The sequence below is a fragment of the Schistocerca gregaria genome, chromosome 4, assembly GCF_023897955.1.
Source record: "Schistocerca gregaria isolate iqSchGreg1 chromosome 4, iqSchGreg1.2, whole genome shotgun sequence".
NCBI lineage: Eukaryota > Metazoa > Arthropoda > Insecta > Orthoptera > Acrididae > Schistocerca > Schistocerca gregaria.
The window spans coordinates 425147343-425291521 of record NC_064923.1 but is presented as its reverse complement, the minus strand read 5'-3'; positions in this window follow the sequence as shown (position 1 = coordinate 425291521).

Sequence of the window (144179 nt, the reverse complement as noted above, 5' to 3'; positions counted from 1 at the left end):
CGGGACCTTTGCCTTCCGCGGGCAAGTGCTCTACCAACTGAGCTGTGAGGACGGGGCGTGAGTCGTACTTGGGTAGCTCAGTTGGTAGAGCACTTGCCCGCAAAAGGCAAAGGTCCCGAGTCCGAGTCTCGGTCCGTCACACAGTTTTAATCTGCCAGGAAGTTTCATATCAGCGCACACTCCGCTGCAGAGTGAAAATCTCATTCTGGATTACCGTAACTGACAAAACAGTTTGGTCCATAGTGTTGGCTATAAGTTGGAGTACAGCTACAGTTGTGAACCTGCCTATGTCGACAGTCCAAAGGCGTCTACTGAAGGCTGGACTGGTATTAGGTATGCTACTGCGTCTGCTTCCACTGAGCAGAAATCGTACGCCCCGAACTGCAGTGAGGAAGTGACCGTTGTTAGGGGCCTGGTGAGCGGCAAGCTCCAGTGTTTCCGAACGAGTACACTTTCAGCTTACCCTTCAGTCATGGCCTCTTACATGTTAGATCCTAACATGGAGAACGCAATTTCATAAACTGTTCTTCTGAGTCGCGTGACAGAAGAACGTAAAATGTAATGGTATGAGGAGTCAACAGCTACAAAATCCGATCTCGCCACCTATTTGTTGAAGGAAATCTGTACAGCAACTGCTACATCATGGAGGTTTCAAGGCCCAAGGTATCACCACTCCAGTCTCCGCCTCCCGCAGGCAGCTACACAGGTCATGGGGGTATTTCAGTAGGACAATGCCTTGCGACATGAGGCGAGTAATGTTCAAGCCATCTTCGAAGAGTGAGGATACCACTGCTTCCGTGGCCCGGACGTCCACTTGGCATGTCACCCGTTGGCTGGCTGCTTATTAGTTCTGGTCCTCTAGTAACCACTGTCGATGCTATATGGACGCGCTTGCAAATCGGGTGGTAATGTTTCCCCCAGGAACTAACGGTACAGCTATCAAGACTACTCCTTTTCGCCCAGGACCTCTTTGATTCCACGCCACGGCATGTAGAGGTTCTGACTGCAGCAGGCGCCGGCTTCACACCGTGCTGAAATCTCATGGTAAAAGTGCCTGCATAACTCGTTAACTCTAATCACGTGTGTACTTTCATTTACCTAATCTGTGAAATATTCTTTTTGTCAATCACAAGTCGTCTTTTTAGTTTGGCAGTCTTTCGTTTGATGCGGGCAGATTTGATGCATCGAACTGAGGATAGGGTCGTTACAGACAGTTACAGTAATTCTTCACACAAGGGTCATTTTATAAGTAATTCTCAACCTATCTTAAAAATTAATGGAAATACCATGTAGCTAGGGCCCCTCGTCGCGTAGACCGTTCGCCTGGTACAAATCTTTCGAGTTGACGCCACTTCGGCATCTTGCGTGTCGATGGGGATGAAATGATGATCATAAGGGCAACACAACACCCAGTCCCGAAGCGGAGTAAATGTCCGACCCAACCGTGAATCGAACCCTGGCCGTTAGGTATGACATTCTGTCGTGCTGCCCTATAGGGGCGGAAATATATCTTATATATCTACGTAATTATTTATTATACGCTTTCTCTTTACATGCGGCTTCCCAGTAACAGAAATCAGTGCCGTGTAGTTTTGTTGTTTTATCTGAGCCAGTTTTAATCCATTTTTTCATTCAGATTCTCGCAGGTTTATTACAATGTGAATAGTCCGCAGTTTCCACCATTTTTTGTAATGTTTGGTAAGTAATATTGCATATGAAATAGAAATAAAAGCAGTTCCTCTAATAATTAATAAATAGCAGGGGATTCTTCAGTTTCATTTATATAATCGGTTTTATAGACTAGCGGTACAGCAATCAATATTACTGCTGATCTGAACAGCTTTCCTAACCCCACTGCCGTAATTTGCTGCCCACGATAACTAACGCCAGTTAGAATACTAAAACTAGAAGGCTAGTCAGTTTGTAATTATAGTCATCCATGCTTAAAGGTTTGCTTGACCGTCCATATTTTAGCGTTGTACCTGCTTTCATTACGTGGAGAAGCCAAGTTAGAACGACGCACGTCATATATACAAAATGCTTTGCAATCTGTAAAATTACGAATAGTGTGTCCTAAACTTGTATACTGATTAGTGTCGTCCTCTGTTTAACAAAGATACGCTAAATATCTGTTATTTTGTATTCCGAAGCCAAAATACTAACCTATTTGTTGTGCTCGCGTGCCGTATCGAACAGTTTCACCTGTTACTACCAACTTTTTAGCATTTCAGTGTCGATATGTGTATTAAATATACCTTAGGTAAGCAGGACATAAATGAATTGCTAAATTACAAACGCTCACGATGATGGGTCGAAATTTTATACACTAAATGGAAAACGTTTTTCGCAGCCATATAACAATAACAGAAAAAATACACTGAGGTGACAAAATCCATGGGATACCTCCTAATGTCGGATCTCCTATTGACCGGCTTAGTGAAGCAACCCGACACTGAATGAAATAAACAAATCTTTGGAAGTTCCCTGCAGAAATATTGAGCCACGCTGCCTCTATAATCGTCCATAATTTAGAAAATGTTGCCAGTGCAGTATTTTCTACCCGAACTGATCTCTCGATTGTGCCCCATAAATTTTCGACGGAATCTATGTCGAGCGATCCTGGTAGCCAATTCATTCACTTGAACTGTTCAGAATGTACTTCATACCAATCGCAAACTTTTGTGGTCGGATCACATGGCGCATTGTCATCCATAAACACTGCATCACTGTATGCTGCGTATGGTCTCCAGGTAGCCGAACACAGCCATTTCCAGTCAGTGTTGGGTTCAGTCGATTCCACAGCTCACTCCATTTTCGAGCCACCACCAGCTTGCCCATTAATTGTTGACAACTTGGGTCCACGGCTTTCTGGGGTCCGTACCACACTCGAAACCTACTATTAGCTCCGACCAACTGAAATCGAGACTCATCTGACCAGACCACGGTTCTATAGTAATCTAGGTTCCAACCGATATGGCACAAGCCCAGGAAGGCGTTGTATGCGATGTCGTGCTTGTTAGCAAAGGCACTCGTGTCAGTCTTCTGCTGCGATAGTCCGTAAACGTCAAATATTGCTGCACTGTCCTAACGTAAGTAGTCGAACAAAGTATGGTTTGGTGCACTTAGTCAGTGCGATTTGCATACATCAGGAGCAGATATGCACTCAGGGGCAAGCTTGTTGTTCTGCTAAGTGCTTTTTCATGTCAACCTATTGTTCTCTTAAGTGCTTTTCCATGCCAACCTATTGTTCTCCAGTCAGTCAAAAGAGAACAATAGGTTGAGATGGAAAAGCCCTTAACAGAACAATAGGATGACATGGAAAAGCATTTAACACAACGATATGTTTGCCCCTGAGTGAATACCTACCCCTGATGTAGGCAACCCGCACTAGCAAAATGCCCCACATTATACTTTCTTCTACTACTAACAGATATGTTTGTCGAACATCCCGCATTGATTTCTGCTGTTGTTTCACATAGTGTTGCTTGTCTATTAGGACTGACAACTCTACACAGACGCCTCTGCTATGTGTTGTTTAATGAAGGACACTGGCCAACACGTTTTTCGCCCTGAAAGGTAATGCCTGAAATTATCATTCTTGGCACACTCTTGAGTTTGTGGATCTTGCAAAATTGAGATCCCTAACTATTTCCCAAATGGAATGTCCATGCATCTAGCTCCATAGCTTCAAGTACTGTTCAAAGTCTGTTAATTATTGTCGTGCGCCACAATCAAGTCGGACACCTCGTCACTTAAATCACCTGAGAACAAATGACAACCCTGCCCATGCAGTGGTCTTTTATACCTCGTGTACGCGATACTATCACGCCTTCTCTGTGTGCATGTTGCTATCCAGTGACTCCGACCCCGTCAGTGTAATGTTTAGAAGAATATATTGTCCTCACTGTTAATAGCGTTTAAGAAAGTTCTGTTTACTATTGAGTTATCTCTTTGCTGGCTTCTTTGTATGTATCTACTTAAAATGCACATGGAAATTAGTTTTTAATGACCACCACGTGGATTAATTCATTCGTAGAAAAAAGAAGTATCCAGTCTACAACAGCTAATTTGGCGATTAGGTTTTGTTAAGGCGTGTGACACCAGCTATGCTCAAAACTTTCATGCAGGTGTATATGTACATCTTTACACACGCCTTAAGGTGGACTGGTGTGTAAAGATGCAGGTCTAGATCTGCATGAAAGTTTTGAGCAATAGCTGTGTCCCACGCCTTAACAAAACCTAGGTTGCCAACTTAGCTGTTGTAGACACCAGGTGCCAGAGGATACTTGTAGTACTATTACGACATCTTCCACCCCCTCCCCCCACACCAACCCACTTCTATCCCGAATGAAGCGTAGAAAGCCTTATTATTAATGTGTTGCTCGACTCATCCTAGCATGTACGCGCCCGAATTTCAACAGTAAACTTCTTCGTGGTACAAAACGCCTATCTTGCAGCGTGTGCCACTGGAGTTTGCTGAGCACCTCCGTCCCTCTCTGGCGCTGAATAAACTACCCCCTGTGGAACATTCCGCTCTTTGTTAGATCTCGTTTATATCTTCCGTCAATCTTACGTGGTACGGGATTGATGAGCAGTTGTCTAGTAACGATAGAACGAGTGTTTCACAAACCACTTCTTTCATGTGTGGATCGCATTTCCTTAAGGTTCTCCCAACGAATCTGCCTAGCATCAATTTTTTCTAGTATTAGTTTCAAATGCTCTTTCCGCGGGGTTAGGTCACCCTGAATGATTACTGCTAGGCGTTCTACGGTAGTTACTGTTCTAACGGTTCTCCTAAGACGACCCTCAGTACACAATTTTAATTCGCGTAAAAATAGTTAATATAGGAGAATGTAGGCCTACTGAACGATATTGCGGACCGATCTAATTGTAATTATCGGATTTATTCAGTGCTAGTTCTAGAAAAAGTAACGGAGATATGCAGCATACAGAAGCGCTGAAGGAGATAAAGGGTTCTTGGCCTGTACTGCATGCATAGCCACAGCTGAGCGAAAACCCTCCGGCCACCGTGGAGAGTCGGGTCACCGATGCTGCTGCGCTTCACTGTGCGAAATTAAACTGTGTGCCACCAGTCTTACGTTCATATTCTTAATCTACTGACGTGAATCATTTATACTGTGCCTCGCCGAGACGCTTACTTTAATTAACACTGGATTTAATTTAGAAAGAAGCTTTCAATATAGATAGGGAGAAAATGTGTGCAATGTTTCCTGGAAGAATACAGGCAAATTACATTACAACGCTTATACGATTCATAAGTCGTAGTTTGATCTTAGTTATGTAATAGTAAGGTACTATGCTGATTGGTTGCAGAATATGTTATGGTGCAACATCTTTATTCGTTATGGAAAAATAACTGCGAACAGGAAGAAAATAATTACTGCTGGGAAACAATATCATTTAGAGAAGTGGAGCTTCACTTTTGCCATGCAGGGATGATCTGTAACTACAGCACAGTTACATATTTAGGGCCGTCAACCTAATAAACAACTGAGTGTGACTTTGGGGATGTAATATTAGGCCACTATTGCTGCCGAGCTCACCTTGACTGGAATTTGATATTCTTTGAGCGCCTAGAGTCGGGGGTGTGAATGCAAATGAACAGTCTTAAAGCACATTACAATCTCCTCACATTACGTAAAACGTCGCATTAGTAATTTCGTAAGGATAAGGTGCTAAACTGTCACCTTGTGATTTGTAGCCAGCAGAGTTACCGAACAGTAGTATTTATTCGCTTGTTCATGAACAATACCGCCATATTTACTGAAGTTCTGGGCCCAATGTCAGTCGTTGCACCAGCTGTCTGTCCTCTTCGGGTTTTGCTACTGCCCTCTGATGGTGCAAACTCCCTATAGACGAGGGGTTCCCAAACTTTTCCTCCAACAGAACACTTTGAGAATCTTGGTACTTTGATCGAACACCTTGTTCAGTTCGAAGGTCAATAAAATTTCAAGAAAACGGGTAAACTTGTTTAATACTGTGATTTCTTCAATATTAAATCACAACTAGTAGTGGTAGTAGTAGTAGCTTTATTCATCCGTAGATCTCTTTTTACAAGGACGTAGAACATGTCAAAGTATTTACAATAAGCTAATTTGTCTATACATACATTTAAAGACTTCTAGTTAGGGACAATCGTTAGATTTGCCCCTGGTATACAATACTTCTTTTTCTAATAACTTATTAAATAAATGTAATGCCACTCTGGTCACTCATATCTCACTATTAGTTGCTGGACACACGCTATACACACATTACGTCATAACACTTCTCTCACTACACACACACACTGGTGATCTCTGGGCAATTTTCTGTATCGTAACTTCCGATTTGCTATCCTGCCGAGTCAGTATCCCTTTATAATGAGTGAGTGTTGAGCTCAGAAAGACGAAGAAGTGTTAGTATTCTGCTCTGCATAGCTTGGGGGTAAGTTTTTCTACAGAAGGAAAAAAAGAAGGAAATAAACATAGTGTGTAGGTGTTACGTGGAATGTTGGATGTTTTATAAACATTATTAATAGTTATTTGTATAACATTTTTTTTTACCAAACCCCTACTCCCTTTTATCTAACTAATCCTTCAATGTATAAAATGTATTGCATAACAGGTACTTTTTAGCTGCCTTTTTAAAATAAAATTATTTTTGCAATTTCTTCAATCTGTTTTGGTAATTAATTGTAAAGTTTTTTTTCCTTGGTAGAAAATGCTGTTTTGAGTCTTATGTTTATATTTTCTTGGTAACTAATAACACAGAAATTATAACATAATTTAAGAAGTAATTCATATTGTCAAAAGGTCCACAAAACCTTCCGTAATATTATTATGTTTTCACAGAGCACTTACTAACTAACTGCCGAACACCAGTGTTCTGTACAACATACTAAGGGAAACGCTGTTCTGGATACAACACTCAACCACACAGGAGCGAGAGGCAATGGTACAGGGAGGAAGGAAGAAAGGAAGCAAGGAAGGAAGGAAGGAAGGAAGGAAGGAAAATTAGAGTTCAGTTTTCCGTAGACGTCGAAGTCGTTAGAGACAGAAAACAAACACGGAATGTTATTATGGATGGGGAAGGAAATCGGCCATGACCTTTCAAAGGATGCATCATGTAATTTGCCTGGAGTGATTTGTGGAAATCTGGATGACCAGACACGGGACTGGACCATAGTCTCTGAAATGTGAGTCCAGTGTGCTAACCACGGCGCCACCTTTCTCGGTATGGTAGAGAAAAAAAAGTAGAGGAGATATCTAATTTACTTGCACATGCAGACAGTACTATTGCTGCACCAATTATATTCAGTAAGCCTTCTGTGGCTTCTGAATAATATTACGGGAACTGTCAGTCGTCGAATTGAGCTGCCTTGTTGTAGGAATATGATATAGCTGCTACAATTAGTTTCATTGACATAATCAATGAATTCGCTTTGCTCGAGGCAAGAAAACACGAAGTAAAATTATATTAAAAACTCTTAGTTAAAACACTTTTTCTTTTATTTCTAATTAATCAATTTTTTCACGCTGAATAATTTATGAGGAGTTGAACAGTACCTGTTCTTTATTATACACCCTGCTGAAACACGTGTACGGTAATTAGACGCTTGAAAAAAAGATTATTTATGTTTAACTTCTGGTTTTTGAAATATAGAAGGCTTTTGACTGCGCAATTCTTTATTATGCTACGCACATCAAAATCACCGAGCGCAGATACTGGCATTTGTTCAAATATTCTGAATCATGTTTTTACGATACCGGTTTGACACTGGTTCTCTTCGCATAGACAACGGCACTGTCAAATATGAGTATATCAGATAAGATCTGTGTTATATTCAGTCTATGTGCTTACTTTCGTGAGCTTTTGCTAAAGCATATCATTTAAATCTTAAGTTTGATGATGAAATTTTGAAACGCGTAACGCTTAATAAAGAATCGCGCGATCAACATCGTTCTATATTTCAAAATCGTACCAGATCTGAATCGTCGCCTGCCTCGACCATGGATGTATTTCTCCATCAAGTAAGGAACTTCAGTTTTTTGGAAGTTAATGCAATTTGTTATTTAATTACTACAGTGATACATTTAATTTGATGAGACCTATGATTTTAATTAATTTACATAGTTTATTCAAATAAAATTTTTGAATAATACTTTATTTTCACTAAAACTACTTGCGAAATTATAAAATTTTCTAAATTCGCATTGCAGAAACGTTATTTTAGGTGGGGTGTGGAGGGGGGGGGGGGAGGGAGGAGCAGTTACGCCAGGGTAGGGAGGATGCTGTCTTGGCGACTCATCTGCAATACAGGACTTATTGAAAATCATGATGCGGCCATCAGATATAATGCTGTCGCCACTGTAAAATTATATCTGTAATCATTTTTATCGAGGAAAAAGTAAGCGTTTCACTGTAATTTATTTACATAAAATTCTTTCAGCCCACAATTTTGTCAACGATCGCTTCTATGTTAAAATTGCGAAGTAGACAGTAGCTCTACAGAAATTAAGTGAGATTCAGAGTATGTGAGTACTGAAACCAGAGTTTGTTTCTAAAGTGTAACACTTTCCCCATTCGGAAGCACACTTTCCACAGTACTTTACATTTTAGTAACTATCGCGTTTTAAAGCACTTCTGTAATAGTGCAGCGTGGTACGTTCACACAGTTCACACAAGGCAAATTCTACGGCCACAGCTATCTTCATGCTATGAGGATTGAGGTATTATGCGCAAGTGTGGTGAGGTTCATTAGAACTTAAAACTCCCGTCGAAGTTAATGCGATTAGTAAGGAAACAACAGTTTGGTTTGTTAAAGGAATCATCCAGCCAGTCAGCTAAAGCGTTGTAGTGAAATCATGGGAACTTCTATAACGATGCCAGGACGTGGATAGCACTACAGCTGCTTAACCACTGCTACACATCTTGTAGTGTAGTGTGTATGTAGATATCCACCTGCATCAACTGGCTGTAGCCAATGAACGAGGCAGTGTGTTCTTCCCCCGAGTGACTTTTCCCGAGCACGTACTGACTATCTGAGTGAAGTTTATTTTCCTCCAGGTTAATAAGTAGTAATGCTGCATGATCCAGCAGCAAAAGGACATTGCTACTAATTCGTTGCTACTAATTCTTCCTCCTCTTTTGTTTGCTGTTGGCACATGTCAGAATTGGGGCTCCCATTGTGAAACAGATTTTTAATTATGTAAAGACAGCTGCCTTTTTCAGTTTTCCGCCGTTGACGCGACGCATTTTTCGAAGTATAATAAGGTTGATATGTTCGTCATAAGCAAAGCCTGTTACCTACATCGAATGCAAGACCCAATTCTGAAGCGCTACGACTTTGCGAACTATGTGCGCGGTTTCACGTTACTGTTTTTAATATAGGTGGGTGTCGAAATAAAAGGCGCCGAGCGGAGATCCAGTGATGTTTTGAAATATTCTGGAGCTTATTTATGAAACTAGGTTAACAGATTAATATTAATGACTCGATTCGATTACGCTCTCCAACCGCCAAACCGCTTTAAAAAGGAGAGTGACTACGAGACAGCGGGAGGATAGAAGATAAAATGAACTTTCTTCCTGCGTTAGTGTTCATCCTTATTTTGAAATTCTTGGTAATGGTGTGAGTTCTCTTGTGACTTTGAAAGCCCGTAACAAGTAATATGTCTTCAGGCATTTAGTGGCTTAGGGGAATGTTACTAAGATGTTTTTGTTGTACTATTGGGCAAGGATTACCTGCTTAACGCATTGGTAACTAGACTGCTGTGAAAAACTTAAGGACCAAAGTAGCTTTCACATGAGTTGTCATTGCCAAGTAACACAGCTCAGTGAAGCTTGGACGAGACATAAAAATAATTACCACAGTGCAGCACAGAAGGTAAGTGAATGAAATACGCCAAGTGACTTACAGAAAAGACACTTTTATTCAAAGACAATAATTACACTTAAGCCACCGTGATCCAGGATGTTTATTAGCAGGTTGTGTACCATGGACGGAAATGCATGCTCTGCAACGTACTCTCATGCTGAGCGCAAGGATGGTAAGAAATTCTTCTGATAGGACGTCCCATCCCTGGAACAGAGCAATGGACAACTCCTGGATGGACGTTAGTGCTCGAAGGGATTTAAGTCGGGATATTCCCTCATATGGCGAGAGGTGGGGACACGTAACGCACCCCGAAACAATGTGGAACTTGATTGTTATGATAGTCCAGGTGTTATGCTGTGGGTGGCATAAAGTGTGATGGATGTACCGAACACGAAACTTTTGAATACTGTACACTCGCTAGTCAAACTGGTTGTGACACTGTACTCCCTCCCCAAGTGCGTCTCTTGAGAGGGGGCATTTGGCCCTAACTGCATTTTTATAGATGTCAGTGCGCGAACATTTCGAATATTCCAAGTGGAGGAGCTCTCCGAAGAAGAGGGTGTTCAGAAAATGGACTGGCCTGACCGCCCCTCGCCTTAAATCCCATCGAGCACGTGTGGCATACGTTGGAGAGACGTATGGCGGCATTTCCATATGCGCCAATGACCATCCAGCAACTATCAATGGCGCTTGTGAAGGAATGGAATGCCCTGCCACAAGAACTCCTTCCAAGCGTAGGTCCTGCATGGGATCACATTGCAGAGTTTGACCTGCCGTTCATGGCGCTCACACAGCCTATTAAGCACATGTCGCGCCATTTGTAATGTCCAGTGGACCATCATACTAGCTATAATGAGAGTGACTTTTGTTATCAACCAAGGATTTTACGTTTTTTATAACGATACTATAGGCCCCTTCAAAGTAGTTCCTTTCGGCAGCCACACACTGGCGGAGTCATTGTTCGCAGTCTTGGTAGCAGCGCTGAAAAGCTCCTACTGGTAGGGCCTTTAACTTGTCGATCGTATTCTTTTGAATGTTTTTCAGAATCCCAAAATGATCGTATTGAATTCGAAGAGACATGTATTACCACAAGGACTAACAGTTTTTGGAATAGGATAATAAAAGAAGCGATCGAAATACAAATTTGAGACAACACGCTCAATAAAGACGGCCGCCTGCAGCTAAGCACAGCGTGGGATCCGGCCATCGGAAGAATGAAGAGGGCGCTGCGGCCGCACAACGCAAACATTACCATACTTGGTGCCGGAGCGGGAACCAGTGACTTCACGGAAGGCAACGGGGCTATATAACGACGGCAGCGCCAACCAGAAGATCATACTCCACCGCATTTCCCAGCCTCTGGCAGCAGCCTGGACGATCCATCCCGAACAGTTTGGGTTTATTTCACATCTATCCGCTGAACTGCGAGTCCTTCGGATCACGGAGCACATCAGCAAGGGTTTTAACTCCAGCATGCCGACGCCAGCGTTCTTCTTGAACGTGCAGAATACTTATGGTAAGATTTGGCAGGACAACCTGGTGTATAAGATACTGACGCAAACGACCATCCTTGACATATACGTTAAGAGTGTGGATGATTTCCTCCACCAGAGGACCTTTCAAGTTGCTCAGCGGCATAAGCGCTCAAGTAACCGCTCCATGTCGGTGGCTACCCCATAGGGCTCTGTGCTGTCCCCTCTTCTTTTTAATGTCTATGTCAATGACTTTCCCTTCAACCGATACTTCCATTTAGCGCAATACGACGATGACACAGAACTTTATACGACCGGCCGCATTCGTGATCAACTCATTGCTCGCCTTCAGACGCAGGTGGAAGCAACGGTCGCCTCGTGTCGTTCCAATAAGAGTGCCCTCATTGATGCCCAAACTATGGCAGTGTATTTCACTAAACGGCGCCCTATCCTCCACCACAACATCTCAGTCGGGAGCGTCCGGGTCCCGTGGGCCCAAAATACCAAGTATCTCGGGGTCTGGTTGGATAAGAAATTTTTCTTCCACCGCCATGCAGAATACATCACCCATAACGGGTTAAAGTTGACAAAGGCATTGTATCCGCTCTTCTCCTGCAGAGAGCTGAATTTAGATACCAAGTTTCGGCTACATCATTCCGCTGTACTACCTTCACTAACATATGGTTCCTCTGCGTGGGCGACGACTAGTAAGTCCCGGATGCCGACGCTCCAGCACCTACAGAATAAAGTTCTCAGGTGAAGACTTCACGCCCCTCCGCTGACTAGGATTGCTTGAGGGGACAAATACGGCCCTTCTCAAGACGACCATTCGCCGTAAGGCTCGACAACTATACAGTTAAGTGGAAACCGTCCGTTAGACGGTGGCTGGACTACAAACCACCGGCACCACAGTTCCACGGCGTTGGCACCGACATCCCGTTCCCCTCACCATCTTGGAGGAGGCGGATTCAGACTATGACTGACGATAGGCCCGATACGACCACGTTTTTATGCCCGTTTTTTACAATCACTAGCAGTGGCCTGTTCTCGTCCAGCGTAGGGTTGGCGCATTACTGCACCCCTCCTCTGTGCGTCCACCGTCGGAGGGTGGCAGGGACCTTAAAGTTCCAACGCCACACCTGCAAAGTCCTATTTTCGGCTGTTGTTCAGCCGTTGCTTTGACTCACCTCTCACTTGTCCACCTAGATAGTTGGCCACAAAAATAAATAAATAAATAAATAAAAGAAACCAAAAGAGAGTCACCACTTTAGAATGTCGAAGAGTACTCGGCCGAAAGCTCGTTGATTTTAAACCACTTGACTCGGATGGAAGCTCGAGAAACCTTTATTAGCACTGTGATATTTTTCAACAAAACAATCGTCGTCCGCATGTCACACGTATCTGTATAAACCGTCTCCTTGCTGTTGAGGTGCTCCGGCGGTCAGCAAGATACCCAAATATGTCCCCGATACAACATGGGTCGGGTCAGTTTAACGTCACCTTCGCCCCAGTGCCAGTATTTAGTATGTCAATTACCAGTTACAGTAGTTGTGGGCCAGATGGACTGGTGGTCGACACAACGGTTTTATGACATCCTTCTCAACCGAATCAGTGCATGCCCTCAGGCGCACTGCGTCATAGTAATATGTGGGCGGATACTGCCAAGTTCTTCGTACATTTGAATCGATTTTGCTGTTTGTGAAATACCTTCACGCACCCTCTTAATCTGTGAAGTTTCATTTAGTTTCTTCCATGCCATCACTATGCTTCACTCTTATTGCTCGCCTTCTGAGTGAAGGTGGTGTTTTCTTATAACCGTTTTTCACAGTAGTATCCATTCCCATCAATGGAACTTACAAGTCTTATGCTAGTGTGTGATATCACCGTTATAGCTCTCAGTCGTAATTCCCGGAAGGTTTTTAAATGGTAACAGATGTGTACTGCGGCTAACGAATACCACATCGAAGACAAATGGAAGTTGTTTTGTGTCTATAATCTTTTGTTTGTGTGGCAATTCAAGTCACCGAACGTCTTAGTCACATGGAATATGCCACATGTGGTCATCTTCACGAGGTTCCGAAATTTACCGATTACTCCTCGTTGGTACGAAAAGGATAATATATCCACGCTCATTTTAGAGAATTTGTAAAGGAAGATTCCCTCAGTGAGGCAGTTCAGATTCATTCTCGTATCTAAAACCATGTCTCAATATATTCAAGCATCAGTAACTTTAATGAAGAAAGAAGGAAAAGCAGGGTGAAGATCCGACAACACTTTATTCCCTGAGTGATTGTAGCTACTGTTATATGTTCAAACGATAATTCGAGTCACACGAAGAACACTGCTGCAGATGAATCACAGTATACTTTCTTTTCTCAGAATTTTTTTTTCCTTAGGGGAGCGCCCAAAACTGTTTACGGAATTCCCCTCTCCGTGTATGTTTCCGAGCTGGTAGCCCGTCGTCACACATTCAAAAATATTAGAACACTGTAAGAACGTATACATGCTGGTGAGAGGTTTCTGAAATACACTTCTACATTGGGTTTAGGTTTGAAAATCAGTAAGACACATTCATAGCTGATAGTATCCAATTTGTGAATAATAACATGACAAGTATCAGAATTTATTAGATAAAGTGGACGACATATGGCTAACGTCAACTATTTAATGATATTATACTGAGTACTAGAGGGGCCACGGCAATAAAAAGGACAGGATGCGGATACAGCAAATGTCGTGACAATTATGGTTTGTGGAACATACATGTTTCTCAAGATACAAAGACCGAATACTTCCAAAACCAGATGCCTCATTTTTTAGTACCGTACGCTGCCATATATATTGTATATATGAGTAGCAGTATGTCTTCCCAATTAACCCTCCACGTGCTCGAAGGGATGTAGGTCGGGACTTAACCTCACACGGCGAGGTTCGGGAACCGTATCGCACCCAGAAACATTGTAGAGTGAGATCATTGTGGAGGACCAGGCGCTATTGTGTGGGTGGCATAAAGTTGTACTGGTGTAGTGCCCCAAAATATTTGAACGTGTTCACTTTCTAGTCAAAGTTATTGTGACACTGTACTACATTACCATGTGTGTTTCTCCAGATGGACACTCTACCCTAACTGCACTTTTGTGGGTGGCAAAGGGCGAAAGCATCGAATACTAAAGGTGGAGGAGCGTTTGCAACGATAGGATATTCGGCGGATTGAATGACCTGCCCATTACCTAAAATTATTTGGGGATACGTTTTGCAGCACATGCAAAGGCACCAACGATCCTCCAGTACCTGTCAACCGCGCTGGTGCAGTAATGGAAAGCCCTGCCACAAGAACTCTTTACCAACGTTGCAGCGAGCATGGATGCAGGTTGCATGGATGCACTGCCGTCCTTAGTGATCACAAGCCCTATTAGGGACCATGACGTGCCTTTCGTAATGTCGAGAGGCCATCATACTCGCTTTGTCTACAGTCTAATTATTGTCTGTGAATGAAAGTCCCATTGCTGTTAGTCTCATTGCATATTCCTTTCACTTACCTCGCGTACTCTACTGTAGCAATTCGTCTATGTACGGTCCACGTTTAAACTTTAAGATTTTTTCACCGCATAGGTAACTGAAGGCATTTGTATCATGAAGTTCAATGTAATGATTATCTTATTGTGGTACTTCCACTTCGGATATTCTGCCCTTATCTGACTGCGTAGGACAAACGTTGGAAATTTAAACTGACAGCCGTTCATAAAGTGCGAGCCGTCACGGATTTTAAGCATCTGGGACGAAAATAATAAGCTGAAGTGGTAACTGTGTTAGGATCGTTTCTGTTCCGCGTAGCAAAATAATGTTTGTGTAGGACATTGAATAAGAAGAACGATCCCGTAAAATTTTTTATGGAAACGCAAAAGAAACGACGATTAGCGTGTAACGTATCATCGACGACATCAATTTCCAGTTTGAGAATTGTGACGATGGAATTGATCGCGTCTTTTTAAAACGAATTATCCCACAATTTATTTTAAGTTATTTACGAAAACCACAGGAGACGTTAACTTGGAATCAAGGATGTAAATTTGATCTTCTGTTCCCCCGAATACGGTTTCGATACCTAACCACCCCAATGTCGTGCTAGGAGTGCGAATCGCATTTTCTTAGACTTATCGGCAAGTGAGACCGTTAATGACGACCTTATTCTAACCCATCTACGGTAGTAAGGTAGTACTCAATTACAGATATGTCGGGTTGTGAAAGATGTGTACCCCGTTCATGTTGAGAAGCAGCTATGTGTTGTGTGCTTGCAGTTTACTCGATGAAGACCTTGGGAAGGTAACACCCTTATATAAAGGAGATGACGCTTTACAGGAGCAACAAAGTCAGGACTGCCAATATGGATTCACGCAAATAGTCTACGGCGACAGTCTCTCATTAACTCAGAAGATGAGTGTTAGATATACAGTTGAAATATTGGAATAATATGGGCATAATGCTTTCCACATTTCTCTTTGTTTAATTCGATGAGTTACTCTCTTTTGACTGACTTTTGCTTCAACCTTTTCTAGTTTAGGTATCTTTGTGCTTCCGATAAGCTGTGTCGGAGGCATCTGCAGCTTTCAACAACCGTAATCTGACTGATTGTACCTTAATGGCTCAAGGTGTGTCCTACTGCCTACTCCCTCCTAAGAGCTACGTTGTTCCATAACACTCCTTACTCCCCGGTTCAATTCATTACTTCTTCACTAAATATTTTCAGCATTCTTCTCGAGCAGTTCGTTTATACTTTTTGTCTGCACTGCTCATCGTAAACTTTCACTTCCGTGCAAGGCTGCATTGCAGAGAAATACTTCCATAAAACATTTTGTGGCACTTAATTTCATATTATAATAATATTTCTGTTTTTTTTCAGAAAATTTCCTCTTGATGTTACTGCTGCACATCCTATATCCTGTCATCATCGTCTGTTATCTTGCTGCCTATATATTTCTGTTTTTTTTTTCAGAAAATTTCCTCTTGATGTTACTGCTGCACATCCTATATCCTGTCATCATCGTCTGTTATGTTGCTGCCCATATGGCAAAACACATCTACATCTTTCATTGTTTCATTTCCTAATATAATTCCCTCATGTACGGCTGATTTAACTATCCTACACACTGTTACTATTGTTTTATTTTTGTCGATATACACTACATAAGAAAAATAGTGAAGCACTCATAAGAAATAGTCTATTGTCAATCTAACTTCACACACGTACACACTATCAGTGGGTGTGGTGTTACCGCCAGACACCACACTTGCTAGGTGGTAGCTTTTAAATCGGCCACGGTCCGGTAGTATACGTCGGACCCGCGTGTCGCCACTGTCAGTGATTGCAGACCGAGCGCCGCCACACGGCAGGTCTAGAGAGACTTCCTAGCACTTGCCCCAGTTATACAGCCGACTTTGCTAGCGATGGTTCACTGCATACTTACGTTCTCATTTGCCGAGAAGATAGTTTAGCATAGCCTTCAGCTACGTCATTTGCTACGACCTAGCAAGGCGCCATTATCAGTTACTATTGATATTGTGAAATATGTACCGTCAATAGCGACGTTCATCCTTAATGGATTAAAGTTAAGTATTCCACCATCTACGTCCGTTGTTTCTAAATTCTAATTTCCTTGTCCTGTTCCAGACCTCACGCCAGCCTGCGTGAGCTAATCGCGTGCCTTTCGGCCTCCTCTAGTAACACGGTGTTGGCTCTCCTGCCAACCACAACAGTGGGTATGACAAATGATAAGATTTGTAATGACCACCTGTGTGCATTAGCGTTGTTGGTGTATGGCTTGATAGCATATATAAGGGAGGTGAAAACATCAGATGTGAGGAACACGGAGATGCCATCTGCGTGTGTGAGTCAGCGTTATAAATACCTGACAGAGTTTGAAAGGAGGGCCTTCCTTTCGCCACCTGGTCGAAAGGAGCGATCTCCAGATTTATCGAACTTTCAAATGTGACAATGGACAGATGTTGGACTGCGTGGAAACGTGAGGGCAGGCATATTCGTCGGCAAGGTTGCAGTGGATCACTTCTGAGCACCAGAAGCGAGGATCGCCATACTGTGCACCAAGAACGTATGCGGCTTCCATCAAAAAACAAGTAATGGAATTCCTGCAACATTCTTCGTCATCTCACACAACTGATCGCAAACTAGACTGAGAAATTACCGTACCATGCGTGGGGTGACGTTAACGCCATAGCACAAACGGTTGTATTTGCGGTGACCACAAAGCATGGGCTGGTGATGAAATTACAGAATCCGATACGTTATTCTCGACGGCGAGTGCTCAGAAGAGGAAAGAGTATCGTCGTTATCCTCTCAGGGAAATGTAAGAGGACCGCTGTTGTTTTCTACACATGACTGATGTGGTAGATACGGTAAAAAGCTGTTTGCTGATGATGCAGTGATGTATGGGTAGGTGTCGTTGTTGAGTGAGTGGCTGTAGGACGATACAAGTTGACAAACAAAACTTTTAGTCGGTGTGGTGAATGGTAGCTAGCTCTAAATGTAGAAAAATGCAAGTTAATAAAGGTGGGCAGAGGAAACAAATGGTAATGTTCGAGTACAGCACTCGTAGTATGCTGCTTCACACAGACAAGTCGATTAAACATCCAGGCGCAATACTGCAAACCAGTATGAAATGAAAAGAGCATGTGACGGTTGTACTAGGGAAGGCGTATGGTCGACTTCGATTGACTGGCAGAATTTTAGGAAACTATGATTGCTCTGTAAAGGAAACCGCACATAGGGCTGTAATGCCACTCATTGTTAAGTAATGTTCCAGTGTTTGGAATCCGCATTAGCTCGAAACAAAGGTGGGCTGCTATATTTGTTACCGCTATGTAAACTCGGGGAAGATCAGTTTGGATTTCGCAGAAATGTTGAAATACGTCAGGCAATACTGACCTTAAGACTTATCTTAGAAGAAAGATTAAGGAAAGGCAAATCTACATTTCTAGCATTTGCAGACTTAGAGTAAGCTTTTGACAATGTTGACTGGAATACTCTCTTTCACATTCTAAAGGTGGCAGGAGTAAAACACAGGGAGCGAAAGGCTATTTAAAATTTGTACAGAAACCAGATGGCAGTTATAAAAGTCGAGGGACATGAAAGGGAAGCAGTGGTTGGGAAGGGAGTGATACAGATGTTATTCAATCTGTATATTGAGCAAGCAGTGAAGGAAACAAAAGAAAAATTCGGAGTAGGTATTAAAATCCATGGAGAAGAAATAAAAACTTTAATGTTCGCCGATGACTTTGTAATTCTGTCAGGGACAGCAAAGGATTTGGAAGAGCAGTAGAATGGCATGGAGTGTCTTGAAAGGAGGACATAAGATGAACATAAACAAAATCAAAACGAGGATAATGGAATGTTGTCGAATTAAGTCGGGTGATGCTGCGGGAATTAGATTAGGAAATGAAACACTTAAAGCAGCAAAGGAGTTTTGCTATTTGGGGAGCAAAATAACTGATGATGGTCGAAGTAGAGAGGATATAAAATGTAGACTGGCAATGGCAAGGAAAGCGTTTCTGAACAAGAGAAATTTGTTAACATCGAGTATAGATTTAAGTGTCAGCAAGTCATTTCTGAAAGTATTTGTATGGAATGTAGCCATGTATGGAAGTGAAACATTGACGATAAATAATTTGGACAAGAAGTGAATTGAAGCTTTCAAAATGTGGTGCTACAGAAGAATGCTGAAGATTAGATGGGTAGATCACATAACTAATGAGGAAGTATTGAATCGGATTGGGGAGAAGAGAAGTTTGTGGCACAACTTGACTAGAAGAAGGTATCGGTTGGTAGGACATGTCCTGAGGCATCAAGGGATCACAAATTTAACATTGGAGGCAGCGTGGAGGGTAAAAATAGCAGAGGGAGATCAAGAGGTGAATACATTAAGCAGATTCAGGAGGATGTAGGTTACAGTAGGTACTGGGAGATGAAGGAGCTTGCACAGGATAGGTTAGCATGGAGAGCTGCATCAAACCAGTCTCAGGACTGAAGACCACAACAACAACAATGTGCAACCATTACGGAGATGCTTCGGGAACTCAAATGGAAATGTTGTTTCCGAGGAGCTTTATTGAGAAAATTTAGAGAACTGGGATTTGAGGCTGCCTGTAGAACGATTCTACTGACGCAAACGTAAATTTCGTTTAAGTACCACGAAGTTAAGAGCAGAAAAATTACTGCACGTATGGAGGCATATATATAGTCGTATCGCCCTCGCTACATTTGCGAGTGAACAGGAAATGAATTGACTAATAGTGGTAGAGAGTCCCTGCACCATGCACCACACGGTGCTCGCGGAGGGTGTGCATAATTGTAGATGAAATGACGCCACATTGTGTTGATTAATCGTTCATGAGTTTCACTACCAGAATCATGGAACATATTTTGTGTTCAGAGATAATGACCTTTCTAGACTTTGAGGAGTTCATCTGCAGAAACCAGTACGGTTTTAGGAGACTGCGGTCATGCGAGACACAGCTGGCCCTGTTTGTGCATGTATACAACAGGCTCTAGATACCGGCTCCTAGTTTGATGCCATTTTCTCTACTTTCGAAAGGCGTTCGACTCGGTTCCGCACTGTAGCTTGCTCCAAAAAGTGCGCGCATACGGTCTATTCGATGGCATATGTGGTTGGATAGATAGTTTTCTAACAGACAGGGAGCAGTAACTCGTCCTGAACGGGGTGACTTCAACAGAAACAAGCGTAGCTTCAGGTGGGCCTCAGGGCAGCGTAATAGGTCCGCTGCTTTTTACAATTCACGTAAATGACCTGGTTGATGGTACTGACAGCGGCATTGGACTGTTTGCCGATGATGCTGTAGTCTGCAGGAAAGTAGTATCTCACGAAAGTTGTGAACAAATCAATGAGGATTTGCAGAATATAGATGCATGGTTTAATGACTGGCAGTTATCTCTCAATGTTACTAAGTGTAACCTACTGCATGTAACAAGGCTAAACGAGTACAAAATAAATGCCCAGTCTTTGGAAGCGGTAACATCCGTCAAGTATCTGGGTGTGACTATTGGAAATGATCTCAAATGGAGTGTTGAGATTACACAAGTAACGGGCAAGTCGAACTATAGACAGCAGTTTATTGGTAGAATCCTGAAGCGATGCAGTCCTTCGACAAAGGAAATAGCTTACAATACGTTAGTTTGTACAGTCTTAGAGTATTGTTCGTCTGTATGGGACCATTACCAGATGGTTCTGATTCAAGAGATTGAGAAGGCCCAAAGAAAAGCGGCAAGATTTGTGACTGATACATTTAGCCATCGCGAGAGCGTTCTCATAGAAAGTTTGAAGTGGGGCACACTTGCAATAGACGGCGCGCTAAACAGAAGGGGCTGCTCGCTAAATTCCAAAATTCGATCTTCGCCGAGGATGCAGAGCATATATTATTGCCACCAACTTTCAAATCGCCCAATGATCACCATTCAACGGTAAGGGAAATAAGAACTCGTACTGAGGCGTTCAGACAGTCGTTTTTCCCTTTCGAGATACGCGAGTGAAACAGAGAGGCGGAGGGGAGAATTGTGACTTTTGGGGCGAATTTTGCCCTCCGCCACACACCGTTTGGTGGCTAGCGAAGTACATATGTAGATGTAGAATGATCATCATAAGCGAGTATGTCAGGAACCTGGAGAGAGCTGCCATTCGTCCGATGTTTCGGAGAGGCACTGAGGTGTTACACGTCTTTTTATGGTGTGGCGAGCCATTTGGTGTGACTTCAGGTCAAAGTTGGTAATGATGGCAGAACTCTAACAACGCGTTTGTTTGGCACGGACTTGCTGAATCCTCAGGTGTTACCTCTCATGCGCAATCATGACTGTGCCATTTTTCAGCAGGGCAATCGTCGTCCGCACTGGTCATGTATGTCTGGGAACTATCAGCGTGACGTAGAGGTATTCCCGTGGCCAGAAAGATCTGTCTCCGATATAAAATGTGTGGGACCACTTCGACGTCAGCACCGTTCCAGTGGCAGTATCCAGGATATCAGGTACCAGTTACAGTACTTGTTGGGCAGCTTGTCTCGGGAGAGGACAGAACTATTTTATGAAGACCTTCCCAACCGAATCAGTGCATGCCTATAGGCCAGACGTGGTGAACTCTCATACTGATAAGTGGGTGAATACTACCAAGTCCTACGTAAATTTGACTCTATTTTATAGTCAGTCTAATTAGATCACATATCCTCTTAAATCGTGAAGTTGCATTTGGTTTTCCCCTCCCCATCTGATTGCTTAATTTTTGTCGCTCCCTTCTCGATGCTTCACTTTTATTGTCATACGATGTACACTTTATAACCCTTTCCACGGTGCTACGCAGTCTTATCAATAGCTCTAAAGTCCTTTGAGACTGTGCAATATCGGTGCTTCGATGGATTCCAAACAAATTTTCAGTGGTAGTTGCCTGAAGCTTTTTAACAGTTAACAGCAGAATATTGTGACCAGTGAATATTACATCGCAGGTAAATAAAGAATATTTTGTTTCTGTAGTTGTTTGTTTGCTGATTCAGTTCACGGAACGTCTGAAGAACTTGAGCTATGGCAGCTGTGGTCATCTTCACGAGTGTCCGAAATTTACTGATTGTTCCTCGTCGATACGAAATCGGTAATATATCCACGCTTATTTTAAAGACCTCTTAAAGGAATATTGCCTCATGGAGGCAGATCAGATTCGTTATCGTGCCTAAAACTATGTCTGAATATAGACAATAATCAATAACTTTACCGAGCGAGGTGTCGCAGTGGTTAGACACTGGACTCGCATTCGGGAGGACGACGGTTCAATTCCGCGTCCGGCCATCCTGATTTAGGTTTTCCGTGACTTCCCTAAATCGCTCGAGGCAAATGCCGGGATGGTTCCTTTCAAAAGGCACGGCCGACGTCCTTCCCCGTCCTTCCATAACCCGATGAGACCGATGACCTAGCTGTCTGGTTTCCTTCCCCAAACAACCAACCAATCAGTAACTTTAAGGAAGACTGAAGGAAGGGCAGACGGGAGAGCCGACAGCATTTTGTCCATTGAGTGACAGTAGCTACTGTTTTATGTCAAAACGACTATTCGTGTCACGCGAAGAAAACTACCGCAGATAAAACACTGCATATTTTCCTTTCTTCGATTTCTTTTTCCTGATAAGAGCGCAGTAAGCTTTTCATGGCTTTCCCTTCGTTGCGCATGTCTCCGAAGGGGGAGCTCGTCGTCACATATTCAGAAATATATGTACGCTGCAAGAACGTATACACGCAGTTGAAATGTCCCTGAAATACGGTTCTGCTTCTTGTTTAGGTACCAGAATCAGTATGCCGTATTTATCAAAGACAGTACCCAATTTATGAACAGGCAGTGACGTGTAAGAAAGCTAAGTAGATGAAATAAGACGACGTATGGCTAAAGTTAACTGTTTAATGACACAGTACTGGCTGCTAGACGGGACACAGAAATAAAAAGGACAGAATACACATAATACAAATGCTGTCACACTTATAGATTGACGAACAGACAAGTTTGCCGAAATACAAAGACCGAATACTTCCGAAAACAGGTATTTTGTCATGTTCCTGTAACATGTTTCTCATTTATGAGCCATTACATGCCTTACATTATTGTATAATTACTTACGCGAGTCAAAATTATTCGCGACTGTACGAAAAGCACTTTCTTTATCTTTGTGCGCAATATACCTTCTACGTGGGTACCCATCAAGCAAAAATATTTTACGAATCTGCACGTTTTATACACCTCAGTTAATTAATCTAGCTGTACGTGTCTCATGGAGCATACAACGAATATAATCTCCAAAGCTCCATGCGAACGACAGCTGCACAGTTGTATGTGTCCCGTGATTCAGTTAATCCATGCAGATATTGAAATTGCCGATGTGTTGGGAATTCGCTACGGATTAATCTGCCAAATGAGCTGTAATTTTAGCCGACTCACTACAACACAGGGGACGTTGTATATGAAACACTTCATTATTATTATGTCATTAGAAAATCGAGTTTTCCTCTATTAGATGCACTTATTATTCCTTTGATTATTATTTCCTTATAAAATAGCTTGGGCTTTCAGAGCACTTATAACCTCGGGTAATTCCTTTCCTGTAACACTTTGTAATTTATTATAAGAATTATCTTAACTCTGAGGATATTTCTGAGGCTTTCAAATCTGCAGTCAGCAAGGATTTGTGTGAGATTTGCAGAAACGTGAAGTGAGGAAACTTGCGTGATTAATTGTGACAGGAATGCCATATGGGACGTGCACACAAACGACACTAATTTTCAAGGAATGACATTATTTGTCTAGCTTAATATTTAAATGCTATCGCCAAAACTTCTTTTATGTTTGTCTATGTGAAGTCACACAATTGGGCTAGTTGTAATGAAGTTATTGTCCACGTAAAGAAAACCGTTGCTGCGCTAGCTGACAGAACATTCTCTGAATACCGTGCACGAATTAATGAAATGATATATTTAAAGGCATAACACAAGAACTGGCGACGAAAAGAGGTGCAGGCAAGAAGACACAAAGGCAAGAACTATGTGACTACGCATCCGGTGGTTCATCAGTAGACGAAATCCATCTTACATCCAGTCCTTCTGAATCAACTGGACTTAGTGCAACCACGGGTGTTCTTGCAAACATTTACATGGATGCCACATCGTTGATTCTCTTTTCCGTTCTGGGGCAAAGAGCAGAACGCACATCATATTCTCTGTGGGTATCCCGGAAGACGTGATTTTACCGTGATGCTCGCACACGACGAATAAAGGACTTGATATACAGTGACATTGACGCACAAACTAACAAAAAAAGTTACAAAAAATTTAAAGAAATAAGTCCACTATCAAGCGCATAAAGTAACAAATATGCTTAAAACATATTTAAACACCTCACACCCAAGGGAGACAAATACCAGAAATAAGGCACAAATCTGCTCAAATACCAAAGCATCAATGTGGTTATGTGGAAATGACAAGCAAGAACTTTAACCTAAGATATAAAGAACGTATCCAAACTTGGGCACATGACATGGGTCAGTAGACATTTGCACAAAATTTAAAATAATATAATCATAACTAACAAACATAGCGCAAAGCATTAAACCGAAATAATAACAAAGCTCAGGAAGCAGCCCAATGCAAGAAAACTATCACATTCAGAAAGCCACAGCAGAGAGAAAAAAAGTCTCTGCATACTGTTAAATAAACTGACGGAAGAAATCGCAACACCAAAGAACTGTTCACCATAAACGAAAGTTAGGTACATGTGTTTCCATGTTTGAAAGATGGCGTCTGTTCACATTTCGTACTAATAGCATAAGAATGGCGCTAGTTAAGCCACTATGAGGATGCAAATAAGGTTTGCTTTAAATGTACTATGTATCAGTCGTGAGTGCTATTTACCTTTTAGATTTACGTGGTGAGTTGATGGATGTTAGTCAAGAATCCCTTTAAGGGGAAAAAGACGTCATCATCAACACCACACTGAGTTTGAACAAGGTCGTGCAATAGACCTACGAGAAGCTGGAAGCTCCTTCTGCGACATAGGAGAAAGACCTGGCAGGGATGTGGCCACTGTGCATGACTGCTGGCAGCGGAGGTCACGAAAATGTACGGTCGCAAGAAGATCGGATCCACACGACCATGTGGCACTACTTTGAGTTCTGAGCGTGACTCTGGCGCATCGTATTAAATCTGCAGCAGCAGTTTCGGAAGCAGTTGGCACCATAGCGAAGCAACGAACTGTTGCAAATCTGTTACTTCAAGCACAGTTCCGAGCCAGACGCTCTATAACGTGCATTCCATTGAACACGAACCACCGCCGTTTGCGAACTTAGTCGTGTCAACTGAGAACTAACTGGAGGGCAGGGTGGAGATCTGTTGTGTTTTCTGACGCAGGCTGGCCTTGCCTCTGTGCTACTGAAGGCGGCCGCTGTGGCCGAGTGGTTCTAGGCGCTTCAGTCCAGAACCACGCGACTGATACGGTCGAAGGTTCGAATCCTGCCTCAGGCAAGGATATGTGTGATGTCCTTAGGTTAGTTAGGCTTAAGTAGTTCTAAGTTCTAGGGGACTGATGACCTCAGATGTTAAGTCCCACAGCACTCAGAGCCATTTGAATCTTTTTTTCGTGCCACTGATTGCTGTGTGCTGGTCAGAGAGTGGGCTGTTGAGGGCCGGTAAGCAACCTGTCGGAGTGCCAGACACACTCCACCTACACCAAGAGTTATGGTTTGGGGTGCGATTTTCTATGACAACATGAGCTCTCTCAAGTTTATCCCAAGCACCCTGAATGCGTATTTATACACCAATGTGGCGATACCACGTGTTGCGCTGCCATTCACAAACAACATTTCAGGGAGTGTTTTCCAAATGGGTAACAGTCTCCTACATACAACTGTTGTAACCCAACACGTTTTACAGAGAGTCGGCATGTTGCCTTGGCGTACTGTCACCGTATCTGACTCCACTCGAGCACATATAGGGACATCGTCGGACGAAAACTCCAGGTTCATCCACAAACAGCCTGAACCTTCCCTGTACTAACCGACCAAGTGCAACTGTCATGAAACTCCATCCTACAAACTGACAGCATCATCTGTACAACAGAACGCAAGCACGTTTGCATACTTGTATTCAACGTTCTTGCGGTTACAACGGTTAATAATGTACCAGCATTATCATTTGTATTGGCTTATCTCGCGCTTACATGAAGCTGTGATCTTGCAACGCTAATCATTTAAATAATTAACCTAGACAAATTTGTTCCAGATATTTATTTACTCTACATTAATTGTTTTTTCGTGTTGCGAGTTTTTTTCCCTCAGTGTAAGTTAGCACGGTGGACGAGAATGCGTGCAATTTATCTCCTGTGTTGAAAATTGCCTTTAGTCGTAGAACCAGAGTAACAGCTTCACCAAAAAGTAGTATACCAAGAGTCGCGTGAGCAATATCAATATACTCTGCAGGAAATAATAGATATAAAACTTTCTGGGAAATTAGGAACTGTGTGCTGAACTGGGAGTCGGACATTTTACCTTTGCCTGTCATGGTCATGTGCATTACTATGGTACTGGTGGAAGTATAGCTGTGAGGTAAGGTTGCGAGTCGCTCTTATTGGCTCAGTCGGTAGAGCACTTCCCTGCGAAAGGAAAACTAGCAGCTTCGATACCAGGTCCGGCACACAGCTTTAATCTCCCAGAAAGTTTCAGATCAACACAAATCCGGCTGCGGAATGAGTATTCGTTTTGGAATAACGCGTATGTATTGAACAAATGATGTCTAGGTCAGAACGGTTTGTGACTTGTATGTAGAATATGAGAATATCTAAGCTGAAAGTGCTGCATACAAAAGAGAATAGTGTTTTGTCGAAGCGAACGACGACGTCTTGATAAAACGAGGCGATACGCAGCTGGCAAGTTATGCATCATCGTTATTAAGTTGCGTATAGACGGTTCAAACCTAGTCATAAATATTACATTACGAAATTCGGTCATTAGTTGCCATCTTGAGTGGCGTCTCTGTCAGCAGCACAGGATCATGGCACTCGCAACGGGCTCTTGATATGTACTGTCGCTATAGATGATGATGATGATGATGATGATGAGTCCCATACTCCGTTTACCGAGCGTAGGGGAGCGACGCGGGAGACCCGCGCCGCCATACTAGGCAAGGTCCTAGTGGAGGTGGTTTGCCATTGCCTTCCTCCGACCGTAATGGGGATGATTGATGATGATGATGAAGACGACACAAACACCCAGTCATCACGAGGCAGGTGAAAAATCCCTGACCCCGCCGGGAATCGAACCCGGGACCCCGTGCTCGGGAAGCGAGAACGCTACCGCGAGACCACGAGCTGATGATATTCATGTCTAATACCAACACAATACAGTTCATGTATGTAAAAATTATATCGCAACACAATTGTCTGTTACAAGTTAATTAAATTTGTGGGTTATTTGCACGAATAAGCTCTTCGTAACGTAATTTAAGTTCCAGTTAATAAATCGATATAAAATTAAGTATTAACAGACAATGGAAATATCAATAAATGATATTTACATTGCACACGCGCATATACAGTAAAATTAATTTCATCTTCGTAGAATATGACCACTATATTGTTTTAAATGTATGAAAATGTAGCCTGAATCTGCTTAATAATCTGCTTGCCGTTTCCATTTCCTTTCTTAATTAATTTTTTCGCTGCGATTATCGAACCGAAAGAAAAAGGCAACGTACATGTGACCGGTATCTGTTACTTATTTTCCTCCAGTCACTTCCATAGTAGTATCTAAATTTTTACATGTTGCCCATAAGTACCAATGATAGGCGAGTGCAGATTCTGCTCTCCTTACAGTTTCGCCTATGGTAGTTTGCCTGAGCCAAAAGCAGAGCAGGAATCAGTGGTTTAGGTACAGGCAACATATAGGATAAATTTGGGAAATCCTAAACCATTGGATTGCAACATGTTCTTAAACACAACTTCTAGATATTTTACTTACCGTTCTATGAAAATAAACTTGATTTTACTCTTCTGACAACACCGCCCATCGACGTTGTTCTCGGTATTCTGGCACTGTGGACAGCCAGTGAATGGGTTCCGTTTCTCGTGGAACAGCCGGGTATCGAAAGTGAACACAACAGAGAAACTTTGTGTGCAAAAACCTTATCCTTTACATCTGCATTAAAGCGGTTACTTCGTAAGTCACTTTCATCTTCCATGCATGGACGTCCGCCGAAATTTTCCCAAGAGAGGACTAAATTCAAAACTTCCCAGTTGCGATATACCTGATTCTGTGAGTTTAAAGAAGCAACGTGTTTTAAGAACTAAATTTGCCAGTAGCACACAGAACTTATTGTATCTCAAAAGATTGGTAATTATCGACTTAGCCATATCCAAACAATAAACATGCATCAATAGTGTAGTACGCAAAGTTGACCTTTCATGTTACTGATCTAAATACGAATGCTACGTTTAAGGTTTAAGAATCTGAACTTACATCTTCTAGTGATGGAAATGGAAATGCCACGTAGCTAGAGCCTCCCGCCTGGTGCAATTATTTCGATTGACCCCACTGCGGGGACTTGGGTGTCGATGGGGATGAAATGATGATTACAAGGACAACACAACACGCAGACTATGAGAGGAGAAAATCTTCGACCCAGCCGGGAATCGAACCCGGGCCGTTAGGTATGACATTTCGTTTCGCTGACCACTTTTTTTTGTCTCTTGTTTTAAAGCTTCTTACGAAAATGGAACTAAAAAAAGAAACTAAGTGCCACCGCCACTTCTCATCCAATAACAAAAAAAAATCTGGTCCACTTCAGGCGTTGGCTCCTGACTAAACCTACCCCAGGCAGCTGCCTATATACCAGGGTAAATATGGGAATTCAAGGTCAGGGCTATCCTTACCAAAAAACAAAATCTTCCTTTTTCTGGATTTTATTTTTATTTGTATTTTTTTTGTTTATTTTTTTTGTGTAATTGATCAGAGGCCTTCTGCGCCTTTCTGGTAATATGTTGAGTCACGTCTTCTCGAAACTGATGTCTTCCGTTCAATTGTTCAGAAATGTTCATTGGTTCAAACAGGAAACCATCTTCTCTCTTGGCTTAACACATTCCAGCTGCGAGGCGGGTCGTGGAAAGCACTCCCAAGGAAGTTCGAGAAAAATTGTCTGTATGTTGGGTGACGGACAACGACATAATGACAGTCATTGAGGTATGTCCAAAAATCGAGTACAGAGTCTACAGTTCGTCCAAATAGGTAGTGAATGACATGTCCGCAAATGCAATTCACAGCATCGGTATTTGTCCAAGGAAAATAGTCACGTTCCGGAAATAATAATGAAAGGGGAGTAATCCGATCCGGATTGTCCCGCGTTAGAAAAGCCACAAGACGACGAATCAATTGCCAAACCTCCACCGCTGGTCCACAAACAAACCGATGATCGTCATTGTCCGGCACACAACACATGGAACATAGAGGTGATTGGGCAAGGTGGATACGATGAAGGCGAGATTGGTTGATTTGCTTGCCATTCACAGTTAGGTACCAGACAGATTTTACATTCGTGTCAAGGTAACAGGCGAACACCGCGTGCCATACATAACGCCAGTCAACCTGGGGGAACTTTTGTTCGGTCGGGTTAGGTGGACGTCCTAATTGGAGGACGTTGTATACTGCCTTTGTCTTGAGTAAAAGCTGTCTTGGTAAGGTGAGGCGTAGATAACTGAGTTCAAGAAAGAAGTATCTTATATAATGGAACTGGTCCGGAACATCCGAGATCATCACTGGGGCTGACAGTGAGACCGGCGTATATGCCGACAGGAGGAGGGCAGCTGACAAATAGGGCGCGAGCTCTATCCGGCACGTGAAACAGACCTATCCCACCTCATTCACGGGGAAGAGTAAGGGTTGCATAGTTAACTTTGAACAACAGCCCAGAGCTGACGAAATATGACATCGCTGCCAACATGCGACGTGCTACAGTAAGCGGGAAAGGTAGAACTTGTGCTACATGGGGAACTCAGGATGCGATATATATATATATATATTGGAATATCGGGCTCGTTGGACAACATCTAGGGACTGAAGGCGATGGTCCGTAAGACCTGCTCTGATCATTAAAAGGAGGCGTCGGCAGTTGATGATGGCTGAACGCCGGAGATCAGATGAAAAATCTATTCCCAAATAGCGAATGGTATCAACGGTGGTGAGAGGTGTAACGCACTCCACGGGAAGTCCCGTCAGCATAGGCCGTGCAACAGAATCGGTAGCGACCTATGGACAACCCTACCCAACGTTGTCTTACTCATATAGCAAGGATTCCAAGGAAAAGGCGTACAAAATCGCTGATAGAGGGCAACCACTCAGCTACCAGGGGAGGACATCCTCTAGTGATTAAATGCAGGGTGTCTAATTAATCATAAAATAAAGCTAAAAACGTTCAGAAAAACAATTTTATCATAGTCCCATAGTGTTGAACTAAAAATGAAAATTGAAAATATGAAATAGGAGAATAAGACCACAATGAGTGTAAACCCAAGTGGATATCGACAACACCCCACATCAATGGACTCTCGAAGTGGAGAAATAGGCAATAAACTTGAAAAAGGCCTCTTCAACTATAATTCAATCTCTTAACACTTTGTGTTCTTATGAAACTTCACAGTTGTTCACGTTAATGGTGTTATTGCGTTACTTTGATCATTTAATTTTTTTAATGTCAACTAGTATAACTGAAATTTAACAAAATGTAGTTTGGAAGCTACATTTTTTCAGGCTGGTTGGGTAAAGTGTGGCCTACGGCCAATACAGGATTAGACGAACGTGAGAAATCTCCCAAAATCGCCCTCAGATTGACCGGTTGAATTAACTTTCAAAAGCCTAGGACTAATTAAACCCATCTCTCCAATTTGTCACATCCTGTGCTACATGCTAACTGGAATGCAGAATTCGCACCATTGGTAGTAAAGAACTGTCGAGATTCCGTTGTGCATCAGGAGAAGTGGGAGTCGGCGATGGACCACTGGCACGTATACTGCTGTCATGCTTATGTATAGGAAATCCTTGAGCCTGGGTGTCAGACCAGTACCTTTCTGCAGCTCGATGAGAGATGAAACGAGAAACCGACAGAAAATGTCTGTAGACGTTATTTCAGTACCTTTCTCTACAGGTTCATATCCATCTTGACTACAAATAAAAGCCGAAACCGCACCCACATCAAGGGATAAGCGTAAACAGAGTGACAACTAAAGAAACGTAAGATACATAGTGGATGCCAGAACTACTCATCGTCCGTCGTCAGCAATGTTAAATTTGCAGTTTAGTGGCATCGCAAACAGTATTACCAGAAACTATAGGTCTTTGAAAATGTAAAATCCACTGTCCCGATACCAGGAAAGGGCAACTGTCCCTCCAACCTGCCCCTGCCCCCTCCCCCCGCCCCCCTCTTAACCTAACCCATTGAGTACGCCTTTTCATCCGTAGGCAAGTGGGAGAACCTATAATTGTTCGCAATAACGTTCAACTACTCGTTTTACATTCATACATAAATATGGCTCTGCGATTTTTTATTTTTTATTTTTCGAGTTTGAGAGTTAGTAACTTCAATGCTTTTCTTACATAGAAATTCTACTATAGAACAGAACGATTTGTCAACGAGAAACTTTCACAGTTTATGTTCAAAATTACCTTTACTGTACTTCAGAAATTTTACATCATTCGCTAAGGCATCAGAACATTTTGATGGCAGAATTGCATATCCATTTTTCTGCTGAAGTAAACATTTATGAGAAAGTAATACACACATAAAAAAAAGTTTTGCATCACCTCGGTTCCGAGAGTTCCGGAACCTATACAGAAAATTGGAATAGAGATCAACATAAACATCTTTTCCGCCCTTTTTATTGCTCATGAAAACCACATATTCCCTGTTGTATCACCACACAGCGAGACTTTCAAAGGTGGTGGTCCAGACTGTTGTACACACCGGTACCTCTAACATCCAGTAGGGCGTCCTCTTGCACTGACGCAAGCATGTATTACTCGTGGCATACTATCCACAAGTTCATCAAGGCACTGTTAGACCTCTTTGTCCCACTCCTCAATTGCGATTCGGCGTAGATCCCTCAGAGTGGTTGGTGGTTCATGTCGTCCACGAACAGCACATTTCAATCTATCACAGGCATGTTCGATAGAGCTCATGTCTGGAGAACGTGCTGGTCACTCTAGTCGAGCGACGTCGTTATCCTGAAGAAAGTCATTCACAAGATGTGCACGATGGGGGCGCGAATTGTCGTCCACGAAGACAAATACCTCGCCAATATGGTTGCACTATCGGTCGGAGGATGGCATTCACGTATTGTACAGCCGTAACGGCGCCTTTCATGACCACCAGCGGCGTACGTCGGCCCCACGTAATGCCACCCGAAGACAGCAGGGAACCTCAGCCTTGCTGCACTCGCTGGACCGTGTGTCTAAGGCGTTCAGCCTGACCGGGTTGCCTCTAAACACGTATTCAACGACTGTCTGGTTACAGACACATGCGACATTGGTGAGGAGAACGTGACGCCAATCCTGCACTGTCCTCTCGGTATGTGGTTGGGCCCATATGTACCGCGCTGCATTGTGTCGTGGTTGCAAAGATGGTCCTCGCCATGGACGCCTGGAGTGAATGGTCCTATGGCTGCACGAAAAGCAATATTCAACATGGTGGCGTTACTCTCAAGGTTCCTCCGAGACTAAGAGGATAAATAAGCGATAACGAAATGAAACTCTTGCTTCAATGTCGACAATGGTGTCTATGAATTTTAAGATACGTATATCGTCTTATGTAACACCAACTGCCTTGAAGAATTTCTAATCTGCGATGGCAGTCGCGTCCCTGAGGAAATTGCGGCTTACTCCATCACCTGCGTGCGCGTTGTCCTATCCTCGTACTCAGTGACACATATGGTCTTATGGGATCCTCGGCCCTACACATTCTGCGTCACATACGGAAACAAAAATTTGTATAATTATTTTAGATTCAAACATCTAGCAGCTGGTAAGAAAAACCGATACGTAACATTTGATTTTACTTAGTTAACAATCCGACTGCGTGCTAGGTTCGTATCTCCGTCACAGAATTTCACATCATGCGCTTCATCTTTATATATATATATTAAATGAATGAACACTTTGTTCCTTCTGATGGGGGTATATCACACATCTTTCGTGGTTAGTTAACAGGGACGAAAGGGTCTTTAAAGGAGTCCCGGTTTATTACAAAAACTGTCGTCATTTTTTTTAAAGTTTAGATTTGGTTACTGATGTTGGCGAAAATTTCTATAATTCCTGCCTCTTCATGACTAGTCAGCAATTTGATATCATTAGATTACATTACATTAATACTTGTTCCACAGATCATGAATACGACATTTCGTAATGATGTAGAACGTGTAATTTTAATGAAAGATTTCATTACAACAATTTTTACTCTCTCTCTCTCTCTCTCTCTCTCTCTCTCTCTCTCTCTCTCTCACTCTCTCGTTCTTTTTTATTTTTATCTCTCCCCCTCATACTCTCTCTCTTCTCTCTCTCTCTCACTCTCTCTCTCTCTCTCTCTCACACACACACACACACACAGCCTTTTTTATTTTTATTTGTTTCTTGTGCTCGACTATCGGCGAGGCACGAAAACGTTCGTCAATGATTTTCTTAGTTTTGAGTACACTTACGAAAGTTATATGAAAACAACTATGAGAGTTACTGATTTTGAAGCTTAGTTTGCATTCAGTTCAGAGTATTATTAGTAGCTACGCTCCAGTCCCTAAACCCAGTTACAGACACGTGAATCAGACGGATTACGTATTAAAGCCGTAGCGGCCGCGTCTTCGAGAAGCCATCTATGGTCATTTCCCAGCCCGCTGTAGGATCACATCGGTTCCTCTTCTTCCTGCTGGTGGTGTAACTGAGATTTGGCCACAAGGCAAAGTATATTTGGCAACTCTGTGATCGACGAGTTACTTCCTGATGTGCAAGGAGTTAAGCCTCAAAATTCACTTGATTTTTCCTGTCATTTCTATTGAATAATCTGAGTTATTATTAACGCTTGAGCTGTAACAAAAGATTGTGAATTTACGGTTTTCAGCCCAGGAAAGTCGTTGCACGTGAAAATCGCATCTAATCTCGTCATTTAAATAGTGGTTTACGAGTTGTAGCCACGACTAGTCTCGTAAGAGACCTTGACGCATGCCTCTTCCCTAGATCTGTGGAAACGTGCTAACCTAAAAGCGTCTGTTATGGTTTGCGGTTCCAATCTTGCTGACTGTAACGTTTTATCCCTTCTGTGAAAGAGCTACAAGCAGTCACATCACACATCGATAAGGAAATTGCAAGAAAATAGTTTCGGCTCATAGTGCAATGGTGAAAAACTTACAATGCTGCACAACAGGTAACGCCTCTTTCCGCTGCTGACAAACAAATTTTGGGTTTCTAGGAATACATAACTTTATTTATGAAATGCCACATTTGCATACCACTTGAGTATGACACAACATACCAATCAAACACAGACCCAATCGAAATCTAAGTGATTAGTATTTTACTAATCCGTGCCGATAGAGGCAAGCTTGTGTACAGATACTCAGTTTTATTGAAACAGACTTTCGTCGTAAGGTTATCGTGGGTAGTTTTATTTCATTCCTTATTATACAGTTTCTTTTAGTGTTGTTAAAACATTAGTTAACGTGAGAGAGAAATTAATCATCAACGATATGTGCGAATTCTCTGATGTTGTCTACAACAGTGTAACAATGGACATGCAGTTTATTGATTACGTGCATGTAGAAAACTTGTTCTGAGTTAAAGCTGGCAAACAAGGTTTTATGAAGAATAAAATGCCACTGCCACACTACAGCTAATGTAGAAAATACATTTCTGACGTATTTTGGCAGGATGCGCTCTGCCCATACATAATAAAAAATTTCGAGATGCATCTGCAGCCTGGCCGTCTATTAAACCTGAAAAGAACAAAATGTCGCAGAAGTTAGCCCTTTTTCCACATGTGACTACTTTGGGTTGAGAAGTAGAGGGAATTATGTTCAAAGTTCCATTAGAACGATAACTTCAGCAGACAGCAGTATGGCGTTTAAAAAAATGTAGCAGTGAATGTACCCAAACTCTCGACGTCTTAGCAACAGTGCCCGACGCTTACCGTTACGCTACTATCTGACACATAGCTACAACACTTCCAGAACGCAACAACAATTCCTCCAGATCTTGCGTATTGCACAGTGCTGTAAGATAATGCATATGGCCGGATCTAGACTTCAGAGAGACAGACAGTTACAGCTTTGCACTCCACGACGTTTATAACAAACAGCGCAAGAGAGTAGCTCAAGTCGAAAGGAACACTTCATGTTTAAATTTCTGCATCCTACACTGTAGGTGTGAGTTACGTGATTTTATTTCGATGATTACAAAATAGAGTCGAATGTATGCACTGGGTAGCCGAGGCAGCTAGTTCACAGTGATTCGGTCAACCAAGTAAATGAGTGTACTGAACATGCTGCAAACCACTACATGGAGTCTGTGTGTCAGAATTCTCATCCAGTGTGGCGCAACATTGTTGTGATAGAACAATGAGTGATAGAGCACAGAATTTGGTGGTCTCTTGGATTGATGCTAGGTTTCTATACTTATGGTCTGGGTACGATTCCGACTTATGCTGATTATTTTTAAAAGGAGAGACAGATTCTGTTCTTTTCTGGCTCTGCCAAGTGAAGAAGGTATAATGGCATTGTGGTCTGAAATTCACTTCTCTACCAAGTAGTCGTTAGGTTGAACCACAATCAAGTCAGGAGTCGCGTCACATAGAAACTCTATCATCAGTAACCTTTCTTATACTAGTTATTTATTTCTAGTGACGAAACAAACGCAATGTAGGGTCAGACGACACTTATTCCATCTTTTATTTGAGCTTCTGTAAGCGAAAAAAATTGTTCTGATCTGGGAATGCACCTCAGACCGCCCTTAACGTGGAATTTGATCCCTTCGTGACATTACAGCTCGACTGCAATTTGTTGTTTGTTCAAAACTGCAGATTACACAACATCGCCACATATTGCGCGTGAAAGGGTTTGAATCCTGTCCCGGCACTAAAGCTTTCATTCTGTATTATCAAGCTCTAGCATGAGAACACCTATCTGCTGGTGGGTGATAATTTTTATTTTTAATGTATTTTCATTCGTTCTCAACACTAACGGTATCTGACGTTTTTGATTGCCAGTGAGACACAGAAGTGTTTGCGGAATCATTGTAAATTCAAGGATGTTATTCGGAGTTGCTGGTGGAGAAAAATTCGGTAGCTGACGTCTCTTTGTGTGCAGTCAACAATGATATGTGTGGGGATCGATTCCCAGTCAGCACTGAACTCTTCGTCATATTATTTCTAGTTCAAACATGCGCACATGTCGCTGCTGGTGTAACAAACCCATTTTTAACGTTCGTTTTCTCTAGAATATAAGAGCGACAGGTGCCAGGTTGGAGTCCTGGGAAAGAAAAAATAATGTTTCGTCTCGTCATTTCAGTTAAAACATCTAGCTACTGCCGAGAAAATCCGATATGTCACAGTTTATTGTGCTTCGATGACAATCCAATTAGGTTCTGGGTTTGAATCCCTGTCCAACACAAAGCTTTACCTCACAGCATTTCAAGTAAGTTACTTGTGAAGAAGCGATATTTAACATCTCTCGCAGTTCGTTAGGAAGGACAATAGATGCTGGGTAGGAATTCAAGTCCGTTAACAATGTTTACGTTATGTAATTTAAAATTACTACTTGCTAACTGATATTGTCTAAAATCGAGGTATATCACTCTCTGTATGCCTAGTCAGGAGTGACTGTTAGTTTTCGCCAGTCACAAAGTCTTTGCTTAGTGAGCATGACCTGGGTTTGAATTCATATGCTGAACGAGACGATTCGTCGTGTCATTTGAAGTTCATACATATTCTCAACTAGCTGCTCGCGAATAATTTAAATTTTTATTGTCATTTTGTGTTAAATAATAAGTACGGTATGTTATTCTGAAGAGGAAATCATGAATACGACGAACTTACTACGTGAATTACCGATCTGACGTAATAATGAGAGTGGTAACATTTCGTGTATGTCTTTTATTGTAATAAATGTGAACTTACAAGCCTGAATAACCGTCTTATCTGTGATAAGATGTTTCCCTGATATTTGTAGTACCTTGGTAGTACTTAACATCTTGAGTTATTGCGATACAGAGTAGTGTTTTCTAGTGGTGACTTGTTGGAACCATTTTCAATAGTCAAACGACTGTACAGATGGGCGATTAGAGGACCAACTAGACAACTACGCTATGTGGGTTGCATTGGAATCAGGAGAAATGCAATTCAGGTCGTTAGGATACTATTGAGCACGACTGTACGTATCTTCCAGCAATAAATGTAATCCCGTAATAACTTGCGATCTCACAGGTTCTGGAGCAAAGTCGATGTTCTCCCATTTCATCTCAAAGGTGGTCCATTGGGTATGTCGGTACTCCCGACAGTCTCACTCATTCCACGAATGGTATTGGCCGTAAACGATTGCATCAAAGATGCTGCTGTATTACGTGTCCATTGACATACTGCTACAACAATGGTTGTCTTCCAGCTCTTCCTCTACTGTGAACCTAATACCGTAAGCCGTGTTTACGTATTTCCGTGTTAGTGTTTTATTAAGCGTAGTAAGGGGATGACACCGCAACGGCGAAAAACACCACCAAACTACAAGAACACTTCCTCCTTACTTCACTGTTGGCACTGCACATGTTGGCAAGTAATATTCTCCACGAGTTCGCCTAACCTAAACTGTCCATCGCTGTTCCATAGGTTACGGCATGATTCATCGCTCCAAATCGCTCGTTACTCGTTTCCAGTCAGCTCATGCCCAATGGCGTCGCTCTGTTCATCACCTCAGGCGTCGCGTAGCATCGACTGCAGAAATGTGTCACTTACCATTAGTCGCTCCAACGTTGTATCCAATCCTTTTTAGCTACCTGCACAGAGTCATTGTGTTAGCTAGATTTTTTGGTAGGACTTAAGAACTCATAAGTGATTCCTTCCGCTTACTGTCTTCGATTTTTTACAAACACCCTCCGAAAAGCCGGACACTCCCGTGTCCGTCAGTTACATGAGGTCTGCTAAGCCTTGCCTTTCTACTACAAAGTTTCACTATCAACACTCGAACTGGGCAGCTTTAGAAAGATTCAGATATCTCCAATGGATTTGTTGCACAGTCGATTTGCAATCGAAGTCACTGAACTCTCCGGACAAACCTGTTCTATTGTTACTGCCTCTCCACTGTCAACAGAGTACACTCGGGCTTACTTTATACTGGCGGGACTCCCTCTCGTGTTATATACCGGGCAGTTTTGCACTACACAGAAGTGTCCGCATACTCCTGATCAGATAATGCAGGTAAATAGAATGAATATTGTATGTACCTCCTAGAGTAGGAGCAGCGAGGATGACAGATAACATGGACACTGTGTGGCACGCAAGCAAACCTACTGCAGCAGTAAACAAGCCGTCACAGAGGCTGCGGGGGTCGAACACGGAGCGGCAGATTGATTACACACATATGTCTGCGCCGGGGCGACGCAGTGCAGCCATACGCTCTGCTATCGCGCACAGATACAACTGTAATAGCCACACTCTGACCGCAGTGCGCCCATTCAACAGCAATGTGGTCAGTCTCCCTTCACACTGCACTCGACAGACACTGAAGCGCCAAAAACTGGTATAGGCATGCGTATTCAAATGCAGAGCTATGTAAACAGGCAGAATACGGCGCTGCTGTCGGCAAAGCCAATATAAGACAACAAGTGTCTGGCGCAGTTGTTAGATCTGTTAGTGCTGCTTCAATGGCAGGTTACCAAGATTTAAGTGACTTTGAACGTGGTGTTACAGTCGGAGCACGAGTGTTAGGACACAGTATCTCCGAGATAGCAGTAACGTGGTGATTTTCCCGTACGATCATTTCAAGAGTTTACAGTGAATATCAGGTATCCGGTAAGACATAAAACATCAAATCTCCGACATCGCTGCTGCCGGATAAAGATAATGCAAGAACGCGACCAACGACAGCTGAAGAGAACCGCTCGAACGTGACAGAAATGCAACTCTTCGCAAATTGATGCAGGTTTCAATGCTGGGCCATAATAAGTGTCAGCGTGCGAACAGTTTAACAAAACATCATCGACATGGACTTTGGGGAGCCGAAAGCAGACTTGTGTACCCTTGATGACAGCACGCCATAAAGTTTTACGCTTTGCCTGGGCCCGTCAACACCGACAGTGGTGTGTTGATGACTGAAAACATACTACCTGGTCGGAAGAGTTTCGTTTCGAATTGAATTGAACAGATGGACGTATAAAGATATGAAGACAAGCTCATAAATCCATGGACCGTGCATGCCAGCAGCGGAATGTTCATGCTGGCGGAGGCACTGTAATAGAGTAGTGCGTGTACAGATGGAGTGATATGGGACCCATGGTACTTCTAGATACGACTCTGACAGGTGACACGTACGTATGCACTCTGTCTGATCACCTGCATCAATTCATGACCATTGTGCATTCCGACGGACTTGAGCAATTCCAGCCGGACCATGTGACACCACACATGTCCATAATTACTACAGTGTGGCTCCAGGTACACTCTTCTGAGTTTAAAAACTTTCGCTGACCACCAAACTTTCTAGACATGAACATTACTGAGCATATCTGTGATGCCTTGCAACGTGTTGTTCAGAGAAGATCTCCAACTCCTCGTACACTTACGGATTTATGGACAGCCCTGCAGGATTCAAAATCCCTCCGGAATTACTTCAGAAGTTAGTCGAGATGTTCTGCGTGCTTCGGGGCCCTACACGATATTGTTGTTGTTGTTGTTGTGGTCTTCAGTCCTGAGACTGGTTTGATGCAGCTCTCCATGCTACTCTATATAATTCAAGCTTCTTCATCTCCCAGTACTTACTGCAACCTACATCCTTCTGAATCTGCTTAGTGTAGTCATCTCTCGGTCTCCCTCTACGATTTTTACCCTCCATGCTGCCCTCCAATACTAAATTGGTGATCCCTTGATGCCTCAAAACATGTCCTACCAACCGGTCCCTTCTTCTGGTCAAGTTGTACCACGAACTTCTCTTCTCCCCAATCCTATTCAATACTTCCTCATTAGTTATGTGACCTACCCATCAAATCACCAGCATTCTTCTGTAGCACCACATTTCGAAAGCTTCTATTCTCTTCTTGTCCAAACTATTTATCGTCCATGTTTCACTTCCATACATGGCTACACTCCATACAAATACTTTCAGAAATGACTTCCTGACACTTAAATCTTTACTCGATGTTAACAAATTTCCTTGCCATTGACAGTCTACGTTTTATATCCTCTCTACTTCGACCATCATCAGTTATTTTGCTCCCCAAATAGCAAAACTCCTTTACTACTTTAAGTGTCTCATTTCCTATTCTAACTCCCTAAGCATCATCCGACTTAATTCGACTACATTCCATTATCTTCGTTTTGCTTTTGTTGATGTTCATCTTATACCCTCCTTTCAAGACACTATCCATTCCGTTCAACTGCTCTTCCAAGTCCTTTGCTGTCTCTGACAGAATTACAATGTCATCGGCAAACCTCAACATTTTTATTTCTTCTCCATGGATTTTAATACCTACTCCGAATTTTTCTTTTGTTTCCTTCACTGCTTCCTCAATACACAGATTGAATATCGGGGAGAGACTACAACCCTGTCTAACTCCATTCCCAACCACTGCTTCCCTTCCACGTCCCTCGACTCTTATAACTGCCATCTGGTTTCTGTACAAATTGTAAATAGCCTTTCGCTCCCTGTATTTTACCCCTGCCACCTTCAGAATTTGAAAGAGAGTATTCCGGTCTACATTGACAAAAGCTTTCTCTAAGTCTACAAATGCTAGAAACGTAGGTTTGACCTTCCTTAATCTAGCTTCTAAGGTAAGTCGTAGGGTCAGTATTGCCACACGTGTTCCAACATTTCTACGGAATCCAAACTGGTCTTCCCCGAGGTCGGCTTCTACTAGTTTCTCCATTCGTCTGTAAAGAATTCGCGTTATTATTTTGCAGCTGTGACTTATTAAACTGATAGTTCGGTAATTTTCACATTTGTCAACACCTGCTTTCTTTGGGATTCGAATTATTATATTCTTCTTGAAGTCTGAGGGTATTTCGCCTGTCTCATACATCTTGTTCACCAGATGGTAGAGTTTTGTCAAGACTGGCTCTCCCAAGGCCGTCAGTAGTTCCAATGGAATGCTGTCTACTCCGGGGGCCTTGTTTCGACTCAGGTCTGTCAGTGCTCCGTCAAACTCTTCACGCAGTATCGTATATCCCATTTCTTCTTCATCTACATCCTCTTCCATTTCCATAATATTGTCCTCAAGTACATCGCCCTTGTATAGACCCTCTATATACTCCTTCCACCTTTCTGCTTTCCGTTCTTTGCTTAGAACTGGGTTTCCATCTGAGCTCTTGATGTTCATACAAGTGGTTCTCTTATCTCCAAAGGTCTCTTTAATTTTCCTGTACGCAGTATCTACCCTACCCTTAGTGAGATAAGCCTCTACATCTTTACATTTGTCATCTAACCACCCCTGCTTAGCCATTTTGCACTTCCTGTCGGTCTCATTTTTGAGGCGCCTGTATTCCTTTTTGCTTGCTTCATTTACCGCATTTTTATATTTTCTCTTTTCATCAATTAAATTCAATATTTCTTCTATTACTCAAGGATTTCTACTAACCCTCGTCTTTTTACCTACTTGATCATCTGCTGCCTTCACTACTTCATCCCTCAAAGCTACCCATTCTTCTTCCACCATATTTCTTTCCCCCATTCCTGTCAATTGCTCCCTTATGCTCTCCCTGAAACTCTGTACAACCTCTGGTTCTTTTAGTTTATCCATGTCCCATCTCCTTAAATTCCCACCTTTTTGCAGTTTCTTTAGTTTTAATCTACAGGTCATAACCAATAGATTGTGGTCAGAGTCCAGATCTGCCACTGGAAATGTCTTACAATTTAAAACCTGGTTACTAATCTCTGTCATACCATTATATAATCTATCTGAAACCTGTCAGTATCTCCAGGTTTCTTCCATGTATACAGCCTTCTTTTATGATTCTTGAACCAAGTGTTACCTATGATTAAGTTGTGCTCTGTGCAAAATTCTACCAAACAGCTTCCTCTTTCATTTCTTTGCCCCAGTCCATATTCACCTACTTCGTTTCCTTCTCTCCCTTTTTCTACTACCGAATTCCAGTCACCCATGACTATTAAATTTTCGTCACCCTTCACTACCTGAATAGTTTCTTTTATTTGATCATATATTTCTTCAATTTCTTCGTCATCTGCAGAGCTAGTTAGCATGTAAACTTGTAATACTGTAGTAGGTGTGGGCTTCGTATCTATCTTGGCCACAATAATGCGTTCACTATTCTGTTTGTAGTAGCTTACCCGCATTCCTATTTTCCTATTCATTATTAAACCTACTGCTGCATTACCCCTATTTGATTTTGTGCTTATAATTCCCACTATATCTAACTTTAACCTATCCATTTCCCTTTTTAATTTTTCTAACCTACCTGCCCGATTAAGGGATCTGAGATTCCACTCTCCGATTCGTAGAACGCCAGTTTTCTTTCTCCTGATAACGACATCCTATTGAGTAGTCCCCGCCCGGAGGTCCGAATGGGGGACTATTTTACCTCTGGAATATTTTACCCAAGAGGACGCCATCATCATTTAATCATACAGTAAAGCTGCATGCCCTCGGGAAAAATTACGGCCGTAGTTTCCCCTTGCTTTCAGCCGATCGCAGTACCAGAACAGCAAGACCGTTTTGGTTATTGTTACAAGGCCAGATCAGTCAATCATCCAGACTGTTGCCCTGCAACTACTGAAAAGGCTGCTGCCCCTCTTCAGGAACCACACGTTTGTCTGGCCTCTCAACAGATACCCCTCCGTTGTGGTTGCACCTACGGTACGGCTATCTGTATCGCTGAGGCACCGGGCTAATGTGAGTAATGCCATCCCGCCCGATGCAGCAAATGAAGAGTTAAGTATAGCACCGGCGCTTGTAATTTGATTTGAAGCAGTGTCATTGTCCCTAGAATGGGCACGAGGCAGTCGGCATATGTCGGAACCCGCTTAAGCACATAGATAGTGCCGCATCATATAATCGAGGCCTGATCAACGAAGACTAAGACTGATTTTTTTCACAGATGTTTCTCGGTGTTTACATGATCGTCTTCAAAGTATTCCCTTGATACTTTGATGCCTTTTTATAGCTTCTGCCAGTGCTCGAAGACTTTTTGCAGGTCATTCTTCGTCAGTTCCTTGAGAATCGATTCACGGTTCTTGAGAACTGTTTCATAATTTTCAAATCGATTTTCCCGAGCCTTTGCCGTTAGTGATGGGAGTGAAAGATGTCTCAGCGTGCAACATCGCGGCTACAAGGCGGACGAGGTACACAGGTAATACTGCATTAATCCAGAAACCTTATGACTCGATTTGCGACGTTAGGAAGCCCGTTGTCATGGCGAAGTCACCACCCGCTCCGCTAAAGTTCTGTTCGTTTCCTTGCAACGTGTTTCCTCAGTCTAGTGAATGGTGACGTATAGCATGCTCTCTTAACAGTAGTGTGACGGGAAACTCCATGCTGGTAAATCATTCCATGACACTAGAAATGTGATGACCATCACTTTCCGTGCAGGGAGATCAACTTTCGCCTTTTTTGGTGTTGGAGAACCTGGCGATTTCCACACTGTTGCACGAGGTCGTGGATCTTCACAGTACGCTTTCAGCAGCTTTGCGCAGGTTTCAGTGGCTGTAAGGTTTAAACAATCACTGAATTTCAGTATGCCTTACTGCTTCCCCCTTGTGGTTTTGAGTGCGAAATACAAAGAGCATCTATAAAATAGAGCATTACTAACAACTTACCGATACGAGAGTGCTGCAACCTATGAATATTATACGTAAAATCCCTTTATTTTCGAATAGTCATGGTACAGACAGGAAACTGTCACGGAAGCTATAAGAAAATACCGGTCTCAGTCTCTGTTGATCAGCGCTCGAATAATATTTCTCAAGTCAACATCCGTTTTTCTCAACATATACTAATAACACACTATCCTTAGAAAGGAGTTTTAACCGGCTTCTGACATTCCTTACAAACTTGGAAAGTTTTAACGTAAGTGAGAATTCTATTTACTATAGGCAAATGGGCAAATGGATCCTCGGCTTCAAACTTATCTTTTATGAAGCTAATTTACTAATCGGGAATAAGAGACCCCCTTTTCGTATTACCTTATTACAAGTACTACTTTATTTGTTTTAAAGTACTTGTTAACTCTATAATTCGTTCACAGCATTGTCATAGATAATAACCGTAATCACTGCGTTAGTCCATTATGTCTGCCCGCCATAGGAGTTGACTTTTCTCAATGAATATGCTTTCCTCTCCCAAACGGAAACATATTTGTCATTTTTGCCTTGAATTCAGTTCTAGGTGTTTCTACTATGCCCCAATGTGCTTACATGAAGTACGAAGTGTTGTCAAAATATCAAAATGCAGTTAAAGGTTATTGTGACCTTAGAGATATACCAGGTAAGAAGCAAACATTTCGTTTTAACCTATACGTTTCGCATTCATTTACTTCTCTGTATTTTATATTAGTATTTCCCATTAGACTTCTCTTCAACAATAGATGGATGTAAATATTACGCTCTAAGTTGGAAGTTACAAACACTTAATGAAGCAAATAATGCCATAAGCAGTGAATTACATTAATTTATTCCTTTTATTTTGCGTTTGTATTTGTTCATTATTAACATTTGCCAACAACACAGCGGAGTAAATACACTGACAGAAAGAAACCTCAGCACCAAAAAATAGGCAGGTGACAGATCTGGTGATCGGGCAAGCGAAGATACCATATCGGCTCTCTGTACAATGAAGTTGAGTTACAACAGCAATATAAGATCGAGCGTTATCCTGTTGGATACTACCGCTTGGAATGTTGTTCTTGAATGTCAGTTCACCAGGTCTAATCACCAAACTGACATACAAATTCGTAGTTTGGGTGCTTGGAATAGCTACGAGAGTGCTCCTGCTGTCATATGAAATCGCAAGCGAGACTGTAGATCCAGGTGGAAGTTCGATGCGTTTATCACACACACAGGTGGTTGCAGGCCCTCAACCGGCCTTCTAATCAACACACGACCATCATAGGCACCGAGGCAGAACCTGCTTTCGTCAGAAAACGCAACAGACCTCTATCCAGCGCTTGATAGCAATGACGTCTTGGCAAACAGCGGCGGTTTGGTGTCAGTGGAATGGACGCTAGAGAGCTTCTAGCGCGAAGCTGTCCTTGAAGTAACCGATTTGTGACAGTACTTTGTGTTACTGTGGTGCCAATTGCTGTTCAAGTTGCTGCTGCAGATTCAGTATGGTTTTAGTAAGACAAAGTACCCCAGATCGTTACGAATTAGCAAAATATTATGCGCATTTGGCCGCGAAATTCTACAAGAGTTTCATATCGACATCCACAGGGCGCCGATACAAAATAAAAGTAGCAATAAAACGTATTGGGGGGGGGGCGAGAATTTCTTACAATTCCTTTACTGATAGTCTATATGCCTCCATCGAGATTAGAACCGAAAACAAACCAGACCTCCTTTGCAGTAGCAACCACCTTTCCTACGCTAACAGACAACCCGGGCAAACAGCCCTCTATTATTACCCCAGGCGTGAATAAGGCGAAACTTTCGCAATGAAAATGGCAAAATAATCTGCAGTTTCTATTGCATAGAGCTTTCTGGACTCAAAAACATGAATTGTCTATCTTTATGTCAACGCGTATGTGACAATCGTTCGGGATGTTTATCGAAATAACAAAAAACTGTTGCTAGCGAGTAAATTTAGTACGATAATTCTGCACCACCCCAGGAAATAAACGGCGACGTAGCTCCCAAACGTATTCTACAATGTTTCGAATTCTCCACTAGACGTGCCACAGCCAGAAAACGTTCATTAGCCGATGTATTCCTTAAGGTAGCTGGCAATGGGAATGATCGCACATCTAAAACGCGGTGGCATTAATACTGGAATCTGAGTTACCACGTGTATAGGCAAATGTATTTTATATGCATTCCTGTAAACGTGATTTGTATCGAAAGCGTAGCTACGATTAATATGCTGATGCATTGACTGCATCTGGAACATTTCGAATAAAAAGTGGGGGAAATTATTATGCGGCCCTCATCTTCAGTAACTGTGGTAGCTATTTTACTTGTCAGGATTTCGTCACGTAAATCTGTAAAAATGTAACCCTACTAGTCACACTTTCTTGACTGTCTCTCTGTCTACCAAACCCTTAAAACCCCTTTTCCTCGAGTACGGGTGGACATAATAAGACGAAATGTATCGCACTTCCTGCGGTATACGGTCCCTTGGTGGTGTAAAAAAGTGAGCTATGTCAACGCGATCTAAGGATACGGCCGTTTATGTAAAGAAAATTTACACGAAAGGTCAAAAAATGGCTCTAAGAACTATGCCACCAAAATGCTTAAGTCATCAGTCCCCTAGATCTAGAACTACTTAAACCTGCCTACCGTAACACACATCCATGCCCGGGGAAGGATTCGAGCTGACGGCGCAAGGAGCCGCGCGGTCCCCGATATGATGCCGTTGAGCGCAAGGATAAACCGCACCCCATCAAGCTGTTAACATCATATGGTGTTACTAAAAAGTTATTAACTTCTGGTGAATGATTTTCTGCGCAGTTCATTAAGTAAGGATAACTAAAATATATTTGATGTTACGGAAGAGGAATGACGCTTAATTCATTTCCCCTTGTCTTCGTTCATGATGTTAGATTCGCAATCTGAGCTTCCGTACTATCTATAACCAGACTTTAGATCCAAGCCATAGTCACAGATATGCGAATACAACACATTGGTTTATACTTGAGGTATTTCGTTTCCCACGAAGTGGTGGCAGACGATGCTGTGGCGTTTTCGAAGTGCGAGTTTCGCCAGTGCTCGCTATCTCAGCACATCACCTGAGCGAACTTGCATACTATGTTGGTAGCATGTCGTCGCCTTGCCTGTTATGCTGTGTAGCAGACTTTAAAGCTGTGAGGATCGGAATAACGAACAGGCGAGGGGTCTCTCTCGTTCTGTCCATGACTGTACATGCGAACCACAAAAAGTCTTCATTAACAGGCTGAACTGAACTGATCTTTTTGTTCCTGCGTATAATTGTGTTTATCGACATTACTACACCAGTATGTAGAAACTCTAGTGCTTCAGAATTATCTCTGGTGATGATTAACAGTTGTCAGATTTTTTTACTGGAGGATTTTCATAATAGATGCGACTGTATTTACGAGTTTGCTGTACGTTATTTCGAAATCGCTTCACTGCCTACGTACTTAACACTGTCAGGTATAGGGACTGCACGGAAAAAATAAGGCGAACTATGCATGCTTGAATATAAACGCAGATGCTAGCCAAGCCTGCCGGTTTCTCTGTTGTATTTGACCATGAATGGAACCTGAGTAATGTCCTCAGTGCGTTGCGAGTGTCAGCCGTAGTCAGAACAGTGTTCTGTGCATGTGAGTGCATTATGTCAGAACTAAGTGAATTCGAACGTGGGCAAATTGTTGGTGCTCGTATGGTGATTGCTATAGAAAGCAGGAGAGACGAAACATTTGCTGTTTCACTAGGCACCACATCAAAGATTTATGAGGTATGAAACGAAGCGGAAAACATTATCCGCTAAGTCACAGCTTCGGTGAATGTGTGTGTTGGGCGTTTGTGACACACGGTTATTGAAGAGGACTGTGACGAAAACTAAAAGGGCGAAAGCTGAAAAAGTCACTGCAGAACGAAATGTCGCACTCACGAACACTGTCAGCACCAAACCAACGCGATAGTCTCTCCATAGGTAGAAAATTGCAGGAAGAGCTGGAATTACAAAACCACTGTTCAGTAATGCAAATGCCCGTAACAGTAAAACACGACGCCGAAGCCATAAAATATGGACTATGGAGCGATGGAAGAATGTCATTTGGGCGGATGAGTTTTGTTTCACACAGTTTACAACTTCTGTCCGAGTTTAAGCCCCATGAGTGAAATACGGCGTGGTCGGCCTGTGTGGCCGAGGTGTTCTAGGCGCTTCAGTCTGGAACCGCACGACCGCTACGGTCGCAGGTTCGAATCCTGCCTTTGGCATGGATGTGTGTGCTGTCCTTAGGTTAGTTAGGGTTAAGTAGTTCTAAGTTCTAGGGGACTGATGACCTCAGATGTTAAGTCCCATAGTGCTCAGAGCCATTTGAACCATTTTTTGAAACGTGGCGGGTGTTATATGATAATTTGTACAGTCACATCGTGGAACTGCGAGGGTCCCATTGTACTCCCAATGTCGCATCACTGCCAATGATCATGAGACCATTTTAGCTGATCAGATCCTTCCAATAGTAAAATGTTTCTATTCGAATGGTGACGCTGTGTTCCAAGACGCCAGGGCACCTGTTCTCAAACCTCAAATCGGCCAGGACTGAACTGTTTGTTTTTTTCATCACGATCACCCAACTATCGTATCTCCCTAGGCCATCACAGTCACGTGTTCATTTAACTGTGAATATCAAGCAGGATTTCTAAATAATTTCGCTGACTGCCAGTTCATTCACATTAGCAGCATTAGATATAAACCTACTATCTTATGGTGACCTCTGAAAATGTTCAACGGACGGGGATTCAAATCTGGAGCGTGCACGGATGGCCGAAGTCGTTAACGCGACCTCCCTCAATAAGAGGAAATCTTTGTTCGAGTCTCGGTCCGGCACAAATTTTCGTATTTGACTACTGGGTAGTAGAGCTATACCTAATAATCACGATGTCAATGAATTCCCAATCAGCAAATTACTCGGACGGAAAAAAATATCGCAATAGTAAAAACTTATTAATGCCAGTAATGAAATTTCGGGAATACATTTATCTAGACAACATACTTAACTGCGTACTAGTGCAAGTTCATATGTTAGTATAAGCGTGAGATAAGCCATTGCAAATGTTAAACGCTAGTACATTAATAACCGGTGTAACTGACAGAGTGTTAAAGGCAAGCATGCAAACGTGCATGTCTTGTGTTGTGCATGTGCCGGATGTCAGTTTGTGAGATGGAATTCCATGCCTGTTGCACTTGGTTGGTCTGACAGGGACGGTTGATGCTGTTTGTGGATAACACTGGAGTTTTCCTCAGAGAGATGTTCCATATGTGCTCGATTGGAGACAGATCTGGTGATCGGCAGGTCGCGGAAACATGTCGACACTCTGCAGAGTATGTTGGGTTAAAGAGTGGTATTTGGGTGAGCATTATCCTGTTGGCAAACACTCTCTGGTATGCTGTTCATGAATAACAGAATAGCATTTCAAATTACCAGAATAACGTACAAATTTGCAGTCACGGCGTGTGGGATAACCATAACAGTGCTCCTGCTTTCATACGAAACCGCACGCAAGACCACATATCATGGTGTAGGACAAGTGTGTCCAGGACGCAGAATGATTGATTGCTGGTCCTGAACTGGCCTCCTATTAACAAGCATAATGACGTCAGTGGCATCGAGGTAGAACCAACTTTCATCAAAAAACGCAATACATCTTTACTCTGCCCTCCAGTGTGCTCTTCCATGACACCCCTGAAGCCGCAAATGGCGGTGTTTTGGGGTCAGTGGAATGCACGCTGTTTTCGTACCAGATCATGCCCAAGACCATAAATCCAGGTGTAGGTCCTGTGTGTCTATCACACAGACAGTTTGGTTAAAGGCCCTCAACTCGTCTGCTCCTAACCAACACACAACCATCACTAACACTGACGCAGAACCAACGTTCATCAGAACACATAACTGACCTCCACCACGCCCTCCACTGACCTCTCGATTGACACCACTAGAGTCGCAAATAGCAGTGGTTTGGAGTCAAGGAAATGCACGTCACAGACTGTACAGATCGGAGCTGTCCTTGAAGTAGCCGACTGTTACAGTTAGTTGTGATACTGTGGTGCCAACTGACGCAGAGATTGCCGCTGAACGTGCAGTGCGATACCGGTGAGCCATACTCCGAAAAAGATGATCTCCTCTCTCAGTAATGCCACGCTGCTGCTCGGAACTCGGTCTTGTTGCTGCCGTACATCCTCGTGACCACCGTAGCCAGTAATCATGTACAGACGCTACATTCTTGAAAGTCCTTCTGCACTGTCGTTGACGGAACATCCAACTTCTCGTAGGTCTATTATACAACGTCGTTCAAATTGAGTGAGGTGTTGATAATGGCGTCTTTGTCTCCTGAAATGCACTCTTGACTAACAACGACTCGCCACGTCCAGTTTCAAATGTAACTAACGCTTACAACCGTTACAGCCTGTATTTGAAGCAAACCTCGTTTGCATCCTGATACCGGCCCTACTAACGTCACTCTTACTCGCCTGGTGCGAAATTTGAACAGAGATCATCACAACTACCAACTTCCGTTTATGTCGCACAACTCCATCTTGGTGTTGCGAACGTTTTTCGGGCAGGTTACTTCCGAAGTATTTTGTACAGCTGTGAATCTTCAACAATTTATTTTCTTCCAGGCATGCATGTACGAAGTAATATGTTTATTTCAACATACTTGCCAACCTTTTGTTTAAAATCTTCGCGAGGAATAAACTGAGGACAAGATCGTCTTCAAAGATGACCTACTGTCCTGGTGTGACGAACACTCAAGCACACAAAATCGTCCGATATCAATCCCATTGAAATTTTCTGGGACTACTTTTAACAGCAGTTAAAAACGCAGCAGTCAGTATTCACGCAATTTGGTAGCTCTTCGAGGTCTAACCATCAACGATTGCCTTCAACTTGATATGGCATATCTGAAGAAAATTATTAGTTTCTTTCTGGACGAACTGAGGCAACTATTAAGGGCTGTGACGATGTTACACAGAATCAGCGTAATAATTAATTTGTCGCTCTATGCATTTATGACCTCTATGCCAATTTTTACATGTCTGTGGAATCTTGAATAACATCGACATGCTTTCATAAATTAAGTTTATTTTTCCTAGAGGTATGTAAATAGTACATAACCTGTAAAAAACATTACAGACAGAGCTTAAATATTACTCATGACAAATGTCTGTTGTTTGTTTAAATCGTGACGTACGGTTTTGAAACCAGTGAAACACAATGTAGCTGCATATTCTTTGTAATTAACATGATACAAGTATATAGTATAATATTTTTAGGTTAATGTGTGTAACGCATCATCATACGTTTTAAAGTTCGAATACGCCACAGACCAAACGTATAATTTAATTCTGCTCTGCTATGCACTGTCTCGTTTGTTCAGTGATGCTATAACGTATTACTCATCTCCTGTACCGCAAAGTGTGTGTATGGTGACAGGACTACTTCGTTGCCCCCCTTGGTATCAATGCTGACATACATAAGATTTATTGCACAGTGAAGAACGCAGGCCATTTGAAAACGAACTAATTTATATGAAACCGGACTTGTTGTGAATCAATATTGGTTTAAATAGCTGAATACTCTACTCTTCTTATTCATTTCCCAGTATCAAGAATTTTATGAAAAAAATAGAATTATTTTACATATTCCAATTGCAGTTTATACTAACATCTGTATTCTAATGTCTATATTTACTCTTTTACAAAGTCATATTTAACACGTCTCTCATAATGTGGTCACCATTAATGAATATCAAACGGTTGTTGATAGGGGCTCAAAATTTTCTGCTATTCATGCCATACGAAGGGACGAGTATTCCGCTGGATTATTAATGTTAACTACATTTTAGTTACAAGTACTTTTCAGGAGCTGCAGCCTGAAGAAGTTCGTGAACCATTTCCCTTTGCTTGTACAATTTTCTTGATAGCGGAAGGTGTTGCACGGAGTGGAGGGGGGCTCTTCCACTCAGCACAGATAGACACACTCTGATGCAGAAAGAGGAATGTGTAGGGGAACAACTTCCACCTATCACAAGCAGTCCGACTTGCACCGATTTAGAATTACGTAGCCCAGATATGGCTACATGATGGCCATTAACAGGGTTTTTTAATTTTTTCCTTTAAAAATATCGCTACTCAGGAATTTCAGTACGCTATAGAAGGAGTTGTTGAGGAGAAACATCATTAATCTACATTTGAAATAACTTCTGCTATCTGTCAGACATTTTATTTCCATGTGTAAATTGCGACAGTGTTTTACACATGGATATTTCACCACTTTCTGCGCCAAAATTAAAGGCTAATGCCCATCATTTCCTCTTCTAGTATTGTACTTGGCAATATCTCTGTTAGTGTCACACTTAAATGGTTGGTTCACAATAAATGTTATGAGTGAACAGATGCGTTGCGAGCAGGTGATCAATATATATAGCTGCTTAAAACGATACCTACAAGACGTACGTGCATGAACTTCACACGCAATTCTAATTATTTTCTTTGTGCAATCCATATTTTTTGGCTAAGCGAGGTGTTATCCCAAAAGACATCAATGTCTTACCTGTAAGACACCAAATAATGAAAGTACGCGAACTATTTTAACTTAACTGACTTCTGTACCGCGAAGTTGGCGGTTATTCGAATGGTAAAAGCAGTGAAACCTTAACGTTTTAGCAGGTCTCTTATGGTATTTCTCGTTCAAGTTTTCATCAGTGTTCAAATGGTTCAAATGGCTCTGAGCACTATGGGACTTAATTTCTGCCGTCATCAGTCCACTAGAACTTAGAACTACTTAAACCTAACTAACCTAAGGACATCACACACATCCATGCCTGAGGCAGGATTCGAACCTGAGACCGTAGCGGTCGCGCGGTTCGAGACTGAACCGCCTAGAACTGCTCGGCCACTCCGCCCGACCTTCATCAGTGTGGACAGCTTACAAGTTCCTATCCTTTTTATTATTTCTTGTTGTTCTACTAGGATAATAGGAGATGGGATATTTTCGACAGTACAAAACTACGTGACCTGCGTTTTTCAAAATTCTTAGCTAGCTGATTTGTGCAAAACCATTCAGCAGCTTCCACAAAGACATTATTTACTACCTTCTGTTGCCATTTCTTTTCACCGTTGCACAACAATGCTTTTATCATCTGCAAACAAGACTAATTCTGCTTCTCGGTTCAAATAAAATGGCAGATCGTTGACACAAATGAAGAACTGTGCTGGTCCAATAATCGAATCCTGTGGGACTCCCAGCGTAATTTCTTTCCTTGCGGATGATGTGGCGACCTCATTTGTACGTATTACTGGAATGGTCTAGTGTAACTTTTTGCATTCTGTTTATTAATAGATGACCTAAACCAGGGATTTGATGCACTATGTATTCGATAAATATTTAACTTCTCTAATAAAATATTATGATTTTCCCAGTCAGATGGCTTCGATAAGTCAAACAAAATCCCAATTGTTGATATTTTATCGGTTAAAGATTTTATTATATTCTCAGTAAATGTATAAATAGCTGAATCATTAGAATGTCCCCTTTGAAATCTAAACCGAGATGACTAAGTATCACGTTATCACACAGCTAGGTGACGACTCTGGAGTACATTACATTTTAAACATTTTAGAAAGTGGTATAAGGAGTGATACTGGTCAGTAATTGTTGACATCAGTTGAATCACTCGTTCTTAGATACATCTAATAATGGCATATTTCAGTCTTTCTCGGAAAACATCCTCCTAAGTTAATGATGTGTTACGTAAGTGTCTAAGAACAGTACTCGTTATACGGTCACGACTTTTTTGTGTCTTATGGGAGATATACAAACCATAAGAACTTTTACTTCTTAGAGTCATGATGTTCCCCCCTATTTCACAAGTGTATGTGCGATTAGCGTTTGTTTCACTAAATCTCCTCTGCACCGTTTCTTCACTGTAATATTTTGCTTTCTCTTCTACACTATTTTAATCAATTTCATCGCCTTTTTAAAAAAGTAATTACTAAAAACATCTGCTCATAATAACTCCTATTCTTTTTAACAGAAATACTCAACTTCAGTTGCTTCTTTTTCCCTGTTTCTCATTTAATAATATTTCATTTTTACTTTATTGTAGTATTTAATATGTTAATTTTGGACAGGATGTGCATGCTCCTGGATTTTTTCAACTTTTCTTTGTGTTACAGTACTGCTTACAATAAGAGTTTATTTCTGGGCCATTACTTTTCTGGCTTTTTTGTACATGGCTTGTTTTGATTGCAGAAAGACTTTGGTACAAGGTTTCCTTAACCACTTGTCATTATTACACTTAATTATTTTTCTAGGAAAACTATTTTCAGTAATCGGTAGAAACTCATTAAGAAAGATGTTGAATTTAGTAAGCGTTAGAACCATTGTAAACTTCACCCAGGCCAAAAATTTGTAAGGTTTGTGTAAGATCTTTAGAATTTTTTTCATTAATCAGCCTCACGGTTTCTTAAGATGCTTCCGAACTGTACATGTAGCTAAGACGCATAATGTGCTGTGACAACCAATTTGACACCTGACAGGCATGAGCCCTTTTAACTTCCACTTATTGAATGACTTTATCATCTGTAAAGGTACCACAGTGATGAAGGGAAGACCATCAAGTGCTATATCTACTGGATAGTACATCCCTGCAAGCTTTTCCCGTTCCAAATCACAATTTTGTACACTGTGTGCTAATGTCTACTCTACAGGTCATTGACTTCAGTGCGAAAGTCTTGATATTATAACCCAATTCGAGAATAATTTTAGAAACGTTAGACTCAGTTTTACATTATATCAATAATAAGAAAATTATTATCTAGTAAACAACTAGATATGTTACAGGGTACTATCGTATCAAGTAATGTTTATTTAGCAGATCACAAAAATAATTTTTCCTCAGTTAATCCATTAAACTCCATCGACTTTTTTGTAGCTGTAATGCGAAACTCACTTTTCCCTCACTTTCACTCACATTTTAAGAACTTTTCACTATGAAAGTATCTCAGTTTTATTTTGAGCTCCATTTTGCTCTCCACAGACTGCAAGAAACATTAACTGTAGTTGTCTTCCGTTTGGCAGCTCTGTTTGACTAGTTTTGTTGTGAAAATGTCTGGGTGCCTGTAGATGAACAAATATGGACTGGGTGTACATTTCCCCTGTCTTGTCATGCAATGGCTTTTGAAAACTGTCCCCCCTGGCTTATCTCCAGACTTCAGGTAGCAAAAGCCCTCCCTCTTCCCCCAACGGCCCCAAATTTTGGCTCAGTTATTCTTAGTGATTAACAGGTAATTAGATGATAAGCATTTCTTAAAACATTGTTGGAGAAAATCAACGATCACAATGAAATATTTTAAATGAATGATAAAGTGGTCTAGATCGCAAGACACGTTAATTAAAAGGTTACCTGTTTTGGTCATCACATGATTATCTTCAGATTTTAAACCATACTGATGGAACAACGACTGTATAGTTCCTTTTTTTTGTCAGGAAGAATATTTAAAAAAATTGCAACACCATTTTCTGCACTGTAATTTTCTCTCTCAATAAAATGGTGAGTTCTTAATATAAACAGCAATAACTGCAGACGGAGCAGTTAACTATCGTTATTCAACGGTGCCTGCTCCATGTACCGCCATTGTCCATCAATATGAATGAAGGTCTGAAGGTGTTCATGTCATGATCGAGACAGGTCGACTTTTAATGAGCGAACCTTGCAATATAGACTGTTTTGTAATTAATTTCCAGATGATAGTTTCTGTTATGGGTATTAGTATTTGTAGATAAATAGCGATAAAATTGATTAGACTAATGGTGTAATCTGTAGCTGAGAGTAGGTACTTGTTGTTATACATTCGCCTTCCCAATTAGCGACTGTAAACTTTCCATTTAGTTTTGTGTGCATTACAGATTTCATTATGTTAGTTTTGGGGTAGGATACTACTTCGCTGTTTGATTTTCTTGTGTGATGGGGACGGGGCAGTTTCGAATTTAGGAGGACACTGTCTGACAAAACAAAAGGAAAAGAAATTAAGCACCCAGGTGTGATGTAATTGCAGTGATTACAAAATCGAGTCAAATTTAAATGAACTGGCAAATACAAGCCCACTTATCTGTATGACAGTGCACCCCCTGTGGTCTTGATGCATGTGCTGACTAGGCTAAGAAGGATATCATATAACCAGTATCCTCTTCCGAGCCAAAGTGGCCTACAGCAATTGTAACTGGCCCTTGACATCCTGGCTACTGGCAGTGGGACAGAGTTGACGTCCAACCTGATTCCACACGTTTTGTACATCAACATAACGCAGGTAGTTAATATAGACAACATTGGATGTATTGATGAACGTGGTCCTGTTGAAAAATGGACCAAGATACTGTCGAATGAGACACAACACATGGAGACACAGGTAGTTGTAGTAGTTTTATTCATCTGCAGATCTCTTTTTACAAGGATATAGGTCATGTCAAAGTATTTACAAGCTTAGATCAATTTAAAATAAGCTAATTCGTATACACATATTTTTACAGATTTCTAGTTAGAGACAATCAATAGATTTACTCCTGGTACACAATACGTTTTTTGCAAATAACTTATTAAATAATGTAATGCGACACTGTTCATTCATATTTCACTGTCCGTTACTATACACACAGTGTTTCGTAACTCTTCACTCACTGCACACACACACACACACACACACACACACACACACACACACTCTGGTGACCTTTCGGCCATTTTCTGTATCGCAACTTCCCATTTGCTATCCTGAAAAACTGAGTGAGCATCCCTCCATAATGAGTGAGATGTTGAGCTCAGAAAGAGGAAGAGGTGTAATTATTGTGCTATGCATAGTTTGGGGGTAACTATTTCTAGAGAGGAAAAAAGAAAGAAAATAAATCATAAAGTGAAGGTGTTACATGGAATGTTGGATGTTTTATAATCATTATTATTATTATATATTAGTGTCATTTTTTTATCAAACCCCTACCACGTTTTATCTAAGTAATCCTTCAATGTATAAAATCTATTGCATAAAAGGTAGTTTTTAGCTGCCTTTTTAAATAAGTGTTTTTTTGCAATTTCCTTAATACGTTTAGGTAATTTGTTGTATAGTTTTATTCTTTGGTAGAAAATTCTGGTTTGAGTTTTAGGTTTATTTTTTCTTGGTAAATGCAAGTTGTGTCTATCTCTTGTTGCATGGTCACGGAGAGAACTGTTTGAGCAGCAATGACCTATGGTATTTCTGATGTGTACAACTGACCTGTAAATGTATTCACGTGGAGCAGTTAAAAGTCATTGATGTACAGCAGGAATAGTATTAGTCCTAATACGGTACCTAATGTATTTTGCTTCTGCTAAGTGTTTTACTAAATGTTTAGATCAATTTGAAATATGTGTTATCTCTACTCTTCGTACTCTGTCTGTTAGGTATGATCAAAACCAGTCACTAGCTACCCCTCTTATTCCTAAGGCTTCTAATTTATTTAATAGAATCTTGTGGTCGACTGTATCAAACGCCTTAGAAAGATCCAAAAATATGCCTGTGACACACTCATCTTTATCAAGAGCATCAAGTCTAACTTCTGTGAATTCAACAGTGGCGGTCTCCATATTTTTACACTTCGGAAACCAAACTGTGATTCGATTAAAAGATTATATTTATTCAGATAATTCATTAACCTGTCTTTCATAATTGCTTCTATTATTTTCGAGAATGCTGACAGAAGGGAATTGGGCCAGTAATTTCCTATGTCTTCTGCATTACCTTTCTTAAGCAAAGGTACAGCTCTTGCCTGTTTTAACTGCTCTGTAAATGTCCCTGATGTGAAGGATTCATTTTGTATATTTGTTAAGGGGCCTTGTACAATCCCTATCCATTGTTTCAGTACACTTATTGATACTTCATCTAAGCCTACTGATGTACTGATAAAGCACTGTGCAGTGAAATTTCCCTCATTTATTACCAGCCATGACTTGAAGTCGTACCCGCTGGCTCACAGCTCCGTGATGACAAGAACAACACCCCTGTGCCTCTCCAAAATATTGTAAGGCTGGGACCTCTCCACAGGCCGCCGTCATACTCGTCGACACTGCTAATTCGGCGTAACGGAGAACCGCGATTCAGCGCTGAACACAGTGCGGCATCATTCACCATCAAACCATGTTCTCTGGTCACGACACCATTCCAAACGCACCCGTTTGTGTTGTGGAGCCTACTCAAGGATGGTATTTCCCTACTCTAGCTGCTGCCAATCTCCTGCCAGTGGTGCAGGATGATCCACAATGTCGCAGGGAGTCCATTACTTGTTATCGGATGGTAGGTGCACATGTGGAGTGGGCAAAGAACACGTTGATCCTTCTTGGTGGTGATCAGACTTAGTCGACTGGAACCTTTCCAAAGCTACCCCTAATTACGTCTGTATGTGTGATGAGTTCCCAACGGTGTGGATCCGCCTAAAAAGTGAATTATAGTAGCGCTGCCATGGCAACCAGCACCCCAGAATAACTTGTGGATTCATTTCACAAGTTATGACAAAACTACTCTCTAACTTAATCAGGATCGGTACCTGAAGTCTAAACTTATGAAAAGTAGAAAAACTGTTTACTGCTAAAATTTTTGTTATGAAAGTAACTATCAAACATAAATATGCAAATTGGACAGGTATAGACATAGAACGTTAACTCCTATTCATTAATCTAAATTTGAGATTGGCAAAACATCTACGGCTTCACTCAAAGTCGCACTTCCGTTTATATGACTGAAACACTAAGTGGTTGATACTGATTAGCACTGAATTTAACAAAGCCTCCACCCTGACTGGCACTGACAGTAAAGAGCTCTGCAATCAAACAAATGGAATTTAACACATTTAAGGTTCCCTATCTGCCGACATGTGGTGTGCGTATTGCTGACTACAGTGGTGGGAAGAGCAGTTGCGCAGCGCCGATGTGCTTGCTGCTGCTTCCTCACTTGCAGATCAAGTGTGCTGTATAACTAAAAATTATGACTACTCCCATGGTCAAAACTACTTCTGTACAACGTTGGACACGAATCAAAATTTCTACTTCCTCTTTAAGCTAGGAGCAAAGACGTGCTCAAGTGTGAGCTCTTAAAGAAGTACTTCGTAATGCCTCACTCTCGACAAAGAAGCTCAGGTTCGTTTCTCTACTCACAGAGAAACGAATGTCGTCCCTAGTGGCGAAGTCTAATGGTGAACTGTTCAGTGACATCTTATTAGCAATGTCTCAAAACGCTGTGCAGCGTATTGTGACGTGTCAACACCCACCAGAGAGTAATCCCGCCGCGAAGAGCCCAGTTTAGTGCGAACCTGTAATTGTTAGCGTGAACTCTCCTTGTGGCCAATCACTGCAGCCGTTACAAACGGAATTCCTCCCACTCTACGCGTAATGAAACTAACAGCCAACTGCCTCCAGTTCATATTCACTTCATTAGAAACTTCCATAACAAATTGTGACCCTTCCCCCATCTACAAGTCACCCAAGAAAACGCATTTCTGTGTCTTTCGGTGGGAATACATCTTGGCGTCTTATGTGAGAACGTCTGCGACCGCTAGCTTGCATCTGCAGCAACTATTCCTCGTTCACTTCTCCATGCAAAAAAAGGCTTGTGGCGGCGCTTATAAGATGCTATATCTAGATATTATCCTTCCAGGATCGTGCCGCCCCAGTTCCTTAGCAACATCAGGAACTCAGCGAGAAGCCCCCTTTCCACCTGCTTCTCGACGGGTGATGGAGCAACAGTAGTAAATGCCCAGTGTCCTCTTTTCAGAGCCATGACTTTCACCGCCTGCAGCCCTTGTTCCCTCTCATTTTCGGAGGCTGCGACGGCCGACGTTCACCTTCCTGTCAGAGCCAGCGCGAAATTACTTTCGAAGCATGCAGCTCTGTAGAAAAGTTAGTGTGAAACTACCGAGCATCAAGCAAACTGTCAGAGAACAGCAAATGACTTGGAGGAGCAGTTGAATGGAATGGACAGTATCTTGAAAGGAAGATATAAGATGAACATCAACAAAATCAAAACGAGGATAATGCAATGTAACCGAAATAAACCAGGTGATGTTGAGGGAATTAGATTAGGAAATAAGACACTTAAAATAGTAGATAAGTTTTACTATTTGAGAAACAAAATAACTGATGATGGTCGAAGTATGGACGATATAAAATGTAGACTGGCAATGCAAGAAGAGTGTTCCTGAAGAAGAGAAAGTTGTTAACATCGAGTATAGAAATAAGTGTCAGGAAGTCCCCACTGAAATTGTTTTTATGGAGTGTATCCATGTAGGAACACGAAACATGGACGATAACTAGTTTAGACAAGAAGAATATAGAAGCTTTTGAGCTGTGATGCTACAGAAGAATGCTGAAGATTAAATGGGTATATCATGTAACTAATGAGGAGATACTGAATGTATCTGGTAAAAAAGAAATCTGTGGTACAACCAAGAGATGAACACAGTAAACAGTTTCAGAGAGATGTGGGTTGCAGTAGTTACTAGAAAATGAAGAGGCTTGCACAGGATAGACTAGGATGGAGAGCTGCAAAAAACCAGTCTTTGGACTGAAGACCACAATAACAATTCGATAATCCCACTTAAAACGCGATCCCATAGAATGAAAATGAAATATCAATTTTCAAAACAGTTCATTTATGGTGGCAAAATCTTGCTGCCTTACACTTTCGCTATAAGTATGCAGGCCAACCGGTTCCCATGTAATCCATGGACCATTGTCGCATCCTAATGCCGCATAAATCTGAATGTTGCGTGATTCAATCAGCCAATCAAATGAAGACCCACAAGGAGATCCTATTGAGACTGTGTCAGATGCTGATAACACCATCTCAGACTAGTGTCTGTGTCCTTCACAATAATCAAACATCATCTGACCTTGTTCATGCCCTTTATATACCTTTTCAGACCTGGTAACAACGCTAAACACTAACACTACTAATGCTTTCTGCTTGTCATTCTACCAGTCACAGACAATTTAACTCTAATCATTTACGTACCCATGGATGGTGTTGTATGTATAAAGTCACATTCACATCGACCACACGGTTTTGTCAGGTAGTACATTTCGAGGAACTACTACCCCATATTCTGCACTGTAATTTTCCCTCTGAATAATGTGATGACTATAGTATAAATACATTGTACCGCATTCTTTGTTTGTATTAATCAAATTTCATATATTTTACTTTAATAGAAAAATTTACAGATGAAACTGTAGAATTAGCGTGATGGGGTTGTCATTACCCTCGAGCAAAACAACGTAATATACTGACACCCTAACAGAAATGTTACAGTCTGAAAGATAGGGGAAGGTGGTAGTTAGGGAAAGGAAACCAGGTAAATAGGGATTATTCAATCTACAAGGATAGGGATTTATTCATATGGCGATAAACGGTACATATTCGTATTTATATTCTAGATTTTTGTGTATTGTTTGGTAGTGATAATGCATGAGAACTGAGCATCGTGATAACTTAGTAATATATTATCAAAGGCACGCTGTCTTTAAACATAATAAAACATGTTTAGCTCATGCTGACAGCAGTAACTTACGTATGATGAAGATCAGTAATGAGAAGCCAGAATATATTATGACACTTCTCTTGCAGTAAGTCATCCAGACCAGTGGTGGAGGGTAGTAGGATACCCGACAAATCCCTGTGAGTGACAAAGGAACCAAATATTTGCAGAACTGTGTAATTCATGTGAAAAACAACGAAGTGACATAAGTGAAGAGCAATGAAGATTAGACACATTAATTTGACTTGCCCCAGCAGAAAGTGTCAATACAATATTTCCAGGGGCAGTGGGTGAAAACCCCACTGAATGATTACAGACGGTTCGTCAACACATATTTGGGCAAGTCTGATCACCTGATACATAGGAAAAGGCACAAGTGAAAGAAAATGTTGAAACTGAGTGAATTTCATAAGAAGAACGAAGTAGTCGATGCATGAAAAACTAGCCAAATTCTGAGGGTCGCACATCAGTTACTACGTTATCAGAAAGGAGGCAGAGGAGCGTTTATCTTACAGTAGAAGGCAAGAGAGAGATGGCAGCATTTGATACGAATAAAAGGAAGGGATATTTCGTAAGTTATCGGCACATTTAATGAAGGGAGGCTGGTTTCAAGCAATAAAAAAATTGCATTGTATTTTGTAGTAAATCGCAATACAATGCAATCTATATGGTACTTTTTGGTGTATAAGAATGAGGGATGCTCCGGGTCTGTAAGCATAAGTTTGCAGAGTACTGCGCAAATACGGTAACTTGTGAACAGTGGAATGTGTAAGGCATCATAACAAACCATATGAACTGCTGAATAGATAGTGCGAAAATAGTGAAATACCATAGCGAGTGAAAGATGTATTTCGCATGACAATTGTGAACGAACTGTATTATCCACTTAATTTGTATAAACTGGCGAGATAAACAAATTTACATTTGGTTTGCTCTTCCCCAGTCTTCTGTAAAATGTGTTGCTTTCTTTAACTGAATGCAGCCTGTTTCCAAGTCTTTGCATAAACGTCTGGAGGTGATAGACCACGCTCATAGGAAACAATTTTCGTTACAGACAAAATGTTCGCTAAAGCGTCCGGTGACACTGGGCTTCTATTTACAATCGTTGTACTGCTGAGAGGTGGCAGGATGTAGGCACTGTGCGAATCATCTGCTCCGCATGGCTCTAACGGAAGTCAGTCTCCATGATGTCATGTGTCACCCTTAGACGTTTGATGCATTGACTTCGAAACAAGCTGTGTAAATCTGAGGTGAAGATGGCATCAGCTAGCATGTGAAATATCTTTTGATTTTGGTTTAACTTTGTGTATATTTTGGGTCATGTTAAATTAAGTTACATTTGTGAACATTTCGTGTTTAATTGGGTCCGTATACCGTCTGGAATCTTACGAAGCAATTCCACTCCCAAGAAACGCAAACCTGCCACACACTGTTTTTCGTTTTAATTTTATAATTTCCCAGAGTTTCATTTTTGCGTAAGGATACACTGAAAAGCCAAAGAAACTGGTACACCTGCCTAATCCTGCCGAATATCCTGTAAGGCCCACGCGAGCGGGCAGAAGTGCCGCAACACGACGTGGCATGGACTCGACTAATGTCTGAAGTAGTATTGGAGGGAACTGACACCGTGAATCCTGCAGCGCTTCCATAAATCCGTAAGAGTACAACGGGGTGAAGATCTCTTCTGAACAGCACGTTGGATGCATTCCTGATATGCTCAACAATCTATCTAGGGAGTTTGGTGGACAGCGGCAGTGTTTCAACCTAGAAGATTGTTCCTGGAGCAACTCCGTGGCAATTCTGGACACGTGGGGTGTCGCACTGTCCTGCTGGAACTGTCCAAGTCCTCCGGAATGCATAATGCACCTGAATGTATGCAGGTGATCAAACAGAATTCTTACGTACGTTTCACCCATCAGAGCCGTATATAAATGTATCAGGAGTCCCATATCACTCCAACTGCACACACCCCACACCATTACAGAGCCTCCAGCAGATACAACAGTCCCTTGCTGACATGCAGGATCCATGGATGCATGAGATTGTCTCCATATCAGTACGTGTCCATCCACTCGATACAATTCGAAACGATATTCGTCTGACCAAGCAACATGTTTCCATTCATCAACAGTCCAGTGTCGGTGTTGACGGAGCCAGATGAAGCATATAGATTTGTGTTGTGCAGTCATCAAGGGTACACGAGTGGCCCTTTGGCTCCGAAAGCCCATATCTATAATATTTCGTTGAATGTTTCGCACGCTGACACTTATGGGTGGCCCGGCATTGAAATCTGCGACAATTTGAGGAAGGGTTGCACTTCTGTCACATTTAACGATTCTCTTCAGTCGTCATTGGTCCCGTTCTTGCAGAATCTTTTTCTGGCCGCAGCGGTGTAGGAGAATTGATGTTTTACCGGATTCCTGATATTCGTGGTACTCTGGTGAAATGGTCGCACGGGAAAATCCCTACTTCATCATTACCTCGGAAGTGCTGTGCCCAGTCGCTCCTGCACCGACTATAACACCACGTCCAAACTTGATAACTTGCCATTGTAGCAGCAGTAACCTATTTCACAACTGCGCCAGACAAGTGTTCTCTTATATAGTCTTTGCTGACCGCAGCGTTGTATTCTGCCTGTTTACATATCTCTGTATTTGAATGCGCATGCATATACCAGTTTCCTTGGCGCTTCACTGTATAATGTTTTTTCTTACTTGTGCAAACAATGGTCCTGTGGCTGAATGGAGCAGGTGGGCATCCTACGCATGTTTCCATCAGCTACATTAACGCAAAGATATACGCTGTGAAAGGTAATCAAAGGTCGCAAACCAGAGACAGTAGTGACACATAAAGCTTGCTGATGACAAAGTAGCTGAATGTTTTCATACTGAGCTTTCTCGAGTAGTGAGTATGTCTTTTAGCACTGGAGGAGTGGCAGTTACTCAACGACAACGAATGTAGCTGTTAAGTGATTCGTTTAGCGAGAAGGATAATCCACAGGCCACCTAGGTGTGCCAACACACCCATAGTCAAGTACTGCAAAATAATGGAGAGTTCTTTGTAGCGCCTGTAACACGGTAGACTTCAGTGTGAGGCTTCATAAGAGGCCGTTCGCCCTTAGAACTATTGTTAAACGTTTGCCCTACGGTTTCAAGGTCGCTCAATGCTTTGTTTTCAAGCCCAATAAATATCACTATATCGTATCCAGTTGAAAATTGTTCCTTTGCATCTCTGGCCTTATGTGCAAAACACACACAATTACCATATTTTCAGACAGTTCAGTGATGGCCTGGTAACTAAAAGCACTTAAGTCCTTTCATCATAATCTGCCTGCCAATGTTCCATTTTTTCCCAAGGAAATGACCCTGAGATTCGTGAATACGGGATTTAAACTGTTGGTTTCTTATTTTTCACCGACTGATGGAAGGTTATTAATTATTGCTTTGCTTTGTAATACAGTTTTCGGATGGTTACTGTTAATAACGAACACTCGTCCAAAACAGAACATTCAAGGAAATAATCAGTTGTAGTATGCTCTATTTACAAAACTGCAGCTGATTTATGAATATCCTTCACTTATTAAAATAATCGCAAATAACAGACTGAAGAGCTATTTTCTTATTAATAAGAAACGTAGAAAACAAAGAACACAGAAATATGAAAGCAGAAGCCACAATCCTTCATACATGACAGAGGCAATCCGAAAGTTGTTAAGTTAGAATGAGACATAACGACAGCCATCATGAAAATGGGTTTAGAAAAACGATTATACTGGGACACAGGAGCAGTTGTAGACTTATCGGCGTCGAAAATTCCATGCTTTCTGCGGTATTCTAGACTAGAAGCATGCGAGCCATTTCGCTGCATTTCACTGTTTTAGGTCATCTACAACCCTGTTCAAGCTTTGTGGAGAAGCAGATACCACTACAACATAATCAGGTTCTCTGCAGTTCCATTTGTAACGTAGCAAATAATTACGAGTTGTCACCTTGCACTGAATACACAGCTTGCCGTGGAACCGAGAGGAGGGGAAATGTTGGTTCTCACGCTCGCACAGATGACGCTGGCTACAACGCCGGGCGGGCGATGTGCTTGACTAATGCTGCGTGCAGTACGCTATACTTACTCTGTATGAATCATAAGAAGGAATGTTAAATATTAATCGATCGTTTTCATACCTACTGAACCAAATTCTACCGATAACAGTACCATACTGTTAAAATTTCAAAGCGATAACTTCAATACTTGGGGAGATGTAACTTTTTACCCAAAACACATAATACCTTTACTGGCATTGTGAAACTGAGTTAGGGACTGTAATATATTCATCTATAGTATTAATTAAAACTACAACCGAGAAAAGAGGTTCATATAATTTAATTTTCTGGAATTTTCTTTAGTTTAATTGCCACAGGTTACTGACGTAATTAATAGTAATTTGGAAAATTATTATTTCATAGTGTTTTGGAGAGACTGGGAGAGTGAATTGAGGACATATGTAAAGTGAGAATGTGGTATTTTACTAAAACGACGTGAATGTAAGCGTGAGAAAGTTGTTACTTAATTGGGAAATTTGTGACGTATGCCTGAGTGAGCTTTATTTTGTAAAATACAGCCAAAAGTGGAGTTGAGTACGAAACATATAATTAGTTCATTTTGTGGAAAGGAATCGTATTTTGGTTTCATTAAATTTTATTTAGTTTCGGAATTACGAGATTTCTAGTTTAAATTTTTCATGGTAATCTGAATGGTGACACTACAAACACCGGTAGTATAGAAGTGCTCGAGATGGTATGATTGGCTGCTTAACTTACTAGCCAATAGGAATTCAACTTTTCCCGCGGGTTTGAGTAGGGCTTTGTGCCTCAGATCTATGAGGCGATATAGTCGCACGGGAGCCGCGTGTTCTGTTAAACACATAAGTTAAATCGCGCTGACCAACTTTATACAAGCATGAAGAAATCCATCGGTTTGGCTGTGCTGTGCTGAGTAGTTTCAGAAAGTTTGAGCTTCCTGAATGATTTATTATAGGAAATTTCCCGTGTGAACATTTCAATCGTACATAAACTCCGCGCGGCGTCTTTCGTGCAGATTACGAGACACTATGGTGAGCACTTCAGTACAAGAAGCCTACTAGAGGACTGACTGTTAACTCGTAAGTAGTCGTGGGTCAATGACCGCTTAGGGCGTTTAAAAATCGGGAGGGATTAAATATCTTATGGCTGCTTTTGGGTGTGAACTTGTTGCAGAGACACTCAGTAACATTGCATAAGTAGTGTCGAGATGTTAAATAAGGACTTGATAGCCTTTTTCTGTGTTTTAAAGACAATAAAACAGCATACAGGAAAGTGTAGACTTTTTCAAACGAGTCATCAAGAATCCCGAACGCCCGATAGTTTAACTAGCTTTCAGATGCTGCCCATGGACTGGAGTTATGTGGTCCTTGCTTAGTATGTATTTTGCCGACTTTTCGTCAACGCTGATTTTATCTGCTAAACCAGTATCTACAAACGCTGAGTGAAGGGACAGACAATCTGAAACCTATCCAGGTAGATGGATAATTTAGTGAGAGAGCGTACCGCCTCGTCGCGCGAGCTACAGTGTTTAAAGACTGATGCGGTATTAATTGAACTGGAATGCTGAGAAATGCTACATGTCCATTATTTTAGCAAAACTGAGTTATATATGATTTTGTTCTTTAAACATATAGAACAATCATGATACAGATAAACCACATATGCTCGGTCATTTTCTGTCTTCTTATGTAGCCATTGAATCACATAAATTGAAGAGAAACACTAACATGTAAAAAATATAGGAACCTTCTCGAAATTTTATATCGCCAGCACTGTTTTAAATACTTAGAATAACCCATATCTGTCTACAAATGACAATAAACTGCTTGAGCTAAGACGATTTCTACCATCCTACCAAAAGAATATATTATCCAGAACGTCTACATTGACATGTACAATTAGCCAATATGCATCAAAGAATGATCCATGTGTGGAGTATAATGCCAAAGAAAACGGAAAATAGGCATAATTTGTTTGAGTTTCGCCCATATTTGCAAACATGTATGAGTCTGTTGATGAATATGCTTATTTATTACAAAACGTTGTGAAAGTCCAAGTGTTCAAAAAATCAATTTCAATTCAACGATAAGCAAACTTATCACGACTGTCCGCAATGTACTGGCATTCTTCCCTCTACATTCATTTTAACGAAAAATATGAAGAAACCTGGAATTTTCAGCCAAATTTTAAGACCTGGAATGTTTTTTTGTAACTCCTGAAAAGTTTACTTTTTAGGACACGTGGAATGTCTCAGTATCCCCATTAAATTGGGGTTCAGGTCATAATGAATTAGCAAAATCAAACACCACATATAATTCACTAACTAACTGGTTCAGTGTTGCCGGCCGTCGTGGCCGAGCGGTTCTAGGCGCTTCACTCTGGAACCGCGCGATCGCTACGGGCACAGGTTCCAATCCTGTCTCGGGCATGCGTGTGTGTGATGTCCTTACGTTAGTTGAGTTTAAGTAGTTCTAAGTTCTAGGGGACTGATCACCTCAGATGTTAAGTCCCATAGTGCTCAGAGCTATTTTTGGTTCAGTTTTCATTTGGGTGGCATAAGTTCTTGAATTTGCGCAAACGTTAGCATAACTCGAAAAGAGTGAACGACATGGAACTTAATACACTGGGGTGGAAATGGATGTAAGGTCACTGTTGAATATTCCGACAGCTTCAACGCAGTTATGGACAGACCTTTGTTGCACAAGTAGAGAAAAGGTGATTGCCCGTGACCTTATTGCTTTAACTTTTCCTGCACTTACTTCAGTAAGCTCCACAGAATCTCTGCTGGCCAGGAAATAACACATAATGTGATTCAACGTTGAAAAAGTTGTTTAAAAGACAAGCTGCACTACACTTGTCAGATGAGTGCATAAAATTTACTATCTCACAGCTGGAAAAGGGATTCATTCTACAGGTCCGACTGCAGCTGCTAAATAAAATAAGTTCTTGGCAACATTTTCTTTGATACATGAAGACTCAAGCAGTACACACGCTGCAACCAAGTCCGCGCTGACAAAAGTTTTATGCTATTTCGTTCGCTAATACAGCACACTATCGCTGCGATCTGTCGTCCGAAGAAACGCTACTTCATCATGCCAATAAAAAGTTTCAAAATCTAGACGTCATGAGTTTAGTATTCTCGTTTAATAATATACAGTTCACCAGTATTCAATAATCTCAAGTTCCTGAAATGTAACTGAATAGTATGCCAAACTGAATTATACCACACCAGAAGAAAGTCCCAGTATTCACTATAAATCTCTAAACTTTTGGATATTTTTACAGAACTGACAGATCATCAGCAAATATGACCTTCAGTTACTAAAGCTGGATGTGGGCTTCTAGCGAAGAATGATTTTGAAAGTAATACGTTGTCAACCGACCTCAGTACAAACCATAACAGATTTTCGTCGTATGTACAATCAGTAAGTGGGTCAAAAATCATCTATGTATTCTCTGAGAGACCACACCGGATCGGAAAAGAAGATAACAGAGAGAAGGTCGAAATATTGAATTCGGTCTTCTGAAGGTGTTTCACCGTGGGAGTTCGTAACGCTGTTGCTCTTTTAGTCGTCGTACGAACATCGAAATGGCAGGAATTGAGATAACCTTTCGCGGAATTGAAAAGCAGCTACATTTGCTTAGTAGTGGAAAAGCTTCAGGACAAAATGAGATACCTATAAGATTCTAGCAAGATTAGGCAAAAGAACTTGCTCCTTTTCTAGCAGTAATTTATCGTAGATGGCTTGAGCAACGAATGGTACCTAACGACTGGAAAAAAGCCCAGGTAATTCCCGTTCTTAAAAAAGGCCGTAAAAGAGATCCACACAATTATAGACCTATATCGGGGACGTCCATCTATCGTAGAACTATGGAACATGTTTTATGCTCAAGAATTATGATGTCTTTGGAAAATGAAGATCTCTTCTAAAAAAACCAACATGCATTCCGTAGACAGAGAGCCTATGGAAATCATTCCGCTCTGTTCCTCCCTGAAATCCACAGCGCAGTGGACAACGGCGCTGAGGTTGATGCCGTGTTTCTTGATTTCAGTATGGCATTTGACACCGTCTCGCATTGCCGATTAATGAAAAAAATACGAGGTTACGGAGTATCGGAGCCTGTTACTGGTTTCAAGACTTTCTTGCAAATAGAACTCAACACGTCGCTTTTAACGGAACTAAATCGACAGATGTAAAGGTAATTCCCAGAGTACCACAGGGAAGTGTGATAGGACCGTTGCTATTCACAGTGTAGCCTTAAAGAGCATCCTAAGCCTTATATATATATATACTGTGAATAGCAACGGTCCTATCACACTTCCCTGTGGTACTCTGGGAATTACCTTTACATCTGTCGATTTAGTTCCGTTAAGAGCGACGTGTTGAGTTCTATATATATATATATATATATATGATCTAGTAGAAAGCTTCGTATACTCTTTAAGGCTATTCGGAGATGATGCAGTTGTCTGGGCCAAAGTAGCAACGCCGGAAGGTAGTAAGAATTTGCAGAACGACCTGCAGAGTGTTGATGAATGGTGCAGGCTTTGGCAGTTGACCCTGAACGTAAATAAATGTAACACTTTGCATATGCATAGGGAAAGAAATCCACTGCTGTACAGCTACACTATTGATGATAAACAGCTGGAGACAGCGTCTGCTGTAAAATATCTAGGCGTAACTATCCAGAGTGACCTTAAGTGGAATGACCATATAAAACAGATAGTGGGAAAAGCAGACACCAAACTCAGATACATAGGAAGAATCTTACGGAAATGTAACTCATCCACGAAAGAAGTGGCTTATAAGGCGCTTGTCCTCCCGATTCTTGAGTATTGTTCATCTGTCTGGGATTCCTATGAGATAGGACTGATAGTGGAGATAGAGAAGATCCAACGGAGAGCGGCATGTTTAATCACGGGACAGTTAACTGCTGAGAGACCGTTACGGAGATGCTAAACAAACTCCACTGGAAGACGTTACAAGAGAGGCGTTGTGCATCACGGAGAGAGTTACTATTGAAATTTCGAAACAGCACTTTCCAGGAGGAGTCGGACAACATTTTACTTCCCCCATATACATCTCGCGATTGCCCCCGACAATGATTCTTCCCACGCACTATTTGCGAGTGGCACAGGGTTGGAGGGATTGTACCGAAAGTTGTCGCCGCCACACACAATTAGGTGGCTACCGGAGTATGATGTAAATTAGATCAACATGCGCAAATATCTTCTACTTCCAGGGCTCGGAATCATTTTTCTCTTTGATTGGCTGGGATATACTGTAGCCACTCACCATCATAGATTTTGTAAGACAACACGGTAATATCCCTCCTTGAGCAGTCCTCAATTCCAGATTTCGTTTAATTGTATACCAGAATATGAACTGTCCGCAAATGAAAAAAAAACTCGAAAGCAACCCATGTTTATTTTGTGTTAATACCTAATGTTAATTTTTTTGTTCCCAAAATAATTAAACTCGTTACTTCACGTTAAGCATTTCGTGCCACGTATGTTACTCACTGCACGATTATACATTATAATGCATACCTTACTTCATAACTGACTACTAACAAATTTAAAAATTTATACTACACACAGACTTTGCAACTACACCCTCAAAATAATATTATCAGCCAACTGGAAACAGTAACTGCCGTTGGAAACTGAAACCGTAACGTAAAATGCACAGGGGTTGCCCAAAACGTGAAGATCACAGAATGCAGGAGAGAAAACAAAATGAAACATCACGTGTTGAGATTTGTGATGTTATTTCAGTGACTACAAAACTGAGTCAAATGTACAGAGAAGTTGACAGTATGAATCCATTTATCAGTATGACGTTGGAGCCCTTGTGGCCTGGATGCATGCACATATTCATTTGGAAAGGACGTCTAAAGGTGGACGCCAAAAGGCTGGTGTATCCTCTCCTGACGCAAGCTGGCACATAACTGTTGTAACTGGTCCTCGGTATTCTGTATATTGGCAGTCGGAAGGAATTCATATCCCAGTAGGTTCACGACATTTTCTATCGTGGAGTAGCCAGGCAGTAACTCAGAATCGTGGAGATGGATCGTAGAGACAAGTGCCCCGTGTAGACGAGCATTGTTCTGTTGAAAAAATATCTGTACGATACTGTCGCACGAGAGATAATACATGAGGGCGCAGGATGTTCATGATGTACGGCTGCGTTGTCAGAGCTCCCTCAATTACTACTAGTCGTGACGTTAAGCCTTAACCGATGTCTGCCCTCACCGTGACGCTGGCAGCAACACCGCTGTGCCTCACGAAAACAGACGAATGGGGCCGCTCCGCAGGTCGCCGCTGTACTCACAGACCATGGTCATCAGGAATAGTGCAAAACCACTACAAACGCAGCTGTTTATGTTGTTGAGTTGTTGGCAGCCTACGCATGAGACGATAGATTCCATATGCAGCTGCCTCCAGTCTGCGGCCAATAATTGGGGCTGCCACAGAACGTTGCAGGCAGTTCATTACTTGCTCTCCGACGGCAGGTTCAGATGTGAAGGTGTCAGTGAATACGTCATTGTGGTGATTCAACGTGGTCGGCCAGAATCTTGATGACAGAATGCCTGCCCTTACTTTGCCATGCAGTCCAGCATCGGGCCACTGCCACATCTGAACACTCCAAATATTAAAGATCTCTTACAAACACACTGATGGTGTATAAGGGTACGAGATTGTGTTGACATCCGAGCATACCTTATGAGTTTTATACATTTTCTGTCAGACGGTGTAATTTAATGAACCAAATTCTGTTTACGTAGTGAGCAGCAAAGTGTTTATTTAAAATACCCCTTGGACGCATTGTTAAAAATACATCAACAACTCATGAGGTTGTTATAGTGAGAAGCTATAAAAGTTCAGATTTTAAGTAATTTTGAATGTCTTAATAGTTATTTCAGGTACGGGACTAAAACATGTACATCAGTTACAACTAAATCTGCGTCTACATGACAACTTAGCAATTCAGACTTAAGTTCCAGATAGAGAGATTATCGTACTATTTCTCTACAGTTCCACCCTCAAACAGCGCGCGGGAAAAACGAACACTTAAATCTTCCCGTACATGCTCTGTCTTCTGTCATCTTTCTACGGCGATCATCTCTACCTGTATAGATGGACGGCAACAAAATATTTTCGTGATCAGACGAAAATGTTGGTAGCTGAAATTTCGTGAAAAGATCTCGCCGGAACGAAGATATATATATATATATATATATATATATATATATATATATATATATATATATATATATATATATATATATATATATATATATATAACTTAAACGTTTCAGCGTGGATATCTCTAAGCAACAACAGATATTGGGAAACGACTTCCGCGGTATGAATGTAAAGCAGCGGCTCATGAAAGTAATTACTCTGACATTCTAAAATGTAAGCAAATATTATTTTCAACAGAAACTATTTTTTTTTTAATTTAAGTTCCATATTATTCCTTACATTGGCAATAACGTGAAAAATCACAAAAACAATGGCGTTGGTTGCATGGAAATACGTCAGACACAAACCGAGAAATTGCAAAGCAGAGTTGACGCTTCAAATAAACGAAAAACGCCGCTGTTGCACAACCCGAGATGCAAGCGTGGACCCCGTGTTACCCGTTAATCGCGATGTGATTGACGTACTATGATACGACAAACGCTGTATTTACTGCTATTTGCTGGAAACAATACAATTGTCCATTCACACACAATGAAAAATAAGAAAGGGTTTGTGCTTTGTGAGTCTGTGCTACATTACTAGAATGGACGTGATGGTAACGAAGTACTGAATGTCAACAGGCTAGTAAACGTAATTAATTGCTAAACAAGGATCAAACAGAGGGGTAAATGCTAGTTGTACGTAGTTGTACATCAGTTACATAATGGCACAGGACATCTCACTGAACATTATTAATTATGACGTTGAAATTGAACTTAGGCACATGGTGAAACGATTACATTAATGTGTAATAGTACCTACAAAAGAAACGTACGTCTCGCCAAAAAAAAGAACACAAAATGTACAGCGGTATGGAATCACGTTTCCCCCAGCAGAAACGCTACAGCTTATCTTCGAAGAGATTGCCATTTACATGTCAACACTGCTGTGCACACTCCAACACTGGTCGACTCACTGCTGTCAGTGGCTCTCGTGTTATTGCGTCACATGCAGCTGTAATGCGGGATTTAGTGTTGTCCACTGGTGTATGAAACTTCTGATAAATCACAGTTTTCACACGGCTCCAGACAAAAAGGTTTATGGAGATGATATCCGGCGACATCGCTGAAAACCGCTGAACAGGACTGCTCCATCCTAACCAACGATTTGGGAATTGTTGGTCTAGTACACTGACCGGTACTATTCTGTAGTGTGTACGTAGACTAATAACGGACGCAAGGCTGTAATCGTTATGTATATATCCATGTTTATGGTAGGGAACTCTATAACTACTTTAGGCTTTTTTCATAACAGTGAAAGCAAGATTATGCACGTCAATCACATCGCGATTACGTGAAACGCGCGGTTCACGCTTGCATCTCGGGATGCGAGTAGAAACGGGTTTCGTTTCTTTGAAGCGTCAAATTCGCTTTGAAATTTGTAGGCATTTAACTGACGTATTGCTGTGCAACCAACGTCACTCTTTTCGTGATTTTTTACGTTACTTACTGCGTAAGAAATAATACGTGAAGCTCATCAAAGAAAACAAAAACTAATTTGTGTTGGAAACAACATTTGTTTACGTTTAAGACCGTCTCACAGTATTTACATTCATTAACCATTGTCTCACATTCATACCCGCGAAAGTCGCTTTTTCCAATATTTATTGTTGTTCCGGAGATCGCTGCGCTGAAACGTTTTACTGAGCCATCATGTAAATGTTGTGTGTGTTCTTTCGGACATGTCCGAAAAAATAGACACCATTTTTAGCCCAGCAGCCATTATCAATCAAGACCAAAAGGAATTACAGATATTAATCATCTTGTGGTGTTGCAGTTCTTACAGTTCTTCTTATTTCTGTGCTTGCAAAGAAAACTGATTGCAGAATTTCGCCTTATGCAAGACACTTTTGGAGTTTTGTGTTACTCAGACATGTTTTTGTGCTGTCTTTAATGGGTTATTTTATTTTCTTCCTGTAAAATTGTTGCTAGATATTAACGTTTACAGAAAACAGTTGTTACAAAATGTTTACATTTGTGAATGACGCGATTGTTGTCAAATATTACACACCGCTTGTTTACTGTTCACGGTTGAGATAAAGACTCCTTTTCGTACGGACATGCATGATAAATAAAAATAAAAATTACGCTCTGTTGTTTTCAGATGACAAGTTGTGTAGCAGACTCACAGCAACCAACCTACACGTTTAATAGAGACCTGTACGTTATGTAAAGTAATGTACACGTAGAACCTTTTTCCAAATAAGCTCTTAAAAACCAGAATTTTGGACATATTGTAATAAACAACATACAACGAGTCAGCCCAATAATACACATCTCAATTGTGAATTGTAAACAAACCATGTATAATACTTGTCAGCAATCACTTCGTTCTCAAATGAAAAAGTATTTTTTGCCAAATGTTTTCTCTAAGCGTTAATATCTAATAACCGTTTTACAGAAAGAATGTAAAGTAAACCGCTGCAGAAAGCTCTAAAAGTGCTGAAACTTAAAGCTAATGGTTTAAATGGCTCTTAGCACTATGGGACTTAACATCTATAGTCATCAGTCACCTAGAACTTAGAACTACTTAAACCTAACTAACTTAAGGACATCACACCACACCCAGCCATCACGAAGCAGAGAAAATCTCTGACTCCGCCGGGAATCGAACACGGGAACACGGGCATGGGAAGAGAGAATGCTACCGCACGACCACGAGATGCGGGGGCTGAAACTTCTCTGTGTAAAACAACACTCCAGAGGTGTGTTGCACAAGGCGGAATTTCTTATACAATTACAGGTCTCGGCTGCTACCGAACTTCGATTAAAATCAGTGGGGTAAGTTCTAAATTTGTGCAGGACCGGGATTCGAGTAGGGGTCTCCTACTTATTAGGTTGATGTTCTGAGCACTGAGCAATCCGGACAGAGTGGTCATTGCAACTACACGGACTATTCTAGCACGCATTCTCAACTCGTCCACACACTACGAACGTAGTGCTCCTCGCCCATTATTCTCATTGCTCGCGGCGCTTCTTCGATTCCCGTAAGAGTTCGAGCCTGGTTCACGTGGGATTGACGGAGGAAGTCGAAACAGTTCAAAGAAAGGCATCTCGTTTTGTAATGTAGTGAAATAGGGGAGAGAATGTGATGGATCTGATACGTGAGTTGGAGTGGAAATCATTAAACCAGAGAATTTTTATCAACATCAGCTGTCAGCCAAGGTCTGTAACTCATTTGTGTCTTAATTCATAATGGCTGCTGGATCAAATATGGTGTGTCACGCCAAATAAATAGACATACAGATGGAATAGTGTACAGTTTCTCATTTCCATCACTATCTATGTGATTGATTATTTCAAAAAGCACTTCGTGTAATTCTGTAAGCATCCAAAGAAGTGTGAGGTTTATAGAAACTGCAAAATAGGTGCACTACTTTCATTTTAGTTCGCAGCGTACTTCCGCTGCCGATACCACGGATTTTCTCATCAATCAGTGTAAACAATGTGGTGCAACGTTTATTGTAGACGTACCTCTCAGACAAAGAATCAGTGACAATAATGGAACGTAATGGATAGTCGTAGTATGACAGTTTCAATATCTATACTAGTTCTGGTATGCAGTCTCACATGTGGATGAATGTACGTGCGACATTTGTTATAAAGTTGAAAGTAGGCTGTTTAGGTACGCTCTGTACGAAAATCACTGGCTGTGCTGTGTGTAGTCTGTGGCTGGTTTGCATTGTTGGATTTGCTATTGCAGGGTTGGGCAGTTGGCTGTTAACAGCCCGTAGCGTTGCGCAGTTGGAGGTGAGTCGCCAGCAGTGGTGGATGTGAGGAGAGAGATGGCGGAGTTTTGAGAGCGGATGATCTGAACATGTGTCCATCAGAGACAGTAAATTTGTAAGACTGGATGTCATGAACTGATAATATATATTATGGCTTTTGAACACTATTAAGGTAAATACATTGTTTGTCCTTTATCAAAATATTTCATTTGCTAACTATGCCTATCAGTAGTTAGTGACTTAAGCAGTTAGGATCTTTCATTTAGCTGGCAGTATTGGCGCTCGCTGTATTGCAGTAGTTCGAGTAATGAAGATTTTTGTGAGGTAAGTGATTCATGAAAGAAATAGGTTATTGTTAGTCAGTGCCATTCTTTCGTAGGGATTATTAAAAGTCAGATTGCGTTGCGCTAAAAATACTGTGTGTCAGTTTAAGCACAGTTATATATAATTTTTCTAAGGGGAAGTTTCAAAGCGTTAGCTTCTAAACGAACTGTAAGTAATCACTCTCAAACAAAACGTTGAATGCACCATGTCGTTCATTATCTTTCTACTGTTTCGTTAGATACTAATTTTTTTTCACGTGCAATCTTGTACAGAAACGGTGTTCCTTCCTAGACCATCGCTTATTTTAGGAATAAGATGACCCTTCTCCTTTACGCATGTAGTAAAATAGAACACATGTAGCTGTCCTTTCGATGTTGTTTATTATATGGCAAGCAGTTTTGGTGATCCGTTACCCCATCTCCAGGCCCCAACTCCAATCGTAGACACAATCCCATCGATGGTCAACATCTATGAACTGGTTTCCGTAGACTGTAACAACGATGTTGTATCTCCAACCATCAACCACCAACTCCATTTTATTACACAACCGAAAGGCCGAAGTCCATCAAACCTCCATTCAGATGGGTGGACAACAAAAATTTTCCTTTATGTGTCACCTCACAAGATTTCAGAATCTGTATCTTTTGATTACAATGGTTTTATCTTTTACGTGACGTAATTTATTTCCTTCTTTTTTTGCGCTCTAACGTGTCATTCTTTGAGCAAACTAACATGAAAACACCTTCCGTTTACCTTCTGATTTTCGTTACAGTTTTGAGCCAATTTAAGGATTCTTCCTTTTTTTTCTTACTCCTGTGAAATTTCCTGTGGGCCTTATGCAGGAACCACTCTGTCTCCGGCTTGAAGCGAAATAAAGTATTGTTGACAGCCTTCGATTCTCATTCTTCGAAAACGTTTACATGATATACTTCATTATTCTTCAGCTTACTACGTAATCAACTACACACAAAAGTACTTACTGTAACACACATTATGTACCGATAAAATTATCTATCTGCAAACTTGTTTCAAAAATAAAAGAATATGAACGGAATGAGGCATTTTGATAGTGTTAGCTAGACTGGCAGCACAGTCACTACTTTAACAGGACAGGAAAGCATAGATCGTCGCTCACCTCAACTGAGTTATGGTAACGATGAGATATCTGATGCACTAACTCCGAATCTCCATGTTCTGTCGCTCCATCATTTCGACTGGCACAGAATTTAATTTTGAACAGTAATTATAAATAGCCCGACAAGCTTGTAACGGTGTTGCAGGTTAGGTTATGCTGAGAAATAAGTGTTATTAAAAAAAAATCCGATAAATTGTGCCGTTTCAGATTTAACTGCTATTGGAGTTAGCCAATCAACACCGAAATATACGTATTGCGTTGAAGAATGTTGGTGTGTCCATTTTAAGAACGTTACCGGGACTGATGGTGCAGAAATACCCCACAACTCTGGAAATTGTAGATTTAAAGTCTGTTTGGGCTTCGTAAATATCAGAGCTTCTCGAAGCATTAAGCCATACCAGTACAAATCGAAGTAAGAGTGGAGAAAACTTAACATCATGCAAGATACGAGAGTGCCGAGTTCTCAGTCTATGAGAGGGCCAGTGAAGTACTCAGAGCTGTTGCAGCAACGGTCTGCTAGTCTGCTATACTCCGTCATCGACCAGAGCAGGTTAACTCTGCATAGTTGCTGCCTGCATGGGTCCTCTGAGATTATCGACGAGTATTAGGAGCGCACTGCTGTACCAGACCACAAGAGCGGCAGGCAGCTATGCAACGGTTCCGGGATATGTCTCGGCTGTAGCACGTCCCACGAGATTAGCTGTAAACCTGGCCGCGGGTTTCAAGTGCACTGAGCTCTCTGGCTCCCTGATACGTGTTACAAGTGAGATCACTGTTTTACAGCACCCAGTAACATAATTCTCTTGCAGCTAACATTGCTGACCCTGGAAAGAAACTATGCACCATTGAAAGTAGTTCACGACCTAACAATGGTCCTCATTTCCTAAGAATGTTTCCCTTTGCTAGGGATACTAGATATGTGGATTCTGAACAGTACCGGTAACGAGACAATTGACCATCACAGGTTGTGTTCAAAACAATCACCGTGAAAGGCAGTACACGCTACCAGTATGGTACGGGACGACTGCTGTACACATGGCAGCATTTCAAAAGAGATGTTCGAACAGGCTGTAGTAATACGTCGTTTCATGTCAACTGGTGCAGTTGGTATGTCTTTGTAAACAACGTCTTTCTACTTTGCCCACAGAAAAAAAAGTCTACAGGCGTCAAACACAGGGAACGGCCCGGCCAAAGTACAGGTCCTTTGTGTCCAGTCCAACGACTATGAAATAATTCTTAAGGACATGCTATAGTACTTCATGCACTACGGGCTGGACAGTCATGTTAGTACTACAGGTTCCTCCTAGCATTCGCGGAAGATGGTCTGTTCTGAGGCTGCAACACTTTTGCGAGTTCAGTGTCCCTACACTGCATGGATGCTGCCGTTTCACCTGACGAAGCCAACGGGGATTGTCAACAGACCAATAGTGCACTTTCCGACAGTATACCTGGCCATTAATGGTAGATGTGACTTCATCATTAAACAAGATACGTGATACATCTGGAGTATCCAGCCTTAATGCCCATCTATAGAAGTTCACATGGTTCCCGTCATCGTTTCCCTACAATTCTTGATGGAGAGAGATGTGATAGGAAAGGAAGCTATGTCAATGGACAATGAGTAGGACCCCTGTCTGACTCATGCGGCTGCGAGGGAGCTAGCGTGCGGATCAACTGCCACAGCAACAACAACATTAAATTCCCTCTCTACTGTCGTCACACGTGTCGTTCTGGTAAGTTGTCTGGCTGTTAAGACTATCACTTTCACGAAACTAGTTGAAGAGATTGATAAATCAGAGCCGAGGCGGTTGACGTCTATTACGACATCGTGACGCAAACAGCGAACGAACCGCATTCTTCCTACACTCTCCATACACCATGAATATGTTGGCTTTTACTGCATTGGTAAATCTCATCATCCTTGCACGACCTTCCGCTTGCACTGTCACACACTGACTGTAAAGTCGCAATGCTCTCATGGAACACATAAACACGATGGAAGCAAACAAAACAAATCGTATCTAGCAACTAGGCAAACTGAACGGCAAAAACAAGTGTCGATGTGATAACCTTTCAAAATATATCTCGTAAACGATTCGCGCTGTATAACTCAGCACTGCAGAAGAAGTGACAGTCATTCGAAGTTACGTATATTTCAGACTTTAAATGTCTATACTTTAAAAAACTTATTAACGTGTTACCTTTTGTAGATGTCTGACAATTACCGACACGTTAGAGACCTTCGAGGCTATGAGGCAGAGATTGGTCCCAGACGTCTCACTCAAGTAAGTGACAGAGGTAGTGGAGGAGAGCCATTGCTCAGATGAGAGAAGTGAAGCGAAATTACAGTTTTAAGCACTTCAGCCGGAACAAGATCCAGGCAACAGGAACCTTATGCTTGGAAACGAAGGAGACCACACAACATTACCAATACCGAGAACATCTGTTATATGCGTTAAAAATTCTTTACTCCTTACTTTAATAGGCATGGAATTAACAAAGGTGTTATATAATTGAAGAAAAAAAGAATCGTTACGTAGAATATGTGTACCAGCTAGTCAGGACGTAACCAATCAGAAACAAGGAGGGAGTAAATATTGTAAACAAAAATGAAATAGCAGAGCTCCAAAATAAATTCATATAAAAAGTATATGAAAGCCTAGAATGAAAGCTGGGTTACTCAAAGAGGAAAGAGTTATACCACGGGATGACCTTGGTTCAACTGTCCTAAAGGAAGAATTATACAGAGCCTTTAAAGAACTTACGACAGAAATGACTCTTTGGGACGATGCACTAATTGGAGAAATTCTCCAACCATTAGACTATTAAACGATAAGCTTTCTCATTGAGCTCATCAATAACATGCACGAAAAAGAGAAATACCCTACGATTTCCAGAAATCAGTCATCATATCAACGCATGAAAAGGTCACAACAGACCAATATTAAGACTATTGTATTTTAAGTCTGATAACTGAAGCCTCCTAGATACTGCCGAAAGTTCAGAAGCAAAAGAAATTCATCAACATTACTGTAAAAATCGCTGATGGTAAGTTTGGATTTTCAATGGAAGGAGTAGCTACACAAGCAATAACTGCAGAATACACACAATTATATTTGTTTAGAACCAACAGTCAGTAGGAAGAATTTCTGGAAGAATTTCTTGCACCACAAAAAATTTCATCCTTTCTCTGGCCATTGCCTTCCCTCCTCTTGCGAGCAGCTGAATTGCTTCTGTTCATCGTGTAAGTCCTTAAAGTTGTAGATCAGCGATCTATACATCGAGTGGTTACAAATATTGTCTAAATTCAGTCCGAAGCTGTTGAGAACCTTCCATACTTCCCTGAACCATTTATCAGAGGCTTTCGGTATGTTTTTAAGTAAATTAAAAATATGCTTCCTTAATCACATTGCATTCCATCTTGAGTAGATGTCCTTGGAACTCAAGTCATCGGTCCTTATCGATTCAATCAGTCGTTCGTTATCCCAGTGTAACTCTGCTTTTCTTCGCAGTCAGTACCGACTGACTGTCTTCTCATCTAAGGACCAATTACACTCCAAAGGAGCTGGCTCTCACGCTTCTAGGCTTCTCTCAGCCCAGCACTTCCTGTCATTCTGAGGCATCCACTTGCATAGAAACATTCGGTTTTGATCACCATATTAAAGCGCCTGACTTCTATTGAAATTGACATTGTCTTGCATAGAAAAAGTGTCCTACAAAAAGTAGCTGCCATATACTCTTTCAGGTTGTGTTGCCTTCTTTGGCGCTAGTTTTCATCTACACTATTTCGCTACGATATCTGAAACCGTCCACTATTTCTACACTAGCGGAAAAAGAAATCGCAGCACCAAAAAGGAGTTGTGCCTGTAACGAAAGTTGGTAGGGTGTTCCTATATCTGAAAAATGATACGCATTCAAATTTTGCGCCAGTCGCGTAACAGTGGCGGTAGGAGGATAACTATGAGGATGGAAACTAAGATTGCTTTAAATACACCCTTTAGCAATTGTGAGCGTTACTGACATTTTGGACTGGACTTGGTGAGTTGACATTAGTCAAGAATGCCTTTAAGGCGACAAAACACGCCAGTATCAATATCTCATCGAGTCTGAACGAGGTAGTGTAATAGGGCTACGAGTAATTGGAGGTTCCTTCCGTAATACTGCAGAAAGACTTGGCAGGAATGCAGCCACAGTATATATCTTATGTCAGTGGCGGTGGCGGGAATGTACGGTTGCAAGAAGACTGGGCTCCGGACGGCCACGTAGCATTACCGGGAGTGAAGAACATCTGAAGCAGCAATCTGAGAAGTAGTTGGCACCACAGTGCCACAATGAACTGTTACAAATCGCTTCCTTAAAAGACAGCTCCGAGCCTGAAACCCTATGTCCTGCATTCGAATGTACCCAAACCACCGCCATTTGCCACTTCAATTGACTGAATCGGTGCCACTGATGACCGTGTGTTTGTTAGGACGAGGCCTGCAATCAACCTGTCTGCATGCTAAACACGCTGAACCTACGTATATGTGGAGATATGGTCTGCGGTGCAATTTCGTATGACAGCAGGAGCGCTCTCGTGGTTATCCTACGGATTCTGACTAAAACATTATACATGATTCTGGTGATTCGACCTGTTGTTCTGCCATTCATGAACAGCTTTCGAAAGGATGTTTTCCAACAGGACATCGCTAGCCTATAACCGCTATTGTACCCCAACATCCTGTACAGAGTGATGACATGTTGCCTTGGCCTGTTTGATCACCAGATCTATCTCCAATAGAGCACATATGGTACATTATCGGGCGACAACTCCAGTGTCATCCGCAAGCGGCATTAACCGTCCCTGTATTGATTGACCAAGCGTAACAGACATGGAACTCCAGTCCGCAAACTGACATCCGGCACATGTACAAAAAATGCATGCACAACTGCATGCTTGCATTCAACATTTTGGCGGTTAAGCCAGTTATTAACGTACTAAAATTTTCCATTTGTAATGGCTTATCTCGTTCTTACATCTAGCTTCAATCTTGTTATGTTAATCACTTAAATATGTGGCCTGGAAAAATCTATCCCAAAATTTCATTACTCTATATCAATTATTTTTTGTAGTTGAGATATTTTTCCGACAGTGTATTTTTTCCTACTCTATTAGATGAAGAGGTGCTGTTCCGGTGTTGGTCGTGTGTTCCGTTTTCTTGAAATCCATTTGGGGGTCAGCTTTATAAACTTGTTCCTTGGGTCTGCATACCTCTTCCACAGCTGTCTCTGTGTTTCTTGACAAGAAAGACAAGTCAATGTAAGGCAACTGACTCTAACGCCGGTTTTTTAACCTCCAACGTGAACGTTTTTTTGGTAAGCCTTACCTGGCCAATTCCTTGTCCCATTTTCTGATGATCACTCCTGACAAGCAGTTGAAGACAAATAGAGATAATCCATCACCATTTCATATCCCAGTCTGAATGAAATTCAGTTTGGAGAGTTCGCCCATAAATTTTACTTTTGAATACGTCCGTGTTAGAGTTTGTTTGATAATTTCTACGATTGTCAGATCGACCACAGATTTTATAAAAACATCGAAACATACTTCATGTCGCCTGAATAGTTGTCGTTCTTAGAGTTGATTATATCTGCCAGACCCTTAGAGATGTAATTGTCCAATACACTTTTCGAACTCCAGATGAGCTCGACGCAGGGACTCCCTTTACTGGATCCAGCTTGAGATTTCCAAACCTGATGGCCTACTTGCTCCACCAGCCTAGCATGCAGTGCTTTGAATAGTGTAATAGAGGTGCCACGATAAGTGTTGAAGTGTGTTCTATCTCCCTTTTTGTATCGGAAGTGCTGTTTTCTATTCACGAGGTGTTAGTCCAATTTCCCAGATCTTTTCAGTCTCTGGACTTGGACGTTATCATTTGCACTGTGACACAGTCTTCGCCTATGGCTTTGGTGTTTTCCAGTCCCGTGGCTAACCTCCTACGTTCATCAATAGAAAGAGGTGTTGAATCGTTGTTTATTTGTTCCATGTCTATTCTGGACATTTTTCTCTGGGTTCTTCGGAATTAAACAGTTTCTCAAACTACTAGGCTAAAAGCACACTGTTTTCCTTATTTTGACTGCCAGGTTCTCATCGTTATTCTTGAAGTTGAATATTGCTGGTCGACAGACATTTACTAGGTACTTTTAAGATCTTGTAAAAGTTGTTTCTGTTGTTTCTTTTGAATTCTGATGCAAAGCTCTCGGTTTCTCTCATAATGTCCATTGTTTTGGCTACACGGAGCGGTTTTACAATTTGATTCCATACTTACTTGCCTAGTAATGTGGGAGTTTACTTTCTGTTTTTGTATGCGTATGATGCTTTACAGGCCGTTGCGCATTGGTCGACTACCTTAACACAGCCTTCAGTCCACATTGCGTGCTTATGCCTCCTTAAAGGCACTACTTTTGCAGTGTGTATAACACTTTTCTGGATATCCTTCCAGATCTCTGTTGCTCTTTGTTGTAAGAGCTCTTAAAAATTACCTTTATTTGGCTTTAGAGTTTCGGGGTCGATTCTTAAAACTTTAATGTGAAGCAGTTTTTTCTCATTAAATGCAAGAGGTCAAATGAGAGTCATTAAATTACATGAGTCAAGACTTTCTCCTTTCTTCACTTCAGCTTTCATAATTTCCATAATACTCGTTTTCGACAATGCAACGTGGTCTAAACTCAATTCACCAAAATCTTCTCCTCGAAAAGTGCCAAGTTTCCTTCTTCTGGGGTGTCTTTTAAAACGGGTAGTATATTTAAGATCAAAAGTTTCCTTTTCCTGCGATGTCTTTTGAAATAGGTAGTAAATGAAAGATCAAAAGGATCATACTCGTCAGTAAGTCTCCCGCCATTATTATTTGTTCCGTTGTGCGCAGGATAGTCACTAACGACATTTCTAAACTGCTTTTCACTTTATTCGTTGACATCACCCATTATAATATAGACACTGACAGCTGGAGTTCATTGTAAATCCAACCTTAACTGGTCCCAGAAAATTTCCTCTTTATCATGTGTTTCTCGGTTGTCTTCATTAACGAATGAATGGGAACTCAAGGGGAGCCGGCGGCCACAATTTTTTGTTTGCGAACACAGAATACTGTGACGAGCTGCTTTTGCTTTCTTTAGATCCTTTGCCCAGATTTCGCTATCAATATTCTGTGATTTTCTGAATCAAAGTGGCTTCATTCAATGAATCGTGTCTCCTGCAAAGCAATATTCTATTTTTCCATCTCATTTAGAGTTCGCTTTAATTCACCGGCCCGTAGTAGAGGTAGTGTGATGTGTGCCAACGTACGAGTAGCTACCCTTCATAGCATGTACATCAGACGTGGTTACACTCAGTACTGTGTTGGTCTTTCTTCAGTTGCATGAAAGGCTTCCACACTACTCCGACGTCGTTTTACATGATGGTACAGGGCCTTAGGATCCAAATGCCTGTGTGTGCCGCAAATAGCAGTGGTGGAGTCCCGTTGCCGATTACCATCTGGAGTAGTTCTTTCCTAATTTTTTTTCATCGTTCAAATTTATTGCTTCAAATTGTTACTTAGAGGTTGGGGTGTAAGCAGTAGAGCCGGTTCTTCTGACCTTTCTGACGTCAGGAACGTTTCTCTTAACCACTAAGGCCGTTCACCGACGCCCTTCTTACCTCAGTTGTTTGTTTAAAACTTACTCGCACGTCTCCTGTGTACCTACAGGACCGTTCCCTGCCAGTCATTGGGACGCACCGTGTCGGGGCTGAGCTTCTCGTCCCATCGCCTCAAGGGAGGTGAAGTCCAGCCCTTACATAGTTCAGAGCTAAGCCATACTTAAGCAAACTGGACATACTGCCTTGCGAAAATTTTGTAACAGATATTTAAGTTTGATAGACAACGTTTGTAGTCTTAATAATTTGATGCAGGCATGGGTCTGAATGATGAACATTCTAGGGCACGTTACGTTCTAAACATTCATGGTGGTGTCTGTTTGTTCTATATCGTGTCTCCTTACCACTTTCGCGCAACGACGCTCTGAGCGTGTTTTTTAGGGAATTAATTAGTTTGAACCTGGGACCTGTTGCTCGTAAGGAGACGCCAGACCACACATGACATGTAGAATTCAGAAGAGTTCAGTGAGACTAGCGACGATATAACCAGATACTTAATGATCTCAGCGTCAGCTCCACTGCACTCCCTGTAAAAGAATCTTAATACTAACTAAATTTAGTGGAAGGGGTTCAAGGCTTTCCTATTTTTAGTTAGCTGGTAAAATAACGTCAAAAAAGCAGTTAAGTTTACCATTGGAAATTTATTCTAATCACAAAACATCGTTTATAAATTGCACTATTGATAAAAGGAAATGTTTTAATACAGGGTGGTAAAAACCAACTGCGTTCAACAAAAATGTGAACGAATATTACCTGAGTGGGTTTCCAAGTTCTACAATGGATCAAAGGATGACCTATGCCATATCACATCTATAATCTAGGTTTAAATTAAGTTTCACCAAAGAGAAAACTATCAAAATGGTCTACAGTGACCCTCAATTATCTTTAACTACTTATCTAACTTGTCGTAAATTACAGTGGCTGATGTGACTTCTCAATAATTATATAACAGAGAAATCATCCCGTTTCAGATTTTTACTTCAAGTGGCAAATATGAACACCATGAGTTTTTTAATTAACGATCGACACTAGTATTACGCAAAAAGGAGGTGTAACAGATGAGACTTCTGCAGTTCTGAGTTAAGCTTTATGCGCTGTTATGCGGTATCGCGTGCGTTCATTACCTTGTCGGTGTTCGTCAGGGGGGCGGCGGCCGGCGCAGCAGCCATCCAGCTCGCCGTCTCGGAACTAACTCTCTCTTTTCCTTACTACAATTTACCGAAGTTGGTTTAAAAAAACTATCTGGCTGTGTTTTCATCTGACCAATCAGGATCTCAATGTTAATCTGAAGCTCCGCCTACAAAAAATTCTGTCTATCCAATGAGAAACGTTATACTTTTCGTGGTGGGGAAATGTTTTTAAAGTTTGCAACGTAACAGAGACGCGAAAAAGTCTCACGCTAAAACCTACAGCTGCTGTGGTCCTTTTAGCGTTATCGTAAAATCTATACTGTTCTTCTGGAGGGCTGTAGCTTTTAACATGGGCTGGGGGGTGGTCCTTGACGTAACAGAGACGCGAAAAAGTCTCACACTAAAACCCGCGGGTGGTGTGGCCGTAGTGGTTAGCTGGCGACGTGGGTTTCCAGTCCGTTCCTTACCACTGGGCCTTCTAGCTTAACACGGTTCTGCTCCCGGCTTCTGTTCTCGTTTCTTCCTCGGAACTGCGTCGGTCTCACGGTGGGAAGGTTCGACATGCATTTAGGCATTCTTGTGTTAGCCTGTGGTATTCCATTTGCTCACTCGTTACTCGTATTACTTTGGTTAATTTAATGTCACGATTTATTCGGAGCTATATGACATACTACTGGGTTTGCTTATCATGTCACGGTTTTCATGGAAGGTGTTGGATTTGCCTGACACCTTACAACGTTACACCACGCGGGCAGGAAAACATTAAAGCAGCGTCACTGTAAAGCAGATAGAGATTTTAAAATTTAAGCACAGTGAGTGTTTCACGTTGCACTTTATCTGCCTTATGGTTATTTAAATACAGCAAAGACGCATTAAATAAACATAAATATCACGTTCGGACGTTTAAGTTCTCGTGAAGACGAGGTACTAATACGAAACGAATCAGACCACAGTCTTTTATAAGAATATGAAAGACAAGAACGAGTTATTTACATGTAATATGAAAAAGAAATAAGGTGAAGCCTGATATCTTGCTATACAGCATAGTAGCTATACCACCGGACACAAATCTGGATGCAGAGAATCTGAAACACCTTACCAGCATTAGTTGTTTAGGCAGTAAAATAATGGAGGATAAATACTTACAGCCAAGAATGTATATGTAGAATAGCACCAGTTAAAACTGAATTTAATGATAAGAAGAAACTATCAATTTTGAAAAATATTAATTTATAGTCTAGAAATAGATTGCAGTAAGTTTTGTTACTAGTGGTATCCTTCTATGGATCATGAACAAAGGCAACCAGAGCCAGAACAAAACAAAAACTCTTCAAGTCTTTGTCTTGGTCACAAATCTCAATGATCTTAATGTAGCGCAGAAATTTTGGCGGAGTAGCGTTTGGCCTGAAGGATGAGAAGGCGTGACCTTATTATATAAAAGCATTTATTAACATCATAGGTATTTTACACAAGTCAATGACATCACGAACGTTAAGCAATGAATATCAACAATGTTCTGCCCACAGCTGTTCCTTACGTAAAGATGGGAAATACGTAATAATTCAATACATAGGTGCGTGTGTGTGTGTCTAACTTAAATACCTTTCCATCACTGTGACACAAATTCAGGTGTGTGTGTGTGTGTGTGTGTGTGTGTGTGTGTGTGTGTGTGTGTCTAACTTAAATACCTTTCCATCACTGTGACACAAATTCAGATACCAACGAAGACAATAAGTACAAAATAAAATATTCACCCTATCCACCCATAGCAAGTTAAAATTGGGAAATCGTAAAACATAGAACAATAAATACTTCTGCAGCTAAAGACATACACCAGTAACTTAATATTGTTACGTATATCAGCGCTACCAGTGCAACTTAGCCCACATAAAACGCAAACTTATAGCTATGTATTGTGGTGCACGTGTGTTCAGTGCCATTTCAAACAGAATACAGAAGTATCTTATACAACAGTGGAACAAACCCTTAGCGTAATCTCAAACAGAATTATGAACTCTCCTTTATACTGTAGTAAGACATACTCTCGGTGTTGAGATAAGACAAAATGTAATCATTCTCTTGTGCCGTCACAACCTTGCTGGGTAATATTAGAACACTTTGTATTCAAAATATATGCACTGGCCTTCACTATACAGAGCACAATAGGCGCCATCGAATAATCTCACAAAGAAGTACATACCTGTGCAAAGAGCCGCATGCATCCGGCAATCTCACGACACTCCGAGTGTGAAATCGCAATGCAGGTAGTGAGCGCCTGCTGCGATGACTGATGATCATCACCTCGGAAACGATACATTGTTGTCTGCAGAAGGAGTGGAACGGATCGGTGTATGCCTGTGTGAGGCAATGAATCCACGTAAGGTGGGTTGCATACCCGACTGTCCATAGGAGACTGAGGTGTAGGATGCACTGTATAGCAGGTCGGTAAACCACGTCAGTACTGTTCCCTACACAACACATCTGTAGAAACGCTGCATGTCTCTATCTCTGTAAATATTCGAGCTAGATCGTTAAAAATCCCCGTATGTAGGTCCTCTAAGGACAAGGAGTTTGTGCGCAAAACTTGGTCCACTTCAGTTCAGGTGCCTGGAAAGAGTTCCCAGACGTATCTACATATTCTCAGCTTTACATGTATTCAGGAGTACTTCTTTCAGTATACGTTTAACCTACAGTTTTCCTGATTATTTTTCTTTCTCTCTTTTGGGTTTCGTTAACGTCTCTCTTTCCGTATAAAATGTATGTTTCAGTCCCATAAAGACACTCTGGTTGATGACTGTGTTGTGGTGTTCCATTTTGGCGTATTTTGTGATGTACTTTTTGTGACAAATGTTTTTTTGGAAGCCTGAAATTCGTTTCCATACTGTGCCAATAAATTTCATTATTTGTCTTTTCAAGCCAGTTTTCGGAATCGTTTCACATATGTAATCGAATTTTACCTTAGATTTAGTGCCGTTTTGTATTTTACTAATAACTGCGGTGGTTCTAATATCGAGACCTTGTTCTTTCAGAATCTGAAAGAGAACACATGACGATCAAAGCAAGTAGGATATAATAAACAGACTACCACAATCGAATACCGCATTGCTCTCCAAAAGAAGTCTACTGGTATCACAAGTGGACTTTAATCTGATGAAGAAATATCTGAGGATCTACGTTTGGAGTATAGCGTTGTATGAAAATGATCATGAAATGTGAAAGAACTTTAAAATAAGGAAATAGAAGTGTTTGGAATATGGTTTTATAGAAGAATGTTTAAAACCAGGTAGACTGATAAGGTAAGAACTGGCTGCTCTCTGTAAAACAGGCAAGGAAACAAGTATGTGGAAAACACTGAAAAGAAGACGGCGCCGTATGATAGAACGTTTGTTGAGGCACAAGGGAATATCTTCTGGTAAAACCTGTAGGGGAAGACAGAGATTACAATATATCCGACAAATAATTGAGGAACAATCAAAAACAGAACCTGCATCGTTTTCCAGTTAAGGACAGCCCAGTGCCAGGGGCACGCATACTGAGGTTAGCTTGGTGGGCACGGCTAAAAACAGTAGTTTTATAGAGATTTTCTGGCACGTTTGTAACGCTGCAGGAGTTAGCTTTCTAGGATAGTAAGAAAAGTATCTCAGCAGACAATTAGACTTGCCCATAGTGTAACTTAAGTCTTCATTCCGTAGTAAGTAAGGAAGTAGAAAATCTAGAATATAATAAATTCTGCTAACAAAACAATTATATTGTAGGTAATTAAGACCCATTAATGTGTAAGGTCGTGGCTTATCATGTAACACATATCTCTTTGATGAATGAAGTTTTTTTAAAAAAAATGAGGATAAACCATGACAGAAAGAAGGTCAACATCTGACGTAACGTCGTCTCTCTTTTTTACTGAATTGCATATCTAGCTTTCAGCTGACAGTCCAGCTATCATCAGTGCTTTGTAAGTAGGCAAGCCAACTGAACGTAATTATAATGACATATATTACAGTGTAACGCAGGCCTGTTGCAGCGTCAGTTGCACTTGGTTCAAAAAGGCTCTGAGCACTATGGGACTTAAATTGTGAGCTCATCAGTCCCCTAGAACTTAGAACTACTTAAAACTAACTAACCTAAGGACATCACACACACCCATGCCCGAGGCAAGATTCTAAACTGCGACCGTAGCGGTCGCACGGTTCCAGACTGTAGCGCCTAGAACCGGTCGCTCACCCCGGCTGGCAGTTGCACCTGCCTTGCTTAGAATGCTACATGTGACTTTATAATTACTTTCAGTTTACATGACTACTTATAATACTTAGGATATCATGTTTGATTGCGTTGCCATCTTCCGTAACAGCTGTTATAACCTCTTGTTTGCATGTTATAATGTTCACTGTTTCTTCTCTCGTTGTTAGCAGAAAATGAAATCGAAAAGAACGTGGCTACACCTCCATACTTGGCAGTTTTCGGCTTTTGAGAACAAACTATTTCTCACGATGCATATTCGTGTACCGTTGTTCATTTCACTTTTGGTAAACTTCACGAAAGAATTAGTATTGTACTTTCACCTCTTCTACACTCGGCCCTGTTCTGACAATCCTATATACAAGTAATAGGAGTAACTGAGATCCTTGATGTGTTCTATTATTTGAGCTCACATCTTTCTACGCAATGTATCTGGGTGAGTGTCTGAATGTACGAGGCGCGACAATAAAGTAATGTGACTGATGTGAAAAAAATGTTGCTTACCGTTTTAGTCAAGCTTAGTGTTGCCTTCAAAGTAGATCCCTTCTGATTGCACCCACTTTTTCCAGCGCTTCTACCATTGATGGTAACATTTCTGGAACTCGTGTTCTGTAATATCCTCCAAGAGCCTCGTCACAGCGTTTTGGGCATCTTGTGTTGTTTGAAAATGGTGTCCCTTTCCACCAGCAGTATGGGATGGCGCATTATCGTGATGCAGAATCCAATTATCAGCAATATTGGCACGGACACGAAGAACTCTTTTACAAAGTCTTTCTAAAATTTCTTTCTATTAATATTGGTTAACTGTTTGTCCACTCTTTATAAACAATTCCCTTGGAATCAAAGAAGCACACAAGCACGCATTTCACTTTGGACTTTGAGATGTAAGATTTTTTTTTTGTCTAGGTGATCCCTTTGATCGTCATTGCGAACTTTGCCATTTTGTCTCTGGATCGTACTGAAAAACCAACTTTCATCACCAGTGATAACACAGCTCAACAAATCTGGATTGATTTCCGTTTGCTCTAACAGATTGGCTGCCACATTTTTCCGTGTTTCTCGCTGTTGTGGTGTGAGACTTTTGGGGACCATTTTTGCACAAATCTTTCTCATACCAAGATCTTCAGTTACAATAGACGAACCGTTTCTCGATTGATGTCCATTTCTTCTGCAATCATTTTCACGGATAATCTTCGATCTGATCGAACGAGTTAACGCACCCTGGTCAAGTTGACATCCGTCCGTGATGTTGATGGTTATCCATTGCGGTCTTCATCTTCAACATTCGTTCTGCCTTCACTGAACATTTTATGCCAACGAAAAACTTGAGCTCTTGACATAACCTCCTCTCCAAAAGCCTTCTGCAGTTTACCGTAAGTTGTCGTAACGTTTTCACACAATTTAGCGCAAAAAGAAATGACATACAGTTGCGCAATATTATGCGGTTCCATTTCCGTGACAAGAGACACAAACATGTGTTACCTTATTACAGCATAACTCACGACTGAGCAGTTGCATCGATGTGCCTCTTGGACTAAAAGGAGCTTATAGACCAAGATCAAAGATATTGTGCCTACGCAAGATTACTATATTGTCGCACCTCGCATGCGCGAAGGCTATCCACAAAGTACGTTACGTTTTGGAATTAAAAATAAATAAAGTATTGGAATTTTTTTTTATTATATGGAGATGAAAGCCATACTTAAATACTACTTTTCTACATAGTTGCCATTTAAATTAAGGCACTTATCGTAGCGATGGACGAGGTTGGAAATTCCTTCGTCGTAAAATTCGGTCGCCTGCGCCTTCAACCACGTGGTTACCTCTTCTCGTGGGACAGAAAAGGTGTGATTTTTGTGGATTTCCTGGAAAGAGGCACTACAATAAACTCTCAAAGGTATTGCCAAACTCTGCACAATCCAGGAAGAGCAATACAAAACAAGCGCAGGGGAACGTTGGGCTCAAAGATTTTGCTGATTCACGACAACGCCCGGGCCCACACGCAAATGCCACTCGTGATGTTCTCGAATCTTTTAAGTGGGAGTTGTTTCCTCATCCGCCGTACAGTCCCGACGTGGCACCGAACGACTTCCACTTATTCCCAGCAATGAAGAAGTGGTTGGCTATGCAGCGTTTTGATGACGACGCACAGCTTCAAGAAGAGGTAACCACGTGGTTGAAGGCGCAAGCGGCCGAATTTTACGACGAAGGAATTTCCAGTCTCGCCCATCGCTACGATAAGTGCCTCAATTTAAATGGCAACTATGTAGAAAAGTACTATTTAAGTGTGGCTTTCATCAGTATATATTAAAAAAATTCCAATACTTTATTTATTTTTAATTCCAAAACGTAATGTACTTTGTGGATAGCCCTCGTATAAACATCGGCGAGTGGAGTATTAGAAGAGGAAAATTGTTTTAAATCTTCTCGAATGATCATCCAGCTGGGTCACAGAAATGGACAGAAAGAGATTCCGTGAGGTGAGTAAGGCGGACACCACAAGAACGGCGTTAGCTGGACCCGAGCCCTGAACACGCCAGGACGCCGCAGGCGACAGAACGGCGGCGCCGCTGGCTGGGAGCCGTGAAAGCCAGCGGCGTGTTAAGCCGGGCTCATACCGCAGTAGCGGCGCCAGCCACGTACGGTCCCGGCCGGAAATCCCGTACAAGCGACGCTAAGCCACGCACAGACTGCTGCGGACCGCAGACGGTGTGCCCTGCTCCTGTTCCCGGTGCTGTCCCACGTGCGGCGCTCTTGTCGCTTCTCGCCGATCAACAGGCGCGCCGGCCCGGTCGTCCGGTCAGCGGTCGAGCACAGCCGCCGACACAAGACCCCTCGTTACGGCCTGCGCACGCACCTCATTGTTCAGCCCGGACCACATTCATCCTCCGCAGCGCAATACACGCCGGAATCCTGCTGCCGTCCCTCTGGGGCAACTACAGCGCGTCTCCTGGGCGCCGACATCCGTACGGACGCCGCCCTACCAGACCATCCGCTCGACAGACACGTCTCTACAAGCGAGTCTGTACCCGTAACTAGGTCGTGTATCGAATCCCATTGCCCAGGACCCTTTGTCACTGATATTGTGTGTGGTGTCTGTTCTTTCGGACAGAAGAATAGGCGCCAGTTTTGATCTTGCAGCCACTACGAATCAAGACACAAAGGACTTAAAAGCATTAGCTACTAATAGGCATTGAATTATATCATTGAGGCGGTCACCACAACCGCACGGACTGCTTTAGCGCGCCTCCTGTTAGACCCAAATACTCGACTGATACCACACACTACTGATGTTCTGCTCCTACCCATTAGCCTCATTACTCGCGGCATCTCGACTATAATTTCACCCGTAGGAATTCGAGTTTTATGTGCACTTACACTGAAGGAACACATAATGAAGAATTTACTTCCTCCTTTAGTATTCCACACCAGAATCCAGTCGCTGTTCAGAATAAAAGTGATCTTTCATCAAAGGAGTTAAATACACTGAAGCGCCACAGATACTGGTATAGATATGGGTCTCCAAATACAGAGACAAGTTAACAGGCAGAATACGGCGCTGCGATCGGCAACGCCTATACAGGGTGTTACAAGAAGGTACGGCCAAACTTTCAGGAAACATTCCTCACACACAAAGAAAGAAAATATGTTATGTGCTTATGTGTCCGGAAACGCTTACTTTCCATGTTAGAGCTCATTTTATTACTTCTCTTCAAATCACATTAATCATGGAATGGAAACACACACCAACAGAACATCCAGCGTGACTTCAAACACTTTGTTACAGGAAATGTTCAAAATGTCCTCCGTTAGCGAGGATACGTGCATCCACCCTCCGTCGCATGGAATCCTTGATGCGCTGATGCAGCCCTGGAGAATGGCGTATTGTATCACAGCCGTCCACAATACGAGCACGAAGGGTCTCCACATTTGGTACCGGGGTTGCGTAGATAAGAGCTTTCAAATGCCCTAATAAATGAAAGTCAAGAGGGTTGAGATCAGGAGAGCGTGGAGGCCATGGAATTGGTCCGCCTCTACCAATCCATCGGTCACCGAATCTGTTGTTGAGAAGCGTACGAACACTTCGACTGAAATGTGCAGCCGCTCCATCGTGCATGAACCACATGTTGTGTCGTACTTGTAAAGGCACATGCTCTAGCAGCACAGGTAGAGTATCCCCTATGAAATCATGGCGGTGAATCGAGGAAGTACAGTACATACTGACGAAACTAACATGAGCTCTAACATGGAAATTAAGAGTTTCCGGACACATGTCCACATAACATCTTTTCTTTATTTGTGTGTGAGGAATGTTTCCTGAACACAACAAGCGTCTGGCGCAGTCCTTCGGTCGGTTACTGCTGCCACAATGCTAGGTTCTCAAGATTTAACTACATTTCAGCGTGGTGTTGTGGTCGGCACCCGAGCGATGGGACACAACTTCTCCGATGTAGCGAAGGAGTGGGGGATTTTCCCGCACGACATTTTACGAGTGTAACGTGGATATCGGGAGTCCGGTAAAACATCAAATCTTCAACACCGCTGCTGCTGGGTAAAGATCCTGCAAGAACGGGACCAACGACGATTGACGAGAATCACTCAACGCGACAGAAGTGCAACCCTTCCGCAAATTGCTCCACATTTTGATGCTGGACCATGAACAAGTGTCAGCGTGCGAACCATTCAACGAAACATCATTGCTATGGGCTTTAGGAGACTAAGGTCACTCTTGTACCCTTAATGACTGCATGACATAAGGCTTTACGTCTCGTTTGGATCCGTCAACATCGACATTGGAATGTTATGTCTGGTCGCACGAGTTCTTTTCAAACTGTAGCGAGCGATGGGCGTGTAACGGGTATGAATTCATGGACCTGCATGTCAGCAGGGGACCGTTCAAGCTGGATGATGCTCTGTAATGGTGTGGGGCGTGTGCAACTCGAGTGATATTGGACCCCTGATACGCATAGATACGACTCTGACAGGTGACACGTAAGCATCCTGTATGATCACTAGCATCCATTCATGTCCATTGTGCATTCCGACAGACGGACTTCGGTAATTCCAGCTGACCAATGTCACCCCACAAGTCCAGAAATTGCTACAAAGTGGCTCCAGGAACACTCTTCTGAGTTGAAACACTTCTGCTGGTGACCACACTCCCCAGACACGAATATAATTGTGCATATCTGTGATGCCTTGCAATGTGCTGTTTAGAGGAGATCTCCATTCCTTCGTACTCTTACGGATTTATGGACAGCCCTGCAGGATTCATGGTGTCAATTCCCCCAATACTACTTCTGCCCGCTCGCTTGGCCTACACGATATTAGGCAAGTGCACCAGCTTCATTGACTGTTCAGTGTACGTATTCAAATTGAAAATGATTTCGTGGCTCTAGCACAGAATAATTGCCACCTATGAAGGTTTCTATCAGAATTACTTCCAGTACATTTCTGGTGCGGAGTACGGTAAGAATGCTTATTTAAATGCCCATGTAACATCGTCTGATTAGTCTAACCTTGTTAGGTTAGGTTAGTGTTGTTTAACGTCCCATCGACAACGAGGTCATTAGAGACGGAGCACAAGCTCGGGTTAGGGAAGGATGGGGAAGGAAATCGGCCGTGCCCTTTCAAAGGAAACATCCCGGCATTTGCCTGAAACGATTTAGGGAAATCACGGAAAACCTAAATCAGGATGGCTGGAGACGGGATTGAACCGTCGTCCTCCCGAATGCGAGTCCAGTGTGCTAACCACTGCGCCACCTCGCTCGTTCTAACCTTGTTACTGTATTCCCTATGGGACTGATACGTGAAGGGCTGCAGCATATTGCCAGATTCATCACTTAATACTGGTTATGACATTTTACGAACGTTTGACGGTGCAGGCTCTTCAGCATTTCCGCGTTGCTCTCTCGAAGGTCAAGCAATCAAATAAATCTGTGGCCATTCGTTCTTGCACACACTGTATACGTTCTATATCTCCTGTTAGCCCAATTTGATATTGGTTTTAAACATTTGAGCCATTATTCTTGGGTGCGTCGCACTAGTGCTCTATAGTCATTCTCCTTTGCAGGCTGACTGCGTTTCCCCAGTATCCTAGCTGTGAAACGAAGCCTGTTACTTGCTTTACCCACGATGGAGCCTATTTGATGATTCACTTTCATATCCCCACGAACTTTTTCGTTTACCTATTTGTGCGAATCTACTGAGTCCGGTAGTGACTTACTGATGTCGTCTTTAAAGAATACTACTTTTGCATTTCTTGATGTGCATAATTATACATTTCTGAACATTTAAAGCAAGTTTCCAGATTTCGCAGCAATTTTAAATATAATCAAAATCATACTGAATGCCCTAGCACCGTTTTTCAGATGTACTTCAGTAAAAGTAACGGTGCCATCCGCAAAAAGTCCCAGGTTAGTATTAACGTAGTCTGTGAGATCAGTAATGTGCAACATGAACAGAAAGAAGGGTCCCATCACACATCTCAGGTGTACTCGTAATGTTACCTTTAGAGCTGTATAAAAGTTATCCTTAATTGTGAAAAGGGTACATTACTTACAGAAGTGTTTGATACAGCACTGAATGCGGTACATCTTCGATTTGTACCTGCCTAACACAGTTACGTCCCGAAGGTCCCGCTACGTGGCATGAGCGAATGAGTATTTATAACAGTGCTGTGGAGTCGTATAACGGTGCACAGGGCGCTCAACGTTGTTTATGGTTTCATGAATTCAAACCCGCTACTAAAGTTCAGAGACAATTCAGAACTAAATATTGCAACCTATCACCACAAAGACAAAATGTTAGTAATTAATTCCATGTGGGCAACCGCAGCTTAATTTACGTACTGTTAAAAAAGATATGCCTTAAGGGACATTGGCAGGCCGTATTGGTTTAATGGTTCGATGTAATCCAGCAAAATTCCACAGTAAATGAGGATTGACAGCTACAAGTGGACTCTATAATTTTTTAGAAGGTTTTATCACAAAATATTTTTAAAACTATTGCTAACCAAATACGGCAGTCTTTCCTGTAGTACGGGTAAATCAACGAGACGTGCCAGCTTGGAACTGAACACACCTAACGTTACAGTGTGTAAGGTATTAAGAAAACGCCTGGCATTCAAACATTACAAATTGTAACTGTTGCAAGCTTTAAGAGAAAGTGACAAAGACACGAGTTGAGTTTTTTGTAGAAATGAAATGCAGACTGAAGGGGACTTTCTTAGTAAAACTGTGTTCAGTGACAAAGCCAGAGTCCATACCTGCGGTAAAGTGAGTCCTCATAATGTCCGAATATGGGCTGAGTAGAAACTGCGCCACTAATCGATCATGTACGTGACTCACCTAAGATTTTTGTATTGTAAACTCTAACACTATTTACGGTTCTTTCCTTTTTCCGAGTCAACTGTAACCGACATATCGTAACTGGACATGCTTTAATATTATCTAATGCCTCAATAGCAACAGGATATGGGCCCATAATTTATTTCCCAGCAAGATAGCACGCCAGCACATTATCGTCGTGAAGCTGACGTGTATGTCCATAGGACTGTGCTGATTGATTGGCGACCACAGTCACCTGATTTAACCCCAATCCAACTCTGGATGTGGAATTATATTAAAGGCAGAGTGTTTGTTCCTCCCGTTCCGGGGAACGTCAACGAGGTGCAACAACAGATAACACAAGAATTTGCCAACATAATCAAAATTTTGTTCATAGGATGTGGCAGGGAATGGATTGCGGATGGGACTTTCGTCGTGTTACAAAAGCCACATTACTCATTTGAAAATAAAACCTCACAATATACTACGTCCAGTGCTGCATTAAACATTTCTAAAGTTATTTACCAATTTTTCAAAATTAAAGAATACTTCTGTATAACTAATTTATAAACACACTGTACTTGCCTCTCTTCGAGTAGAATCACCATTACTTTAAAAAAATTATTATTGCAGAACAAGTTATTCATTGCCTGTCATCGTCAAGACTGCTCACGTATGAGTTTAGACAGCCTGAGGTGTATAGCGTTGTCATTTCAAGTAACTTTTGTCTCTTTTTCGGCAGAACAGCAGCTTTATGTGAAAAAAACCGGTGATATAACTCTTTTATATGTCTGACAAGAAATTGTGGAACAAAATACGCATGGTCACTCTTGTGCTATTGTTCCAGCCGTGTAAATAGTATGCCACCCGGAAATTTAATCTTCTTTCCGTCGAGCGTGGCGTAAACATCACCTATCGCTTGCCTCGGAGGCGTCGTCAGTTTCCGTGGAGAGGGACATAAACGCTTAGACCTGAAAACGGTTTATTACATCAGTAAAGTTACATAAATGCTTTATATGACTTAGTAGATAAAACATGAAATGTAAAAGCATTTCCCATAGCAAATGTGGACGTTAAGTAGATTAGCGTTACTCATTATTTATTATTCGTATGTGTTACAGATGTTGCTTGCAGTGTCAGATTGTTTTTTAGTGTATAACTTGCCGTGTTCAGTCATAAGTTTTCTTAAAGTTCAGAATATTCAGTTAGCCATTTTGGCAGTCGCCTTGCGAGCGCTATTCGATAACCCAATCTACTTTCTATCCAAACAGTGCCCGAGCCCCAAGTCTGGAGCCCAGGACGTATTATGGATGGCCCGTAATTCAGCCAACACGGAGATCACTCCTATTCTCATGAAATTCACAACTACAACGTTTCACGTCTTGTCTAAACTGAACGGATTTTATAATAGCACATATGAGACGGCGACTAACTTGTGTCTATGGGTGCTAAAATGCATGGCGCATGAATAAGGTACTTACAAGTGCAGAAAACGAATGACACATGTATTTTCCACTGGGAATATTTATTTTTCACACGACAATTCTGAACTCTCCTTACCACTAATAATGTGCTGTGACAGATGTCCTTTGAACTGTGGTAGGCCGTGCCTATGACATGAGGTATATAATCTCTGCTAACTTACAGAAATATCTATTCTTCTACTTCGCTAAAGAGTGTGTAGCCTTGTCATATTAATTCCATCGGATCATCTCCGAACATACTACTTGTATGTAGATGTTGACTGGCTGGTCATGCTATTACAAAACTGTTAGATAATACGGAATCTGAGGGTGATCGGCGCTTGGTGCAATGATTGGCGCCTAACCCTCAACATAAATGAGTGTAATGTAACAGTTGTAAATAGGCAGTTTGACCAGATATCACTGCAATACGCAGTATGTGATCACTTTCTGGAATCAGTCACAAATGCCCAGTGTCGAGAAATTTTTTCTCACAGTGTTTTAAGCCTGGAGGAACGCATAAGTCTAGCCTTGTGGAGGACGCCACAAGAGATATCAGGAGAACAGAAGTGTAATCTATCCACGACAGAGTCAGTTTCAGAACCCTCCTTCAATCCATTCTTCCGTGATGTTCAACTCTTGTAAGGCTGGATAAACAGAGAGAAATAAGGAAGGCGGGAAGAAGATGTGAGTGAAAAGTCACAGGTTTGTGTAGTGAGAGCAAGAACATGACAGGAATGGTCATCAAATTGTGTTGAAGTACGGCAAAAAGAAACGTGCTGAACATATCGTAGGCCTTTATTCTCAGTTCACTTCCATCTTCAGCAACATGGATCTTTTTCAAAGTCTTTCATGGATCTTGTTCACCGATATTGCTCCGTTCATTGAATGCATTTTCAGCTATTTCAATTCTTTTCACTATGTACAAGCCACATTTGTTGCCTTCAGTAGCAGAAGTAACTAACTAAGAAGATTTATTAACATTTTATTTTATTGGCTTCAAGTTTGACGTTAGGAGTGCTCATTTCTTATTATTATCTTCAACACTTAATTTTAAGTTCTAAATTTTTATAATTGTTGAGAATTTATGAAGAATATTTTGCTTATGTTTTTTTTTTTATTATCAGATATTAAAGCAATATCATCTGCAAATCTTACGCAGTGAACGAGAATACCATTTACTTTAACTCTAGTGTTTCTCTTATGAGGATCCGTCTAGTTGACGAAAATATTAATCAAATAAGAGGAAAATGGATAATCGTATCTTACCTCTCTCCTAATTTTTACATTACATTTATCTACATTATTTTCTGTCCCCGTACTTTTGTTTCGTGTATGTTTAGTATTGCTCTTCGATATTTCCAATGAACGTATCTTTTAACCCGCGAGAGGTTAGCCGAGCGGTCTAGGGCGCTACAATCATGTACTGTGCGGCTAATCCCGGTGGAGGTTCGAGTCCTCCCTCGGGCATGGGTGTGTGTGTTTGTCCTTAGGATAATTTATGTTAAGTAGTGTGTAAACTTAGGGACTGATGACCTTAGCACGTAAGTCCCATAAGATTTCACACACATTTGAACTGTTTTTTTGTATCTTTCAAAATTCTGAAGTTTCTTGTAGCTAATACAACCGAATGCCTTTTCCAGATCAATCAAGTCTATCCCTGTTTATTCCATCATAGCCCTCAGGTGGATACGAGAGAGTGGATTAGAATCTGTCGTCCCTATTTTTCGTCTAAAACTAAACTTTAATAGCTATCGTTGAGAGTTTAGCTATATGAGGACTTACCCTAGCGATAACGCCGCAGGTTAAGTGAAATGAACGTTTTCATTATTTAGATGACTTGGGGAGACTCAGTCACTTTGCTTCTTTTCATCGTTTCCTATTTTTCCTCGCCCCTAGCGAGCGTAGCCAGCCTCACGTGTTCACATAGATGTGTAAAGGGTGTGCAGAGCGGTATCCTCGACTGAAGCCCTGTACCTCTGATCGATACGCGGCGCCGACACATGTGAGCGGCAGCCGGTGACAGCGCACAGGACCATCGCCTGGCTTCGATCCCAGGTCGCCGCCACGCGGCCCGCCTTCGGCGATTGATGGTACTGCTCCTGTCGCCTGCACGCCGCAGCTGACATGGCGACGCCTCCAGCGACACGGGGTCCATTCCGCGCAGTAATGAAGCACCCCCTAACCTACGAATTGACGCCGTCCAGACTTCAGACTATGGGGTTTTCTACAGCTCTCAGTGGTTACTAAATGGATGCGTATTTCAGCGTCATTTTATCCCCGAAATACCCCTTCTGTCTCACAAACAGCTAAATCCCACAGGAATCGCCGATCTTTTGTCTACATCATCTACTCTGGTGAAACTGATACTCATCAACGACCAATTTCTAAACGAAAATATTAAGATTATTAACGAGGGAGGACAGGAGGAGTAAAGGAAATTTCTTTTGTGCGGGCAGACTATGGTAGTAGCGTGTTAAAATGGTTCAAATGGCTCTGAGCACTATGGGAATCAACTGCTGGGGTCATTAGCCCCCTACAACGTAGAACTACTTAAACCTAACTAACCTAAGGACATCACACACATCCACGCCCGAGGCAGGATTCGAACCTGCGACCGTAGCAGTCGCACGGTTCCGGACTGCGCGCCTAGAACCGCGAGACCACCGGGGCCGGCTGGTAGCGCGTTCCGCTGTTAGGGCTCTCTAGTGCAGTATTCCTTCAATCAGTTCAATGACTGTTAACTGTGGCGAACCCACAGCTACATGTTACAAATGATCGGCCATTTTGAATTTACGGATATGGTTGATCAAAGTGCTAACATGGAAAGCAAGACAAAGTTTAACGTCCTGTCAACGAAGACATCATTATAGAACGAGCACAAGCTCAAAATGGGGTACCATTGGGGAAAACATCCGTAGTGTCCTTTCCAATGATCTATACTACAAACTCCTCTAAGGCAATTACGGAAGCCACTGAAAACAGAAGCCTGTATGTCCATACAAGAATTTGAAGCATATTCCTAGCCTGTGCGTGTCCAGTTCCTAAACGAGCAAAATAACACGAGGAAACCTGCTGAGAGTAAGTGTACTGTTAGGGAGTCCATCAGGGTATTAGTATAAGGCGTTGGGCTTCGTGCTTCACCATCGAAAGAAACAAAGCAGTTATGAATTAAAGCGAAAAGAGTATTTCTTACTTTTACAGACATGAACAGCGTTCAAATGGTTCAAATGGCTATGAGCACTATGGGACTTAACATCTGAGGTCATCAGTCCCCTAGACTTAGAACTACTTAAACCTAACTAACCTAAGGACATCACACACTTCCATGCCCGATGCAGGATTCGAAACTGCGACCGTAGCGGTCGCGCGGTTCCGGACTGAAGCTACTAGAACCGTTCGGCCACCGCGGCCGGCATGAACGGCGTAATACACCACGAGTTTTCACACATCGTAATGTTCAAGTGTTAAAATCTTTGTCTGAGGCACTGTGAATAAAAATGATGGCCTGCATTGTGGTGTCCATCACACTGGCTTCTCTGCCAGCACACTGCTACCTTCACAGTACGTTGACTACGAGGTAGATTTGGTGGAAGAAATGACCTTTTCGTATTTTCCCTGCTTACCGAATCTCTCCCTGTTCATTTTTCCTGATCGCTACGATAACATTTGATTTAGAAGGAAATCACTTTCATATCGTAGAAAATATGGAATAAAAATTACTGAAGCCACTGAGCTGCGCTGATACCGACTACTTTAAAAACTGCTTACACGAATGAGTACAATTTTAGGACAATTGATTTACATACCGTGCACAATACTGAGGAGATGGAATTCGTACAAAAGTTCCGTGATATCCAACAACTGTAATTAAAAAATTGTCATTAATTTTGGGTCTCCCTTACGTTTAGAAATTTCACATACGATTGAACGTTTATGGCTACATCGTTGTTGGTCATAGCATATAAATGATGAATCACTGTACTCTTCTTCCTGGTACTTGTTTCATTGGTTCTTCACCCAGCTTAAAGATGTCTCCAATAACTAAATCATTAATTTGTTCAGAAACCAAAACATTTAGACAAAGTCTCGTATCCAGACTACAAACGCCTTGAATGTGCCGATCCACTTCTACTACAGTCATGAGCAGTCCAAGTAAACCTATATTTACAATATATCGTCAGGTTCTATATGACTCCCTTCGTGTGTATCCACGTATATCGTTAGTTTCAGTGAACTAAATGGGCTACTTGCAACCAGGCTTCTATTACCTAGTTTGAACTTGAAACACCCCCGTTTAATTCCTTTACTGGATTTTGTGTAAATTATCGTAGCCGCCAAACAGTTAATTATTATGATTATATGATCGTGTACTTAATGGATGAAAGGCTATCGATTTTCCTGCTGTGGTTTCGGGGATATTCCAACCGAGTGCGGCTACTCTGACACTGAGTAGTGGAATGATTGAAAGTTTGTCTATTATTAAGGACCACGAAGGTTGCGATGTACAAACTGTATTGTATTTTCTATAATAACACACAAATTCTGAGGCAGTTGCTACCTTCGCCTTACACATCTAATTACAGTTATATCTTTTATTGGTTGCTGATCTTAATTACTTCGTCACACGTAATGGTGATAGTTAACATTCACAACAATCATCACTGCAATCCATGGTTGCTGCTGGCCGACGCGTTTTGGCGCGAAACACGTAATTCGACACTTGTCACTTTCTGGTTTCGTATCACTCGCGAATCGGTATTAGTGAGGGTCAACACCACGACGGCCAGGGCGACGTGCTCACTCGTCATACTCTGGTGAATTTTACCGTTCACAACTCACTCGACCACCATTCTTGCCTGTCTCTCCCGCACTTCTTGTCACTCGACACTCCGCAGTACTACTACGAACTCGACAGTAGGTCTCACTGCCTCCTGCTGCGCTTGACAATCGACTCCTGTCTACTGTCGACCTGGGCGTCGGATACTAGCATCTATGTTCGTGGGATCACGGACCCTTTACAAACTGCAGTCTAGTCAGCTACCTAACGGTTTCTTCATCAGAGGAAAGAGAAAGAAGTCACTGGGTGTCATGTCATGAGAAAACGGAAGGTGACACAAAATTCGATTGGCCAAAGAACCAGTATGCAGAATAAGCTTTGGCATTGTCGTGGAGTATAAGCATGAGGAAGTTTCGGTAGAATAGTTCTGAGACGGTTTGTCCACAATCTGTTAGCACCACACGGCGGCACTCCGGAAAAAAAAAAGAAACACTCAGCATCACCTTGCGCGATAATTGTTGCGTCTTCACTTTTTTCGACGATGGTGAATCCGTATGTTTCCACTGCTTGTTTTGCAGTTTTGTCGAGGACCCATAGCAATACGCCCAGCATTATTCGTCCATGGCGGTTAAGCGGCTAACGAAGCCATCTGAGTTGGCCTGGATAGAGCTGCAACGTACCCGGTGTTTCCTCGGTTTGGCTGGCATGTTGATAACTGATCCATGAGTGATTTTCTCGTTTTCCACTCCCCAAAATTGTGATGTGCCGTTTTTTTCCCATTCCCGTCCTCCTCTTCGTTCTGCATCATGCAGACACGGTTGATCAGCGTGAAAGCATCTGTGGCATCTAACCCTTGACTCTTGTGTTGATGCGATGCTGTCGTACACAGAGTACAAACGCAAAAAAACTTCTGAATTTCCGTACACTACTCCGTTTATAAACGGACAGCGCCAAGAAGTTCTGCCTGCTTTAGCGGCGTGGTGTAGTAATGTGGCGTGGGGATTACAGTGTGATGCAGAACTGTACACATATACCTGCAAACAAACGAAATATAAGTTGCTTGAGAATATTTGTTTCGAGTTGACGGTTAAAAACTATGACAGTCCCTCGTAAACAGATTACTTGCCTTTCTGATAATGTGACGGATAGGGGAAACAAAATTCACTTTCGCACTGTGCCTGTGACGACGCTGTAACGCCACGACTTGGAGGCGCTTACGGCGGGTGAACATCGTGGCCCGACAATGCAGATTCCAGCTCATATTGTAGGCCGATCGCAATATGCGCGCTAAGTTATTGTTGGTGCATATTAAACGCGGGCCGTATCTTAGCGGGGGCGGGTTTGCGCCTGCAGCGCCGTTGTCGCTCGGCGCGGCTCTGGTATTAGCATAACAAGGCCAGCCTTGCCGCCGCGCGGGGGTCTCAATAACGGTGCGAGGTGACGCCCGCCGCACGTCGCAGGCCCGTCTGACGCGCCTCACCCCGCCATCAACATCAACATCAACACGGCGGCAGAGAGGCCGACGCCCTGTAGTGCGCTGTTACTGACACCGTTATGCGTCACAGCCGATGTCATGAGCGAGAGGTTCTCTCACAAAGTGAAGGTTGTGCTACCCTCTGCCTTCAGTTCTTTTCCTTCGTACGTTTTATACTATCGCGGGGTTCTTCTGCTTGGCTTATCCATTTCACCTGTAAGACTCTCCCTGCAGATGTTTTGCGAATATGCTTCTCGAGTGTGCTAGCAAATACACTCCTGGAAATTGAAATAAGAACACCGTGAATTCATTGTCCCAGGAAGGGGAAACTTTATTGACACATTCCTGGGGTCAGATACATCACATGATCACACTGATAGAACCACAGGCACATAGACACAGGCAACAGAACATGCACAATGTCGGCACTAGTACAGTGTATATCCACCTTTCGCAGCAATGCAGGCTGCTATTCTCCCATGGAGACGATCGTAGAGATGATGGATGTAGTCCTGTGGAACGGCTTGCCATGCCATTTCCACCTGGCGCCTCAGTTGGACCAGCGTTCGTGCTGGACGTGCAGACCGCGTGAGACGACGCTTCATCCAGTCCCAAACATGCTCAATGGGGGACAGATCCGGAGATCTTGCTGGCCAGGGTAGTTGACTTACACCTTCTAGAGCACGTTGGGTGGCACGGGATACATGCGGACGTGCATTGTCCTGTTGGAACAGCAAGTTCCCTTGCCGGTCTAGGAATGGTAGAACGATGGGTTCGATGACGGTTTGGATGTACCGTGCACTATTCAGTGTCCCCTAGACGATCACCAGAGGTGTACGGCCAGTGCAGGAGATCACTCCCCACACCATGATGCCGGGTGTTGGCCCTGTGTGCCTCGGTCGTATGCAGTCCTGATTGTGGCGCTCACCTGCACGGCGCCAAACACGCATACGACCATCATTGGCACCAAGGCACAAGCGACTCTCATCGCTGAAGACGACACGTCTCCATTTGTCCCTGCACTCACGCCTGTCGCGACACCACTGGAGGCGGGCTGCACGATGTTGGGGCGTGAGCGGAAGACGGCCTAACGGTGTGCGGGACCGTAGCCCAGCTTCATGGAGACGGTTGCGAATGGTCCTCGCCGATACCCCAGGAGCAACAGTGTCCCTAATTTGCTGGGAAGTGGCGGTGCGGTCCCCTACGGCACTGCGTAGGATCCTACGGTCTTGGCGTGCATCGGTGCGTCGCTACGGTCCGGTCCCAGGTCGACGGGCACGTGCACCTTCCGCCGACCACTGGCGACAACATCGATGTACTGTGGAGACCTCACGCCCCACGTGTTGAGCAATTCGGCGGTACGTCCACCCGGCCTCCCGCATGCCCAGTATACGCCCTCGCTCAAAGTCCGTCAACTGCACATACGGTTCACGTCCACGCTGTCGCGGCATGCTACCAGTGTTAAAGACTGCGATGGAGCTCCGTATGCCACGGCAAACTGGCTGACACTGACGGCGGCGGTGCACAAATGCTGCGCAGCTAGCGCCATTCGACTGCCAACACCGCGGTTCCTGGTGTGTCCGCTGTGCTGTGCGTGTGATCATTGCTTGTACAGCCCTCTCGCAGTGTCCGGAGCAAGTATGGTGGGTCTGACACACCGGTGTCAATGTGTTCTTTTTTCCATTTCCAGGAGTGCATTTATTGAACATTCTTTACAATTTCTCCCTCGTCGTCGCTGACCAGCCCTGCGGATCCCTCTGCCTGGTGGCTGCTGTGTAGTTTCTCCGACAATACGTGCAACGCGCGCCGCTGATATCACTCGGGAGCCTCAGGCCATCAGTGCTCCGCTGAAGCCAGGATGCCCTGTGGTTGAGATGAACTCGTCGCCGCTCGGCGCCCCAGTACGGGCACGCCCACGGAGCCGCGTCGCCGTGAGGTCAGCTGCCGACGCCGCTGCACCGGCGGCTGGGAAGCCGTAAGTCGCGATGTCCGCGAGTTCCCGTCATGAACGGACCACACGCCCCGGGGCCGGGTTGCCGTGACGTCCGGTCGTCAGTCCCCGGCGGCGCCTGTGACCGAGACCACGCTACGGCCGGTCCTGCTGGAACCTCTCGCTGTAGTTACTCAGCCATGGTGCCGACCGAACTCGGGCCGACATCCAGAGCTGAAGTTGACATCTGGCGGCGAACGGATGACTCCTGCGAACTGGAACAGACTTCTGGAATCGTCACCTGCGAAGATTGAACATTCGGACACGGACCACGTCCGTCCTCAGATCCGAACTGCTTCCTAATGGTTCCTGTCCGTTGCTGCCTGCGCTCCACTATTTATATCCGGCAGGAGGTCGCTTTTTACCGTCGGCGGTAGCTTTTTGTTATTACTCCCGCAGTATGTTGCAGCGTATCTTAGCGTGCCGGCCTCACTTCCCCTTACTCAGTCAGCAATCTCCAGGCTTCACTCGGCGCTCGGTCTGTGTGCGTCCTGGCTTCAGTCTGTTGGTAGACTGCTGCTGTCAGCAAGGCTATCTGTGCCTGCTTACTTCGCAACGCCTCGGTCGGCGGCGTGCCTCTGCTTTGCCATTCTCCACTGCGTGAAGCAATGCTTACTACATGTGGGCGCAACAGTAATCATTGCTGTAAGACACGACTGATGGTGTTCGCACAACAACATACAAAACCTGGTTGTTATGGGTATAGGTACAGATATTATGATTATTGGTACTTTAATATGTAGTCACTTCAGTCTATTAGTCATTTTTTCTCTGTGTCTACACTTACATCTACATAGATACTCCCCCGTACGGCGTGTGGAGGAGAGTATCCTGTACCTTTATTAGACACTTCATTTCTGCTCCACTCGAAAATAGAGCGAGGGAAAAATGTCTCCGTATGAGCCCTAATTTTTCATATACTGTCTTCGTGTCTTTTGTAACGTGCAATAAGCCATTTGACCCATGTATATTCTCAAATTTACTGTCTTATACTTTTTGCGATCTTATTTGAAATGTTTTAAATTCCTACTGCATACTAGTATATGGAGTGCTAACACAATTACAAAATTTTCTCTGACACCTATAAAATTGATTTATCAACAAAAATTCATACCGGAAAAATACATTTAAAATATAATACTTATTATCAAACTTATTCAACAAGCTACAATGCCTAATTAAAAAGAGAAATACAAAAAAAATATTATTTTATACAAATCTTGCAAAACTGAACTTTTGTGATTAAAAAACAAATTTTATAAAATAAATGTACTACAAAAAGGTAAATTTTTGTTTATGTGAATATATGTTATCATAATTGTTCTATTGTGCTGCCGAGTGAATTTCATTTTCTATAAATTGTTTTCGATTTAATGTTCTATTTTTCGATCTTAACATGAGGGATATAAAGTTTCAGTTGTGCTCAGTTATTTGACTAATTGTAAATTCGAGTTGCGTACAAATGGAATGAATTTCGCTGAGGGAACATTGTAATTGACGACAGCGAGGCATATTGGACAATTAAATATAAAAATTACATACGAATCAGTTTGTCGTGTATGTTATTCAATAAAGACGTCAACTTTTTAGGTTTCCAGACCTGCGAGAGAATCTGGTTTCGGACAGAAGAAATTCAAGCAACGGTTTGAAGGAGATCCTCAATAAACAAGATGAGTATTTTATCTTTAAGATTGCCACTAGAGCCGGCTAGTATTTTTTACTCAATGCACATGTATTACAATTAACGGTCATCCATTTGTGAGTAACAAAGGAGGTCATTAAACCTTACAAGCAATGTATGTTGGCGACAGTAGAATCGTTTGGCAGTCAGCTTCAAATGCTGATTCTCTAAATTTTCTCAACAGTGTTTCTCGAAAAAAACGTCGCCTTCCCTCCAGGGATACTCATTTGAGCTCCCGAAGCATCTCCGTAACACTTACGCATTGTTCGAACCTACCGGCAACTAATATAGCAGCCCGCCTCTGAACTGGTTCGATGTCTCCCTTCAATCCGCCCTGATACGGATCCCAAACACTCGAGCAGTACCCAAGAACAGGTCGCACAGGCGTCCTATTTGCCACCTCCTTTACAGGTGAACAACACATTCCTAAAATGCTCCCACTAAACCGAAGTCGACCACTTGCCTTTCCTACCACAATTTTCACATGCTCGTTCAACCTCAAACCGCTTTGCAACGTTACACCCAGATATTTAAACAACTTGACTGTGTCAAGCATGACACTAGTAATACTGTATCCGAACATCACAGGTGTTTCTACGTACTTGGGGAACAGCAGCAGTTCTATCACATTTCCCTGGGGCAGTCCTGACGATACCCTTGTCTCTGACGAACACTCGCCGTCGGGGTCAACATACTGGGTAGCTAAGAAGTCTTCGAGCGACTCACATATCTGCGAACTTATTCCACATGCTCATACCTTCGATAACAGCTTGTAATGCGGGACCACCAACCTCTGTGGATCGTAAACAAATAGCGTGGCATCATACGAAATCGAACAGTGGGACATTACTTCGCCTCGGGCGTTCTAACTCGACACTGGTTCGCACACTTTCTAACGAACGTTTTGCCGGTTCATCAGGAAGACGTACCACTGGATATTCGACAGAATATTTGGCTGCTACAATACGGTTGTCCAGCTCACTCATCCCGTTGTGCAACGCAAATATTGAATAAGATCTATCCTTGACGTGGGGTAGAACGAAATTCAATTGTGGAATGACCTGTGAGATCCCGCGATTTGACTCCTCTTGATTTCTTTCTTTAGACAGCTCTCAAATGTGCAGTCTCTGACGAAGCTCCAGTTACACCAGGCGATAAGTGATCGAATCGCCAGTGCATGCTCTACCATATCATCTAGTATAATTATATCTGTTCACCGTTTTTCGAACGGCGGTTGCAACTGCGCCTTTCAGTGCATGGTCAAGACTTTGAAAACATGCTTCAATAAAGGATAAAGTTATTTTTTAGAAGACAAAATTTATGTTATGTGTTTTGGGTGCTTACCAAATCATTTTAATAAATTGTTTATTTCATTAATCGTGTACGCAATTGCACTGCAGTGTCAAATAAGTCGTCAGCGTGTACTGCACGTAGCTGCTTACACTGTGAAACGTCCCCTTAGAAAAATTGTACACGATTGGTCTATGTGAAACGTCCTCTTTGAACAATTATACACGAATGTGCTTAAACTGACACACAATATTTTTAGCGCAACGCAATCTGACTTCCTAAAATCCCTACGAAAGAATGGCCCTGACTAACATTAACCTATACGTTACACAAATCACTTACCTCACAAAAATCTTCGTTACTCAAGCTACTGCAATACAGTGAGCACCACTACTGCCAGCTAAATAAAAGATTCAAACTACGGAAGGCACTAACTACTGATAGGTATAGTTAGCAAATTAAAGATTTTAATAGGGAACAAACAATGTATTTACCTTAGTAGTCATAATATATATATCACTTCATGACACCAATTCTTACAAATTTCAAAACTCCGCCATCTCTCTACCCACGTCCACCACTGCTGGCGGCTCACCTCCAACTGCGCAACGCTACGCGCTGTTAGCATCCAGCTGCCGCTGCTCAACACTACAATGCAAACTAAACACAGACTGCGCACAGCACAGCCAGTGATTTTTCATACAGAGCGCTAAGCGGCGTTACCAATAAGAAAACCTAAACAGCCTACTTACAACTGTCATTATCGGTTTACGTCCAGCATGAAAAGACTTTTCGGTAAAAAGAATATATATTTTGAGGTGTACAGGCTGTCACCATCCAACAGCATATATTTTACCTATAAGAAGCGCACAAGCACATACAGGAAAAGATATGTTAAATCTTCCTTCTGCCTTTTAATTACTTAATACATATTGTATTGAACTGAAGACCTAGAAACGACGGAGAGACTTCGTCCCCGCCGTAGCCCTCAGTGGTTCACAACCCCACAACAGGCTACAGCAGTCCACTCACCCCACTCAGTGTTATTGTGCGGTACGGCCCTCAGTGGACCCCCTCCCCCCACCCTCCCCCCTCTTGAAAGCGTATTCCAACCAGACGAGTGTAGCTCCAAATGTTTGCATGGTAGAGTAATTATTGTGTACGCATACGTGGAGACAGTGTCTGCGCAGCAATCGCCGACTTAGTGGAACTGAGGCAGAATAAGGGGCATCAGCTCGGATTCTCCGAGGCAGACGGAAAACCGCCTTAAAAACCACCCACACCCGGCACCCGGACCTTGACCCTAAACCACCGGGCGGATTCGGCCAGGGACCGACATGCCTTCCCGTCCGAAGAGCAGTACGTTACACCGAACGACTAACCGGGCGGACTTAATACAGTAGTTGCTTTTGTAGCGTATAAGACCCCTTTATTTTTTGAAGAACGAAGGTTGATCTCTCTGTTTCAGCTCACGTAAATCTGAGACGATACACAAATGTGAAATAGTTTTCCTACGCCCTTTGTGATACGCTAGATTTTTGCCTATATCGTAGTTCCATATACAACATTCGTACGTGAACGTGCATCGAGGTTGTGAGTTGTTTCAAGGGGAAAAAAGCTTTATTCTGGTAGCGCTAGCCTACCTTATGGCATACAATTACACAGGCCGGTCCGAGACGCCCGCTTGGCAGCGTTTGCACCACAAATGCTGTTTCCAGCCACCGTGCTCTCACATTTTAGGACATTTCTCGAATTTCTTACGACAGGTTTCAACGTCGACATTGATAAATACTATATCAGCGTAACTGTCTTCTCAAGAGCTATCGAATGAAGTTATAAAAAGTATTAGGTTCCATTTAAAGAAACGTACTTACTTAAGTATCTCAGTCTAGAGAAACGGAAGGTTCCAAATGACTCGAAAAGAGCACAGGTAGTCCCAGTCTTCAAGAGTCGAGTTGTCGAGCAGATGCGCAAAACTATAGACCTATATCTCGGACGTCGATCTGTTGTTGAATTTTAGAACATGTTTTTTTGTCGAATATCATATCGTTTTCGGAAACCCAGAATCTACTCTGTAGGAATCAACATGGATTCCGGAAACAGCGATCGTGTGAGAGCCAACTTGCTTTTTTTGTTCACGAGACCCAGAAAACATTAGATACAGCCTCCCAGGTAGATGCTATTTTCCTTGACTTCCGGAAGGCGTTCGATACAGTTCCGCACTGTAGCCTGATAAACAAAGTAAGAGCCTACGGAATATCAGACTAGCTCTGTGGCTGGATAGAAGAGTTTTTAGCAAACAGAACACAGCATGTTGTTATCAATGGAGAGACGTCTACAGATGTTAAAGTAACTTCTGGCGTGCTACAGGGGAGTGTTATGGGACCATTGCTTTCCACAATATAGATAAATGATCTAGTAGATAGTGTCGGAAGTTCCATGCGGCTTTTCGCGAATGATGCTGTAGTATACAGAGAAGTTGCAGCATTAGAAAATTGTACCGAAATGCAGGAAGATCTGCAGCGGGTAGGCACTTGGTGCAGGGAGTGGCAACTGACCCTTAACATAGGCAAATATAATCTATTGGGAATACATAGAAAGAAGGATCCTTTATTGTATGATTATATGATAGTGGAACAACCACTAGTAGCAGTTAATTCTGTAAAATATCTGGGAGTATGCGTACGGAACGATTTGAAGTGGAATGATCATATAAAATTAATTGTTGGTAATTCGGGTGCCAGGTTGAGATTCATTGGGAAAGTCCTTAGAAAATGTAGTCCATCAACAAAGGAGGTGGCTTACGAAACGCTCGTTGGACCTATACTTGAGTATTGCTCATCAGTGTGGGATCCTTACCAGGTCGGGTTGACAGAGGATATAGAGAAGATCCAAAGAAGAGCGGCGCGTTTTGTCACAGGTTTATTTGGTCAGGGTGATAGCGTTACGGAGATGTTTAGCGAACTCAAGTGGCAGACTCTGCAACAGAGGCGCTCTGCATCGCGGTGTAGCTTGCTGCTCAGGTTTCGAGAGGGTGCGTTTCTGGATGAGGTATCGAATATATTGCTTCCCCCTACTTATACCTCCAGAGGAGATCACGAATGTAAAATTAGAGAGATTCGAGCGCGCACGGACGCTTTCAGACAGTCGTTCTTCCGGCGAACCATACGCGACTGGAACCGAAAAGGGAGGTAATGGCAATGGCACGTAAAGTGCCCTCAGCCACACACCGTTGGGTGGCTTGCGGAGTATAAATGTAGATGTAGATGTAGATGATACCAGCACTAAAAAAAATTAGTCAAACAAAAACATACGTGCCCCCCGACGCTCAAACATTTGCCGAAAATCATGTTTCGCTATGTGTAACCTTTCACAAAATGAAAGGGGTGTTACATCTTACTATATATATATATATATATATATATATATATATATATATATATTTTACAAGATTCACTATATATACACTACTGGCCACTAAAATTGCTACACCTAGAAGAAATGCAGATGATAAACGGGTATTCATTGGATAAACATATTATACTAGAACTGACATGTGATTACATTTTCAAGCAGTTTGGGTGTATCCAGAAAAACCACCTCTGGCCGTATTAACATCCTTGATACGCCTGCGCATTGAGTCGAACAGAGCTTCGATGGCGTATACAGGTACAGCTGCCCATGCAGCTTCAACACGATACCACAGTTCATCAAGAGTAGTGACTGGCGTATTGTGACGAGCCAGTTGCTCGGCCACCATTGACCAGCCTTTTTCAGTTGGTGAGAGATCTGGAGAATGTGCTGGCCAGGGCAGCAGTCGAAAATTTTTTGTATTCAGAATGGTCCGTACAGGACCTGCAACATGCGGTCGTGTATTATCCTGCAAAAATGTAGGATTTCGCAGGGATCGAATGAAGGGTAGAGCCACGGCTCGTAACAAATCTTAAACGTAACGTCCATTGTTCAAAGTGCCGCCAATGCGAACAAGAGGTGACTGAGACGTGTAACCAATGGCGCCCCATACCATCACGCCGGGTGATACGCCAGTATGGCGATGACGAATACACGCTTCCAATGTGCGTTCACCGCGATATCACCAAACACGGATGCGACCATCATGTTGCTGTAAAGAGAACCTGGATTAATCCGAAAAAGTGACGTTTTGCCATTCGTGCACCCAGGTTAGTCGTTGAGTACTGGTCAAGGGTAACTGCAGCCATGGTCTACGAGCGGATAGTCCATGCTGCTGCAAACGTCGTCGAACTGTTTGTGCAGATGGTTATTGTCTTTCAAACGTCCCCATTTTTTGACTCAGGGATCGAGACGCGGCTGCACGATCTGTTACAGCCATGTGGATATGATGCCTATCATCTCGACTGCCAGTGATACGAGGCCGTTTGTATCCAGCACAGCGTTGCGTATAACCATATTGAACCCACCGATTCTATATTCTGCTAACAGCCATTGGATCTCGACCAACGCGAGCAGCAATGTCGCGATACGATACACCGCTTTCGCGGTATGCTACAATCCGACCGACCTATATCAAAGTCGGAAACGAAATGGTACGCATTTCTCCTCCTTACAAGAGGCATCACAACAATGTTTCACCAGGCAACGCCGGTCAACGGCGGTTTGTGTATGAGAAAGTGGCTGGAAACTTACCTCATGTCAGCACGTTGTAGGTGTCCCCACCGGCGCCAACCTTGTGTGAATGCTCTGAAAAGCTAATCATTTGCATATCACAGCATCTTCTTCCTGTCGGTTAAATTTTCCGTCTATGGCAAGTCATCTTGGTGTAGCAATTTTAATGGCCAATAGTGCATATATAGTGAGTCCTGTAAGTTGTAACATCCCTGTTATTTCTTGATCTGTTCCACATATCGAAACACGGTTTTCGGCATATATATAGGAGTAGGCCATTAATGCTTATTTTTCCCTGGCCACCAAGGCAGATGTTGAAGTGTGGAAGAATGATGGCAAAAGAGTAGTCAGTACTGACATGTGTAGTCCATTTAGTGAAAACAACAAGTAGTAAATTATCTCACCCATTTCTGGGGAGAGAGTTGGACCCAGAGAAGGTACTATGTATGAAAATTTCTGCATTTCTTTATGTCTGCAATATTTTTTACTCCTTGACATGTTCTTCGAAGATGAAAATAAAGTCATATAGCATCCTTTTTGACAAATAAAATGATACTTTCTTTGACCCGTCAGCGTACTCTTCAAGTTTTAAACAATGTTCTTTCAATACTGGATCATATTTCGTTATCAACTGCACTAATTCTAAGAAATGTCCTCTGCTCCCTGATTACGTCTAAATACCCGCAGAAAGCAAGATCTTGCTGGACTAAAAATAATGTAATATCTAAATCGTGACGAAAAATGTTTCTCTATTTCTTTGTATCGTCATTAACAATCTTCCGTTTTTCTTTGTCAATTATTCTACTAAGTTTCAAGTTCATAGAGATTGTTTTCCATTTTTTTAACTGAATGATGCCCAGGCGATGATTCATGCTTTGACAACTTTGGATTCATTCTCCATAGCTGATGGAATCCAGAAATATTTTTTTCATTTTGCGTATCGTTGTCAGAGGCAAAGAACAAGCAGGAGTCCTTCGATACAACATACATTCCTTAAATTAAAAACTACGACTAAGTTAAGAAACGATGTGTGTCTTTAGTGCATTCACTTGGTGTGTCTATAGATTCAAAAGGTTCCTCCTTGGTTTCGAATAACATCACTATCCTTTTCAGTAATCTTTGTAGTATCATCCATCGTCGACTATACGGTGGAGGCCTCTGGTGACAAAAAACGCGGAAACTTTTCGCCATACGCAGGTCCACCGGCCTTTTTGACTCTATGTTATTCTTGAATGTGTTGCCTCTCACAGCGTCATACATATATTCAATGCAGTCTTCCCTGCGATAGAGGGTGCTTCCTAGTATATTGTTCTTCTGCCTGTAATACTGTCGCATATAACCGACTGTATATGGAATCTTCGTGTGATGCATGGGCGCTTTTGCGTAATATGTTTTGTATTTGTCTAACAAGTCTGCCGTCAGTCTGTTTGAGTTGTTTTCTATGATCTTGGTGTCCTATTTATCAACAGACCCGTGTATTTTGACATGGAGTCGACTAGGCCGAAGCCTCCGTCTTCTGGTTTTAGACCGAATGCGTTGTATGCAAACTAAAATACAACTCCCCGTCACGAAGGGCACGAGACTGATTGTAATTTATCTTGTCCAAGTTCTTTGGGCAGGTTTAGAATTTGGACCAAGTACCAAGATTTTGACAGTAGATATCTGTTTATTAACTTTATCTGGTTCGGTTCGCTTTAGTTAGTGTTCTGATTGATTGTGATATGGAAGAATGTTGTACACTGAGACATTTTTCAGACCTTTGTCTCTAGCTCTTCAAACAAAACATGTACACTTCAGGTATGGGAGGTTATTGTCATCAAGGATAGATGCATACTTCTGTTGTGGTCCCTTCCGACTTCCGGAATGACGAGATCAGCCAGGCTTGCCGTGAAGACGTTCCCTAGACCATAACGCTCACCCCTCCAGCTTGAGCCCTTCTGACGATGTTTTAAAGCGTGCTTGCTTTCAGGTGTTTCTCACTGATGGAGGATAAAACATGATGCACCTGGAAAGATTACCCATTGTTATTCAGTAGACGAGCAGAGGCGACAGTGGCATACAAATTCGAGTCAGCGTGGAGCAGGCATCAGCTGCAAAGGTCGGTACACACCAGTGTTTGCTGAACTGTCATTGAGAAGACACTGTTAGTAGCCCCCATGGTTCATCTGGGTGGGCAACTGCACAGTCTATTCCTACATTCGCCCGAGCCGTCATTCACCCCTGTTGTCTATGCCCAGTGGTACACTGCAGTTGCCTCGGTGTCTTTTTGGTTAGCACCATTTTGCCATGCATTGTACATCGGAGACACACAAATAGGTTACGAACTTAGCAGTTTCGGAAATGCTTCTACTCTTGGTTCAAAAGCCAATGATTAGCCCTTTTGAACATCAGATAAATCATTCTACTTCCATATTTCGGCAAGGATTCCACTGTTCCCTGTGGCCCACAGAAACGCTTTATATACCCACCTTCCCCTCCCAAACTGCTAGTACTGCCACCTGCTGTCCATGAACCGTTATTCCTCGTTTATATCAAATTAATGTGTCTGGACCTTGTAAAATAATCACTAGATTGACCTACGGACCAAAAAACTCGTGTGTTCCTAGGTACACTACCCTCCTAGAACAAGCTCCCCTTTTTGTCGATAGTTGCAAGCTACAATCTTTGGACATTGGCTTAGACGTGTCCTCCGAAGATTTTACGTTTCTCGTTTATTACATACCATGCCATGGCCGTTGGATATATCTTTAGTTTGTTTTTATCGACATGAGCAAAATTTTACAAGGGTTTATCACTGCACTCAAGGCTCTTTCATATAGATTTAAATCGTCTTTCAAAAAAGCCATGGTATATCTTCTAATATAATTTCTGACCTGCGTTTGAGATGTGTAGTTCAGCAGCTCGATGTAGCATGGACTCAACAAATCGTTGGAAGTCTCCTGCAAAAATACTGAGCCATTCTGCGTGTATAGCTGTCAATATATGTGCGAAAGCGTTGCCAGTGCAGGATTTTGTGCATGAACTGAACTCTCATTTATTTCCTATGTTCATGTTGGCTATATGGGTGGCAACAACTGTAGCCCAGCGTCATGGTGCATTGTCATCAATAAAAATTCAATTGGTGTTTTGGAACAAGAAGTTAATTAATGGCTGCACATGGACTCTAAGTTGCCGAAAGCAATTTCCATCTGTGGACCTAGACTATTCGACATAAATACAACCCGTACCGTTATAGAGCCGCCACCAGTTATCACAGTGCCCTATTGACAACATGGATCGACGGATTCAACATCTACATCTACATCCATACTCCACAAGCCACCTGACGCTGTGTGGCGGAGGGTACCTAGAGTACCTCTATCGATTCTCCCTTCTTTTCCAGTCCCGTATTGTTCGCGGAAAGAGGGATTGTCGGTATGTATCTGTGTGGGCTCTAATCTCTCTGATTTTATCCGCATGGTCTCTTCGCGAGATGTTCGTAGGAGGGAGAAATAGACTGCTTGACTCTTCGGTGAAGGTATGTTCTCGAAACTCTAACAAAAGCCCGTACCGAGCTACTGAGCGTCTCTCCTGCAGAGTCTTCCACAGGAGTTTATTTATCATCTCCGTAACGCTTTCGGGATTACTAAATGATCCTGCAGTGAAGCGCGCTGCTCTCAGTTGGATCTTCTCTGTCCCTTCTATCAACCCTATCTGGTACGGATCCCACACCGGTGAGCAGTATTCAAGCAGGGTTCTGCGCCACACTCGAACCCTAGCATCGGTTCTCGCCAACTGAAATCACTATTTATGTGGCTATGTCAAATTTTTTCAGTCGCCTACGGTCCAACTGATATGGTCAAAAGTCCAGGAATGGACCTGCAGGCGACGTCGTGCTGTTGGGCAAAGGCATTCTCGTCGGTCGTCTGTCGTCGTAGCGCATTAACTCCAGATTTCGTGACGCTGTCCCAGCGGATACATTCTTTGAACATACCACAATGATTTATGCGCCTATTTCACGAAGTGTTGCGTCTTTGTTAGCACTGACAAGTCTACGCAAACGCCTCTGCTCTGGCCACTGTATTATCCGCAGTGAGAGGTAATGCCTGAAAATTGGTATTGTCTGCCCACTCTTGACACTATGTATCTCAGAATATTGGATCCCTAACGATTACCAAAATGGAGTGTCCCATGCACCTAATTCCAACTACCATTCCACTTTCAAAGTCTTTTAATTCCCGCTGTGCAGCCATAACCATCTCATGACAACAAATGATAGCTCTGCCAATGCAATGAAACAAAAAAAATATTTCAAGTGACTCTGAGCACTATGGGACTTAACATCTATGGTCATCAGTCCCCTAGAACTTATAACTACTTACAACTATTTAAACCTAACTAACCAAAGGACATCACACAACACCCAGCCATCACGAGGCAGAGAAAACCCCTGACCCCGCCGGGAATCGAACCCGAGAACCCGCGAGTGGGAAGAGAGAACGCTACCGCACGACCACGAGATGCGTGCCCAATGCAATGACCTGTTATATCTCGTGTATACGATATTACTTCCATCTGTAAGTGACCATATCGCTGTTCCATGGCTTTTGTCACCTCACTGTACTGACAACAAACTAATTTCAAATTGTAACAGAATATGTACCCACTACTACACTTTATTCCTAACACTAAAACCCACAAGACGACGACGCTTTCTCCCCATCAGCCTGCTGACGCCACTGATTTATCGAAAGAACCCGGGGCTGCTCTGTCCTGTATCTAAACCGGAACGCAGGTCATTGGTCAGTGCAGATAACTTGTTTCGCTATAGCGAATCGTCCTCAAAGGAGAAATAGGTATCTCAGTTACTGACAGGGAAGTCCTATTTGGTCCGATTCGAGTGGCAATTGGTGCTCAAAGGACACGACCTGCTGAGTGGTCGTGAGGGTATGACGCAGGAAAGAAGACGCAAGGGAGAGTAGGAGGACGAGAAGTCGCCGAGGGCAGGGGACGCAGGCTGAGCGCGGTGTGGTGGAGTAGCGTGGAGGGGTTGCCAGCCAGGACGTCATCGCGGGGCTAAACCTAATTACCGCTGAGCCGAGACGAGCAGAGCGCAGCCGCGCCAGGGCGGAGGGTTAATTGAGACAAAAGAAGGACGGCCAGCAATTAGGTGGCTGCTGATAGCTTCTCGCGGACCAATTAGAACGTAAACATTCATCGCCCGAGGACCAACTGGCGAGTTTGCTCGTCGGCCGACTCCCCCGCCTGCTTCTCTTCGTCTCTTTTGCCCGCTTTTTTTCTGCCACAGAGAGAAAACAGGACAACCCTGACAAAAATACAGACTGTCGCTGACACTTTCCGTTTTGGGGCCGGAGCTTCACTTCCTTTTTTTCCATTTCTTTCAGGGCGTTAGTTTATTTTTCCTAAATGCCGCGTTCTGACGCGCTTTATTGCCCGTGTACGCTTCAGCTAGTTCTATATAAATAACACGCACCATTGCTTCGTAGTGAAGCGACCGTGCACTTAATACTTCTATACACGTACAGCATGTTTCCAGATGTATAAATTCTGAATACGTGTTATCTAAAAAGGTGAGTTCCTAAACTACTTTAGCACTTCAGTCACTTTACCAACCACCTATATAAAAACTACTAGAAAAAATAAACTGACCTTCTTACATACACTGACGGAAAAAAATCGCAACTGTAACGATAGAAATGTACGGCCGTAGGGGACAGCGCCAGAGTCGCCGCGCTGTGGGCTTATTACGCGTAATGCTGACGAGAAATGCAATCTGAGTTGCTCGCCGTGGCGTGTTCACAGCCACCGGCTATCAAGAGCAGTCTGTCACAGGCCGCCCAGTTGCGAACATGTATCTCTCTCGACATAGTGATGATGGGTTACCAGATGAGCGTAATGCATTGTCGCACCGTCTTTATTAATAAATGGTCAAACTAAGTTTTCCGTGTTCCACATTCTGCACTATCCGGAACTACCGCCCACGCATCCCATCCTAACAGCAAATGGACGCAATAACATTGTACTCGGCCGTCCAAAAGACATCGTTAGACAACTAAAAAAAAAAAGTAGAGTAACGAAATTTGGGGAGTAAGTTTGTCTAGTTAACATACTCAAGCGATTGACATTGGAAGATCACAGGTTAATAGTTGTGTAAGTCATCGCAATTGTGAAATACCGGTACATTAATACCCTGTGTAATCGCCAGAATGTTGAAGGTAAGCATGCAAACGTGCAAGCAGTGCGTTGCACAAGTGCCGGGTGTCAGTCTGTGGAATGAAGTTCCATACCTGTCGTACATGGTCGGTCAAAACAGGAACGCTTAATGCTGTTTGTGGATGACTCTGGAGTTGTCGTTCAATGATGTCCCAAAACTGCTCGACTTGAGACAGATCTTGAGATCGAGCAGGCCAAGGCAACATGTCGACACACTGTGGTGTGATAAAAAACGGTTGTGTTTGAAGGAATATTGTCCAGTTGAAAAACAACCCCCGAAATGCTATTCATATATGGCTGAATAATAGGTCGAATCACCAGGCTGACTTATACGGAATGACAATTACTGAACTGTATGAAAAAACATAAATTAGTTACAAAAAACGGTGTTCATACACTTTATTCAACAAGTTAACGCCACTAAAGCTATTCAGATTTAGGTTAGGGCATGTTCCACATTCCTGCCATCATTAGCGATGATGTGTCGCGGACGAATAGTGAAATTCTCTAAGGCTCTCTGAATTGTCGGGACATCGATGCTGTCGAAGACTTTCTGAATGGCTGTTTTCAGTTCAGTAATTGTTTTGGGGTTATTGGTGTACACCTTGTTTTTAATATAGCCCCACGAAACAATGTCACATGTGTTCAGATCCGGAGCATATGGCGGCCAATCGAGGCCCATGCCAGTGGCCTCTGGGTTACCCAGAGCCAAATTGCTGTCTCCAATATGCTCCTCCAGGATTTATAACGTCCTTCTGCTTCGATGGGGTCGAACTACGTCTTGCACGAACCACATTTTGTCGAAATCAGGGTCACTTTGGATAATGCGGATGAAATAATCTTCCAAAGCCTTCACGTACCGTTTGGTAGTCACCGTGCCATCAAGGAATATCGCACAGATTATTCCGTGACTGGACAGTGCACACCACACAGTCACCTGTTAAGGGTGAAGAGATTTCTTGATTGCGAAATGCGGATTCTCAGTCCCCCAGTTGCGCCAGTTTTGCTTATTGACAAACTCATCCACATGAAAGTGGCCTTCGGCCCTAAACCAAACCACACAGCGCATACTAATTCTCCTCATGGCCCGTGCCCAACCGTGCAGCTTGGACGTCCTAACGCAAACATTTCAGAAATTATGACGCTTTTATTTCATGTAGCTCAATAAAGTGTCACCCCGTAAATTAGCAGTCAAGGTGCATGGGGTAACCACGATGCATATGATAACTCCAGGTGTAGGTGCAATGTGTCTAATATGCAGACAGGTTGGTCTCAAGCCCTCAACTGGCCCCCCTATAACGAACACATGCTCATTACTGGCACCGAAGCAGATCGAGCTTTCATCAGAAAACACAACAAAAAGAGGTTCAAATGGCTCTGAGCGCTATGGGACTTAACATCTATGGTCATCAGTCCCCTAGAACTTAGAACTACTTAAACCTAACTAACGTAAGGACATCACACAACACCCAGCCATCACGAGGCAGAGAAAATCCCTGACCCCACCGGGAATCGAACCCTGGAACCCGGGCGTGGGAAGCGAGAACGCTACCGCACGACCACGAGATGCGGGCAGAAAACACAACAGATCTCCCCACTACCCTCCAACGAGCTCTCGTTTGACATCACTGAAGTCGCAAATGGAGGTTGTCTGGCGCCTCTGAAATGCACGCTACAAGGCTCGAAGCTGTTCTTGAACTAACATATTTGCAACAGTCTGTTGTGACACTGTGGTGCTAACAGTTTGCTTAAATTTCTGCTGCAGATTGTAACGTTCCCTCTTTCTGTTTATTTAGGTTTGACTTTGTTTGATTGTTATTCTTTATTTCTATTATTCGGAATCTTTTTTTTATTAAATTGAGCCTGAAATTTACGTAATAAATACTTCGCGTGAAGTACGATTTGCAGCATAAACAAAATTTAATTTCGGAAATGTAATCCACTGAATATTAAAAGCAAAGTTTTTGAACAACGCGCGTGACTGACTAGATACATTCAGAGGGTACGTACATTCACGTGCGAGTGGTTGCGGTCTGATGAGAAATTTTCATTGTGAAATAATTTCGTCGTAACACACTCGGAGATTGCGAACGTACATTCAGACTAGAGGCACGTACGTTCTATCATTCCCCGTGGCCTGGGTAAAAGAATGGCAATTATTTAAATCTAAGAGTATTTCTTTTGCATCGGACTAGTATTTTTATAAGAAAAAGAAAATTGCAGGTTCTGAATGTCTCGGCAAAACGAATCGGAAGTAATTTTAGCGTCCACGAAAGGAAAGTAGAGAGCACAATCATGCACCTCTATTGTTGAGCAGCGCCGTTTTGAAGATCTTCGGTTCCATCTAAAACTCGCCTTCTCTGCTTAACATAAATACTCCATAGGCATGGGAATAAGGCTTGTTGTGCGATGAAAATAATATAAAACACATCTTGCGTCTTTTAACTCTTTCATTTACCACACACACACACACTAGTAATTAGACAGTACGACATCCCACCAGCCCATCAGAACAAAAAGTAGTCGTTCATACAAGAAATAAAAAACGAAGGGCGAAATTGTTCCTATGTCTCTCAAAGATAAAAGGTTTACCAGATATTTCTCTGGTGTGTCACTGGAACAATTTTTCAGCACCTCTGCGATTAAATCACAATATTTTCAGTTCCTTTACAAGATGCAGTATGACAGTCCAGAGGGTTTTCATCTTGACAGTGGCACTATTAGCTCAACTCTTTGCAGCTGGCGCGAAATTTGACTGATCATCATCTTTCAGATGTAGAAGTACGACTACCAACTTTTGTTTATGCCGCACAACTCCTTTTTGGTGTTGCGGTTTTATACGGTCAGTACATATACCTTACGGACAGAAAGACGTTGTTATTAAAAGCCTGCAAAGGGGATATCAGAAGCAGAGGTAGAAGGAGTCGTCTCGGAGCTCATTCAGCACCTGGCAACGGGAGGAGGTCTTATCTGCCCACTTCATTATTTGTGCCCTTGCAGAAGATGATGGTGAACTCACTATAGTTGCGAGAGACATTCAGAAAAATGATAAAACACCAGAGAATGGGAAAATGGCATCACATATGCTCATGTCGCGAATAACTACGGATGGGTACCAGCGCCACCGATCACACAGAACACCCTCTAAAACTTCTGCTCAAAGGGAGAGAAATACAGGCAGAAATCAAAATCGTCGAAATACACGAAGGTTTTAGAAAGATAGACTAAGTGCCATAAAAACACAGAAACTGGAATCGATCACAAAAGTTAGGAAGCCGACAAACAAAGAAATGATCCTGACGTTCGCGAATTTTAAGAATCTGTACGGCTCAACAACATTTAGAATCTTATAGAAATTGGACATACACGACGAGACTAGGTAACGGATCAACGAGACGCAATAACAATTTCAGAAAGATGTATCGTAGTCGTTTGAGATCAAGATCGGAGGGAGGGCTGTTTAATGGAAACACGGTACAACGGGCAAAAGATTAACGATAGAGTGATCCAAAATGGCCGGCCTCTACGGCCGAGCGGCTCTAGGCGCATCAGTCAGGAACCGCTCTGCTGCTACGCTTGCAGGTACGAATCCTGCCTCTGGTATAGATGTGTGTGATGTCCTTAGCTTATTTGGGTTTCAGTAGTTCTAAGTCTAGGGACTGCTTAGAGCCATTTGAACCATTTGATCCAAAATGAAACAAGACTTCATAAAACATGGTGCTTTCCAATCTACGTGAAATAACAGAGATAATCATTGTGACAATATCATATGAAAAGGTGAGAGTTATGAACTTGGACGATGGACTGGCAAACAGCACACAATAAATTAATGAAGGTGGACATATTTGAAAATCTGTCGGAGAGGATACAACCAAATGATCGAAACAAAGAATCCAATAAAATTAGGATTAAGAAAATTGAATAGGCTTGGAAATTCACCTTACATATTTACAACAATAAATCATTACCCGTGAAACCTAAACGGCGGCACTACAGTAGTACGATAAAGGCAGAAGCATTGCGTAAGAAAGTCGTATGTACCAGTGGACGTTCCTTAGCGGTGCCAATAGTGCAATGTATTCTATTCGAGTTTGTCTGTCTTCTCGTGTATAAGGTGCAGTGAAATGAAAACCGAACACCGTCACAGCGGGACCATTGAATGGTTCCATTCAGAAGAACTCGCCACAAGCGTTGAGACATTCATCCCAATGGCAGAAGAAACGATTAATTTCCGTTTCCGTGAACGTGGTCGGCCGCTGACGGGCTCACAACCACTTCCACTCTTGCTCTTCCTCGTCCGGCTGAAGCCGTCGTCCACGCATACCTTTCTTCTGATCGCCAAGATATGAAAACCACACGGTGAAAGATCCGGGCTGTATGGACGATGCTAAAGTGTTTCCCAAGCAAATCGCAGAAATGTCGCTTTCCTTCAGGCCTGCAGTGTTTGGTGCGAGCGTTATCGTGCAACAAGATGCTCGCTCTGCTCGTCGAGTTCCTTTACCGTGGAACCACACTCAGTGCACAGAGCTATGAAGAACCTTTGCAGAAACAGCGACACCGTCAGGTCGAAACGTCCAGGACTGTTGTCGGACGAAATCATCTTGTTTCACGATAATGCCCATCACAGTCGGACGAAAGCTGTGCATCAGTAGGTTGGTTAGGAAACACTACATTAAGGTGTTATAACGAAAGTGGTTTTCGGGGTTACAGTAGTTAAGGGATATTGTTAACAACCGACTGTGAATAAGACGAAACAAAAATGTTAATCATTTTCGTGGAGAATATCCGAGAAGAGCACTTAACAGGATGAAAATAATATTGTAACGATAGTGACGAAGGCGAATGTGTATTGAAAGTGTGAGAGTTCAAATGTTTATCTAACAAAAAAATGGTTCAAATGGCTCTGAGCATCATGGGACTTAATTTCTGAGCTCATCAATCCCCTAGAACTTAGAACTACTTAAACCTAACTAAGGACATCACACACATCCATGCCCGAAGCAGGATTCGAACCTGCGACCATAGCGGTCGCGCGATTGCAGACTGTAGCGCCTAGAACCGCTCGGCCACTTTGGCCGGCTGTTTATCTAACAAACAATAACTATAGTTACATTTTGTTTGTCTAAGTTATGAATACCAACGATTATCATTCTATGAACAACGCCTTTACTTGAACTTGCGACCGCTAATGTCCATGAAATATGTTGTGGTTGGCAGGAGAGCCAACCGTGTTTTTCTAAAGGAGGCCGAAATGCACGCGTCTCAGCTCACGTAGGCTGGCGTGAGGTCTGGAACATGACAAGGGAATTAGAATTGAGAAAAACGGACGTAGCTGGTGGAATACTTAACTTAAATCCATTAATGGAGAACGTCGCTCTTTATGGTACATGATTCACAATATCAATAGTACGGATACTGGCGCCTTGCTAGGTCGTAGCAAATAACGTAGCTAACGGCTATGCTAACTATCGTCTCGGCAAATGAGAGCGTAGAAGTCAGTGAACCATCGCTAGCAAAGTCGGCTGTACAACTGGGGCGAGTGCTAGGAAGTCTCTCTAGACCTGCCGTGTGGCGGCGCTCGGTCTGCAATCACTGATAGTGGCTACACGCGGGTCCGACGTATACTATCGGACCGCGGCCGATTTAAAGGCTACCACCTAGCAAGTGTGGTGTCTGGCGGTGACACCACAAAATACACGATACATGCCCATGTAGCAACTCGGAACATGTTTCTACAGCTGGAAAAACCTTTTTTTTTAGTAATTCTGATAATTTGAGAAAAAGGTTTCAGCACCTATGAAAATGAATTACATCACTTAAAAATGTAAGCAGAAAATATATTAAACTTCTATTACGTGGTTGACTCCTCCCTATTGTTGTTGTTATGGTCTTCAGTCCTGAGACTGGTTTGATGTCTTCCTTATTATTATAAGTATTTTTGAATGTCTTAGTGGACCTCACAAATCGCGAATATAATCTTTTTCTTTCCAGAAAAAATGATATCTAAAACCCTATGTAGTAATGGTCTCGTTACGTTTTCACTGGAAGTGAAATGAACGCTTGGCGTCATTGCCAGGGAGGCCCTTTACGGGGCAGATCGTGCCGATTGGTGCAGGTCTTATCACAGTCGACGCCACACTGGGCTACCACCGCGCAGGATAGGGATGAAACGATGATGAAGACAACACAACACCCAGTCCTTGAGCGGAGAAAATCCCCTACCTAGTCGGGAATCGAACCCGGGCCCGTATGACGGCATTACGCCACGCTGACCACTTTTTTTCCGTTGTTGATCGTTGTGTTTGGTCGTTGCGGACGTCACATGACAGCCGGTCAAGTTCGTTTGTTGATCCTTCCACTCAGTTTTTTTTTTATTACAGAGGCCAACCAGCTCTCTGACCGAACACGCTGAGCTACCGTGCCGGCGTCCACTCAGCTATCGGGGCGGACATTACGTTTTCACTACTGCATCGGAACTGACATACATGTATACAGTTACTTACGAACCACATTGAGCTTAAGATTTTACATTGTTGGGAATGTTTGTACCAGTCTTCTACAAGTTAAAAATCATATTCCATCGACAAACAGATAATTCCTCATCAGGAACATGCCACTTAACACAGTTTGTCAAAAAAAAGTCTGGGTCTGTTGCTTTGAAAAAAATTGTGTTGCCATCAACTTTAGGTCTTCTAATCGACTTTGAAATACACCAAGGCTCTTCAAGAAAACTGGGCGGTACAGAGCTGTCACGTGGTCCTTCCTCCTGCAAGCTGCTTGTGAAACGTCCCCTTAGAAAAATTTATACAAGACTGTGCTTAAACTGACACACAATATTTTTAGCGCGCAACAAAGTGCGTGTCAACACGCCACGTTACAGGAACCTATATCACATCTTGTAAGTAAGCTGTTTAGGTTTTTTTATTGGTAACGCATCCGCCACGTAGCGCTCTGTATAAAAATCACTGGCTGTGCCGTGCGCAGTCTGTGTTTAGATTGCATTGTTGTCTACCATTGTAGTGTTGAGCAGAGGCAGCTGGATGCTAACAGCGCATAGCGTTGCGCAGTTGGAGGTGAGCCGCCAGCAGTGGTGGACGTGGGGAGAGAGATGGCGGAGTTTTGTAATATGTAAGACTGGATGTCATGAACTATCATATATATTTTGACTATTAAGGTAAATACACTGTTTGTTCTCTTTTAAAATCTTTCATTTGCTAACTATACCTATCAGTAGTTAGTGCCTTCCGTAGTTAGAATCTTTTATTTAGCTGGCAGTAGTGGTGCTCGCTGTATTGCAGTAGCTTGACTAACGAAGATTTTTGTGAGGTAAGTGATTTGTGAAAGGTATAGGTTAATGTTAGTCAGGGCCATTCTTTTGTAGGGATTATTGAAAGTCAGATTGCGTTGCGCTAAAAATATTGTGTGTCAGTTTAAGCACAGTCTTGTATAAATTTTTCGAAGGGGACGTTCACTTGTACTTTGACAGGTATTTCACTGCAGTTCCTTTAAACAGGTGGAAGAAGTAAACGTCCGTGATACTTCAAAATTCAAAACATGAGGAGAAGTACAGGCTGTTCGAAGTCATGAAAAGATAGTTTTAGTAGAATGGAAAGAAAGCAGACGGGTTCTGATGGCATGCTCTCGTTGCGGATTTCGGACAGAATAGAAGGTGTAGCGCTAAATCAAAAGGAAAATAGTACATACATATTGAGCTAGGACGTCTCTCTGTTGTAGAGATATAGCCCGCCAATGGGTGGTGTGGACATTTGTGGTGAGCAATTGGAGTGTTACTGCACTTACCAGGAAAGTACTTGGGCTCGAACAAACACGAATACACCAAAATTGCGTGAGAAATAATGTGAAGGTCTCTTATTGCACTAGTGATACTCCCGCATGTGCAAAACTCTGCAGTCGTCCGTTAGAGGCCTTTGTGTATACCACGCCGCATTGCACACTGACCTGGTTCGGCGATTGGTAAGCAATCCTGCTAATGTCCTTTTGGTTGAGATGAAGTTACGAAGAACCCTTCTTCGTGAAGATGGTATTGTTGTAGAAGGCGAATCATTCGCATGTTTTCTGGTACCTATTATAGTGCAGAAATATGAGCATAAGTTATAAACAGATACTATTGTAACACTAACACATAATGATGATGACAGGGATGATAATGATGGACAACTCATCGCAAACGGTAGTGTTGCGGCAAGTGCAGGAAGAGGCGATGGAAGCAGTGACAGTGAATACCAACCGTCTCCCAAGAAGAAGGTTAAAGTTGCAAGTATCATCACGGTGTTTGATGACAACACACTGGAGAACATGTACGATGATTATTATGTAAGAGGTTTCGACACATACGACAAACTTCAGAAAAGATATCCTAAACTGAAGTCTAAAAGCAATGTTAAAAACATACTGGATTACGTGGCAAGGAAAAGAGAAGCAAATACAGCTTTCAAAGGAAATCGTACACTGCTGTTCAAGACCAGCAAGGAGCGTGTAATGGCGAAATTCGATGAAGCACGAGAATGCGGTTCCGCCGTTCGTTATTGGCATTTACAACATTGGGCATTGGACGAAGTCAGAAATCTAGGGTGTACAAACTTTACAGCTTCACTAGGATTTATCACTAATTTGAAAAAGGAGTTTAGGATAACATCACGCCGTATCACTATGCTCCAAGCACGAAATGATAAGGATGACGGAGAAGAGCTGATAGAAAGAGTTCAAACGTTTGTTGCTGACGTCAATGAGCATATCACGAGAGAAAACATCGATATTAGTTCTGTTTGGAACTGTGATTAGAGTCAGTTCAACTATGAACTTTCTTGTGACAGAACACCATCCATGAAAGGGGAGAGAAACGCTGTCGCGATGTTCCCATCAGTGGGAAGATGACGAAACAATATCTGAAGACGTTTTTCCTGTCAGTTTTGAATCGACATTTGTCGAGAAAGTCATTAGTGCTTTGTGACTCCTGGTCTGGACCTAAGGATGAACGGTTACTACTGGAAGCATCTGGCGGAAAACATGTAAATTTAAAAATCATTCCGCCTAAAACTACAAAATATGCGCCAACTCTGGATGTGTATTTCTTCAGGCAATATAAAATATATGCCAAGAGAATAACAGACTTCATTAAACCAAGTTCCAGTAATATGCAGCCGAAATTGTACGACAAATTCTTTATAATGAATATGCATTCTGTCATTTACAATCAGTTATCTGCGGGAGCATACAGACCAATGCTTCGTTACGCGTGGCAGAACGCTGGCTACGAAATTGGTGAACCAGTGAGCAACTTCAAAAGTGTCATTGACCTGGCGTTCAACACTGATATTATAGAATGTGCAAATACGCCATGCGATCAACTTGCATTTCTTCACTGTGCATTTTGCAGTCATTCGTATAGCTCGGAACATTTTATTGACATTCCGCATTTACATTTTTAGTTAAGATTGCTGCATTGCGTATGGCGTCTACAATTACATCTACAGTGATATCCAGAGCATGGCTGCAGAGTGTCCGCCCCCCGTTGCTGAGTGGTCAGCGCGACAGCATGTAAGTCCTAAGGGTCAGGGTTCGATTTCCGGCTGGGTCGGAGATTTTCTCCGCTCAGGGACTGTGTGTTGTGTTGTCCTAATCATCGTCATTTCATCCCCATCGACGCGCAAGTCGCCGAAGTGGCGTCACATCGAACGACTTGCACCAGGCGAATGGTCTACCCGACGGGAGGCCGTCGACACACGACATTTATTTATTTACTGCAGAGTTTTGCAGAAAAACGACACCCATCAGCACATTCAGAAGTACATAATGGTCCTGTAACCAAACGTTCATACAGATCTGTTTGTTCGAGCCCAAGTACTTTCCTGGTTAGTTTCGGATATAAAAATGGAATTTGAAGGTCATTGGCCATTTAGACGACTTAACTACAGTGAATATCTGGATGGAAAACAGATTAGCCGCAAAACTAAGTAAAATTCCACGGAAAGGTGCTACGGACCTGGTAAGGTGTCATTGAATATTGCTGAAAATTTACCAACAACTCTCGAGAAGAAATGTCTTAAGGCCAATGAACATGAAGACAAAACTGAAACTGAGGGACCTATGTCCCAAAACGTACAGTTTTCATGTGAACAAGTTTACAGATTTGATCTATTGAAAATCTTCCATTTCACGGTGCGCGCACAGCGGAGACAATAAGGTCTGACCTGCGAGTTCTACAGGAGCTCGTAGCAGGTGAAGTGCTCCGTGATCTCGTCGTTGGGTTCCCTTCTAGGAGGGGCGTCCTGTTCAAAGTCAAGAGCGCAGTGTGTCCGTGGAACAAGACACGACAGTCAACCCACCTAATGGTGAACCTGCGCCCGGGTTCCCGGGTTCGATTAACGGCGGGGTCAGGGATTTTCTCTGCCTCGCGATGACTGGGTGTTGTGTGCTGTCCTTAGGTTAGTTAGGTTTAAGTAGTCCTAAGTTCTAGGGGACTGATGACCATAGATGTTAAGTCCCATAGTGCTCAGAGCCATTTGAACCATTTTTTTAATGGCAAACGTACCAGTTGTTTCTTTATTTACTCATATTTATTCATCTAAGGATAATATCACAAAAATACAGGATTCGTCAAGGCAATACATACAGTATGTCAGCAATATAACACACAGCATACATAACATATTTTAAGCGGACGGGACAGGGAACCTACGGGGTACGAGAGGTGGTCTGCCGTGGCCTTGGTTAAGGAATCATTCCGCCATTTGACCTGTCGATCCAGGAAAACCACGGAAGACCGAAATCAGTATGGACATAAATAGGAGGCCCATCCTCCCGCTTCACTCGTTAATTCTCTGTTGTATACTAATCCTTACTTTACACCCACATTGTTCCGAGTAACTTGCAATATAAAAGATCGTCTCCTCCTTCATTGCCCACACTCTGAAGAAACCTGAATGCACATTGTATTGGTGTAGTACTTGGTGTGGTAAGGATACCCCATATTTTACATAGCTCTTTAGAATGAGCCCGAATAACACACCCAGTTACTATTCTTAAGGCCCATTGCCGAAGTTTAAAAACTTGTGTTCATGTTTTGTGCCTTAGATCCCCAGAAGATAATTACACTCCTGGCCATTAATATTGCTACATCAGGAAGATGACGTGCTACAGACGCGAAATTTAACCGGCAGGAAGAATATGCTGTGATATGCTGTTCAGAGCATTCACACAAGGTTGGCTCCGGTGGCGACACCTACAACGTGCTGACATGAGGGAAGCTTCCAACCGATTTCTCATACACAAACCGCAGTTGACCGGCGTTGTCTGGTGAAACGTTGTTTTGATGCCTAGTGTAAGGAAGACAAATGCGTACCATCACGTTTCCGACTTAGGTAAAGGTCGGATTGTAGCCTATCGCGAATTCGTTTTATCGTATCGCGACATTGCTGATCGCGTTGATCGAGATCCAATGACTGCTAGCAGAATATGAAATCGGTGGGTTCAGAAGGGTAATACGGGCTCGTATCACTAGCAGCCGAGATGACAGGCATATTCTCCGCATGGCTGCAACGGATCGTGCAGCCACGTCTCGATCCCTGAGTCAGCAGATGGGGACGTTTGCAAGACAACAACCATCTCCACGAACAGTTCGACGGCGTTTGCAGCAGCAAGGACTATAAGCTCGGATACCATGGTTGTAGTTATCCTTGACGCTGCATCACAGACAGGAGCGCCTGTGATGGTGTACTCAACGACGAACCGGGGTGTACGAATGGCAAAACGTAACTTTTTCGGATGAATCCAGGTTCTGTTTACAGCATCATGATGGTCGCATCCGTGTTAAATGACATCGCGGTGAACGCACATTGGATGGGTTTATTCGTCATCGCCATACTGGCGTATCACCCGGCGTGATAGTATGGGGTGCCATTGGTTACACGTCTCGGTCACCTCTTGTTCGCACTGACGGCACTTTGAACAGTGGACGTTACATTTCAAATGTGTTACGACCCGTGGCTCTACCCTTCATTCGATCCCTGAGAAATCCTACATTTCAGCAGCATAATGCACAATCGCATATTGCGGGTCCTGTACGGGCCTTTCTGGATACAGAAAATGTTTGTCTGCTGCCCTGGCCAGCACATTCTCCAGATCTCTCACCAATTGAAAACGTCTGGTCAATGGAGGCCGAGCGACTGGCTCGTCACAATACTCCAGTCACTACTCTTGATGAACTGTGGTACAGCTGTACCTGTACACGCCATCCAAGCTATGTTGGACTCAATGCCTAGGCGTATCAAGGCCGTTATTACGGCCAGAGTTGGTTGTTATGGGTACTGATTTCTAAGGATCTAGGCACCCAAATTGCGTGAAAATGTAATCACATGTTAGTTCCAGTATAATATATTTGTCCAACGATTACCCGTTTATCATCTGCATTTCTTCTTGGTGTAGAAATTTTAATGGCCAGTAGTGTACATGGCTAAGAACTGGGTGTATGTAGGTTTAGAATGGCTCCACAAGACATCGGCGAATACAAATCGATGCTTAAGCGCCGTGAGTTTAGCATAGTGAAGGCGTTATTTTCGCCGGTATTTTTGTATGTTCACTCCATGTTACATCATAATCAATGTTCATCCCTGAAAACTTTGTGTTTGGTTCACAATATATAAATTTATGAGCTATTCTTTATGATGAAGGGGTTTCGTGTTAAATGTTAACTTTTTCATACTGCCCAATTGAAAGGTGCGTCAGGGTTTCATTGTTTTCTTCAATAGGAGCTCTGATGATTTGTCAGTGACTGTGATGATGCAGTCATAGGGAAAGATAACTTTTTCTCAGTTTAGTGTTTAAGAAATAGGTGATATATGTTAAGAACAGAACTGGATCCGATACATCATCTTAAGGAACAGCTATTTTTACGTATTTATTGCCTGACAATCATTTTACTAAAAATTTATTATCGGCTGACATATCCAGTTTTAGAAGTAAGACTGAAACGACTCATACGTGTTCCTCTTAGACTATACCTAGCGATTCTACCTTGTTCGATATTATTTTATGGTCAGCACTGTCAAAAGCCTTGGCAAAGTCTAAGAAAATACCTGTAACACACTCATCCCTATCAAGAGCCTCCATCACAGCTTTTGTGAACTCTGCCATGGCCGATATTGTATTTCGTCCAATTCTGAAACCAAACTGTACTTAATTAATTCATGGAATTCATCAGTCTCTCTTTCATTATTGTTTCAGTTATTTTTTAGAATGAGCGGCACCATTTATGCGTGCTTTCGGTACTCTAGCAGAACAGCTGAACTAAACGACTCATTCATCATTTTTATTAACGGGGCTTGTATGTCATCTGTGGACGCCTTCAGAACAGAGCGAGGAACATCATCTATACCTGCTGACTTCTTATTTTTTAATTGTTGTACTGTCTTTCCAACTTCATGTTGTATTGCGGGGAACATCATTGTCCTTGCAGTGTGAGTCACTGTAGGTTCTACATGTATTTTAGGAATATTTTTATTTTGCTTTTCCGCAATGTCAGAGAAATGATCATTTACAAAATTTGCTGGTTCCTGAGCATTTTCTATTACTCTGTCCCCATCTTTTACTTGTACGTTATTATATTCTTGTCTGCCTTTTCCTGTTACTTGTTTTGTAACATCCCACACCACATTTTTTAAAATTTCTTCACAACATATTATTTTGTCATTGAATGACTGTTTTTCTGCAAGCAGAACTCCCCTATATATTTTTTTATACCTGTGATAGTACTCAAGAACTGTGGATTTGTGCAGCGCTTTTGCAAAGAACAGAGATATTCATGTATCTGTAAGAACACTCTAATACCTGCAGTTTCTTATCTTTTGCAGCAGAAATGGGTACTTCTGGCAAATTAATGTAAACAATGTGCAAAGTTTAGAGAACTTAGCGCCAACATTGATTACCATATACACTCTATCTCACAATTTATTTGCCAATAGCATAGAAAAATATGTATCATATGACATGACAAAATTCTTTAGTAGGTTGCAGTTTTGCATGTTTCACCGAGCCTGTCTCTAGGTTTGTTAAGTGACATCAATTAACCAAAATGCCAAGTTTTCTGATAAATACTTTACAATTTTCCCTCTCAATGTCCATAAGTCAGTGGTCTACACTTGAAACACTGGGAGGAATGATTACCATTTATGCGGTGCCAAAAGTGCTGAAAATACTTAGGTGTGCAGGAAACACACAAAATGATTTGCTTCTTATGGGCATCTAGCTTTGCTACTTCAAAGGCTGACAGTTCAAAATGTTTTTCTACCCCTGTGGTTTCTAGCCTGAAGGGGTGGGGGCATGACTGATTTTTATGAGGAGTGCAGACAGCTCCGAAGAAAGAGGACCCATGTGACCAGCCAAGCAGAATATTTTATACTCCTATTACAGCTAGAGAGTGCATTTCTGTAGAGTTGACAGCATCGGTTTTGCCTCCAAGCCACCAGTTTATGCTGATACAACACATTCTTCAGTCTGCGTTCTGCCTTTTTAACTGAGTATTACGCCTGTTGTGCTCTGTAGAAATAAACAACATCTTTATTGGGTTTGACTTTAAACGAAAATGGCTGCTAAAGGAATGAAGAAGTCTGAATTCATGTTTATTGAAAAAGACCATGTCCCAGTACCACATTGTGTTGTGTATCACAATATCCTCGGTAGCGACTCATTGCGGCGTGTGCGTCTAGAAAGTCATCCTCTCGTACCAACAGCTCACCCGGCGTTGAAAAAGGAAGGAAAAGTGTCTTGTCGGAAAAATAGATTCCATGTATCGCATGAAAATGGACTCTATTGGGATCTTTCAGTAGGAAAATGGGGAAATGGAAAATTTTTACGACCATCATATGAAATTTCTCCATTAGTAGCAAAAAACAGAAAACCTCATGCCATGGGTGAGACGGTAATCAAACTTTCCATTCTTAGAGCAAACAATAATTGTGTTTGGAGAAGACGCTCAGCGAAAAATGGACAAATATCTCTTTAGAGCAACAGTGTTTACAGATATGGCTCAACAATGTCACTTAATAGTATACCCCTGATTTGTGTACTGGAAGAAAATAATGAAAGAACTATTGTTTTCTATGAATTTGAAAACAACATCAACAGATTCTGATATATTTTCTGACCTTAATGAATTTTTGGTTGAAAATGGTTTGCCTTGTGACAAGATAATCGGACTTTGTGCTGATAAAGATGTTATGTTGACGTTCTGGTTTCCGAGGTACTACCAAACAAAAAATTCCGATATTATTCGCTGTCACAATATGATTCACAGACAAGCCCTAGCCTCTCATACTTTACCTGAAGAACTGAACACTGCACTGAAAGTGACAATCAGTGTTTTTAATAAAACTAAGTCAATTCTTTAAATATTCATTTTTTCCTGAATTCTTGCGTTAAGATCTCAATCCCGTAAACCAATCTTTAATCTTTCATACACGAGACATGTGGCTTCGAAGAGCTATATGCTTAGCAGGCTGTATGAATTAAAATCAGAGGTAGAACTATTTCATTTAGTCAAGGGAAACCTGAACTTCATCAGTCTTTAACTGCTAACAACTTTATATTTTCCCTAGCACACTCTCAGACCTCACACCACAGTAACTGGTGGCAAATGAAGCCACAAGGATGTTCTTAGAAAAGATACAATTATGGAAGAATCACCTGGATGCTACCATCACTCCTTCTACAGAGTGAATTTCTAGATAGGCAACAGTGCGATGTCAACGAATGGAGAGTCATCAGTGAACACCTGGAACGGCTACAAGAGGGAACTGAAAATTTTTACTTCATTTGTCTTTTAGAAGACTGGAAGTGCAAATTAACAAGATTACCCTTCGCTACTGACGTGCATGTAGTTCCTGATAAACACAAGAGAATGCAATTGTAATTAAATGTGGTTCTATTGCTAAAGAACAGATTCAGCCAATACGATTGGAAAAATATTGGACTAGTTGCCTTCCTATTTATCCACGAGTAGTGTCTAAGAAATAGGTGATATATGTTAAGAACAGAACTGGATCCGATACATCATCTTAAGGAACAGCTATTTTTACGTATTTATTGCCTGACAATCATTTTACTAAAAATTTATTATCGGCTGACATATCCAGTTTTAGAAGTAAGACTGAAACGACTCATACGTGTTCCTCTTAGACTATACCTAGCGCTTCTACCTTGTTCGATATTATTTTATGGTCAGCACTGTCAAAAGCCTTGGCAAAGTCTAAGAAAATACCTGTAACACACTCATCCCTATCAAGAGCCTCCATCACAGCTTTTGTGAACTCTGCCATGGCCGATATTGTATTTCGTCCAATTCTGAAACCAAACTGTACTTAATTAATTCATGGAATTCATCAGTCTCTCTTTCATTATTGTTTCAGTTATTTTTTAGAATGAGCGGCACCATTTATGCATGCTTTCGGTACTCTAGCAGAACAGCTGAACTAGACGACTCATTCATCATTTTTATTAACGGGGCTTGTATGTCATCTGTGGACGCCTTCAGAACAGAGCGAGGAACATCATCTATACCTGCTGACTTCTTATTTTTTAATTGTTGTACTGTCTTTCCAACTTCATGTTGTATTGCGGGGAACATCATTGTCCTTGCAGTGTGAGTCACTGTAGGTTCTACATGTATTTTAGGAATATTTTTATTTTGCTTTTCCGCAATGTCAGAGAAATGATCATTTACAAAATTTGCTGGTTCCTGAGCATTTTCTATTACTCTGTCCCCATCTTTTACTTGTACGTTATTATATTCTTGTCTGCCTTTTCCTGTTACTTGTTTTGTAACATCCCACACCACATTTTTTAAAATTTCTTCACAACATATTATTTTGTCATTGAATGACTGTTTTTCTGCAAGCAGAACTCCCCTATATATTTTTTTATACCTGTGATAGTACTCAAGAACAGTGGATTTGTGCAGCGCTTTTGCAAAGAACGGAGATATTCATGTGTCTGTAAGAACGCTCTAATACCTGCAGTTTCTTATCTTTTGCAGCAGAAATGGGTACTTCTGGCAAATTAATGTAAACAATGTGCAAAGTTTAGAGAACTTAGCGCCAACATTGATTACCATATACAATCTATCTCACAATTTATTTGCCAATAGCATAGAAAAATATGTATCATATGACATGACAAAATTCTTTAGTAGGTTGCAGTTTTGCATGTTTCACGAGCCTGTCTTTAGGTTTGTTAAGTGACATCAATTAACCAAAATGCCAAGTTTTCTGATAAATACTTTACAATTTTCCCTCTCAATGTCCATAAGTCAGTGGTCTACACTTGAAACACTGGGAGGAATGATTACCATTTATGCGGTGCCAAAAGTGCTGAAAATGCTTAGGTGTGCAGGAAACACACAAAATGATTTGCTTCTTATGGGCATCTAGCTTTGCTACTTCAAAGGCTGACAGTTCAAAATGTTTTTCTACCCCTGTGGTTTCTAGCCTGAAGGGGTGGGGGCATGACTGATTTTTATGAGGAGTGCAGACAGCTCCGAAGAAAGAGGACCCATGTGACCAGCCAAGCAGAATATTTTATACTCCTATTACAGCTAGAGAGTGCATTTCTGTAGAGTTGACAGCATCGGTTTTGCCTCCAAGCCACCAGTTTATTGCTGATACAACACATTCTTCAGTCTGCGTTCTGCCTTTTTAACTGAGTATTACGCCTGTTGTGCTCTGTAGAAATAAACAGCATCTTTATTGGGTTTGACTTTAAACGAAAATGGCTGCTAAGGGAATGAAGAAGTCTGAATTCATGTTTATTGAAAAAGACCATGTCCCAGTACCACATTGTGTTGTGTATCACAATATCCTCGGTAGCGACTCATTGCGGCGTGTGCGTCTAGAAAGTCATCCTCTCGTACCAACAGCTCACCCGGCGTTGAAAAGGGAAGGAAAAGTGTCTTGTCGGAAAAATAGATTCCATGTATCGCATGAAAATGGACTCTATTGGGATCTTTCAGTAGGAAAATGGGGAAATGGAAAATTTTTACGACCATCATATGAAATTTCTCCATTAGTAGCAAAAAACAGAAAACCTCATGCCATGGGTGAGACGGTAATCAAACTTTCCATTCTTAGAGCAAACAATAATTGTGTTTGGAGAAGACGCTCAGCGAAAAATGGACAAATATCTCTTTACAGCAACAGTGTTTACAGATATGGCTCAACAATGTCACTTAATAGTATACTCCTGATTTGTGTACTAGAAGAAAATAATGAAAGAACTATTGTTTTCTATGAATTTGAAAACAACATCAACAGATTCTGATATATTTTCTGACCTTAATGAATTTTTGGTTGAAAATGGTTTGCCTTGTGACAAGATAATCGGACTTTGTGCTGATAAAGATGTTATGTTGACGTTCTGGTTTCCGAGGTACTACCAAACAAAAAATTCCGATATTATTCGCTGTCACAATATGATTCACAGACAAGCCCTAGCCTCTCATACTTTACCTGAAGAACTGAACACTGCACTGAAAGTGACAATCAGTGTTTTTAATAAAACTAAGTCAATTCTTTAAATATTCATTTTTTCCTGAATTCTTGCGTTAAGATCTCAATCCCGTAAACCAATCTTTAATCTTTCATACACGAGACATGTGGCTTCGAAGAGCTATATGCTTAGCAGGCTGTATGAATTAAAATCAGAGGTAGAACTATTTCATTTAGTCAAGGGAAACCTGAACTTCATCAGTCTTTAACTGCTAACAACTTTATATTTTCCCTAGCACACTCTCAGACCTCACACCACAGTAACTGGTGGCAAATGAAGCCACAAGGATGTTCTTAGAAAAGATACAATTATGGAAGAATCACCTGGATGCTACCATCACTCCTTCTACAGAGTGAATTTCTAGATAGGCAACAGTGCGATGTCAACGAATGGAGAGTCATCAGTGAACACCTGGAACGGCTACAAGAGGGAACTGAAAATTTTTACTTCATTTGTCTTTTAGAAGACTGGAAGTGCAAATTAACAAGATTACCCTTCGCTACTGACGTGCATGTAGTTCCTGATAAACACAAGAGAATGCAATTGAAATTAAATGTGGTTCTATTGCTAATGAACAGTTTCAGCCAATACGATTGGAAAAATTTTGGTCTAGTTTCTTTCCTATTTATCCACGAGTAATAAAGGAAGCCTTGAAAGTCCTCGAACAGTTCTCATCGACTTATCTCTGTGAGCTATAAAACACTGCAGATGCTCGGACGTAGAGAGTGACCATAGATACGCTTTGACTCGATTGGAACCAAACATTCACCAACTACTTAAAAAAAAAATCAATCATCTCACTGATGTTATAAATCAAGTTTGTGACCTTCATCAGTTAAAACAAATGTTAAATGAGAAGAAGGTGCTGTTCGAATGGAAACAATACCATTAGGTTAGTATAGCCGTCTGGGAATAGTCAACTGGATTTTTGTGCGCTGGAGGTGGCGAAAATATAGTTAAAAACCTTTTTGTGGAGTTTTTCGAGGAACCGACTATGAATGAAGTCCCATCAAGCCCTCCGCAGGCTACATGAAATGCAAAAAGTATCCGTCCGTGGTGGCCGAGCGGTTCTAAGCGCTACTGTCTGGAACGACTTGACGCTACGGTCGCAGGTTCGAATCCTGCCTCGGGCATGCATGTGTGTTTGATGTCCTTAGGTTAGTTAGGTTTAAGTAGTACTAAGTTCTAGGGGACTGAGCACCAGAAAATCTTATTTTTACGCGTTGCGTCTTGGAACATGTTAGGTACGCATGCAATCGCATGCATGCCAATAACAGCAAATGATACTTGGAACACCTGTAACTCTGTGCCGTTACGGCATCTGAGCTGACACTGAAAACGTCAGAATAAAAGAGGATCACCATGGTACGACTCACTACCGAAGAGCTTTCACGACGGACGTTGGGCTCGAATAGTCGACCGGTGGAAAGGAAATCTACTGTCTTCAACACCCCTAGCATTCGAATCATAGTATGATGAAGTTTACATGGGTAACAAACCGATACAACATTAACCTCACAGAAATGCTGAACGAGGATAGATGCCCTGAATCTAGAATGCCTACAACTCAATAAATGCTGCAATTTGCTAGGGTTAGAAAGTTTTAGAGATCAAGACACATTCTAAAATTAATCTTCAGACTGGTATTAACAAAAACTTCATACTTTAAACATGTATGGTAACGTTTCATGGTGGGATATTACCACGTTACACGTTACGCCTGCATCTCGGCACGCAGTGGGCAGTTGACCCCTGCTATCAGTGCATATTTGGTATAGTTGTTTCCGTTATGGCTACTGATGTATAGGCAATGGCGTAGCAAAACTTGATGCAACATTGATGGTATGTGAAGGGGTTAAATAGACTGTATCTACTGTAATGAACCATACCACACCCCGTTATGGACTAAAACATGACTCAAATGTTTTGATCGTCGACGAGCACACGAATCGTTGCTCGAAAAATATCCCTATTAAAAACACCACACTTACTAAATCGTTAATCACACGACGAGAGTATTCATAGAATTTATATAAACTAACGGATCTACCACTGCTTAAGAAATTCCTTCACTAGCCAAAGCAAAATAATTTCATAGTTAAGGGGAGGTTTACTACCATTGGCCCGAAAAAAGCATGTTCTTTGAGAATTATTTTCTCGGGATATGCTGTAGATATCAACGTCAAATGTGCTCAAAATGTTTGTTGATATTTCGTCTACAAACTGGAATTTTTTCGACGGGAAATGTCGTAGAGCAAAGGCGGAAGTGCCGTCGGAACCAAACAAAATTTCGATGTAGACCTCCACGTGCGATATGTCACAGGTCAGCCGGCTGGGTTGAAATCAAAATTGAGTTGACGTTAGCGCAGTATATAAGATTCTTTAGGAGCTCTACCTCGCTTAAGTTATTTGGACCATAGGAAACAAAATGGCGGCCATTTGAAGAAAAATAGGGTTTTTTAATAGATTTTTCGACTTTGTCGGCCAAGTAAAAATATTTATAGTCGATGGATCGTCGAATAAAATTGGTACAATTCCTAGACAATTTAAATAGCTTCGTCGTAAACAAAGAATCATGCCAATCGGCTCACTAAATTTGAAGATACCATATCGCGCGAAATAAAAAGAAATGCCATTTTGAGAGAAAGGCTTTTGAAGCTTTTACTACATACAAATGCAATACTATGCAACGTACGTTCAATCTGCTATTCTGGGTCCATAAACTAGTCTTTCTTCTTCCTCATCGACAGCGTTCTGCTCGATCTGGGACATCCTGCGCTGGTCCAGAGCCGCTCGTACGGCCGTTTAGAAGCGGATTTCGGCCACTCGAATCCGGTGGTCGTCCGAATGTTTGGTGTACTGCGCCGAATAGAGTCCCAGGGTGACGTCCATCGCTGTTATGGTCTTCAGAATTGCTGAATAACCTTTGTTGAAGCTGCTCACGGCCACGAAAGTCGCAATCTCCACAGTCTTCACAACAGAACGCAAATGCTTGGGGGCTAACTTGCAAACAGACGCGTTCAAACGTTCATTTGAATTTTGTTTGTTTCCTCCCAAGCATCGGTACAATAACTCGTCCTCCGAAAGCAAAAAGCTGGTGCATAAAATAGGCCGATTTCAGGCAGGTGCATTTTTTTTTCACTTGCGAAGAACAAACATTTCCGTTCCGTATTCCGAAAAACCGTTTCAGGAGTGGATTGTAAACACTTTTATGGATCCAAAAATGCAACTTAAAGAAATCGATTTTTTGCACCGAAAGATAGTAAAGCTCCCCCTAACAGACAGAATTAGTCAGAGAACTATGTAGACTGCATACGAACACCTCACGGTTTCAGAAGATGTAAAGTACGGGGTTAACCGCACGGGGCCTCGGTCGGGCAGCATACAAAGCAAAGTATATAAAGCTACATGATGACCGAATCCAGTTAACTACAGCAAACTACGCCAGTGTGTGAGCTATCCCGGAAGGCTGCTATAAGCCAATTCACACTCAGAGTTAGGGATAGAAAAGCGATCGATTAAAACCGATACCGTTATTTTTGTCATGAACGAGAGGTATTTTTCGGTGTTTGCTTGATCTCGGTCATAAGAGGTGTTTCTATTTTCCACTAACAACAGATTAAAAATCCGAAA